The sequence below is a fragment of the Calonectris borealis genome, chromosome 5 (assembly GCF_964195595.1).
Source record: "Calonectris borealis chromosome 5, bCalBor7.hap1.2, whole genome shotgun sequence".
Taxonomy (NCBI): domain Eukaryota; kingdom Metazoa; phylum Chordata; class Aves; order Procellariiformes; family Procellariidae; genus Calonectris; species Calonectris borealis.
In genome coordinates, this window is record NC_134316.1 from 23,510,153 (window position 1) to 23,624,600 (window position 114,448).

The 114,448-nt window shown below is 39.1% G+C and overlaps 2 protein-coding genes across 4 annotated transcripts; one reads left to right on the plus strand and one right to left on the minus strand.

The window, feature by feature from the left end:
- The first annotated feature begins 598 nt into the window (after positions 1 to 598).
- GTF2A1 (general transcription factor IIA subunit 1) lies at positions 599 to 32,675 on the plus strand. Of its 3 annotated transcripts, none has more exons than XM_075151406.1 (9): positions 599 to 621; positions 8,370 to 8,471; positions 13,148 to 13,355; positions 15,842 to 15,906; positions 18,063 to 18,138; positions 20,011 to 20,144; positions 21,005 to 21,325; positions 23,478 to 23,567; positions 27,982 to 32,675. In XM_075151406.1, exons 2-9 carry the CDS (start codon positions 8,457 to 8,459, stop codon positions 28,087 to 28,089), a joined length of 1,017 nt encoding a protein of 338 aa, XP_075007507.1. In that variant the 5' UTR covers positions 599 to 621; positions 8,370 to 8,456; the 3' UTR covers positions 28,090 to 32,675. The 3 variants fall into 3 exon arrangements, with proteins under 3 accessions (XP_075007507.1, XP_075007505.1, XP_075007506.1); XM_075151404.1 differs by lacking the exon at positions 599 to 621 and adding an exon at positions 645 to 1,013; XM_075151405.1 differs by lacking the exons at positions 599 to 621; positions 27,982 to 32,675 and adding exons at positions 645 to 1,013; positions 23,731 to 23,769.
- A 7,819-nt stretch (positions 32,676 to 40,494) lies between these two features.
- TSHR (thyroid stimulating hormone receptor) lies at positions 40,495 to 113,622 on the minus strand. Its single transcript, XM_075151402.1, has 10 exons — positions 113,318 to 113,622; positions 88,947 to 89,018; positions 82,461 to 82,535; positions 73,015 to 73,089; positions 71,680 to 71,754; positions 68,106 to 68,183; positions 67,038 to 67,106; positions 57,649 to 57,726; positions 46,630 to 46,818; positions 40,495 to 45,044 (listed from the first exon to the last, which is right to left on the minus strand). The coding sequence occupies exons 1-10, from the start codon at positions 113,485 to 113,487 to the stop codon at positions 43,634 to 43,636; spliced, it is 2,292 nt and encodes a 763-aa protein (XP_075007503.1). The 5' UTR covers positions 113,488 to 113,622; the 3' UTR covers positions 40,495 to 43,633.
- Between the last annotated feature and the right edge of the window lie 826 nt (positions 113,623 to 114,448).

The window sequence follows — 114,448 nt, forward strand, 5'->3', positions numbered from 1 at the left end:
CCTGTGCAGCTCTGGACTCAGTTACCAGCCCAAGTGGTGGCACAGAGCCCAGAAGCACTCTGGGGCCTGTGACCTACAGCAGCGGCCCCTCGGCCCATGGGGCCTTTGTTTAACCGCCTGCGAGGGAAGCACCAGCGCCCACCGGGCCAGGCAGGGCTTAAGACCCCCTTCTCGTGGGCCGGGAAGATTCATTTCTGCCCTGAAGTAGGCAGCCGTGGGTGCGGTTTTTGATTGCCAAGGAGCAAGCAGCTCCCAGGGACTGAGCCGAGGCGAGTTAACGCCTCCCCAGCCTGGTGCCGGCCGGGACCGGCAGCACGGGCCGGCTCGGTCCCAGTCGTCTCCCCCTTAGGGGCCACCGCCCCGCGGGAGCCCGCGTTCTGCCCTCGCCCAGCCGCCGAGGCCCGTCCCGCCAGGGCCCGGGGACAGCCTGGCGCCGGCGGGCCGAGGCGGCCCTCAGCGGCACCGCCTCGCCGCTGCCCGCCGCGCGGGCGCCATGACGTCACGCACGTAAAGGGGCGGAGCTCCGGCGCCGCCAGCCGAGGGTACGCAACGACTTCCGCCTCGGTAGGCCCGGCTGCGCGGGAGCCGGGTGCGCGGCCGTGCGCAGTTACTTCCGCCTCAGTAGGTGTCATGGCGGCGGGGCGGGCGCCTCACGTGACGGCGCCAGGCCCGGCGCGGTCTCGCGCACAGCTCTCGCGGTGCCTCGCCCCCTCCCCCCCCGCCCGCGTTCCCCCTCTCGCCCTGGCCGCTCGCGCAGCTGCTCGGCTCTCGCTATATAAAGGGGCGAAGCGGGCAGAGCGGGCGGCTGGCGGCGGCGGCTGCAGCCCCAGGGCCGGCGAACGAGGCCGGGCCAGGCCGCGGGGCTGCCCGTGAGCCGGGGCGGGACGCGCGGGCTCTGGGGGGACGCAGCCGGGCAGGTTTATTGTTTTAGGGGCGACTGCCCCCCCCCCCCGCGGTTGGGGGCGTCCCGGGGGGCTCGGGACATGGCGAGCTCGACTAACACAAACCCCGTGGTAAGGACCGGGTCGGGGGGCGAGGGGGGCCCCGGGGGCAGCGCGGGCGGAGGGGCCCGGCGGGGCCCGCCGCCCCCTCCCCCGCACTCCCTTCCCTCCCGCCGCCCGCCTCGAGCGGTCCCGGCCCCCTCCCCCCGGCGGGAAGGGGCGGCGGGGGGCGCGGGGCAGCCTCCCCCCGCGGCGGGGAGCCAACTTGTGGCGCCCGGCGCTGGCCGCCTCGGCGGCGGGGAGAGCGCGGAGCCGGGGGCGGCGGGAGCGGGGCGGTGGGGGCGCGGGGCGGCGGCGGGGCGGCCCGGCGGGCGGCGGAGCCCCGCGGGGGAGGCCGGGGCCGTGCCGCCGCCCGCGGGCTGGGGGTCCGGCAGGGAGGGGAGGGCAGGGCTGGCGGGCGGGGGGCGCCGCCGGAGGGAGCCGCCCGGGGAAGGGGTGAGAGCCGGAGCGAACGGCGGGGGAGCGCGGGCGCTGCCGCCCGCCCCGCCGCCGTCCCGGGGCGAGGGGAAGTGGCGCCCGAGCCAGGTTTCGGTGTTGTGGTGTCGGTGGCGGCGAAGCCCGCCCGGGCTCCGCTGGAGCCATTTTATGTTGCTTTATAAGAAGGAGACGATGGTTGAAAAGCACTTATCCCAGCCCGGCCGGATCGGCTAAGCCGGGCGAAAGCCCTCAACTCCTCTGCGGCGAGCAAGGCAGTATTTATTTTAAAAAGAGAGAGGAAAAAAAAAAAACAACCCTCTTCCCCCCCCCGTTCCTTTCTCGTGCTTTCTGCACCTTGGCGGGTGGCTCGCTGCTGCACTTGTACTCACGGAGGTTTGCAACAAGCAGTCACACAAACCTGCGCAGCCACCGAGCCCCCCCGGCCGCCGCTCTCCGCTCCGCTCCCCCTTGCGCGCCCCCCGGCCGCGACCCCCGCCCCGAAGCGCTGGAGGAGACAAACCCGGCGTCCCGGCGGCCCCGCGGCGGGCTCGGCCCCCTTGTTTGTGGCTCTCAGATCCATCATGGCTTCCCTCTGCCTTTCTGCCTCCCTGCTCCTTGTGTTCCTCCTCCCTGTGGCTGCCCTGTTTATATAGAGCTATTGCCGCTCTCTAATATAGACTCTGCTAGGATGGGAAGGTGCTTTCCAGCCCCACGTCACCGCCTCTCCATTTAAACACCACATCAGCCTTTAAATAGGGAGCGAGCCGCGGAGCGCGGGCTGGGAGGTGCATGCGTCCGCGGCGGAGGCTGGGAGACGGGCGGCTTGTCCCTCGGATCCCGGCCGGGCTTTCGCCGGGTTTCCCTTCCCTCCGCGCCGCCCGTCCTTGCCGCCACCGGCCTGCGGAGCGGCGGTGCTTTCTGCCGGCGGGGGCGGGGGGGATGTCTCCTTGCCGGTGTAAATGGACTTTCCCTTGCTTTTACGCATTGCACAAAGACAGTTTTCATCCTCTCCTGCATTTGAAACTGTTTACCTTTTTCTTCGTTTTTTCTTTTTTTTTGCGGTGGTTGGTTTGGTTTGGTTTGGTTTTTTTTGTCCATAGCTAGCGTATGTTCCTGTGCTACCATAATCTTTTCGAAGTAGTTTTTCTGCTGGGTGGGGAAAGTAGAGTTTAAACGGTTCTTACCCAGTACATGAAGGAGAGATGTGGTACTTATTTTATGGCACTTTGCCAAGGTCTGACTACAGCTGTTGCCCTAAAAGCAACGTTAATATTAAAGTTTTGTCTATAGGTCATGGGCCGCAGATACTACTCAGTGATTTCTGTGTGTTTTTGATGACTGAAGTGTACAAATATTTTATTACAATCCAGGCAGAGCAAAGGTTTTAGAATTTTCACTAATATTTGCTTTAATTACAATATTTGGTGTACTGCAAAACAGTATACAAAAGAAAATGCAAAGCATCCTAGTTTTCCTTTCCAAATCTGAAATTTTACAGACCTGTCTGTGAGTTAGGGTCACGCAATTGCAAAGTAGCATCATTGCTTTGATATTTTGTCAGGTTTTGTGTTGGAAAATTTTAGGAAAGTAGTCAGCCATTACATGCAGGGCAGTTACTCAGTAGGATGCCTATCGAATGTGTGTGATCTGAATCTGTTAGTTGTCCTTCTGTTTCTAAACTTCTGGCTTTATTTTTTGATTGCAAGAAAAAGATCTATTTCTGTATAATAAATTAGAGATTTTGCTTCTCCTTTTTGACCAAGTTAGTACTGAATAGCGAAATATATATATATAAAATAATCTCCAGAGTACTTGTAAGTATCTCTGATTCAATAATTTACTGAGACTTGCTTTCTCTCGGCTGTATTTCTGTACTGCCATAACTTCTGTAAAGTTCTCTTGGAAGGTGTCTGTATTTGAACATTGTGTTTGGAATAGCAAAAGCCAAGCTTAAAACAGGCTCGCTTCAAATAGGTGTGCTTTAGGCTAATGTTCAATTAAGTAGTAAAACCTCGCAATAGTTCATGGTCAACTTTGTCAAATTCAGGTCTCATTCAGTCACAAGGATCACGATGCTTTCCCTAGGGTTACCAAAGATGAATAGGAACATTTTGAAATATTGCAGCCAGGTGATAACTTTAGGAAGCTAGACTTTGAGCCTAATGTGTCAAGTCAATTGTATCACGTCAGCATCCGATCAAATCTGAATTGCTTGAAATCTGTTCTTCCTAATAAAGGACAAATATAAAACGTTAACAGTTATATGCAGTATAAGATTTTGTAGATGACAAAGGTAATTTATTTGTAAAAGTCCACGACAGCATAAAAAAAAAGCTCAAATTTTAATGCTTACAATGTAGATTATATGTGTTACTTCTTTTTACGCACATCTTTGATGTAATTGTGACTAAAACTAGTTAACTTTACAGTGTGCTCTTCTAGCTGTCATATAGCTAGCTTCCAGCTGGAACTGCACAGACAGGAGAAAGATTAGTGACATTTCAGGGATAACTGCAGAAGCAACCAGGAGCAAACTGCTGTCAAACGCACAAAGTGTGCCGTGGTATATCTCTCCATAATGTGTTGGTTATTGGAAACCCAAACTGCTGAAATCCCAAGTGTTGTGATAATGATTACGAAGAGATGCAGTTTCTGTACCCTTGAAACTGAAGGAATGCCCAAAGGCATGTGGCATTTCTTAAAATAGCTTGCTGGTTGCTCCTCGGATTTGGAGTGTGTGTATGTGTGTAGCAGCCTCACCATACTCGGAATTTTCTTTACAAGATGCACAGAGAAAGTGAAATATAATCATTTCCGTATGTTCCCAGAGGGGGGAAGTACTAGATTTCAAATGTTTTCTGTGTGTTTGTGGTTGTATCTAATAAATCAGGAATTTTAATTGTTGTCTTTAATCTATAGTAAGTGTTTGGAATAGTGTTTATTGAAGAGTGATTTGAGTATTTTGCTCTTAAAAGAGCTTGAAGTTTACAGCAATGTACTCTTTATGAGGGAGGCACTTTAATAGAAACCAGATGAAAGCATGATTATTTTAATAGCAATCTTTAAAGTTTCCATTATGTTCTCATTGCTTTCTCTGACTGAATGCGGAAATTTATTGGAAAGCTTAACTCACCTGCTATCCCATCTTTAGACTTGTTTGGTAATTGTATTCCCATGTTTATTTTTTGAGTAAGCAGTGCATGAAAATCATTTTGTCATTCAGCTCCAGAGTCTCAGGTGGTATGTATAAACACCTTGAGCATCATATAAATAATGCTTAAAGCCAACACTTAGTGTAGATCTAAAACAATACAGTGTGCTTCCTTTTAATGACCAGGGCTTAAGGCTGTTTTGTAATTTTACTGGATTTGCCTGTGTTGAGGTAGGAAAAGAGCGTTCTGTGATAGTCTTCAAAATTCCACTGTGGATGGCTCTTGAAGGCCTCTGTGGAAGGCATTGCATCTGTCTGGATGTTCAGTAGGAGGGTACACAAGAGAATGTTTTCAACTGGACGGGATCTTTCTGAGCATTACGTAAACATGTATAGGTAAAAGTAGACAGACACTGTTTCATTATAAGTGTGCAGATACTTTCTTCGCTGTTCCCTTCCTTCTAATCATATAGCCATGAGTGTATCATATATTGTGATACTGCGTGATTAGAACGGCGTCCAAAAATTCTGACCCATCTTTACATCCAGTGCACTGTATGGCTCATGCAGAGAGATACATGCACGTGTAAGCTGCTTGTGGGTTTATTAAGCTGCATTGCACTAGGCTCACTGCACCCCTGTGGTGCTGTTGTCTTTTGGGGGGCTTAGCCGCTGCTTGGGCTGTTGGAAGTGTGCAGAAGGACACTGCGTCGATGGCGGAGTGAACATCTATGCTCTTAACCTGCCTGTCTGCTCTCTTGCTAAACTAATGCCGGACACTAGAAACCAGTATCCTGCTCTTTGAATTTTTTTCCCTTACTTCACAAGGAAAAAAGGAAATGTTCCCAAGCAGACTGTTGGGCTGTAGGGTCAGTTTGTTTTATCCAATTGTTGGTATTTTTTCCTAGGGCTTTATAGACTGAGGAGACTTTGTGAATAAACCTTACAAAAATGCCTGACTGTGGAGATAGGAGGAGGTAACTGCTGGTGGAAATTATTAGGGCCTGTTTGTGTGAAATCTGTTTTATTAGAAAAGCAGACCTAATAAATGATTTAAGGAGAGGAGGATTTAAGGAGAAAATGCAATCTCCATGCAGCAGGAATTTTGATTGTAATTTCAGACATACAGGTAGTTTTCTTGGCTTAAGTAAAGTAACTCACATGCCTGAGGTTAAGCTTGTTTATTTGCAGAATGTGGTTTTGGCATTAAGAAACAGATGCTTTTAATACAATAAGGAACAATACACAGACTAGGTCAAGTAGCATTTCTGTGCTAGTTGAATTGTATAAGCTTTATGCAATGTGTTTAATTATAGAAATAATAGGACTTAATGTTATTAAGTAGAATGTCTTTTTGCATCTGCTATGAATGAAATCTAAGTGGAAAAATAATCCTGTTAATGGTGCTTGGTATTTCTAAGTTACTCACTACGCAGATTTAGAATACTAGCGCTGAAGAGTAGTCTGGCTTTGAAAGTCTGTTTCAAATGTCTCTATAAGCACAATGAATGCTGTATTTGAAGCTTGGATACGTGAGCATGCAGTATTGTTTTGAAAGAAAAAAAATCTGCAAGTAGTCTGGTATGTTTTGTTTCTTTTGGAGAAGTTGAGTTTTGGACATAGGTGCTGTAAATGTAGTTTTCAAGGACAGCAAACTTACCCTGTTACTTGAGGCCAGAAATTTTTTTTGAGAGACAAGTAACAAAAGGATGAATTCTAACATTTCAGCTACTTGATTTGCAGCAGCATGTTTTAAAGCTGAAAAGTGGCAAATTGATGAAATATAAAATGAAGAAAAAAATAGGGTGCTGATATTATGCCATTTGCCAAAAAGTTGACGTGTGGTCAATAACACAGAGTGGTATGTTGGGTTCTGTTGGTGTTTTTTTTTTTTTCTTTTCCTTCTTTTTTCCCTTGGTGTTGTTTGTTTGGTTGGTTTTTTGTAAGAAAAATCACTTGGGTATGCCCCAATGCAGAGTTTGTTTTGAACACTAAGAATGAAAATGCGCTAAGCAGCCATCAGACTGCTTAGTTTTTAATTCCAGGCCTCCAAATAGGTTCTTTTCTCCCCTTGTAATATCAATGCATTTCTTCAAGGTTTTTGGATTGTTTGGTTTTTTTTTTTTTAGCATTTAAAAGCAAAGATATTAAACTACTTTTTCTGCTTATTGGCCACTCAGCTTTTTCCTGGGCTAGTAAATCATGTGCTGCTATTCCCCTTCCATGATTCCGTAACATAGGCATAACAATTCCGTAACGTGTGTGATATAATCTTTAGCATATCTGTAACAAATTCAACACTTCTGGGATGCATTAAGCAACTGCGTATACATAAAATAAATGTTTCAAGTGCGTGCAGTAAATTTGTGTAGTTCTAGCGCTGCTGGACTAACTGCACGTGCGTGGTGCAGGTTTTCTGTGTGTGTATTGGAGGCACAGCCCTCCTGGGATGCCAAACCCACTGCATGAGTACAGAATGATTGTTCTGCATATATACAACATATCTGATGTGTGTGGTGTCATTTGGGATTTATTGCTTACGGAAGTTACGGAACAGGGTAGAGGAAGATGTCAGCTTACAGGAAGTTGTAGCTACTTTCAGATCAGTTTAAAAATGGTCTAGCCCCAGCCAAAGGAACAGCTTTGGTCAGTGAAGTATATATGGTTCACAGGCTGCAGATTGATCAACCCTAATTTAGAGCTTGTAGTGCTACCTTGCAATTGGATAGCACAGATATTTAAACCCAACCAAAATACCATTGAGGTTCACACGTATGTATAGAGGTCCAAGCCGTACTGTTTAAAAGGTACAGCATGTGCATAGTACAATTATCCTGTGTCCTATGAATTAAATTTTGTGCTTTAATTGATAAGGTTGAGTATTTATATTCTCTTTTTAAAATGGTACCTGCATTTTAAAATTCACAAAATGGTTGAGATTGGAAGGGACCCCTGGAGGTCATCTTGCAACCCCCCTTGCGCAAGCAGGGCCATCTAGAGCTGGTTGCCCAGGACCATGTCGAGATGTCTTTTGAGTATGTCCAGGGATGGAGACTCCAGAACTTCTTTTGGCAATCTGAAGTGAATTAACAATTCACTTTGTAATTGGCAGTTTAGGCATGAAATCAGTGTAATAGAATAATAATGTATTTGTAGTATTTCCCCCTGAAAAATTTCTAATGTAAAAACGTAAGTACTGATTGAAAACAGAAGTCTATCTAGTCTAATAGGCTGTCTTCAATAGTTTCCATAAACAGATGTGTACAGAAGAACAGGACATTCACGTGAATGCATCTGGTGTTCTGAGCCTTCAGTGTTTTTCAGCTCAAGATCATTCTGAGCCATATTTGGTTCCTGTTGAACTAGCAAGCACTAACAAGTTTCTTTTGTTTGTATTTATCTAATATCCTTTTGAATGTTTAATGTCCTTTGACATTAATATTTTGCACACATGCAAATATTTTTGCATATTCAGTATGTACATAGGCAAGCAGGAAACAAATTTGCCGAACGGAAAACAATCTCCTTTTCTCTGTTTTGAATTACACTCCTCATGGCTTGAAAACTCTTGTACCATAGTTATGTCACAAAAGATAGCGAACAGTCCCTTCCCTTTTCACCTTATTTGAGCTGTTCTTGCTGATCTATACCTCCTTCGATATTTTAGTCACTCGGAAACGTGCAGTGTATTATGTAATGCAGTTTTCAGAGGTTTTTTTGTGGGGGGAAATATTATTTTAACGTTAAAGTGATAAATTTCTTTCAAAACAATGCTGATGAATTACTTTTTTTTTTTAAAGCCTAAATTGTACAGGTCTGTAATTGAAGATGTCATCAATGATGTCAGAGAAGTTTTTCTGGATGAAGGAGTGGATGAACAAGTTCTTATGGAACTCAAAACAGTAAGTTGCAACTTAGAATTTTTTTTTTTTAATAGACCAATACAGCAATTGTTTTTCAGATCTGCTTACTGTTGTACACAGTAAAAATAGTAATTTTTAGCTAGCTAAGCACTGTATTAATCTTCATATATGTAGCCCCATATCATTTGAATTACACTGCTGTATAGAGAGATCTACTCACCTTGTTTACTTTCCCTAATCTGGCATAGAATCATAGAATCATTAAGGTTGGAAAAGACCTCTAAGATCATCGAGTCCAACCATCAACCCAACACACCATGCCCACTACACCATGTCCCTAAGCGCCTCATCTACACGTCTTTTAAATACTTCCAGGGATGGGGACTCAACCACTTCCCTGGGCAGCCTGTTCCAAGGCCTGACCGCTCTTTCAGTAAAGAAATTTCTCCTAATGTCCAATCTAAACCTCCCTTGGCGCAACTTGAGGCCATTTCCTCTCGTCCTATCGCTAGTTACTTGGCAGAAGAGACCAACACCCACCTCGCTACAACCTCCTTTCAGGTAGTTGTAGAGCGCGATGAGGTCTCCCCTCAGCCTCCTCTTCTCCAGGCTAAACAACCCCAGTTCCCTCAGCTGCTCCTCATAAGACTTGTGCTCCAGGCCCTTCACCAGCTTCGTTGCCCTTCTCTGGACACGCTCCAGCACCTCAATGTCCTTCTTGTAGTGAGGGGCCCAAAACTGAACACAGGATTCGAGGTGCGGCCTCACCAGTGCCGAGTACAGGGGGACAATCACTTCCCTCCTCCTGCTGGCCACACCATTTCTGATACAGGCCAGGATGCCGTTGGCCTTCTTGGCCACCTGGGCACACTGCCGGCTCATGTTCAGCCGGCTGTCAATCAGCACCCCCAGGTCCTTTTCCTCCGGGCAGCTTTCCAGCCACTCTTCCCCAAGCCTGTAGCGTTGCATGGGGTTGTTGTGGCCAAAGTGCAGGACCCGGCACTTGGCCTTGTTGAACCTCATACAGTTGGCCTCGGCCCATCGATCCAGCCTGTCCAGGTCCCTCTGCAGAGCCTTCCTACCCTCCAGCAGATCAAAACTCCCACCCAACTTGGTGTCGTCTGCAAACTTACTGAGGGAGCTCTCGATCCCCTCGTCCAGATCATTGATAAAGATATTGAATAGGACCAGCCCCAGTACTGAGCCCTGGGGAACACCGCTCGTGACCGGCCGCCAACTGGATTTAACTCCGTTCACCACAACTCTCTGGGCTCGGCCGTCCAGCCAGTTTTTTATCCAGCGAAGAGTGTACCTGTCTAGGCCGTGAGCCGCCAGCTTCTCTAGGAGAATGCTGTGGGAGACAGTGTCAAAGGCTTTACTGAAGTCCAGGTAGACCACATCCACAGCCTTTCCCTCATCCACCAGGCGGGTCACCTGGTCATAGAAGGAGATCAGGTTGGTCAAGCAGGACCTGCCTTCCATGAACCCGTGCTGGCTGGGCCTGATCCCCTGGTTGTCCCGCACATGGCTCGTGAGCACCCTCAAAACCAACCGCTCCATGATCTTCCCTGGCACCGAGGTCAGGCTGACCGGCCTGTAGTTCCCCAGATCCTCCTTCCGGCCCTTCTTGTAGATGGGCATCACATTGGCGAGCCTCCAGTCGTCCGGGACTTCCCCAGTTAACCAGGACTGCTGGTAAATGATGGAGAGCGGCTCGGCAAGCTCCTCCGCCAGCTCCCTCAGTACCCTCGGGTGGATCCCATCCAGCCCCATAGACTTGTGAACGTCCGGGTGGCTTAGCAGGTCATTAACTGCTTCCTCTTGGATTATGGGGGGTTTATCCTGCTCGCTGTCCCTGTCTTCCAGCTCAGGGGGCTGAGTACCCTGAGGATAACTGTTCTGACTACTAAAGACTGAGACAAAGAAGGCATTAAGTACCTCAGCCTTATCCTCATCCTTGGTGGCAACGTTCCCCCCCGGCATCCAGTAGAGGATGGAGATTCTCCTTCCTCTCCTTTTGTCATTAACATACTTGTAAAAGCATTTTTTGTTGTCTCTCACGACAGTGGCCAGGTTGAGTTCTAGCCGGGCTTTTGCCTTTCTAATTTCCTCTCTGCACGACCTAACGAGATCCCTGTACTCTTCCTGAGTTGCCTGCCCCTTCTTCCACAAGTGATAAACTCTCCTTTTTTTCCTGAGTCCCAGCCAGAGCTCCCCGTTCAGCCAGGCCGGTCGCCTTCCCCGCCCGTTCTTCTTGCGGCACATGGGGACAGCCCGCTCCTGCGCCTTTAAGACTTCCTTCTTGAGGAACGTCCAGCCTTCCTGGACCCCGTTGCCCTTCAGGACTGTCTCCCAAGGGACCCTCTCGACCAGTGTCCTGAGCAGGCCAAAGTCCGCCCTCCGGAAGTCCATGGTAGCGGTTTTGCTGGCCCCCCTCTTTACTTCACCAAGTATTGAGAATTCTACCATTTCATGGTCGCTAAGCCCAAGCCGGCCTCCGACCACCACATCTCCCACCAGTCCTTCTCTGTTCGTGAACAGCAGGTCAAGTGAGGCATCTCCCCTGGTGGGCTCGCTTACCAGCTGCGTCAGGAAGTTATCCTCCACACACTCCAGGAACCTCCTCGACTGCTTCCTCTCTGCTGTGTGGTATTTCCAGCAGACGTCCGGAAAGTTGAAGTCCCCCACGAGAACAAGGGCTAGCGACTGGGAGACTTCTGCCAGCCTCTTGTAGAATATTTCGTCTGCCTCCTCGTCCTGGTTGGGTGGTCTATAACAGACTCCCAGCAGGATATCTGCCTTGTTGGCCTTCCCCCTCATCCTTACCCACAAGTACTCGACCTCATCATCACTACCATCGAGCTCTAGACAGTTGAAGCACTCCCTAACATACAGGGCTACCCCACCGCCTCTCCTTCCTCGCCTGTCCCTTCTGAAGAGCTTATAGCCATCCATTGCAGCACTCCAATCGTGAGACTCATCCCACCTTGTTTCCGTGATGGCGACTAAGTCCTAGCTACCCCGCTGCACAATGGCTTCCAGCTCCTCCTGTTTGCCGCCCACGCTGCGTGCATTGGTATAGATGCACTTGAGCTGGGCTGCCGATTTCTCCCCCGACAATGGCGTGCGGTCCCTAGGCTCTTCTCTAGTGAGCCTGGTTTTATCCCCTTCCCCCTTGGAATCATGTCACACTTGACGTAAACTAACAGCAGGCATCTGAATTCACAGTGTTACTTCAGTTCCCAAAACGTTATATCTTTAAAAAGTAAAGGGGAAAATATGTTTATTTGAGAGGCAGACAATTCTTAAGGTTTCTCTGTAGGAAAAATAAAACACCTGTTCTGCTCAATGTTTTTATCTTTCTGAAGAAGAGGAGTTGCACTGTCGGATGCATTGTCAGATTTTTGCATGTATGGTTTGTGGTTTGCAAAAGTATTGTTTTTGGAGGGTGGTATGTAATAAATTGCACTGCATGCATCATACTTTTCTGAAGCTCTCAGATTCAGAATTGTTTTACATACAGTGGGTTTGAACTGTTACCAAGGGTCTAAAAGAAAGGCAGGATGTTGACCTGAGCTCTAATGGGTCTCCTATGGCTTTCTTCAAATTCTTCCTGAGTAAAAGAAGCCCTTCAAAAGGGAAGAGAAAAAGCAGAAAAAAAAAAAAGGGAAGAAATAAAGTAAAAGGAAACTGGGAAGGTAGGTGCCTGCTTTTCTCAGCTGTTGAATAAGGAGTTCTTCAGAAAGCCGGATGTCTCGCACTCTCGGTATTTTTGAAGTATTAAAAAATGGATGGAGTGGCAAAGGAATTTTGAGTTTGGCTAGACAGAAACAGGTGAAGGCTTTTTTCCATGAAACCATGACCTGGCTTGGTGGAAATGGAGTGAGTGCTATACGAAAAGCACCTTGGTGTTTGTGTCACAGACGTGTTCTGCAAATGATGTCAGAAAAGATTGAATGAGGAAAGAGACAAGAAGGAAAATGAAATATTGAAGAGGAGGGCTTAGGGAGCCCTAAGCAGGATTTGAAATCAGGAGTCCTGGGTGCCTGTAGTCTTTTTGACTCTGATGTATTATGAATACTTGCATTGCTGTATTTTTGCAAGAGCTGCTTTTTTTGCATGTGTGGCTTTTCTTAGGAGACATGTCAGCTGACATCAAGAACTGAAGGACTGGAGAAGCTGAGTTTGATATTGTGGTGTAAATGCTTGTACAGAGGCATTATCTTAGGTATACTGGTAGTTTTTGTTGAAGTGTGTTATGAGGCAGTAGTCTTCAAGCAACTTTTATTGAGGAGTTCCAGGAAGAAATGGCTTGAAGAAAACTGTAGTAAAGAATTACTTTTGTGATTAAAGAGGTAAGAAAGAAAGAAGATAGAGAGGTGAAAACTTGAAGGCTAATTTAAAGTTACCAGTTTATCTCTATTCATGCTTCTATTAGGGTTGTTACGGATCTTCCTCACATGGAAGAAAGAAAGAATGTTAAAGCTTAAGCTTGGACTGATAATTCTTAAGGGATATTTAATTCCTCTTCTTAAAACATTACCTCTGTGGAGTTCTCTCTTCAGTCTGTATTTGCCTAAGGGCTTTTTGGCAAAGTAGACTGCACAAGATAAACAGTGAAAACAAATTCGATTTTGAGTGCTGTCTTTATATTATTACAAATTCTGTTGAGTAAAAATGGTATACAGAGATGTCTCTTTCCTTTTCCAAACTAGCTGTGGGAGAACAAGCTGATGCAGTCCAAGGCTGTAGATGGCTTCCATTCAGAAGAGCAGCAGCTTTTGTTGCAGGTGCAACAGCAGCAACAGCAGCAGCAGCAACAGCAGCATCATCACCACCACCATCACACACAACCTCAGCCACAGCAGACTGTCCAGCAGCAGTCTCAGCCACAACAGGTCCTTATTCCAGCGTCTCAGCAAGGTCAGACTTACTCTCTAATCTCTCTGGCAAAAGACTCTCAAGTTAGACCAACTACTTATCATATTCTAAATCTAGGGCAGGATGTTTATCTGATGGATAACTTTGTGACTTTATGTTAAACTTTGTTTCTACTTGCCCCTATTTAATGGGTCAAGAGAGTTACCTTGGTATTTGTGTTAGTCATTCTTCAGAAGATGTTGGAAAAGCTGAATTCTTCTCTTGGTCTTCTGCTACATAACTTATGTTTTCAGAATACGTGACTTCCAGATTCTGTCAAAAATCCATTAGCAGCTCTGTAATTTCAAGCCAATATGCATACGCAGTTGACAATTTAGTCATGAGGTAGTAATGTCATTAGGAGCAAATTAATTTTAAAAAAAAATATTATTGTTTAGCATAAGTGGATGCTAGGACATGAAAAATACTTGTATAACAGTCTGAGTATATGTAGGAGATGTTTTTCATGTTAGAACAAGTTTCAAGTGAAAAGCATAATGGCTGGGTATTTTTGTGGTCTTAAAAGATTGCACACTGTGTAGGTGTGGCTGTTTAAGATATATTTTAGCTAGCCCTAACAGTATTGTTTCTTGTAATTATTGCCTCGTATATTCTCCATTAATAATTTAAGGGAAACATTTTCACCAATTACAGTTTCATTTGAAAACTAAGATAAACACTACTGGATTTTACTGCATATATACTGTGTAAACAAATTGCCACCTGCGAAATGCTTGAGTTGAGTTTTCAGTGTGCTGTTAAAATTGTGACATAAAATATTTATCTGTGGTAGTCAGTCACAGACTTCAGTCTTTTTATCAGATTTCATGGATCAGAACCTATGTTGTCATAGGCACAAAAGATAGCTATGAGTTGATGCCCTCCCCCACCCTTCCCCCAAAAAAAAACCCCAAAACCCAACCACCATATAGTCAGAACAGAAGAGAACTGGTGCAACAAGAACTTGCTGTTGGGGCTTTTTTTCCTTGTGGTGTGTTTTTTTTGTTTGTGTGTGGGGTTTTTTTGTTTTGTTGTGGTTTTTTTTTGTTATTTTGTTTTTTTTCTTCTTTTAGTACTTTGTATTTTGGCTGGACATAAATCAATTTCGACTGTTGGGATAAAATTAATTTTGAGATTAAGACCCCTAAATACACGTGGCTTCAAATGATCCTGGTTTCTTAGCTTAAGTTACAGTCAGCAGAGCCTGGAAAGTCTACTCACCAAGACCTCTAGTGGCTTCTTAGCTGAATAGCTGTGACTCTACTCGCCGGGTTTCCTTCCATTAATACGGAGGTCCCTGTCCTCCTATTTGTGTCTTAGGGTGGAATAAGATCCTGCCTATAGTAATACACTTAAAACTGATTTATTGTTGCCCAATTGTTGTGGCTTTTGACCAAATGACAGTGTGGAGGCTAAATGAAATTAGGATATCAAAGCACTTTAATCACAGACATGCAGTTTTATGAATTACTTGACTTCCCTGTTCCATGGGAGAGATGGTGTAGTAGTTCTTGCACGACCTGGTGCAGTCCCAGGGAGAGATCAGGACGATCGGCATGGTGATTCCTGCTGTCCTGTGTATGGTCCTGGCACAGGGTCACGAGATTTCCTTGGGCTCTTTTGCCCTCCCTGGGTTCCCTGAAAGTTGGAAGATGGCCTCAGATCTTGGTGCAAGGTTGTGGGGCTTCCCTCCTCAGAATCTTTTCCAGAAACTCTCAGTTATCCCCAGTACTCTTAAGTGCCCTTGGTTATAGGATTGGATGGAGAATACCTTGCCGATGATTAGTTTGTTCAAATTGCGGTCTCATTTTCCCATTTACTGCCACTGATACTAGCACTGACAACCTGCTTGTTCCATAGACTTGGACACTTTTGCACTTCTAGATGATCAGCAGGTTGTTTGCATAGTTTAGCTATCTGTTTCCTTTAGCACACCAAAACTATTTTGTTGTTTGGGACTGGTTTGATCATATTTCATCTGCTTCTGCTACATTAGAAAGACAGTGAAGATCATGAGCTTATGCTAACAGCTATGCTAACTAGACCTAACTCAAGCTAACTGCTGCATCCTGTTAACACACTCTTGATCTTGCAACAATCCTTGCTTAAGTCTGTTTTAAGAGTTAACCCCTGTCAATTGATGTTTTTGGAGAACTCTGATACTGGACATCAGCAAGTTTATGAACGTTTCACTGATAACTTTAATTTCAGAAACGTATTTTAAATGTTGCTTTACCTAGAGTCAGAATAGATAACAGAAGCCCTTGAAATAAGATCTGTAAAGCCAAAATAGTCGTATCACTTCTCAGGGCTGCTGTTGTATATTGTCTTAAGAGTAAAATTTAATAAGATCAGAGACTGCTCAGTAGCTGTTTTTGTTATGAAGCTTAGCTGATGTTTGGATGATGCTCCTTCTAAGTTATTCTGGCTTGGATGTTATTTTGGGCAGACTGCGTAGTTTTCATAAAATGCTATTTTTTTGTTTCTAGCACCTCAGCAGCAGGTTATCGTGCCAGATTCCAAGCTGATACCACACATGAATGCGTCAGGCATGGTAAGAAAATCAGAAGTTTATACATGCATATGCTGTCATTATGTAAGTTGTTTTGATTAAATAGTAAACACGAATCTGGTATTAGTCATCAGATACTTAAAAGTAATTTAGGACACACTGGTAAAGCTGTCTGCCATCTTTCTGAGTTTTCAGCTGCACTGACAATCTAGGAACAGTAATCCAGGACTTTAGTTTTGATAACAAATCTAGGACTTACCTTAATCCTCTGCTTTAAATGTGTTTAACCGAAACTTTTTTTAAAATCAGAAATTGGAGTACTGTTGGTATAAATCTGCATGATGATGTGCTCGTCATATATCAACACAACACTATTAACTGATGCAAGCATACTGTATTTGCTAGATGCAGGAAAAAAACATTAACTACTCTGAAACTTAAGCTTATATCAAATGAGAGATTATTTAGCAATCACATCATTCTTTTCTGGTCACATCAATTTGATTCACTAATTTTGTAATAGCATATAAAACTGAGTCTGGTCATTTACCCTTTTCTTGCAGTTTTTAACTCTAGAGGTTAATTTTGGTTATCTTGCTTGAAGTGCCCTGACTTAACGTAAACAAAAAAATTGCTTGCAAAGCAATGAAAACAACAGCTAATACAAATTAAATATGTGTAGTAAGTCCAGAATTCATTACATTCTTACCACTTTTATGGTAAAAGCACATGAAACACAGTTTCATGACTAGTCAAAGCTGCCGCAGCAGGCTTCACTCCTCCATTACCTGCTGACCTTACTATAGAAAAGAACCTGAACTTTTATACTCAAATAGCATGATTTACCCAGAGGCCAAGAGCACATTAACATCTACCTTTTTCTTACATGTTTTACAACCATTTCAATGTGACTTGTAACTTCCCAAGTCCAATAGTTAAACATTTTTTTCTGTCTCATTCAGTTAGATCTTGTTGATGGGTATTGGAAAAATGACTATGCCATGCTTTTAAAACTCTGCAGCTGTCAAAATGTAGATGAATTGTATACTGCAGAAGGCAACTGTGCAGTAAATAGTTACAGAATCGATTTGGAATTATAGTGTGTGTTGTTAGAAACATTTAAGTTGGTATTAAAGAATGGATCTGACAGACCTTGAATATCTTGGAAGGCAGAGAGTAACGAGAGTTTATTCATCTACCTTTGTCTGGGACGTGAGGATGCAGACAAGCACTTTTTAGTTTTGCTTGGTGATCTCTGATTTTGGCAGTTGTAACTATATTGATCAGCCAATACGGGGAGATCCTATTTCTTATAAACAGGAAGTATGCACTCTACCCAATAATAAAGTTTAAATCCTTTCAGTAGCAAAGAGTAATCATCCATGGTTCCTTTATAGTGGGGAAAGGGAGGCTTTTCCGTAGGCAGCTGAAGTTAGACCCTTGAAATGGAGATGTCTCTGGAGAAGGCCATCTGCCTCTGCGATTAAGGACTTAATGCAGATTTTTGTGTTTGGAGCTCCCATAATTGTGTTGGAATTCAGTCTACTTGTAAGCTCAAATCATTACCCATTGAGAGTCTTCAGCTTTCTCTTCTAACCAGCTGTCTTGAGAGAAAGAATTAGTCATTCTGTGAACAGTTAGTACACTGTATGTGTATATTCACTCAGAAGAGCTGTGTTATGCGGGACTTGAAATGCAAATCATTTACAGAATGAAGAAAAGTGCAAACCTGATTACTGCTCCTTGCGAAAACAAGACAGGCGAATATGATCATTGCTTCAGTACCTTATGTTTCTTCAGATTTGTAGGCCCATATCTTTAGCTGCTTTGAAAAAGTGTAAGTAAAAGTGCCACATGAGCAATGCAGTATTGTACTCTATTAGTAGATCAGCAGAGAAGACAGAGGAGAAAAAAAATCTGCAGAGCTTGCAGATAAACCAAGAAACCGTGTGAAACTGGGTTAAGGTGTGATGCTTAGTGATTGTTGCTTCAGTCCACTTCCTATTAAGGAAGAAGGAGAATAATTTTTATATGTGGTATAATGTACAGTTGATTCATGCCTGCATTTCAATAGCTGCAGAAACTTGCGTGCAAACATTGTAAACAGCAATAAAAAGGTACATGTTTTCAGGCAGCATGTTGCGAGATGAAGCACTGGCAATGATGTCTGTGGTTAAAAAGCTTTTCTTGTATTTCAGAGTGCTGCAGCCACTGCAGCTACGTTGGCTCTCCCTGCTGGCGTTACTCCTGTTCAGCAGATACTTACAAATTCAGGTAACTGTCTTAATATTGAGATCAAACAATGGTTTTGAGGGTGCTTGGGAGGGAGAAATTCTGGGTTTTACTCCCTGCTATATATTGTTAAAAAGCAGAACCTGGGAATCCACCCTTACAACGTTGTGCAATCTCTTCACTAGACTCCTGGACTCTTTTGCTCACTGACTTGCTAGTCTTGCGAACCTTGTGGTTCTGACCTAACAGTGGTCTGGGTTAGATTCTGTGCAAGTTTTCCCCACTTTTTAGAGAAGCGCATGAAGCACGAAGACAGGCGTTGCTGTCTCTCCCCTTCACATATTTGTGAGCTTTGTGATGCATGATCTGAGCACAGGTACTAAACTGGTTATAAAAAAGCAGGGTCGCTTTTTTATTCACTCATCTGTGAGTTCAGATGAGGAACGTCTTAAGGTTTCTCGTACCTGCTAAGCACACACAGTGGAATTTCTGATTTTGCCGGCAATGTTAATTTTATTTTAGATTTATCATTTTTAAATACTGTCATGCTGAACACGTAGAATATAATTAAATGTTACTTTTATGAACAGCATGTCTGGTGCCTCATGTGCTTTTGTATTATGCTGATTTTATAAGCTTGATTCTAGATCTATTTGATGTGGAGAGTAAAGGAAGATCTGAGAAAGCTCATTTTCTAGAATCAGTTGCTGGTTTTGCCAGAGTAATTCATCTAGTCTGCTCAGAATCACCTGAGACTTAACCTCTCTGCTTTAAACATTTGAATGTTTAATGGATATGTAGTTGAAATAAATGTGTAGCTGTTCTAGAAATTCAAATCTTTCCAATTTTTAAGGAAGCACATCTATGTTTCTCATAGCATAGAATAATCTGCAGCTCACATTTGTTACTTTTCTTCTAGTCATAATTATTTTTATTCAGTTACAAATACTTAAAGTAAGTTTTCTTAAACAAGGGGCTAGGGTAGTCCCTTCTTTCAGATATCCTTAGTTATTTCAGTAAATAGGGCTTTGCATTTTGCTGTGGAGGGAGAACAGGAAATAAAATCAGTCTTTGAGGGAAATGTATGAAGTTCAGGATTATCTAATTTAATTTCTTCTCCATCTTTCTGATTAGAAATGTGAAAAACTAATGTTGGTATATATCTTAGCTCTTGCTTTTCAGAGTTGGAGGCCATCTCCAAAGGTGTGTGTGTGTCTTAGATGTATTTTGTGAAGTGAGGAAAGGTATAAAATGATAAAGGAATAGGATAATAAAAGAAAATCGAGTACAGGCACTATGGGAACAGAAAGGAGAGGTGGATAATAAGTGTAAAGATAGTTTTGTTTTTTGGTTTTTTTTGTTTGTTTGTTTGTTTTCAAAAAGGCAACTGGACGATAATACTGCAAAAAAAGTTATGCATACAGGAATTTTTTGTAATTTTGTGGAGGGAAAAGAATCTGAGGAAGGGACATCATCTGACAGGACCCTGGAAATACCACATTATTAGCAGTGGATAGAATTTTTGTGGTGTGAATACCTGTATTCCTATTTTGGTATATGTTCATCTGTCTTTCTATCTGTAAAATCTATCTTTTGAAACATGAGGTATGTTCATAAGTGGGAGCTAATGTTTAAAATACTGTGCTGTGTTAAAGGATTAGATTTTGGTTTGCACACGTAAATTTAGTTTTGGATCGCATACCTCACGATCATACATAGATGGTAAACAACCCTATTAGTTCTTTGTTTCTGACACAGCTGCTATAGCATAGTATCTTTTCACTGGTGAAAGTGAAACATAAATGCTCTCCTTTAATCGTCATTGGTGTTTTTCCAGGAGATAAGCTTATAAACTAAGATAATTTTAAAAGTGAATTTCTACATTTGATCAATTTGATATTTATTTTATTACAGGCCAGATCCTCCAAGTAGTTAGAACTGCAAATGGAGCTCAGTATATCATTCAACCACAGCAGCCAGTTGTTCTACAGCAGCAGGTCATACCACAAATGCAGCCTGGTGGAGTACAAGCACCTGTTATACAGCAGGTAAAGAAAAATTTTTGAATAGGTACACTTGAAAGAAAAAAAATTACAGTAGTTACTAAAGAGGCTTGCATTTTTGTGAGCAAATAGAAATAGAACACAAAGTCAGAAATGGTATATTTAAAAAAAAAATGAGAGAATTGTGTTAAGAGGTGTGTTTTTTAAAAATGAACAATTTTGAAATGTCGTTTTCAATGTCACTTTCATTCTCGCCAAAGTCTGACTGGCTGCAGTTTAAAATCTCTTTTGTGCGTCCCCTGATGACAGTTACACTATGTGCATAATCCTAGTTTACATCCTTTTAAAAATGTGTCTATTGGTTAAAATGATTCTGTGTCACATAACATATAGAAGAAAATACCTAAAACACACACACACATCCTCCTTGGTTATTTTAGTAGTGAATACAGTATGTTTTACGAGGATTCTTGTTCAGCTACAAGGTCAACTGTGTGTCCAGACTCTGTAAGCCTTGACTTTAGCATTGTGTCACAGTTTTGCAGTTTAAGCATGAATAACAATTTGTAGAGAGTTTAAATGTTTTATAGAGAAGGTTTAAAAATAATCATTTACTTTAAACATTCCTCTCCTGTGCTTGGAACTCAGGTGTGGCAGTAGTGGTAGCATTTTAGAATGGAAAGACAGTAGGTTTTCTTAGATTTAGCAATGCAAAATGAACAGCGAGTAGTGAAAGAAGGTATGTTGTTGAAGATTAAATTATGTATCTGATATAGGTAGAATATTTGTAAGTCTTGTTTCTCTAATTAGTGCAAGTAAGATTGATACGCTTTAATTTTTTTCTGTAAGTAATGTGGTAGTCTGTTATGTTAGCAGTCATAGTACTTGCAATGATACTCCATCAGGTTTTGGCTCCAATCCCTGGAGGGATTTCCCAGCAGACGGGAGTGATTATTCAGCCTCAGCAGATCCTGTTTACAGGAAATAAAACACAAGTCATACCTACAACAGTGGCTGCCCCTACACCAGCTCAAGCACAGATTCCTGCAGCTGGTCAGCAGCAACCACAACAACAACAGGCACAACCACAAGCACCACTTGTTCTCCAAGTTGATGGAGCAGGGGACACATCATCGGAAGAAGAAGAAGATGAGGAAGAAGACTATGATGATGATGAAGAGGAAGACAAAGAAAAAGATGGGGGTGAAGATGGTCAAGTTGAAGAGGTAAACTTAACATTATTTCAGAAGACGGGAGCATGCTTGTGTTTCATTTCAATTTTTTTGCAATATTTGAAAGAAAACTATATGCTTCAAATAATATTGTATTCCAATAATTTTAAGAACATAACTTTTATCCTTGTACTTCAAGTTCTTTATTTCCCATATTGAAGTTGTGGAAACAGTGTGTATTAGCAAAGCACCTTGAAATGCAGCTGGGGAAGGCGGGGGGCACAGCAAAAACTGTTAATTGTTGTGAATGCCCTTTTAAAAACTTCAGCAGTAATGTTACTGATCTTATTGAGAGGTCAGCCATGAAATTGTAAAACCTTCATAAGCAAACCGAAATAGTCAACCCTACCTGGGACTGAGTGCATACAAAAGCAAGGTGTTAGGAAGATTGACAAAAAGGAGAGCATATATTTAGTTCACTGAGGGGACCAATAGGTGTAGTCTTACCTGTATCTCACTGATGTTCCCTTGCTTTCTGTTACACTAGAACAAGCCTGAGAACTCAAATTTGATTATAAAGCACTCTAGAAACACATCTGACCTTGATTTAATGAAATCAGGAGATAGGAGCAGGATTGAATATTCTTTGTAACTTGTTGCAATCTTAACAATATGTGCTTAATTTAGACTTTGAATTTTCTTGGTTTCGGACTTGAGCCAGTGGTTCCTACTAAGTTTTGGTGTGTTGCACCAAAAAGCCCCACAAGAATAAGAAATTTTTAAAAAAGAGTGGAGGAGGGATACTAACAAGCTAAAAATACTGTTATTTCAGTCTCTACAGGAAACTTGATACTCCCTAAATCTATCCCTAAAATGCATTTTGAACTGTCAGATCACTTCCACAGTTCTCTGCAGCCTTTCCAATTATTTTAAGATTCCATTTAAAATGCCAATATGAGGAGCATACATAGCATTTCAGTCTGTATCACCCATGCAGTATATGCAGGTAAAACTTGTAATTTTTATCAAGGAGTTAAATCAGGTTTTATGTAGTACATCTACAGTGGTGTCTAACAGTATTTTTATGTTACAAGTTACAGGTTGGGTTCACATCACTTTTCCATTATATTGATCAGCATTGATGTCAGTTTGAATGTTTTAATACTTGCCTTATTAAGTATAGGTCATCATGCTTAAATATTAAGTGTTCTTTAATAGTGCTTTAATGCTAGCATTCTTATGGACATCTTTTTATATGCCAAGACTTTATTAACAGCGTGCCAGAGATTGCCTGTTATTTTTGCTACCTTTGTTCATCAGCAGTTACTTAATGGGTGGACCAGTTCCTTAAAGCTTTGGAAGTCACTTAAATATACCATTACTTTGGAAGGAATTAGGACCTCTAGTACACCTTTTTCTTCTCTCACTAGCATCTCTCCTATTTAGCTTATATATTTGGGAGTAGGTGGGAAGATGAGGATTATACAGAAGACTTCAGAAAAGTTGTTTTGCATTTTAGAGGTTGTTTTAGCTTTTGAAATGTTTATTATTTACATGAGATTAAAAAAAAAATTTCTGCTGGAACAGAGTGTTAGCAGAAAAAGAAAAAATGAAAGTAATTTTTAAGGGACATCAAAATACATTCTAGAAGGTCTAAAGAAGTTATTTTGTATGTATCTATGCAAGATCATTTTAAAGCATCTTTTTTCCCCTCCTATAAAAACTTTCTGCATGTGTTGAGGTCTGTTTCTGTTTGTGGCACATCAAACATGAATAAGTCACGGAGTTTCTATTTTTAATGGCACATAGGGAGTGATGTGACTGATGTTGCCTTTCCACTGCGTAGATGCTTTAGAAAAATGAAAATCTGCATAATGATAAATTTTTTTGTAAAGAGAAATTGCAAGCACCAGAACATTTACAGTAAAGGACCAAGAATGGTTGTGGCAACAAAAGACTGCAGTGCTCAGGATCTGGCCTGAACACTGAAGTTCCAGACTAAAATTGGTAAGGACATCGTCTCAGGATGGAGGGTAGGAAGGAAGTGTATGTACATCAGCCCTCTGCTGGAAAGCCTAATATTCCCCACCTCAAATGCATTTTAGGTCCTATAGTTCATAGGCAAGACTGTAGCCTGATGCGAGTAATCGAAGTAACAGCTTTGATCTTACTAAACAGCATAGCTTTTTGCGTGTGTTTCTTTCAGGAGCCTCTTAACAGTGAAGATGATGTGAGTGATGAGGAAGGACAAGAACTGTTCGATACAGAAAATGTTGTTGTGTGCCAGTATGATAAGGTAATCTCTACAGAACAGAATCCAAGAATTCTACTTTGTTCTTCTTCCTATCAAGTCATAATTTTTAAGTAATATCTTTGTGACTGTTAAGTACAGGTAGATCTGTAAAGATAATAATGTGAATGGTAATATAAGAATTAGCTATTGTTTGTTTTTAAAACAGGTTTGTGTGGCATTTTTCTACTAAACTTGGTAATGAGTGAAGGTCAGAAAAATGTGGCTGCATTTTCTTTTTCTTCATCATGTCTTTCTATGATTTTTAACAAAAGGTCAGTCCTCTGGGCTCAGAAGTGAATTATTTTAAGTAAGATTGTACATTTGCTGTGGCCATGAATGGAAGAAGTAGTCATTATGATTTAGACTTGTGGAAACCTGTTCCTTGATCACTAAAAATATATCTTCTTGATGATAGAATAGTTATCAGAGCAGAAGGTTCTTTCTGTGCTATGCATTCTTTACTGAAATAGCAATGTGAAATGCTTTTGCTTATTTTGCTTTAAATTCTGCTGAACTGTCTTGCCTCCTCCATAATGACTAATTTCTTCTTGCATATTTGCCCTGGAATATGCAAGGATTCATCCATGTCTGGAATTGTTTTAAATGTGTCTAGAGGATATCGGACACCTTTTTACTGAGGTAGTATGCAGAAAGATTATTCAATATGGATTTTCTTTCTTTTCCTATGTTAGATTAATTGGACTGCGATGAATAAGGATCCTTTTTAAAGCAGAAAAAAGCTGTAAGCTTGTTGAATAAAAACTCCTACGTTGCAAAGAATGGCTTTGTTAGAAAATCTTCGGTTATGCCCAGACTCTGCTTAGATTTGTCATCAGATTCAACAGAGAATTTAAGATAGAGGAAAATGGTATCAGTATCCACAGCCATCTGTCTCCTCCAGGCTGTAATCCGAAACTGTTAGTTTCAAGGCAGTTCCTGACGATAGTAAGGGACCTCATAATAGCAGTCAGAAAAGCTTGTTGGGAGCTGCTGAAGCTGAGCAACAGGAACTACTCTGAAATCCTCACCCTCTTAAAAGTTAAGAATGTGAACTCAGAGTGAACTCAGGGAACAGTGTCCATCGTTAACCTCTAGTGCCACGTGCTCGGAAAGGACTTCATCACTTATCAAACAATCGTCGTTCAGTTTGTCTCTATAAAATACACAGGATCAGCTCAGTTGTTCTGAGCAGAGTTCCCTCTTGCAGTGTCCTGCATCAGCTGATGGTGGGTGCCTCTGGAATGATGAGACAAGGGCAAACAGGTAGCGATGCTCATGTAGAGCATTTTACCATCCTTCTGTGAACTGTCTCTTGAGGGAGAAATAGTGGCTTTGTATCAAATGGCCAGCAGAGGATTTTTTTCCTTAATTTGTCAGAAATTAACTTGATTTTTTTTTTTTTAATTCTTGTAAGCTTTGTTTTAGGACAAGAAGTTTCATAAATTAATTATGTGATGTGTAGAGAATTACCTAATGTTTAATCCATTAGTTTCATATGATACCTCCTAGTTCTTTATTTAGAAGAGTGTTTCCTCTGTTTTCTTGGTGCCTTTTACGATATTGCAGACCATCATAACCTTCCTCAGTCATCTCTTTGAAATCAGAGCTACACTTTGCTTGGTTGTTATTTGTACAGCTGTCCAAACATTTGATTATTCTTACTTTCATTCTCCAGATCTGTTTTATTCTTCTGTATCTTATTTGATACAGGTAGATGAGGTTGAGGGAATATCAGAGCTGTTCATAACACAGGTGAACTTTCAATTTATTAAGTGGTGTAGCAATGTTCTAAAATAGTTCATGTGTGCTTTTGACCCCACTGAACACACAGCTGATGCTCTCATGGAAGAGTCTTAGAACATTGGGATCTCATTCCTGAGTTGTAATTGTCAGCTCAAACCCATCATTTTTTCTATCCATGTAAGTTGGAAGTGTTTTTTCCATTGTTACTACCTTCATATACATTGAATGCCACCATTTTTTTATTACACAATGAGTTAGGGCAGTAACATTGTTCTGCAGCTCTTCAGTAACTGTTCTTTTGTATCATCAGTGATGTTTTGTCATTTTCTAGATGATTAGTGAATTCTTAAACCATGCAGACTCCAGCCAGCACAAATCTCTTCTGGAATGATCTTATTTCACTGTAAAAACAGTGTTCTTACCCTTGTTTTCCCATATTTATTCAGTTACTTATTCATCTGAGGACCTTCTTTCTCACCTTATGGCAGCTCAGATGCTTCTGATGAGGGATTTTTGTTGAATGGCATTTGGAAGGGCAAGTAGAATATATAAGCTAGACCTTTCCTTGTTCACTTATTTGCTGTTGCCACTGACTTTTTAGCTTAAAGTGAGCACAGACCAAACAACAGTACTAATAATTGATTGACTGCTATGGTCATATCTGTTCTGGTGCTACTTTACTGTTTGTTTCTACAGCACTAATAGTAGATGATGAAATTTCCTGTCCTTGATGGAAATTGAAAAATTGCAATGGGGTTTCCTTGTTCTTATGCCTTTTGTAAAATTTTCTTAACTTTTTTTAGATCGCCCCGTTACATTTTTATGTTCTATCTGCAAAAGTTTTTGGTAATCTTTTTTCTTTTGGACAGCATTTCAGCTTTCTGAAAGATCTTTGCTTTCCTTGAATATCTTCTTGTCCTGCTGTTGTACTGGTGGTCTTTTGCTCTTTCTGATGCCCTTTTTGCTAGGTGGCAGGTATTTATTTGCTCTGTGCTTACAGTATGTAGGTTTCGTGTGTGTGTGTTTTTTCTTTTCTTAGTTTTTTGCAAAATTTACTCTTCTACCTTAAGACTGAATTTAGTTTCGTTTCCTTCAGTTTTAAATGAAACATAAGAACATAAATTTAGTTAAACACTCTTCTAGTGGTTTTATTGACTTTTTATTACCCCTGGGAAAATGTTTGTCTTACGTAGTTGCTGTTAGTTCCGGTGATATTTTCTAACTTAAGCTCTGCACACTGTCTTGAACCAAGAAAAGGATTGTGTGTTTTGTGGATTCCTGACTTAGCTTCTTCATGAGGTAGGACTTGACTGTATAGTATCTAAAACAGCCTCAATGCTGCACGTTGATGTGTACTCAGTAGGCATAAGATGATTGAAGTCTTCCAATACTACAACTATTTCTTGTTCTTGTATCTTCTCCGATCTCCTTCACCACATTGGTCAACCTGCTTCCTGTAGTCAGGTAGTATTTCTTTGGGAATGGGCATGAAGAAAGAAGAGTTACTTTTGTATGGAATATTTTTGTAAAGAGAATATGAATAAAACTGTTGTTTTATTCTTTGTCTTGTGCTATGTCAACAGGAATATCCATTATAACCTGAAGATCTATTATGTCACAGGCTCCCATAATATGGACTCCCTGGGGAGCAAGAATGTCGTCTTTTGGGGTTTTTTTTGGTAGTGGGTTCTTTTTTTCCTTCTTTTTCCTTCCTCTCCCCTCCCCCCCCCCCCCCCCCCCGGTATTTCTTGGGTTATTGCAAATGGCTGGACTGATCTCCCAGCTTAATCTTACAAACTTCTTCCTTAAAAGGGCCAATATTTTAACTGGGAAGACTATAGGTTAAAGTTGAAGCTTCATGCCATCGTCCCCAATACTGGAGATGTTACTTCTCTCACTTGACACTTTACAATGAGAATGGGAGTGTAAATCATATACAATGACTCACCGTTGAGGAGAAATTGTAGAATGTAAGACTAGTACATATATTCTATATCAGCTTGTGCATTTTGATTTGTAGAGATCTTCAGACTGAAAACCTTGTAAATAATCCACTTGCCTTTTAACCAAAACTTAACTTTCGGAAACCCAGAGTCAAACTCTAATATTAGAAGTAGAAAGTTGAATAGGCCTGCTATCTATCTATACATGACATAATCAAACTAGTTTTCATGTAGAATGGCCTTTAGACAAGAGGTGCAAATACTAAAACTTAGTGTTTGACCCTTTCAGGGCTGGTTTAAAACGTTAGTCTTTCTGTTACAGTGGTTGAAATGGGGATTTCTGGCTTTCAAGTGGAGTTTCATGGCTGTCGTAATCAAAGATAATTTAATCAAATTAAAACAGCACAGGTGGATATATCTGTCTTCTTCCTTTCCAGCCACCTGTAAAAATTTGCTATATGCTTTGGATTTTGGAATGCCTCTGTGCTTGCATGGTTTTGTGTCAGTTGCTATCCCTGGTTTAAAAAATGAAGACACAAAGTACTGCTATATGCATAATTAGTTTTTGTTTTTCATAGCTAAATGCAGAATTGATTTTCAAGATATTTGTAGTAATTTAGTAATGTATGTCTAATAGTTATTTTCATTTTTTCTTGCGCTTATAATTTACTTACGCATTATTACCTATTTCTGATGCAGAGTAATAGTTCAACTTTTTCCCCTGTTTTTAGATTCATCGAAGTAAAAACAAATGGAAATTTCATCTCAAAGATGGCATCATGAATCTTAATGGAAGAGATTATGTATTTTCCAAAGCCATTGGGGATGCAGAATGGTGAAGTTTTAAAGACAAAACAAAACAAAAAAACTCCCTGTAAAAGGAAAAAAAAATCAAAAGCAGGAAAGGTTGAGACTTGGACGTATACTCCAATCAAAATGTGTATCTGCACATCAGAAATAAACAATAAACAAAAGTATTGGAACAAAGGTAAAATGTGGCAACAAAGACACTACTTCAGATGAGCAAGCCATGGACTGTAGCAGCTATAGCATTGTCTGGGAGCTGGTTTTGTGTGTTAGGAATACCTTAATTATCAATTCTACATACAGGTACCTACAGCTGGTATTTAGCATGTAAGGCTTTGTTCCCTGCCCCCCCTCCTTTTTCCCTTGATTTAAGATTTTAAAATACTTCTTCCACTGATTGAAGGAACTCTTCCCTTTGATAGATTATTAATCTGAAAATGCTTATTGTGTGTACAAATCTTTGCTTTGAACACTTCCTTTTGGTAGTGAGGATGGTCAGAATGTTACTTAAACTGCGTGCAAGCTTTGTACAGAGGGTAAGAATTAAGGTGTTAAATTTTAAATAACTTGTATAAGGAAAATATTTTTAATTCTGATATGCTCATTAATTATTATATCTATTTGTTGTTTTCAATTCAGTTCCCCATAAACAGGTTGTTGTTCCTAGCAGTTACAAAATGATAAAATGATCATTTATATTTCAAAATTATTTTAATTTCATGTAAGTGATACCTTTTATTTAGGGATGTATTTTTTAAATACTAAGCACCTATAGCTCCCCCCCAACAAAAGTCAGATTGCTTAACTTGTTAATTATATTCTTGCTGTTTGGTGGTGGTTCAGCATCACTGAGCTGAAAAGAATAATATAGTTTCCGTTGATTTTTTTAAAAAGGCTTTGGAGACCTTTTGAATCAAATGTGTAGATAACGGCATAATAGATGCATTCCTTCACCTGCTCACTACATATGTAGGCCAGACATCCACAAATAATTCAACAGACCACAAGAATGACTAAATTTTTAATATAGAAAATCACATAAAAATTCTAAAAAACATAAAAATTAACTTCTGTTAATCCGCTTTACTAAAAAGTATAGCCATAAGTTACCTGCAGCAGTTAATCTCTCTAAAGTTTCCAGGTGGCATGTAATTTCATGAAGAGAGCTGCACAGCTTTTGAGAACACAAATTTTGTTAGAGTATCTTTAGACTGTCTTAGTAACAGAAAATCAGGCAGTCGGATGCACTAAACCTTGTGTAGTCACTTTTTCACTTGCCTTTTCCAGAGGTGGGGTTTCGTGGTGGTGTGTGGGTTTTTTGGGGTTTGTTTGTTTGTTTTGTTTTGGGTTTTTTGTTTTTTGTTTTTGTTTTTTTTTTTTGTTTGGTGGGTTTTTTGTTTTTGTTTTTGAAAAGCAACAAGGTTGCTCCCCACTCCTTCCCTTCCTCTCCTGAGAAGTGAACACCTTTTCTTCATGCGTAGGTTACTCTTGCAAACCCTGCTTTCGGAAATGCAGTTACTTTTGAATGAGGAGAGGGAATGGGCATTATACTTCAGAAACTGTTGAGGAAGGAATGTTCATGTGGCTCACCATTTCAAAAAAATTTTATGTTTCATTGGGTCCTTGGAAAGATGATGAAAAAAGGACACTGCGAAGATAATTCTAGTTCAATTGGGGAAGACTTTCAGAAGCAGACATTTGAACCATGATTTCTGACCTTTTTTTTTGCTTGAGAATGAAATTTTTTTTAAACGTCATTTAACAAAGTCACAAGTATATTTTAGCAGTATAGAACGACTGCTCTAATTTTCATTCTGTCTGATTTTCTTGCCTCCAAGTGCATTCATAGTCTCAGTGGTACGTAGAAAAAACACATTTTAAAGAGTTTTTTTTTCGCTGTGATTTTGTACACCTGCGCTCTCACTGATACAGATTAAAACTGCCTGTGGGCTACGTCTAGAGCCATATGGTTGTTAGTAAGCCATCTACATACATAAGCTTTATGAAAAGTTAATTGAGGTTACTTCTAATTCATCCTTAAGTAACAGAATTGTCATTTAGAGTGCATTTTTGGCTTGGGGCTTCAATGTATCTCAAACATCTCGGTGTTTGCTTTCTTCTGAACAAAGCAGATATTTTATTTTTATTTTTTTACCACTGTTGACACTTCTATGTACAACTGCAGTGAAATCAATAACGTATCAACTAATTCCTTCCCTCACCTTTTCCATATCTGTTATCAGTAAGTCTTAAGTAGTGGAGTTCAGAAAAATTCCCGTAACGCTGCACAACCAAACAAATAAAAGGAAGAAAAATCCCTTTAGGTATAGATTCTTGTTTATACTACTGGAACCCAGATTACTTGTACAACACTTTGTTTTCATACATCTTAGTGATTTTTTTCACCCACATACATATACTAGAAGCTGCATAGCCTTTTTATTTATTTTTAAGGGATAGCAGAACTTTGAAGGTAACTTAAGCTTAGCCTGTTCCGAAGGATGTTAGAAGCTTTCTGAACTTGCACAGTCGCTTGCAAGCTAATTGTACGGTATGCTTTTCAGATAAGAAGTTTTGTCTTCAAATACAAATACCTGTGAAGTTTTCGGAAAGCCAGTCAAACATGAACATACCAAACTGTGCTCTTATTGCTACATCAAGTGTTCTTTTTTTTAAATCAAAAAGCATGTTTTAATTCCATTTTATTGTAGCAGCTTGCTGTAAGAATGTAGTTTGCTTAATTTTATTATTGTACTTGAATTTTTAATCATGGTTTTAACAGTGTAACTGAACAGACCATTTCATTAGGTTCCAAAGAAACCATTCCTTTCAGAGGGCAAGGGATTCCCGTGTTCATAGTTCATAAATGATTTCTGCCGCCGCCGCTCCCCCTCTCCCTTCCGCCTTGGGTTTTTTTGGTTGGGTTCTGGTTTTTTTTCCCCATTTAAATAGTTCAGTATTATGGAAACAATTATTTCAAGAGGGCTTATGTTAAAATTTGCACAGATAATGGAGCACCTTTTTATGATGGAAAAAATGGGGAAGGATAACTTCATAATTATAACCATGATGGCTGATGGAAACTTGCAGAGCAACTGGGCAAAACTGGGAGTCTTGTGCCTTTTCAGTTTGCAGAATACCTGTTTTGCCAGTATGACAATACCTTTTATTGATTCCAGAGAGAGAGTAAATTTCCTGCAGTGCTTCAATCAGAAAAGCAACTTTTTTGCTCTAATTCTGTTGGGTTTTAGTGTGTGCAATCATTTTAAAACATCTAAGTTGAAAACAAATTGAAATATGTTTTCTGTTAAGGAGATAATAGAGAATTTAGTCACGTAAGGAACTTTATATTGGACTATTTAAATAAAATGTTTTTATTCCCCCTCAGTTGCTGGTTAGCGATAAGATTTCTTTGAGGCTTCATACTCCTTGTTCCTGCATTGTACTCAAAAGTTGCATTTGAACATCATTCAGTTTCCTAAACACGAATAAAGTGATAATTGTGGTCCGAGTTTATTTCCAAGAGTATGATACGTGATTCTGAAGCACAGTTTCTAGAAAAGAACAAAGAACATGTTGTGTCACGTAACAGATTTTTTTTTTATAAATGTTTTCTATTTCGACTGCACAATTAGTGTTAAAGTAAACTTTATTGAGTCTGTGAAAATAATTCCATCACCTGACAGTTAGCAGTAATTATGTCACCACATAACACTATCAAAGTAAAATTTCTTAATTCCACTGAAGGAGTTAGAGACCTTCTTAACTAAAGTTCATTTTGATTCAATCTCTTCAATTTGTAAAAGCTCCTTTAAAGATGATAAAGGCCCCAAAATTTCCCCCAAAGCAAAAGCTTCCCAATAGAATGCAATAAGATGTCCAGGAAGTGAACAGTGGTTTTAGGATAATGCACACTGGATTGATACAGGGCTACCTTACACAGCATCGTGGGGTTTACTGTGTGCCATCCCACCCACGCACCCCCAACTGAAATTAGAGTTCTTTTCAGACTTTGAGATTAGTGACTATATAAGATGAAGAAACTCGCATATTGTTATGTATTGATGTCTGGCATTTAAAGTCTCGTTTTCCCATTGCAGTGATTGGTTGGGAAATGTGTAAAAACCAGTCCATTGGTTTCCCTGTTGTCTGCTTTTTTCAGGCAGTTCATGCAGTGTGTCTTTTAATTATTATTTGGTGGATTAGACGTTGTGGAACAAAAGGAGCTGTTTTTTTAACAGGAAGAACTAGCTTGGGTTAGCTATATGTACAGTCATCCAATGAGACATGTTCCAGAGTGCATAGGGTACCAATAGATTACGGAGTGGGGGAATATCCTTTTTTGCTGTTCTGAGCTACTATTGTCAACTGCTGTTGTACATATACTGTTATGTGTAAGGGGGTAAATATATTTATTATGTTTGTAAAATTCATTCTGTACAATTGCAGATCAAGGTTGCTCCTCTGTGATATACAGGATATTATGTTTCAAAGGCCATGCTTGGAATACGATTAGAGAACTTAGTATTTTGATGTACTAAGACCTATTTTAAGTTTAATATTTTGCCTTTGCAAAAACTTTAATTAAAGATGTTATTTAAAAATGTTTGCCACTTCATTTACTATCTTGCATGTGCATTTGTTTAATATATGAGGCTTAATGACTATTATGTAATAAGACTGAAGATTCTGAATTTATTTTCATCACACGCAGGTAACTTCACTGTCACCTACTTGTTGAGTTTGCTTTTCAGACTTCAGATTTAACATCTTCACAATGTTATAAAAAAATTCACATTTTAATCTTGAGGCCAGACTTCCATATTTATTTAAGAATTTTCTCCCTATGGTAACTTGAGACTTCAGTCTTGAGATAAGATTGGTTCAATAACTTGGTGTGCCATCTGGATATTAGTCCTGTAAATGGAAATGCAAGACAATATTGAGAAGTAAAATACAGAGTTCTTGGATGATAGCTGGCTGATCGTAAAGATTTCATCTTCATCATTGAAACTGATTTGACAGAATTGCTTTCTAGTGTAAGCAGGTGACATCTTTTTAGTTCCTGGCTAAAAGCAGTATCTTGAGACATGAATCGTGCTTTATTTTTAAATCTAACTTTTGAACTTGAAATTCTAAAAATAATTAGAACGAATGTAAGCTATACGCTATACTACCTATATGGGGGTATTTTGGAATGCAGTGATTTTAAAGTAATCTTTTAGCTATAGTGGTGTAAAGGTATAGCAAACCAAGAATCATAAGGAGTGGTACTTTTTTTTCTAAGGGGTTTTTTTCCTCTAATACTTTTCGTGCCCTCCAGCTCTCAACACTTGGGCAAATCTAAAAACAAACAGTACTGTTTGTCTTACTTGTCATCTTGAAAAGGATTTGGAGATGATTCTGGATAAATAACTATCAGAAATTCTGATGTTTTAGCAGAAAAGATCATTGCTCTCTGAGCTTGCATACTGTGTAAGAAAAAAACAGCTTGGAAAAATGGCCTGTTCTGGTGAAAATATTTTCAAAAGTACCCTAAAAAGAGGAGAGAAGGCAGAATGCTGACAGATTAGTAGCAAACTCAAAACAGAAAAAAAGCTGGATTTCATCTCTGTAAGGGAAGATGAGAACATTATAATTGTGAATGTTAATTGTGCTCTCTCAGCTGTGCATGAGCAAAGTACTTCAAGGATATTTTGGGGGCAAAATCAAGTATACTTAAAAATACCTGATTTTTTTTTTCTACCAGTTTGATTTCTTTATGGCTTTATTATTTTAATTGCAGAGGTATGAGAGGAGAAGAATCTTGGGATATTAGCATAGCTTTCAGTGTATCCCCATTTAGTTTAAACTACACATCGTTTCTTACAACTTGTCTTAAACTGTATCAGCGTTGGAGTTCGTGTCTTGTTTTGTTTTTTCTAACCCAGACTTTTGTTTGTAAAATACTCTTAAGACTGAAGGTCTTGCCACTTGTTTTCAGAGCAGACTCTATCACTTTTTTCAAACTATTTTTTTCACCACTAATGGGATTATGCCAAAACCACTCTTATCCTTTCAGATGTAATGACATCTATAGTACAGTCAAATGAACTGCAGTTGAACTACTTTTGACCTTCAGTGTGGATATATAACATTCAGAAAATTGTTTTTATGACTATTTTTTTCTTTAGAGTGAAGACTTTCCCTATTATTTTTGTATGAAATGCCTGCGCAATTATATGTTTTTAGATAGTATAAATGTGCATGTCCTTGCGTGACCTGAAAGAGGGTTATCTGAAATAATGGGGTAATATGGAGAGAGAATAAATAATTGAAAACAGCGCTTTGCATTACAAATGATGCTGAGTTGCCCATTCATTTCCATAGGTCAAAAACCCCTCTCTGAAGATGGATATTGGTGAGCTGGTATTTAAAAATGCCTTTTAGTGGTAACTATTTTAAAAAATATGTAGCTGGGTGTATTTGGTTTACACTTTCTACACTTTATTTACATTTTTAGTTCAATTTTGTAAACAAAAAGTTAGTGAAATTGAAAACAGCAAATATTTAATTTGGATAAGTATATTTCAATAACAAATCCAAAACAAAGACTATCATTAAATTGTAAAAATTAAAAAAAAAATCTTGTAACACAAAAACTGTGTCACGTGTGGACTCGTGATTCTGTCAAGGTAGAAATGCTTTCCTTTGCTAGAGGTACCAAATGAAGCAGAACTGCACTGCGGACAACCCCGCTAGGTGTCTGGTACAGAAGACACGTTTGAATCCCAAGAGAGTTGGGATGCTGCTTTTCAAGTGCCGGAGCTGGCAAGATTTAATGCCAAGGTAAAGAAAAACCCTTCCTGGCTGCTGATGGAGAAAACGGTTTGGACTAGCAAAATAAGGAAGGCAGTCTTTTCTGCCAAACCACCTGGCTTCCTGCTCTTTTCCAAAGGCTTATTCCCATTTCTCTTAGGAATCCTGCTGCAAGGTCCCTGCAGATAGGGTTCCTCGTGTGTCCTGCTGTACCAATGTCTGAGGATTTTATACAGACCTTTCCCCTCAGAGGAACAACTGGCTGACTTCAGGTGGGCTGTCCAGATTCAACAGGTAATCTATTCTGGGAAACAGTGTTCTGGGGAGTACAGCATTTCTAAAACGGATGTATCACATAACTCACCCTGTGGAAATTCTGCTTGTAGGTTTTGTTCTGTCGTTTTTTCAGACAACTTGAATTTTTGCAGGATGGAAGTTCTTTCCTTCTGAGCTTACCTTGTTGGAGCTTTTAACAAAGACAAAGCATTAGTGCTGGGAATAATATTTGTGACATACTATTTTTTGTGGACTGAATTTGTCTGATTTTAATAAGTAGTTTTAAAACATTAAAGCAGCATCTAGTAAAATTCTGTGTATGTCTAGAGAGTTGGCAAACGGCTTGATAAGTGTGATGATGATACTGATGTTAAAAATGGGTTAGCTAAAGAAGAAATATGTTCACATCACAGACACTTCTGCACGTACCACTTAAGTTGGTTTTGGGAGGGGGCAAGAGGGAAAACGGAGCAGTTCTTAATTTTAGCAGATCAAGTTGCTGTTAATGTTTATTCAGAATATCTTTTGGCTTTCAGTTTCTGTCCTAAATCATTGTCATATCCTTAAACAGCTTTGCAATTTCTCCCTGAGGTTGCTGTGTACATGTTGCCATGTTGCTTAAATAACTTTAGATAAATAGGTGGAAAATGTAAAGTACTTCATCAAAGTATGGGGGTTTCTTCCATAGTAGAGGAAGGAGAAGTAAAGAGATTCTGGAAAGAGGAGAGAGAGAGAGCACAAAGGATAAAGATAAAAGAAGGTAGCCAGCCTTTTAAAAAAAAAAAATCAAAGATAGAGTGCAAACTACTTAGTTGTTGAAAGAGAAGTGTATGTAAGGAATAAAAAAAACTTCTTTTTTTTTCCCTGGACTTTTCATGGGAAGGTACATCTGCCAGTGTATCAGCCACCCCTCCTAATTGCCTTTTATCAAAATACACTTATTGCTGCTTTATACTGACATAATCATTGCTGGGTTTAATTGGAAATCTGTAGAGGGCTAAAAAAGAATTGATCTGTTGTTTCTACAGCTCCCTCTAGACAGCAGCAGTAATCCACTTACGATTTAGGGAATTTTTTCACTGCAGTCAAACTGAAACCAGCATTGTACGTGCAGCACAAATACAACCTTTGTGCTGCTTGGTGTTTCAGTGCTAGCGTGCATATGCCAGTCAGCAACAAGCCGTGGAGAAGACAGACATTCAGACAGTGCCTCAGAATTTGCAGTGGGAAGTTTTTTGTTAAAACCTGTGTTACTGCTTGGATTTGATTTGTTGCAGCTTTGCCTTCACAAAAGACAGGGAGTGCTGTCATTTTTCTTCACTTTTCAAAGAAAAGCTGCTGTCATTTCAGCTGAAGCTGTTCAGCTCCAAGACAGCCAGCACGGGTTTGGCAGTCTAGCCAGTTATCAGTCTCAGTGTTGGCAACAAGGAGGCTCTTCTTGGCAGCAAAGGAGGTCTTATAAAAAGTGTCACAGTATATGTGCAAGTAACAATCCAACAGTGCCAATCACTTTTGTAATGACTGTTTAGTGAGCTCTTAGATATGTGTTGTGAATGAAGTTGATCACAACAGATTCTATTCCTTAAAAGAGACAAGAAAATAGCGAACCTGGAGGAGACTCCGCATCACAGCTGCATAGTGAATAGCTGAGAACCAAAATGAGTGTGCTGATCCTCCTCTGACTAATTAACAAAGCTTCATGAGCTTCAGCTGAACTGCACAGATGTCCAACAGTAAGGATGTGACTTCAGATGACCGCACATGCTAGGCTTGGCATTGCATATAATCCGGACAGCACAGAAAGCTCCTACCCAAAAAGTAGGGTAAGATTCAAGTTGATTCATATTAATCCTGCAGAAGTTAAGCTCTTGGAAGGAGGAAGTTCAGGATGGCCCCAATGAGGTCCAGGTCCTGTGCTACAGTTGATGAGACGTTTGCATGTTTCGGAATAGTTACCCGATATTTTCAGGGTGGAAAATAAGGACAAGCAGTTACAAAAATTACAAATTTCCACAGGATTAGTATCCTGTCTAATCTGAGAACCTGATAATTTGAGGTACTGTGGCAATTCACACGGTGTGTGGGTATGGGGAGGCAGGTGTGGGATGGGGCTAGGAAGTTAGAACTGACGGGTTCTGCTGATGAAACATTCTGTGTATTGACTTCATAGAGCATCCATTTGTTCACTTTCACATCATGATTTCTAGTCTCACAAAAGTAAGTCAGATCAGATGAAAGTGACTAAACGGACCAAAAGTATTTCAGCTTTATGCAGATGTGTTATTGAACCAGTGTGAATTCTAGGTTGACAATGCTGTCAAAATCTCTCAGTGTGCGTCACTAAGACCTCTTAACCATCTTCTGTTCCAGGGCATGATGATGGCCCTTCAACACCTTGTGGCTTAGCCCGCAAAGCCTACATCAAAGTGCAGTATAATGTCGTATGTTTTCAGAATCCCTACCAAGGAGGAGGGGAGTTCATAACTGAAAGGCATGATATCCAACTAATTCTGTGCCTCACCCTGTCCAATTTTAACTGCAACCCAGAAACCATTTGATTACTGAGTGGTTTTAGAGTAAGGATGCCTGGCATCTGTTAGAAAAACAATACTAATACAAGATTATGCTGCTATTACTCATCAGCCTGCCCAAACAGCCCAGAAGGGAGGGTTTGGTTCATTTTAACACGTAAGTGTAGGAGGTCTGCTCAAATCAAACTTGACTTTTTAAGGAGTTTTTTGGTACAGATGTTCCAAAGACTATGCTGTGGGCATTAATATTTAAATTATCCAGCAAGAAAGGAAACAGAAGTGCATTTCATTTATGCTAATAAACCAAAATACTATGGCAGTGATTTGAAGTTTACCTTTTATTACTTGTGCTATTTTCAGATTCCAGGATACCATAGCAGGGTGTGCTTTACTTTAACTATAGCTGCCCTGTTGCAGACGGTGTCATCTAGAACAGCTGCCTGCTCAATCAAAAAACCCACATCTCTCTATGGGTGGAGAGAGAGAGGAGACTAGCAGAGGTCAGCTATAGCAAGTTTAAATTAAATTGCTTGGAGAAAGTTCCAAGTCCTCATAACTAAGGCTCCAGCTCAAGTTTACAGCTTTTTTCTACAGTGTCTGAGAATGAAGAAATCTTTTATAGTGTATGTATTACCACCAAATTATGCAAATAGAATCACAGAAGTTTACGTAGAGAAAATGGCATTCTCTGCCACCCCAGAACAGGATTTTCTGTTTTCCAATCTGAAATCTCAGAGCCAGCCGAAGCCCTGGAGAGTGGTAACATTGGCTCTGCCCATTTCTGTGCAGGGTTTTGAGAGAAGGCAGCTAGCCTCTGCCCTTTCACTTGAGCCATGAGGTCAAATCCATTGAGGTAGTGCTGTGAACAGGGGATGTGTTCTTCTTCACTCAGCTGGATTTTTTTTATCTACATGGGCTCTGTGATCAAGCCTACTGAAGGAAGATGCAGTTGAAGCTGTCTTGGCAGTCTGAATAGGGGAACTGCTTGAACACAAGAGAAGTGGCTGCCGTGGAACAGACCAAAAGTCCATCTGTGCCAGAATCCTGACTGTGATAGCTGCTAACGGTATGTGGTGAGCGAAGCTAAAAGAATAGGCAAGCACGTAGGATACACTCCCCAAGTACTCCCTCCCATCTGCCACGTATTCGCAGTTCAGAAGCATCCTGAGACAGACAGGTTTTGCGTTTTTAGTATCCTTCCACAGATTTCTCTTCCGTGAATTCTCAGTCTCTTCATAAACCCATGTAAGCTTTATTACCCACAGCAGCATTTGGCAAGAAGTTCAGTAACTCAGCTACTCCTGCCTGCTCATGACTTTACCGAGCTTTGTCATCTCCCTTCTAGTCTGAGGGGACCTACTTTACTTAGTGACTCCTTAGCTGTAACTCCAAGCTTTTCATTCTCCTTGCTACCCTATTCTGAAACTTTTCTAGTTCCATTATGTTGTTTTTCTGTTGTAGAGATAAGAGCTACATTATTCAAGGTGCAGATTTATCCAGTGATATACTAATTACTGGTTTTATGTTCTGCTCCTTTTCCAATAATGTAATTTGATTTGCTTTTTTGATCTCCAGGAAGCATAAGCTGGTATTTTCATGGACTTGTCTACTGTACCCCTAAGATCTTGTTCCTGAATTGGGGTTGTCAGCTCAGAGCACATCATTTAAGATGTCAATTTGTCTTTTTTTACCACGTGTATCACTTTATATTTATCTACACTGAATTCCTCTTGCCAGTCATTCAGTCTTAAGAAGTCTTCCTGCAGTTCTTCATAGCCATCTGTTTTTCTTCTTGCTCTGAATATCTTAATATTATGGCAGGCTTTGTTATCATACTATTCACTCCTTTTTCCAGGTCCCTTATGCACATACAGAACAGCATAAGCCTCCTAGAAAGAACTATTTATTCCTTGTCATTTGTTGACCCATTGGATTTTCTTCTTGCCTATAAGCTTAATTGTCCTAGCTGATGCCAGTTAGCATCTAGAACTGAGAAAAAGCTTTCTTTGCACCCTAAAGCTTCTGGTAGGAGGGAAGCACAATTGCAGGCAGTGGCAAGGTGCACAGATACTGAAGTCAGCTGAGTGTTTTGGGACAGGGAGGGTATGTCAAGAGTTAACTGATATTTGAGCACTTCGACAGTTTTTAGCAGTGGGAGTTGTCCCTCACGTGTTTTTTTTCCAGGTAATGCATGGATCCATATAGCAAAGATAATCACTTTTTCCCCCCCACTGATGAGAATTACTGAACATAAAATTTGGCAGCATAAATTTTGGCAAATATGGGACGAGGGACGTTTGCTCTGAGGGAAGACCTAGTGGGAGGGAGGGATCTTCTGTAAGGTTGCATATGGGCAGATTCGTTTAGTTATTCTGAGAATTCCTGCAGTAGAGTCTCTCTACCACACAGACTTCTTCTTATGCAAGTGTTTTCTCATGAAGTATCCAATCCTTAGTCACTGTGGCTGCACATTAGGTTTAGAAAGGAGAATGGAAAAGATCAGATTCCAGATTTAGTCTTTTGAAGAGGACCTCATGGCTGTTAGGTGATTCTTCAGATTATCTTGGATGTAATTAATGAGAGCTCAGCAGTACACTACTACTGTTCCTTTCCATCCCTGATGCACTGCCTGATTTAGGACATCCCTTTCCCAGCTAGTGGTGGGGAAAAACCCAAAGCCTCTATCAAACAGTGTGTCATGTGGTCAGTCTTTTCGGCTGCAGGCCAGCCAAGGAGAGCAATGAAGTTGAGTGCAAGAGAAATAGTATTAACTTCTTTTATAGGAAAATATTTTAAAACCTTCAGAAAAAACTTGCTGAGCCTCTTACAATTTCCAACAAAACATTTTATTCTGCATTATTTCTAAAGTATTCTAGAGAAAATATGTACTGAATGCCAGAAATAATACATCTTGCTGAGACAGATTTAAAATAGCAAGTATTACATGAGGGTATACGCAAAACCAAAAATGGCTGAAAGGATTGATCAGAGCAGAAATGGAAGAGAATATCTGTAGGATACAAACATTTACAAGAAAAACTCTGGCAAATAAATTATTTAAAGTCTATTGCCTGGATCTTTCCAATAGCTTTTAAAATATTTTTTACCAAATTAAACACAAGAAGGAATATGCAAGACAAACCAGAAATATCAAACTTTGTTCATAAAGGCAATATCACAGAATTCTTTTAATAGACAAAAAATATATGCAATGATGGGAGATAAAAGTTCAATAGTGTGTAAATATATCCGTCATCCGTTAGTAACAGCAAATGGCTGTATTAATTCAAAAGCATACTGCAACCAGTCCAATATACCACATCTTTCCAATGTCCTACTAGTTTCCATGGAACAAATATTCTGGTTTGCTTTAAGGTAAAAAGAGGTTTGAAATAAGTGATCCATGTTACTTTTAAAAGCACTTTTAAAATAGCTTTTGATTTAGTCTTTCCTCACTTTCTGAAAAAGAATATGATTCTAGCTCGGATTTTCTTTTCCACTGGTACAGTAGTATCTATGAATTCTGTAGCATAAATGTACAGTTTGTCCATTAGAACTTGATTGTCTTAGCTGCTGATGAGATATTAAATAGAGGCACTCAGGAAAGTTTTTCTCCCTTTAATGATTATTCCAGTATCAGAAGGGTGACAGAACCTGGGATAGGGGTTGCATCTCAATATAATGCATTTTGTATGGGCCTCTTGGGCACGGCCAGAGCGTTCCAAATGCAGCTGTTTCAAGAGTAGGAAATTTTGCTGATCTGCACACTTAAGAAGCTACCTTTATGTTTCTGATTAACACTGGGTGAGTCCAGATCACAGAAGATGAGGTCATAAATTACTATTTGCATGCTTTTCAGCAGTTTTGGTTTCAAAGTCTGCTGAGAATCAACCAAAAATGGAAGCATGCCCCTCCCCAAAATAAGCAGCTAAATTACTCTATAATACAATATTGTAATTTTTAATGGTATTAACAATGATGGAAAAATTTTTTTTATGAGACCATCTCACAGAATTGGTGAATCTAGGCCCTCGTTTCTGCTTACTGAAGCAGCCTTCATTTATAGTCAGGAATATGGAATCAAATTAAATTTGAATTGGAGTATGTACATGATGGCATTTGCAATCATGCAATTTCCAGCTGTAGTAGCTAGCAGTTTGAAGGGCTCTACCGTTACATTTTTCTGGATACTCCTAACACATTAAAAAAATCTGATTATTGTCTGTTCAATTTAATTACAGTTCCTCAAAGACTATGATTCCATTAAAAACAGTATAGATATTATAAAATGAACTTTAAAATACCTACCTGAAGGCAAAGATTCACCCAATATTCTCCGCTCTTATGGTAAGCCTTCCAAATAGACGAGTGACATGATCAGTGGCAATCTTGGTAGTAGTCCTACAGAGCTAGTCTCTACAGTTGGCTGAGAACAGGTCTGATCCTGCTGTCAGAACTGGGTACTCGGGCCACACAAGTGTTAACAAGCAAGCTGGTGCAGAGCAGCTCCTACCCTGAGTCCTGCAGGAGATGTAGAGACCTAGGCCCCAGTTCATTTGTTTGTGGTGCCTGGATGAACTGAGCCCAGCGAAGTTTGATCTTGGTCTGGCCCCATCTAGCAGCAGGTATGGCAGAAGAACGCTTTAGTTTTTCACTAAATACTGCAAAACACTGTGGGTTGTTGTTTGTATTTGAGCTTGGATTTCCTTAAGCACGGTGTGAAGGGTATGTGTCTAAGCCACAGACAGGCTATGGCCAACCAGAAGCTAACCGGGTGGTTTATGTAGTTGTACTGCAGACTTTACGAAAGTCCGGTAACAGATCTCACTACAAGATGGAGAGGTGTTCTTAAAACATGTTGGAGGAGCTAGCAGTTAGCTTTCAATTCAGTAACTGAAGGGCATGAAATAACCTGAAGGCATGATCCACTCCCTTTGTCTAAGTGTAGATTTGGGGCAGCTCAACATAGCAAGTGCTAAAAGGAAAGCCATTCTAGCCCTGTAAGAGAGGGGAAGTAGGGATAGCAGTAATGGTGAGAAAGCAGTAGTTACAGGGTGTTCAAAGTAATAAACATGCTCAGATTAAACAGTACTGGAGTCAGGTAAAGAATCGATAATTGGGAGAAAATTTAGTACAATCGTAAGTTTCAGCCATCAAAAAAATACATCATTAACTTGACTGGGTAGACTGGTCTTCAGAACCAGTCAAAATCAAACTGAACCATCTCCTAAGTAGGTTTATCAAACAGTGAGAGTGTGATAGTAAGGGAATTTTTGCAGCACACAAAGACAAACGCCTTAATGTTTCTTACCTGTTACCTTACGAAGAGCCGCAAAATCAATGACATTTGCCTTTTATGGCTATAAAGGCAATATGAAGAGGCTGCTTTTCCCACCTCACCCAACTAAACCAAGAACTGCAAACAAAAGACTAGTTTCGTTTTAGGTCAGGATGGCAGAAGCAGAAGGGATCTGTTCCATTTTAGGTCCTGGTGGAAGTTTTAGAAATTTGCTATTAGAAAACCAATTGAATCTTTTGACACATAGGCAGTTGGCATTTGAGAACTTCAACCTTTTAATTTTTTTTGTAATCTCATTTTAATTATAAAACTTTGTCCTTTTTTTTAGTCATACAAGTAAGCCCAAGTCTTGCTTCCTTAAATGTTTTAGATGAGAGTATATTTCATATTTGCTGAGTTTATATATATATTCATTTTCCTATTTAGATAGAGCGTTCACATCTACTTCCAGCATTATCATCAGAACAGTATCTTTCAACCTGCACTGATAAAGGTGTGAGACAAGATGTTCAAATGAGTGATTTGTCTAAAAGACGACCGTTCTGAAGGTACTTTCAGACATCACAAAGGATAGGCTAGGGAAAAAGGATATGGAGGATGTTATCTTTTCACTCAATTCACTGTATGCACAACCACTTCTTGATCAGGTCGTGGCTGTGATACTTTGCGATGTTATAGCTCTGTTTGCTTGCATTCTTCCACGAGAATTTGGTTCTGCATTGTCACGGCAGGAAGGTAATCGTTGACTGGGTCTTGAATGCTTGTAAGAATCTGACCCATCCCTCGGCTGATTCTCTGCCCATAAGAGCTGCTGCTGTTTTTGGCTGAGATTGTCTGACCTCTGTAGACTTGAGCCTGATGCTCACATATACCAAACTTGCTTAGCAGGATAAACACATCTCTTCGAAAGGCTTTGGTGAAAATAGCATAAAGAAAGGGGTTGGCACAAGAATTGAGGGGGTAGAAGAGTACCAGCAGAATCTTGGAATTGGTGACAGTTATCAATGGTTTGTTCATAATGGCAGATAAAGCATGGAAAGAGATGGGAGCCATGCACAGGAAGTCAGTGAAAATCAACACAGCCATCCGCTTGGCAATTTTGGTGTCTTTGTCCCCTGACTTGTACTGAGGGTTTCGCACCGTTACATAGATTTTTATGTAGCAGGCACAAATGATGACAAAAGCAATAATATTACATATTAAAACGAAGACAACGTAGGCTTCAGCCACCGGTGTTTCAGTGTCCATAGGCAAGCAGATGCTGACTTTGCTGTAGCTGCTGACACCAACCAGTGGCAAAAGGGCAAGAAGAAAGCACGAGAGCCACCCTCCCAGCATGATAACCAAGGCATGCCGGAGGCGGATCTTTCGATCTGGGCGCATGGCAAAAGTGATGGCGTACCAGCGCTCCAGGGTGATCACAGTCAGTGTGTATACAGAAAGTTCACTAGCAAAGACCGTGAAAAAGCCAGCTGTGTTGCAACCAGGCCCAGTCTGCCACTCTATAGCGTGGTTATAGTACTCTGACCTGGTGTAGAGATCCACTGAAGCGATCAGGAGGAGGTATAACCCCATGCAAAAATCAGCAAAGGCCAAGTTACACATCAGAAAGCGTGGTACGGTCAGTTTATAATGGCTGGTGAGAAGGATGAAAAGGACAAAAATGTTACCTAGGATGGCCAGCAGGTTCACAAACCACACCACAATCCTCAGAAATTGATATCCCATTATATCCTCACAGGGATTAAACTCATCAGGCTCTGGAGTGCATATTACGTCTTCATTGCCTCCGCAGACAGGATAGTCATAATGACTGTCAAAGGTCTGGACGTCTTCCATTTGGGGGTTCTTGAGCTCTTGGCCAAACCCAAGATTTCCTTCTCCGTGCTCTTCCAAAAAAATGTAGTAATGGGAATTTTCATGAAAATTCATGAACTTGGTGTTTTTGTCATACACCGTATCGGTGTGGTCTGTGTATTCTTCTGCATAATCTTTGTAAAATGGACCTCTGAGAGCTTTGACTGATCTTCTCTTACGAAAGCTGTGACTGCCACTCTGGTTACATGTCAGGTACTCCAGGATTCTGAAAGAGTAGAGGGGGAAATCACAGCTGGCATTTACAGTCTGACTGGAGTACAGCGAGTAAACAAAGGGAACACTTCAAAACCAAACCACCGTAAATGAAAACATAGCTATAAAAATGTGATCGGGTATATTTCTGTTAACAGAACATCTAGCGAACAATAAGCTTGAGTGTTTCTGGGCTTTTTTTTAAACTATATTTTTCCTCTCTCTGTTGCTCTCAGCTATCCCCAGTAGCAATTTGGCTTGTTCAGCATCCATAATCCCTCTTCCTTCTTGGGATCTACATTCTTAGTAGGTCACAAGACTTTTATCCACTGTTTATAACGTCTTAGGTAATACACACAGTATTACTTGCCTTTTCTTTTTTGCTCACTCAATTTCTCCCAGAACTTCCATCATTTAAATTTCTGTTCTGTGTATTTTCTGTAGGTGCTTTACAACTAACTAGCAGTGTAGTGGTTGGGAATCCTGTACTTCATGGTGTGATGCACCTGTATTTGTAATCGCAAATTGTTCATACTTTTTACTAGGAGAAAAATGCAATTTGGCATCAAATTTTTTGATCACTTGATCCACTGCCACATAAGCTTCAGCATTTCTCATTTCCAGGTGTGTAGAATTTGAGATTGCTTACAATTTGAGATTGCATACAATTCAGTCTAAGAAATTTTCATCTCTACTAATCGACGTGCAAATACTTGTTCCTTTCAGTCATTTGATAGTGCTGCATTCTTTCTGCCCGTTATTCCTGTCCAGGTTTTGAATCTCTTCACTCCTCTGTTTTATTTCTGTCCTCACTTTCCCAGTGCATTGTAATTGTAAATGTTATTGCTTTGTGAGTTTATTACTGAATAATTCATATACTAATCATAGCATATTTTTAATACACTATGCATTCCAACAACAAATACTGCAATACTGAAGACTGGGGCTGTCTCCCTAAATCAGGGGCTGGCCTGGATAAGAATTCTCTAAACCTTATTAAACTTTGGAGAAATTTACAATGGATTTGCATTCTGCAGTAAAATTCTGCTCCTAATCACAGTAAGTCATCTCCCCTCCTTCCCTCCCTCTCTCCAGCAGATGAATTGCTGTGTTGCATCAGGACATGTATAAATGTATTTTTTTCTTTCCAAAAGCTATCTGCACCTGTTCTGATGGGAGGCTGGAAATCCTGCCAAAATGGAATTTGAAATAATCTGTCTACAAGGTTATTACAGAATCATTTATTCTGAGCTTTTCAGTTAAAAAACATATGAGATATGAGGCTATAACCTCTCCAAAACTTCTTTTTCCAGGCCTTGCTACAGCACATTCTGTGTTATAGCACATTACCCTTTTCTTTTTTTTCCCCTTTAATTATGGGCTTAACAAAAGGAGGAGCTGTTGCAAAAGGTCCTACAAATTGTTATATTAAAAATTTTCTTCTGTCAGTTTGAAATTGTAATCCCTGTTTCAAAGAATGTCCTCTATACCTAGAAAAAACAGTCACAAAAGTGCCAATAGATGTAATTTTATATTAATACTAAACCATTGTCTTCACTTACATACTTCAAAATTGAATGTAAATTAGTGAAACTCACCCGCTGTTTTTTTTCCAGCTCTTGAAAGCACAGCAGTGACTTGGATATGATAGGTCAGCTCGCATTAGCTGAAGAAATATCTTTACAGCTGGTAGTTTCTTTAAAGTCCATGTATTTTTGGCCATTAATTCTTTAAGGCTTTCCAGTCCTTTGGCTGGAAGGTTAGCAACAGCTGTTCTGGAGACATCCCTAGGTAAAGGAAGAAAAAGACAAACGTCAGAATATCCAGCAACTGGATCAGATTTTTTTTAGATTCTCACAGTAATTTAGGAGTTTCGTAGAATTCTACAGCAAAATCAAATCCAGAGGAGATGGGGATTTCACATCACTTTGCTAGGTTCTGATACCATTCAAATTCAAGTAGGATATGAATTCCTCCTGTGATTTTCTCTGTGTTTTAAAGCTCTTGTATTTAATGTCTCATGGTGCAGAATATGAATGACAAAGAAATACCAGGACTTTTAAAATTACACTTTTAAAGCCAACCAGACACAAATGGATATGCAAAAACAAAGTTTTAAAAATTCTTTAAAGAAATCACATCTTCCATTGGAAGAGCTATTTTCCTTTAGACCTCTTTAGACTCATTTTAACCTATTGGGATACTTCAATAGAAAGCATTGTAATTACTAAAACAATGTTCTTCAAAAACTGAAATTAAAATCTTCTATCTCAGTCCACCCTGAAACTCTTAGAAAATTTAGTATTGTTTTCTGCTTTCTGTTTCTCTGGTACTGAGTCCACCTCAGCAGATACATTGCACAGTTTGTGGGGGAGATGGATTTCCTTTAGAATTGCCAGGTGAATGTCATCTGGTCCTGCTAGTTCCACTCATTTTTTACTTTGTCCCAAAACCTCTTCTACTGATGCTTGAAGTCAAGATGTTTTCTCAGAGTTATACTCTGTAAAGAAGTAAACCTGTAAAAAACGTTCTAGTGTAGGAACATTGTTTGAGCACTTTCATCATGAACACCCTAATAATAAATAATTCAGCTATTTTCTATGCATTGTTTCCCAAGAGTGCTGTTCTTATCTCTCTAGAAGTCTCACCCACTGGCTGGTTTCTTGCACCTAAAAGAAAATTATTACTAATTTTATGCTTTAAACAAATGGCTTCTAAAACACTTGGGTATGCTCTGCTTTATTTTTTTCTTTTGATTTGTTTGTATTTGTTTTTAAATTGAGTTAGAAATTGCTTCCCCTTTCTGTAGGAGGGCTTTTTTACTTCTAATAGCTTCTTTGCTATCATACATATTTGAATATGTCACAACTAGTTGATTTCAACCACATAAACTTTTTTGTTCTTCTGGAGACCTTTTTGATAGCTAGTGTATGTTTCTACTGAGCCCCTGAAATGGCTTTTAGAAGAGTCTGAATGTGGCCTGCTATCATTTTATCTTTTAAAGAATCACATTCCAGATCATCCCATTTGACCTCCCTGTGCAAAGCAGGGTCACCTAGAGCAGGTTGCTCAGAGCTGTGTCCTGTTGACTTCTCAGTATCTCCAGGATTGGAGACTCCACAGCCTCTCTAGACAACGTATTCCAGCATTTGACCACCCTCACAGTACAGAAGTTTTTTCTTACGTTGAAATGGACTTTTGTGTATTTCAGTTTGTGCCTGTTGCTTCTTATTGTGTCACTGGACACCACTGAGGAGACCCTGGCTCAGTCTTCCCCGTTCCCTGCCCCCCCTTCAAGTGTTTATACACATTGATAAGATTCCCTTGACTCTTCTCTTCTCCAGACTAACCATTTCCAGCTGGCTCAGCCTATCCTTGTATAACAGATGCTCCAGGCCCTTAATCAACTTAGTGGCCTGCTCCTTTTTGTTTTTCACTCATTTTATAGAGCTATCCTTCTGAAGCAAAACATCTTGGTAAACTAGATCTTGGACTAGATCTTACCAAGACAAGGCTGGCCTTTCAGCAACCCCCATGGGCCTCCATCAAGTCCTCATGGTGGTGGCAGCTACCTGCAGGAAGGGAACATGGTTAAATGCTGTGTGATGGGAGGTGCTAAGGCTATTTGGAAGGGAAGTGACACCTCACAAACTCTGGGAGTTCTCTGAACATGTTCTGGCACAAGCATATGGAGAAAGATGATCCTGTTTGTACAATGAATTGGGATTTCTGAAAAGCCTTGACAAAATCAGCTATCAAGGGCTGTTGAGTGACTAAGCTGTTATGCGACAAGGGGAATGGCTCTCCTAGATTAATTAAAAAAAAATAAGAGTGAGGGAGAAGCCTGGGAACAGATGACAAGTTTTCATGCTAGAGGAAGAATGGAAAATGAACTGCTATCTGAATATACACATCATTGCTGCAGAGGCCCACAGAGGCTAGGCTAGTGCTGGTAGTACTGAAATATTCATAAACAGTCTGGAAAGAGAATGAGAGTAGCTGCAACAAAGCTTGTTTCCGACACAAAATAATACAAGGTAGTGAAAGCTAAAGCTGATTGTGTAAAGAAGCAGAAGGATCCTGCAATACTAAGTGACCGAGCTGTAAAATAATTGACGTGATTCAATACTGATGAATGTAAAGTGCATTTAGGAAAAAGCAATCTTAACTGTACATGGATGACAATGGGGTTTAATTTACCTAGCACTCTGGAAGGATCTTGCAGTCCTCTCTGCAAATGTCAGGTCAGTGCTATTCAGTAATGTTGAAGGGAAATAGAATGCTAAGAATTTTTAGGAAATAAATAGAAAATAGAACAGAAAAACTTCACTTTGTAAATCTAATATGACTGCATCTTAAATACTATATGCAGTACTATAAATACTATATGCAGTTTACAATAAGAGCACAGAAAGCTACAGCAAGGATGATTAAAAGTATCAAATTGTTTATATATGAAGTAATAAGGAGTAAATAAGGACTTTTCTCTTGGGAAAAGCTAGGACTAGAAGCAGTAGGAGACTACAGATGCCATGCATAGTGTAAGGAAGGTGACTGGGAATGATTATTCACTCTTGTGAGACAAGTTTTGGGGCACCTAAGAATGTGAGGCAAAAGACTTAAAAATGAGAAAAGATACAATCTTTTCACAAAACTGCATCATTAATTTGTGACAATCCATGCCATGGTTCATTGTGCAGGCCAAATAACAAGGTAACAGGGTTCTTTTGGTTTTATTCACAGTTGTGTCACATTCCCATCAGAAATGCCTGGGTCAGGAGGAACATCCTGGGGGACAAGGGCTTGTGCCTTGGAAGCAGCCGCAGAGAGGAGCCTCTCCGGAGCCCTGGGTGCGCAGGGGAGGGAGCTGCAGCTCCTGGAGAGCTGCAAGCAGAAGGGAGCAGCCAGCCCAGGACTCAGGTGGTGGAAACAATCTCCCAGGGAGCAGAGAGAAACGTGCAAAGTCTGCGGCAACTCAGAGAGTGTTATCAAGTGATGTTAAAAAGTCTGAAAGAAAGATCTGTTCAGTGAGAAGAAAGGGCTTGGAAGAATTAGTTATAAGAATATGTCATTTCTGTTCTATCTCACCAAATCCTTTGAAGTCTCTTATGTATGTGTATATGGGTGTGTATTTAAGCAGTTAGGTATTGCAGTTTTTATTTTCAAAAATTCGTGCTTGTTTTAAACTGGGGAGCTTGGAGAGAAGATACAGGCATAGCTGCCTTGAAGATCTAGTTGACTCAGGATTAATCTTGTTGCACGGTTAACAACAGATGGTTGGTCCCGTCCATGGGCCATATTAAGCACAACGGCTCAGAAGTTTGGAAGACTCCAAAATCCACAGTTTGGGTAGTCCCTATTCTGATGGTATGGTGCCCGCCACCGACAGGTCTTGTGACCTCTCCGTACCACTGCTATTGCAAATGGAAAAGCCTCTTGGGAGTCTGGTGATAATTTGTCTCCCAATGGAAGATAACTTCTTAGCTACCCTAGCTAGGCCCACACTTTGTTAGCAACAAAGTGTGTGTCCACTGGCCAGAGGAAAATGTGGGATGGACAGGGATTTTTCACCTTACAAATCCAGTCTTGACGATTATCTATTCAGATTCACAATCTACTTCAAGCAGCATAGCAGCTGTTTTCAAACTAGAAAGCATAGGACTGAAAAGGTTTTAAATAGTAATTACTAATCTTCAGAGCAATGTGAATCCAAGCAGTTGGAGTTTGCCAGACTATAGTATCTGTGTCTGCATTCATACAGAAGACACATTTTCCTAAATTATTTTTTTGTTCTGTATCATTGTACGATCAGTCTTGATTTTTGAGCTGCTCAGAAAAATGGGAACTGACTGCACTTATGTCAGCCTCATTAATATCTAATAATAGTGGTAACTAAGATGTTATTTAAACACAGCAATGTTTACATTGCACAGAAGAGTCTCTTGCTACTACTGCTAAGCTATAGCTGGCTCACTTAAAGAAACACAAGAGAATGGGCAAGAGGTCTGATAGACTTATCAAGAGGATCTGTCTCAAATTGAAGTGACTATAAAAGAGGTTGCTCGAAGACTTGCTTGTGCCCAGTGGCGGAAACAGAACAGAACCTCCTAAGGTAGGACCCTTTCATAGATTGGGAAATGATACTTTAAAGAGCACTTCTGCTTTCTAAAGGTAGTTAATTACTCACATGTATCTTGTGCAACAGTTAGTAATGTTTTGAATTTGGATTGTATGTTTTGCAAAAGCTAATTGAACAATAAGCCTGATTATATTTTAGTTGTACTCTGCTGAACTTGTGCTCATGGCAGCAGCTCTTATTGATGCATTTAGTAAATCAGGTGCACTGAGTTGCTGAATCCTAGCCAAGATTTCATTTTCAGGTGAAGAGCAGTGTACTGTCATTATACTGTTAAAATCGGATGTATACATCCACATACATATAAAGCAGTGACAAAGGAATTGGAATTATTGGCATCTGTTCTCCTCTAGAGTGATCACACTCCCTGCTTCCTCTGCTATTGCAAACTGCACATTTTTTAAAAAATTTACCTAACCTTTTAATACCTTCTTAAATATACCATCTAACTAGGTGGTCTGAGAGCATGGCCAAACTCACACAATATACATATAGCCAGGCACAATTCCTTGTAGTTAAATCTTTCTCATTGGTTTTCTTTAAAGCCAAAAAGGAAGAAAATTACCCCATTAAGGGCGGATCTAAGGTCAGTATTTCAACCTTTAAGTTTCTGTTGCTGCTGAAATCCTGATCAGAAAAAAACCAGTAAATGATAGATCTGTGGGGCAGACGTTCCAACCATAAATTCTTATCTCACTTCAAGAGTGAACAAGGGGAAACCCAGAGACCATGAGTTCTGCCCAGCTGGGTGGGGAGGCAAGACAGAGTCTCTTTTTTGAGCTCCATAAATGTTCCTCTTTTTTTTTTTTCCTGTTTCTTCTTTTTTTTCTTTTTTTTTTTCCTTTTTTTTTTCTTTTTTTTTCTTTTTTTTTCTTTTTTTTTCTTTTTTTTTCTTTTTTTTCTTTTTTTTTCTTTTTTTTTCTTTTTTTTTTCTTTTTTTTTCTTTTTTTTCTTTTTTTTTTCTTTTTTTTCTTTTTTTTCTTTTTTTTTCTTTTTTTTCTTTTTTTTCTTTTTTTTCTTTTTTTTTCTTTTTTTCTTTTTTTTCTTTTTTTTCCTTTTTTTTCCTTTTTTTTCCTTTTTTTTCTTTTTTTCTTTTTTTCTTTTTTCTTTTTTCTTTTTTCTTTTTTCTTTTTTTCTTTTTTTCTTTTTTTCTTTTTTTCTTTTTTTCTTTTTTCTTTTTTTCTTTTTTTCTTTTTTCTTTTTTTCTTTTTTTCTTTTTTTCTTTTTTTCTTTTTTTTCTTTTTTCTTTTTTCTTTTTTCTTTTTTTCTTTTTTTCTTTTTTTCTTTTTTTCTTTTTTCTTTTTTTCTTTTTTCTTTTTTCTTTTTTTCTTTTTTTCTTTTTTTCTTTTTTTCTTTTTTTTCTTTTTTTTCTTTTTTTTCTTTTTTTTCTTTTTTTTCTTTTTTTTCTTTTTTTTCTTTTTTTTCTTTTTTTTCTTTTTTTTCTTTTTTTTCTTTTTTCTTTTTTCTTTTTTTCTTTTTTCTTTTTTTCTTTTTTTTCTCTTTTCTCTTTTCTCTTTTCTCTTTTCTCTTTTCTCTTTTCTCTTTTCTCTTTTCTCTTTTCTCTTTTCTCTTTTCTCTTTTCTCTTTTCTCTTTTTTTCTTTTTTTCTTTTTTCTTTTTTTCTTTTTTTCTTTTTTTCTTTTTTTCTTTTTTTCTTTTTTTCTTTTTTTCTTTTTTTCTTTTTTTTCTTTTTTTTCTTTTTTTTCTTTTTTTTCTTTTTTTTCTTTTTTTTCTTTTTTTCTTTTTTCTTTTTTCTTTTTTTCTTTTTTTTTCTTTTTTTTTCTTTTTTTTTCTTTTTTTTCTTTTTTTTTCTTTTTTTTTCTTTTTTTTCTTTTTTTTCTTTTTTTTCTTTTTTTTCTTTTTTTTCTTTTTTTTCTTTTCTTTTTTTTTCTTTTTTTTTCTTTCTGTTGTTTCCTCCGTTGTTTCCTCCGTTGTTTCCTCCATTGTTTCCTCCGTTGTTTCCTTTTCTTCCTTTTTTTCCTCTTTTTTTTTTCGGCAAACTGGTCCCACTGTAAGCAGTGCCATTCATTGCTCCAGAAAAATAAATATTTATCATCTGGCAATTGTTTTCCACAGAGTTAATTTTCAGTATTGTAAGTGGAACTTTCTTTTTGAGGAAGATCCAATGTCCACAAATTCCCATGCCAGCTAACAACAGCTAGATGCCTGAACCAAAAATGACTTAACAAATTATTTGTTAAAATAAGCCAAGTCGTTTACACTGCCCAAGGGGGGTATGGAAGGGCCATATTGGCTGAACTTCTCAGGCTATTATGCACGTTAACAAATCTCTGGTCTCTCTATAATTAACTCATTAATATTAGTCTTGATGGTACAGTGGGTGGTGTGTAATAAAGCACCAATTGCAAGCACATTTCTGTCTCCTGTGGGAGATGTTACTGGCCATTGATGTGACACAACAATAAATAGTAGGGTTCCACTCAATTTTCATTCATTTTGACTTCAGCCTTCTTAAGGCAGTGCATATGTGGGAGTTTCAGAAACTATTTTGTTCCTGTTAAAATAGTTCTAGTTCCTGAAGGTCAACTAAGAGACCTGTTCAGGTGGAAGGATTCTGCTCTAAATTGTTGCTGGAAGATATCTCGCTTTATAACAAACCCTTCCTGCATCACACATGCAGAATAACTCCCGGTTATCCAGGTAACAGAAGTCCCTGAAGCTGCTATTAAAATTACATTAAAATTAAATTAAAAATTAATAATATGTTGCACCTTTCTGTACTGGTTTTGGCTGGCATAGAGTTAAATATCTTCACAGTAGCTAGTACGGGGCTATGTTTTGGATTTGTGAATGAAAACAGTGTTGATAACACAGGGATGTTTTTGTTACTGCTGAGCAGGGCTTACACAGTGTCAAGGCCTTTCCTGCTTCTCACCCCACCCCACCAGCGAGCAGTCTGGGGGTGCACAAGAAGTTGGGAGGGGACACAGCTGGGACAGCTGACCCCAACTGACCAAAGGGATATTCCGCATCATATGATGTCATGCTCAGCAATAAAAACTGGGTGGAAGTCTGCCAGGGCTGCCATCGCTCAGAGACTTGGCTGGGCATTGGTCAGTTGGTGGTGAGCAATTGTTTTTGTTGCATCACTTGTTTTTCTTGGGTTTGGTTTGGTTTCTTCCCCCTCTTTCTTTTTTCTTTTCCCCGTTCTTTTTTTAATTATTAAACTGTATTTATCTCAACCCATGAGTTTTCTCACTTTTACCCTTCCAATTCTCTCCCCCATTCCACTGGGTGTGGAGGTAAGCTGCAGGCCAGGGTTAAACCACCTTCCTAAGATCTTCAGCGTAGGACTAACAAATCAAAGGATCATGATGTGATATAATCTGACTTTTTTAATCACTGTTGATTTACTATTGCTTACATGCCATTTTATGCCTTCTGCCTTTGAGAAGCAATACCTTTCTCTGTAATGTCACTATAGTACCACATCTCTCTATAATTATAACTACTACTAGGAGTATTGTTAGCCATGGAGGTATATCATTCTAATGGGAGATGGATAACTGGTTGTTTAGACTGCAAACGTAAAGCACATCCTGAGATCAGGATCAATGACAGCTGGGCTAGCACAATAATTATAGAAGATTAGAAAAATTTCAAATCATTTGAGAAATCTAAGTTGAAAACACAGAGTGAGAAGGAAGTTCTTTACAGTTACATATGCATGACCTAGGAAGTAATCTCTAGCCCCTAAACCAAGAGGTTTCTTGTAGCTCACACACCTCAAAGCTAGCCCTTGCAGAGTGAGTTTACGTGGCAACATTATTATAGCATATGATTACCCCAAAACCCTTTGCAGCACGTCATTACTTGTTCACCTGTCCAGCATAACAACAACACTGGTGCTTTTAATACCCGCAATAACTCAAATCTGTGTTGCTGCAAGTTCTCACCTCCCTTAGACTTAAGATCCCCAGTGTTTTGTCTTCTGCCGTCCCTAGGAAGGAGCTTTTCAACCTGTAGCCCCAGAGGGAAGATGTGCAGTGAGCCGTACGAGACCCCAAACATAACAGGAGAGTGCACCTTGCTTTGAGACTGTGTATTTATTGTGACAAAGTAGTATCAAAATGGAAATAGGGTGTCCCGGTAAAGTTAAGTCAACTGAAAAATGTCTTTCTGGCCAGGTACAAAATAAGAAAGGCCCTGTCTGGTGCCATGTGCAATATTAAAAAGGCTTCATCAGCCAAATACTAATGGAAAAAACCAGGGTTACTCAGCACCAACACAGCCTCTGTCACAGTACTGCTACAATGACCATCTTGGTCAGGGGTGGGTGGCCTGAGCCCTCCTGAAAGCAGAAGCTGGAAAGTGAAAATGAAGGTGATCAACCCTTCAGCAGGGAGGAAGAGGAGCAATGGCTCTTTCTGAGGGACAGTCACCACAAAGGCTCTCTGAGCAGGAGGTTTAATATCTCCTTTGCGAGCTTTTTCAGGTTTCTCTCCTGATCTGTTGCCTTCTGCTTCCAGAACACTCTCTTTTGCTCTGCCTAGATGGCCAGTTCTCCTTCTGATGGTGGACTGGGGCTTTGATTGTGCTTTTCTTATTCGGAACGTACAACTCTTAAGACATGGTCAGAAAACACTACCTTCTCACTGCTGTCTCAGGATCTGGCCACTCATGGCACAACTGAAGTTTATTCCTCAGGTGATTCAGTGATAAGAAAAAAAACCACAGTAGACATGTTAGGCCTTGACAGTGTCTTGAAGGACAGAGCGCAGTGTGTTACTGCCTTTGCGTATTCTTCTCATACACACCTGCATCCCAATGACTTTGCAACTTCAAATGAAGAGGCCTGGACTAGTTTCCTCCCTTGCAGACTCCCTGGAGAGAAGCGCTGGGCGGGATGGCCCACCCGCTGGCGGCCAGAGCTGCCAGACTTGAGGTGCGAAGGTTGTGACATAGCGTTATCCCTGCTGACCTATGTAGTCCTGCAGCCGCTTTTTGTGGAGGGAGGGGGAATGAAAGCAGTGAGTGAAGGGGAGGAAGAGCTGGCCTGCATGTCCCTGTGAGGATGACTGCATTGGGGCTTCCCAACTCTGTCTTTCTGAGCAGCTCCAAAAGATGGTGATGCATCAGGTGCCACTGGGAAAGCAAGGACGACTTTAGGAAACAGACAAAATGTCACCCCAGCGTGACAGGAGTGGTTTAGCACGATTTGCTGTTGGAATGACTGATTATTATGGACTGCCCCTCCAACGTCCAATTATTTAAGGTATCTGCTTCAGAAGTATGACTCCATGAATGGTCTTGCTTCTCTTTCCTCTCAAGCCGGTGAAAGGAAAACCTGATACTCCCCAGAACTGGTCTTGGACCCTGTTCCCAAGGACTCTGCTAATAACTCCAGTGGAGTTATTACTTATGGTAGAGAGTGATGTGGAGGAATGATGTGGCCCGGAAAGGTAGGCCCTTACCCAGATCTTCCTCTTCACCCCACAAGACAAAGTAATTTAGATGACTGAAGTAGAAGACAGGCTACCATTCACAGAGAGGCCTTGCAATGCATCTGACTTGAGATGCAGGGGACAGAGAGACCAGAGATTTGATGATGACCTTGCCATCAAAGGTCTGTTATAACTTTCCACAGCAGGGACACACTCTTCTTAGCATAAAGTGGTTATGACCAATACAACTTCTACTGTAGATTGCTATGTGGCTGGTAGCCAGCCTGATTTTCTGGAGTTGGAAAGATTCTGGGAGAAAAATAATGTCTTCTGCACCTTTTCGTTATTATAGCTAGCTACTAGGATTCCTTCTGTGAACAATACACCGTTATTCTGATATAAATATGCTGTTTTCCTGAAGAGCAGAAAGTAAAACTGATGCTTACATGGAGTGAGCACTGCCGGCACCATCTGGTTTTGCAGTGGAGGAGGGAATCCCACTTTCAGCACTTCAGTTCTCCCCATGATCAGTCCTATGCACTACGTTACATGCTAGATGATTTGAGTTGGCGAATATGATTCTTCTTAAAGTTCTTCAACTTCTTGAAGTTTTTTGTTTCATTCTGTATTGCGATTCCTAATTTTACTGAAGAGGTCTTTGGAGGACTATAAAATCAGACTGGAAGCCAAATTATACAAGAAAGAAGAAAAGACAGCACCAGAAGTAGCTTTATTCTGTCCAAAATTATTTTTCATCTCCGTTTCAATTTCCTTTACATGTGTGCTACTAAAGTCCTTAGTTTGTATTACAATTGTACTACAATTGTACACAGTCATAAGACAGATTGTAGTACAGAATCTTTCAGAAGAAAAATTGGTACGAACAGTATTTCTAATGTAAGATGTAAGCATTTCTTAAATCAGTTCCCTAAAGCACAGCGTTTGTTGCTGATATTCTTTTTGTTAACATGCCATTCCCATCCCTGCTGCTCTGCTGCTAATAATGGTTGGAAAGAAAGTGCAACCTAAAATAATATTATTTTGAAAGCTTTCTCTACTTCATTTTCTCCTACTCACAGTAGAGTTGGTCCACTGTGCACTCCCAGAAATGCATCATCATTGATAACTTCCAGGTATTTGTTCTTGTGCAGATAGCTGTAGAAACAAACAAAACACAGTGTTTTGGAAATAGTTATCCACAGGTTAAAGATCTTCAGTTTACTTGCCTACACAGATTTAAAAAAGCAATATGTATAAGGGCCATCCTATCCCAACAACATATTGAAGCATAACCAGTTACTTCATCTTCTGTGTACCCAAGGAACAAAATACAGGTTTGCCATTTTGAAAATAAATTAAACTCATCAACAAATAATAAATACATAAATTAACAAAATAAATTATCTTTGCTCCAAATTCTTTTTCTCTCTCTGTCATACACATAAAGACACACATACACTGTATCTTCAGGTAAATATGTGTGAGGGTGAGGTGAATTAGATTGTTCTGCTTTCATCAGAACGAGGTAGGGGAATTACATGATACTTACAGGAACACATCATGAACAAACACGGAAATAATTCCCTCCTTGTTTTGAGTTCGATAATTAACAAAAGTTTTAAATGCTTTAAAATCTCCATAGCCAAGTGGAGGCTCCCATATACAGGTCAACAGTTAAGAATGAAGTTTTATTATAAAAAGAGCAAAAGAGGGAGTGACAAGGAGGATAAATCTGAAGTAAAAAATAATATAAAAATTATGTAAAAAAAAAGAATTCTAAAGTCTTGGGAAAACCATGAACAATTTCCTGAGTAGCCAACCCTTTCCTGAAATATCGAATGCTGCAAAGTTCTCCTATCATTACAGATTGATGTAATCAAGGATCAACATTAATTCCCATGACTCTGGAAATTGACATGTAAGAAAGTGTGGATTCGGGAAGTAGGGAATTTACAGAGTTGAGTTAAAGGTGCATGATTGAAGACAAGCAATGCCAGGCTACTGAACACTCAAAAAATTAACATAACCCAAGTGGAACAATCAATGTTAAGTTGAGTTCTATGGTTTTAAATTTAAAAGTGATTGATCTGGAATGAATTTTGATTTTTTTTTTAGCTGGATTGCTGTTTACCATGGTCTGAAACCGTCATTTGAGAAACCTATAAATACATGGATTATTATTGCAGGTAATTCAATCAAGTTCCAAATCGCTTTAGAGATGCTATGTATTTCTGTCCGAGACTCTTGTTCTCAATGGCCTAATAGAATTTATGGTTTTTGTGGAAAGACTTGGGAGAAATAATTGGCTTCAGTAGTTCCACGATTGCAGGTGTACAAAGAGAAAGCATAAACTAAAAAAACCTGCAGGAGCAGCAGAGGCACAGGCATCCTGCTTCTCTGCCAGAGTCACAGTGCACATTTTATGACACTCTGTGAAGAGCAAATATACACAGAACGTGATGAAATGGAAAAATAAGCACTATTTTTATGCATACAGTGCCAGCTTGTGTGTATTAGTTGGGTATATTTGACATAGAGTTAGAATAAAAATGTGGTTTCGGAACAATAGTCCAGCTAAAAAGTACTTCACAAAACGCAACAGGCATGTTAATTTCCTTGACGAGGCGGATCCTCCTGATTAGCCAGGAGGGAGGAGGACTGTGGTTATAAGCAGCTAGATCTCCTAAACACACAGACAGGAATATGCTGAATTAGCTGAGAAGAGTCTGAAGATTAGGTTGTGATACATACATAAGGACATATATATGTGTGTGTGTATATATATATGTATGTACACGTGGATACTACTGTGATAATTCTTTCCCTAAACCAGCAATTAAACCCTAGGTGGTGTTTTTACTTAGTTCAATCAACTTCTGTCACAATGTTTACAAGAGAAACAGCTTGCTGGCATCAAAACTAGTCATGCTTTTTAATTTAATTTAGATGGAAATTGAAATCTTGTGATGGGATTAAGAATAATTTACCAAATATTGTAGTCCCTGGAGGAGGATGGAGGAGCATCTAGCTCTCTTGGCTGAAAGGCGCTACATAAGCAAGGAGACAAAACAGTCCAAGCATTTTGTTTCTGTACTATGATGAGAAAGGACCTCTGAGATAAGTTTGAACCAAGGCAACAAAGGGGATGGTACAGCTACAGGACTGCACTTTGGGGCAGAAATGCAATGTGACCCGTTAAGGAGGAGAACAAAAAATTGCCAAAGAAAGTTGTCAAGGGGAGTGTATGTTCCCTTTGATGAAACGATGGCAAAATGATCAATGCTAGAAAGGCCCTGAAGGACCATGGTGCCTAGGCAGAAGAGACTCGTAGCACCTGTGACTATCCCATTTACAAATTTTATCAATTTTCTATATAGTGGAAAAGGTAAGGTCTACTGGCCCCAGTAGCAAACCGCAGATTAAAGCATGAGGCTGCAGTCTAGGAGCAACAACAGGGTCCACAGACTACAATATTATAGGTAGCTCAGGTCCAGCAGAAGCAGGAAGAGGAACTCACAGTGACGTAAGTATGACAACAGTGGGTGACCCAGGCCCAACAACTACAAGCATCAGGACATTTCACCAACAAGGGCACAGGGCTGGTGGAGGCCTTGTAATTCAAGAATGAAGAAAAAGATGACTGCAGATGATGACTGTAAAGCATTGCTCAGGAGAAGATTATGTGGTTCTCAGTCCAACTAAAGGACAGAAACTTTGCAAGGATTGCAGACAGACTGCCTTATGGAGGTTATGTTTCACAGGGTAGATAAAAGCAGAGAAAATTCCCAATTATGAGATCAGCAGCAAAAGAGAGAAATAGGAGAAAACCAACAATATTGCCCAAGTGAAGCCAGGTGACATTGCTCAGAATTTAAACATAATTATCTTTAAAAGAGGAATATCATAAAACTTCAGAGTGCAGTTGGCACAGAAATGATAAGATGGCCAGTCCGGACCTATTAAAGAAACATAATGAAATGAAAGAAGAAAGAATTTGATACTATTGATGCAGGCAGTAATACCTCAAGCAGAGAGGGATGTTTGGTACTATAACTATTATAAACATTTAAAGCTAGCTTGCGATGTAGCTAGGAAGGCAAAAAATACAATAGAAGGGTTGTCACAACAGATTTCAGAGGGTGTCCATGAAGTTGCTGTGAGCTGTGCCCATTGTGCCAGTTAGTGGCAAAGATACAAAGGTCAAACCTTTCCTAATTGTAAGTTCTGTAACAAAAAGACCATTTGAGAAGGTGGTTGTGGAGATAATTGAATTGACTCATAAAAGTGCAAAAGGCCGCTATTTAATCATCTTTGTCCTGGAAGAGTCTTTCAAATTCAGATACCTGAACTGGGGTTTAGCTGTAAAAATAATAAAGCCAGAGCAATTGTTTCTTGGTGTGGAAAAAATAAAGTAAAGATTCTAATCCTGTCCTGGTTGAAATCATTGGCAAATTTTCCATAACATTCACTGGATATAAGCTTATATTGATCACCATAGTGAGAAATGAGAAGTAAATGCACTTTGGCTGGGTTACACAACACGAAGTCTTAGGGAGCCAAGCCAGAGTAACACTTCTGGCAGGTTAGTCATTGGACATTACCCACGCCTAAAGCCTTGTTTCTTACAGAGGAAAATAGCTTACTTCATCTTCTCAGCTATTATTGTCTGAAATAAGTTTTCACTCTTTAGAAATATATGGCATTCTAGTATCACCTGACATTTGTGTTTTCTGAGAACTGATTTCAACATCTAGGTTGTAGTTTTGAAGGACACAAAAACCTGCCTGACCTAATAAAACCTGTCTGCTTTAGCAACTAGACATTATTATGCAACCAGATAATTGTTTGTCCAATTTTGAAATATTTTCCCCTGATATTTGAACACCATAGTGAGTGATAAACCTGAAATATAATAGTTTATGTATGTGATAAAAAACTTCAAACTTACAAATAGAAATAGCCAACTAGAGACTTTCGGGAAGTTCATAACCATGTGTTACCAAGGAGGGGCTGCAGTGTTAGCTGCCAGTTTTCACATAGATGAGTCAGGCCCATCAGAATGTACAATTTCCTGATGCTAATTGTTTTCAGTTGTTTAAGCACTTTTATTTTGATAGGTACCTCTTTTAAATGGAAAGAATAAGACTTTGGTAAATATTAATTTGACAAAGAAAGTTTATGTGTAGCCAGTATAGTTCCTTCTGAGAGTGCCTTTAATCCTGTTGTTACTGACGGCTAAATGGTATAGAATGTCATTTAAATACACTGCAGAAAAGAAAACCACAACCGTGGTACTCAAGTGTTGGAAGTCTTAGAAATCACATGGGTGAAATGGAATATTTATCCTCAGTGGGGACACTAGAATAATAGCCATTTTGGAAAGTTGGTGGAAGGCAATCAGATACACATGAATACCACAGTGCAAAGTATGCAGGAAATCTGGAGTAGCAAATGCTGAATCTGGAGTAAGACATGCTGATGGTTTCATAGTGCTATAAGTCAAAGGTGGCTTTTTTTTTTTCTTTTTTTAATCAAATCAGATCAGTAAGCTAACTATGCCAGTGACTAACACAGAGTCTTTATGGACTCAAGATCCACGGGTAAGTGGGAAAAATATTGTCTCAGCCCCACCAGAAAACATGACTGCAGTATGCTGAGCAGAATCTTCTGAGGACATGAAACAGTAATAAGGCATTTCAACTGCTATATGTTGAACATAAGACAATGTCATACCACAGCATGGCAGAGATACTGGGTATTCAGACATTATCAATGCATGCTTCATAAAGCAAGAGGTTAGAGTGTCTGCATGAGGAAAAGCAACTTTTGATTTCAGCTTGAATGGCACGTATGCTCTGTTTCAAAATGTTACAGTCTAAAGTCTGTTTTATAAGAGCAATTACCAGGTACTGATATTAAGCAACTCTGTAGGACCAAAAAAGCTGAAGAGTACACTACAACCATAGTGTCCAAAAAGGAGAAATACATATATATGAGAAAACTTCCCTAAAAATAAACAAAAGTATGAAAGTTAAATTATTGAGGGTGTTCTGGGAGCTCTTTAGGGACACCATTTTGGAGATACAGAGGAAACGTGAAAAGCATGAGATGGCAAAAGAAAAAAAAATCCTGAATATTCAAAATATTAAAAATCTTCAACTGAGATGAAAAACTGAAAAACGCTGAAAGGTCTGAAGATATTTTTACAAAATGTTTTATTTTTACCAAAAGTGTACTTTCTTCTGGGGGTAAAGGATATGAATGAAAAATGCTGCCCAGCTACTTCAACTAACTAACATATAGTTCCACATATCTTTCTTTTTTCAGTGTAAAAGATTTCTATTTCTCTTCTTCCATAGTCCAAGGTCATTCATGTCATCCCCCATATTGTAGCTGGACACACCTTTCTCAGTGTTTTTGTTTAGGCTGGATTATTTCACTGATAAGGTTTTACTGCAGTCCCACAACCAATTTTATCAGCACAGGGAGTGAGGGAATAAGAATGAACAGCCAGATTAGGGAAAAAGGGAGGTTTTGCAAAATTTTCTTCCAAAGGGTCACTTAGTTAAAAAATAAGTAAAGTCACTGAAGTTCCTAGTTGGAATACCTCATTGGCTTATGGAATTATGTATTATTTGATAGTATCTGCTTGCTTTCTTTCAGCTTCTGATTTTAAAATAAGGCAGCAAAGCTTAACAAACAAGGAGAAAAATAATATGTTGGCCGCACATTTAAGTATTACCACTATAGTATTAAACGGGCTCTGGACATGTAACATGTTAATGTATCTATGTGTCCTGTTAGATTATGAAATGAAGGTTAAAGAAAGGGGGAACAGGTAAAAGATAAATGCATTGATAAATGAGCAGTATTAAGGATTCATCGTATGTTTTTTCTACACCATTGTTTATCTTGACTCTGAGCTAAGCCAAGTATTATAAGTGATCCCTGAGAGTGTATACCAAAGTACATGTATTCTTTAGGAGTTTATTTTTGTAATTAGATTTTGAGATTGCACACTTTCCATTTCAGTAATTTAGACAGCTCTGTAAAAGCTCACCACAAATATATTTTGCCATTCACTGGAAATATGTTTTTAGAAAATCTTCTTTCCTCACCAATTTCCTTACAGAAATAAACATTGGTGCAGGAGCACCACTTTGCAGAAGTCTGCAGGAGTGATGCAGTTCATGGACCTTAATGATGTGTTAGAACGAGGAATTCAAGTTTCAGATGAATGCTGTTCCGTAGAAGTGTCATTCAGCCCTTCATTCCCGGTTCTTTACTTCCCTGTCTTTATAAAACATATACAGCAATACTGTGGTTTGCTATTAAACACGGATCCTTGTTGGATGAGAAGATTTATTAGGTGGTGCCATCATTCAGTATGATAATGGAAACCATTTATGCATGGTTCCACACCTATATCTGCATTGATTGTTTTGACCTCCTTCAATTATATAGGTCTTTTAATACTGCAAGAGTGGTAGAAAGGCACCCTGCATGGTAGCCTCCGAGATTCCCCAGATGTCTTCTGATTTATGGATGGAACATGGAGTCTTCAAATGATTTGTCAAAAATGAATTATTGTTTTCGATTGTTTTCCTTTTTTACTTGTTTCCTTCCTTGAGGTCATCATTCAAAACCCATTAAAATTTCTTTCCCTCACTCTTTCTCTCTTAGTTTCTTTTTGCTGCTAGTTTCAACAAGTCCAAGGGACCTTCGATCAGACCCAGAGGAAAACAGGTACTTTCTTTGCTGTACAGTGGCAGATAAACAGGAGTTCAAATTAGAAATGTCAGAATACTGCAAATGCAATATTTGCCTTTTGCATTAACTTAATGTTGCTGCTAGAAACAACAAATCTCCAAGCTTGCACTTAGCAAAATTATACCTTATCTTGGCATATGGTAACCAAACTACTTCAGAAAATTAGTTTAGAAATTTCAATGTAGTTTATCAAACAGATAAAGGCTTTACCACTGATGTGCAGCTCCCTAGTTTGCCTTGTAAATCTGGAGTACTGCTTTGCTCCAAGTAAATGTCATATGATTTAATTAGGAGAAAATTGTTTGTTGTAATAAACCATTTTTACTGCTGGTAGATAAAGCCCTGAAAGTAAGCCTGGTTTTAGTTCTTCTGGGGTTTGTTTTTGTTTTTTGCTTTTTTTTTAATTTGCTTAACTAGTGCATCATAGCCAGTCTCTGGAAAGATTGACATAGAGTCATAGAATATCTCAGGTTGGAAGGGACCCATAAGGATCATTGCAGGACTACCTAAAGCTAAACCATATGACTAAAAGTATCATCCAGACGCTCCTTAAGCTCTGACAGGCTTGGTACCATGACCACTTCCCTGGGAGCCTGTTCCAGTGACTGACCACCCTCCCAATAATGTCCAATCTGAACCTCCACTGATGTAGCTTCATTCCATTTCCTCGTGTCCTATCGCTGGTCACCAGAGGGAGGAGATCAGCATCTCCCTCTCCGCTGCCCCCCTTGAGGAAGTTGTAGACTGCCATGAGGTCACCCCTCAGCCTTCTCTTCTGCAAGCTGAACAAACCAAGTGACCTCAGCCACTCCTCATAAGTCTTGCCCTCGAGACATTTCACCATCTTGGTCACCCTTCTCCGGACACACTCTAATAGTTTGTTCTCCTTCTTATATCGAGGCGCCCAAAACTGCACACGGTACTCGAGGTGAGGCCGCACCAGTGCAGTGTAGAGTGGGACAATCACCTCCCTCGACCGGCTAGCTGTGCTGTGCTGGATGCACCCCAGGACACGGTTGGCCCTGTTGCCTTCCAGGGCACACTGTTGACTCATATTCAACTTGCCGTCAACCCAAACCCCCAGATCTCTTTCCGCAGGGCTGCTCTCCAGCCTCTCATCCCCCAGTGTGTATGTATAACCAGGATTACCCCACCCCAGGTGCAGAATCCAGCACTTCTCTTGTTAAATTTCATACAGTTGGTGATTGCCCAGCTCTCGAGTCTATCTAGATCTCTCTGTAAGGCCCTCTACCCTCGAGGCCTTAAAGAATACTGAAATACCCCTAAAGAATACTAATTGCAAACTTTTTCTGAAAGTAAGCAAGCAGCATCTGCAGAACCTAGTATGTGTTTTCTGCTTCTCTACTTCCACCCAGTCCAATAAAGCACATGTTTAGGACTCCAGATCTTCTGAAACTACATTTTCACTCGGTTCTTTAATAATAAGGAAAATTCCAAAGAGACCAGAAGCAAGAGAACTTGCACACTATCAGAGAAGTAAAAAGAAAAATTCCTACAAAATCATCTCCAACCTGTGTTTCATCAAAATGTAAGAAATGGGAGAGCAACACAGTTCATATATTGGCTAAGGCTTAGAAAGGTTTAAGTATTGCATATACAGCTTAGAGGGATTCAGTCACGACACTGAATTAATTTTGCCATATTTTACGTCTTGCAATTTCTGTGGACACTAGTACAAACACTACGTCGTCATGAAAAACTTCCTTTCTCATATGAAAGTTCAAAATAACTGAACTAACGTGACTAAAATAAGACCTATCACAGGTCTTTAGTTTAACTCAAACCTTTTCAAAATTTAAGAAGTCTAGCTAGCTGTTAAGGAAAAAAAGGCAGTTTGGAAAGATTAAGACCACGTGAAGGATGCTCTTATAGAATTCTTATAGAATTCAAGCCCAATTTAACTGAAAGTAATCATATGTATCCTCATGCCTCTGTGGTTAATTTAAGAGCTCACGATGAAGAAATCTCTTTACTCATGAGATTGCTAGCCAGACTCTTCAGTCAAGCCTCTGTAGGACCACAGTAAGCTCTACCAAAGTGAATGGAGCCTCTGGAATTGAGATTTGTTCTGTGTTAATGATTCAGGCAGATGATTTGGGGTATGGTGTAAAAAGGATATTCACTCACTAAGTATTAGTTTTCCAGAAACTACATTAAGAAGGTGAAGGGAAAACTGAAATGGTTGTTGCTTCATACTTTTGAGGTGCCCATCTCTCATTTCTAGTGCAAGTGACTGGTTCCTCTGACTTGCTTCCAATACCTTACACGACTCCCTTTTTTGCAGATAAGAGATTTCTGTGAAAGGGCTGCTACCATTATCAGTACTACACTTACTAAAATAAACTGTCTTCTAAGTAAAACAGCATAATTATCTTCCAAATTGTCTTAGAAATGTTACTGATCAAAAGAAATTTTATTGTAGCTTCAAACCAGAACAAAATTCACACTGGAATTACCTGCCATGATTTTATTTCTGAGCTATAAATATACATACCAAATGAAAGCTCTGCAAAAGCCATTAAGTGCCCATATTTTTATTGCTGGCTGAAATTAATATCCTCTCTTTGCTCCTTAAAAATAATTAGAATAAGATATGTATTTGAGAGCCTCCAACAAGCATAGAGTATTTATTATATAATTTTTTTTCTGAAAGAAGAGAATGATCTGCTACTTACATAGCATCCAGATTTGTCCCATTAAAAGCATGGCCTTGGATGCTGGTAAAACCATTATTGTAGAGTTTGCTGGAAGCAAAAAAAAAAGAAAAAAAAATTAGTGTATTTTGGGTTGCTTCAATACCTGAATACCTAACATCTTATGTATCATTTTTCTTGGCAACAGCACATTTATGGATGGGTTAATTTTAATCTCTTGAAGAAGCAGCAATTATAGTGCAAGGTCAAACAAATGCCCAGCAGCGTTCTTGAGTGTAGCTGAATCAAGAATACCAAGTGGCAGGTGTGCCATCTTTTACTTCTTTTTATAGCAAAGATAGAACTAGACTAAAACACTTTGCTATAACTTTCCCACCCTCAAACTAAAAACATGGAAACAAAATTCTGCTAGGACTGATTAAGGAAGGCTAAAGGAATTAATACCTAGCAAAATAGGTACGATTTTACTATCAGGCCTGCCTGAATTTTTAGAATTCATTCTTTTGCTCCCTTAGAGCAAAAGGATTTCTTTTAGAATTTCTTCAGAATTCATTCTTTTGCATTCCAGTGCTCTTCCCCCTAGTTCAGGTCATAACACATTACAGTCATTTTCACTCCCCTCAGCCCTTTCTTGTGGCTCACACCGAGTATGACTTGCATAACTGAACTTTATTTAATAATTTTTCTTCAAATATGACTCTTCTGACATTTGCCACCCATTAGTTTTCACGGTATGTGCCACTTAAGTTGCAAAAAAGTTAGACACAGTTCCAACCACGCTGTAGCTTTACAGAACTCCACGAAATTTTCCCTTTGATTTTCTCCAATATACCCATTCACTGGCGTTAGTGTCATACAAAATCAAAACCACTTTGGTCAAGCCAGTTTAAAGAAGAGCAGCAGGCCTGATTCAAATCACTACCAAAGTAAAGAATTTATGCAAACTAGATTATGGATACTACCTGTCTATGGTGTTTCTCTGTTACAAACTACTAGAGAGTAGGACAGGGATTTTTTTTTTTTTTTTAAACATTTTATCATATGCTTGAGAGAGGTAGTTTCCTTGTGACTTAAACTGGAAGAACTTACAGGGTTAGAGATTCATTACAAAGCCCATGGAAAGCATTTGCAGGCACTGAAGTCAAGAAAGGATTATCTGCAATTTCGCTGAAAAAGGAGACAAAACATCACAATCAAACATCTGCCCAACAGAGCTTCTCCAGAACACTTTTATTATTAATTGTTCTCTGCCTTGATAATAAATAAAAGTGTAGAATAACTTGTTTAGTTATATCTAAGGCCAGAAGATACATGTGGGATGATTAAGAATCGAGCATGTACCAGTATCCAGGAAATGAGCTTGTGAAGTAGATGGGTTTTGTAGTCCTGGTGAGGTGTGCCAGCCTGTGTGATTATAGTGGTTAACAGCACAGACAGGTCCCTTGTCTGATAAGCCAGAGAATTAGCAAAGTATGTCAATTGAGCCAGCCCAAGTGGCTTCAGAGCTGAGATCCTGCTCTCTAGTTAAACTCAGATAAGACATCAAATAATGTCAGGACAGAGGCATTTCACTTTACAGAACTGCGTTTAGCACAAGTGAAATAACTTACTATGTGATCTAACCTAATGATTCTTCTCAACTCTCATCCAAATGAGTGTTTCACTATCTGTCGTTTCTTAAATACTTTTTTACTCTCACTCTGCAGTCTTAATAAATACTATGTATCTTCAGACCAAAACTCTGTTGTGACAAAAAGGACAAAGAAAGACTGAAAAGATTTACTATGACTAAACTGGAGAAGCGAGAGAGGAAAAAGCTGGTAGAAACAAAGGGCGGAGCTAAGTGTCTGATTGTCTTTTTTCTGCTTTTTCCTGAATCATTTTGGAGTCTGGAACCCAAAATATTCTGTAAATTTTTCTTTTCTTCAGCTTGTGAATTAGATGTGGTCTAGTAAGGCCAGACCATAATGTCCATGGGCCAAGAAGTCCTAACAATTACCCATGTGACAGGAACAATTTCGTTCCTTTTCTGTGAGAGAGATATATATATATATGTGTATATGTGCTAACACTGAACCGTACTACAACCATTTTTATTCCAAATAGTATTCACCGATAGGTGGTTTCCACCACAAGTTATTTTGGTTTGACATTTTTCAGATTGGTTCGCTTTTCTAAACAAATGTTTACTTGTAAGTTGCTTGACCTCAAAGGCCGATAGTGATATAATGAATGCTTTTTCCCCAGCTATACCTTATTCATCATTTAGAAACCTATTCTTCTTCAAGAGCAGATTTTTTTCTTGATGAAAGAAACAAAAAGGCTATCTTTCATTGAATAGCAACATTTAGAAATACCTTCCTTGAAAATGCAGGTCTACTCTTTAAAAGTCTATCGCATATAAGACCCGTGTTTATTTCTCGTTAGTGATCTTTATAAAAAATTTTCAAGGTAGAAGTAAAATAATGTTTTGCTATCTGTCACTTAGTCACTGAGTTGGTTGGAAGCAAAGACACAAATGGTTGTATAAACTGCTTCTGTTTCATCTAGCCTATTTAATTCTTGGTTCTCTCTACTTAGTGAGTGTTTAATTCACAATCTAGTAGAGCTTAATGTAAGCTAAAGCCCTTTTGGTCTTTGAGGACCTCCCTAATAGCTCTTAAGATGTAGGCGTATCCCACTCAGACCTCTGACTGACTCAGGTTTGAACCTCGGAGGCCTACAGCCCAGGCAAACATAGAAGCTCCAGGTTACGGAGTGTGAGTTAGCACAAGGCTTACCTTTAGTCTCAGGAGATCCTTGGGAGGGAAGATCTCATTGCTCACTGCAGGTCTAGACTCCTTAGCAAAACAACCAGCATTTCTACATTGCTCTAAGGTTTGTCTTGCCAATGGCAGACCACGAGTGTAGTGGGGACTGATCATTCTTGACTAAGAATGCCCCTTAGCAGCACTGAAACAATGCCTGGGGTAGACCATCAATCATATCTTTGCAAGTCACCTTCTAGCATAATACTTCTCATTTTTAATAGCCTTTTACCTAGCCCATCCAGCAGTCAAGCGTCTTCCAGCTGAACACTACTACAGTATAAGGTTGTTAACTCCTCTCTAGGACTAAGTAGTGACCAAGATACTTTTACCTTGTGTCAGCCTGCAAGTCTTCATCTGAGCTGCTCTTCCTCCTTGGCTTGATTGCAACCCAGAATTTGAACTTAAATTGCAGGTTAGGGCACAAAGATGGATGTCATTGCATTCTGAATACCAAGAAACACCTGCTTTTTTCACAGCAGAACTCTTTGTTTCTGAAATACCTTTAAGGATAATAGTGGGAGACCCCCTGCCCCCATTTGTGTTCCCAATCTTTCTCCAAAAAATTGTTCTGCAATTTTTTCAAGACATATTTAAAAAAAAAGGTGGAAGGGGGTGTCTTTAAATCAGTCAAAGTAAATGGGTTTTAAGGTGTGAGAAAGGAAGAAGGTCTTAGTGTTATGTAGGAGTGCCTCACGTGAACAAACCCAACTAAATTAGCAAAGCTTGCTAGTAGGAAAATTCTTTTCAGCTGAGGACTTTAGTAGTGAGAGATGGCTCCACCTAGGAAGTCTAGCTTTAAAGTAGGCAATTGTCAGTCCTGGTGCTTTGGTCCTTCAGCGAGACTATAGTCTTGTACTTGAAATGTGACCCTACAAGTAAGGTTGGGCAAGGGCATTTAGGCAAAGTGTGTGTTCATAGAAGCTTATGCTGTCCATCTAAAAGAACATGCATCTCATTCAACTACTATGAAAAAAGGGTGAGTAACAGAAGGGAGATGGGTAGTCCTCTTTCTCAAAGACACGCTGTGCCAGGCTGAGCTGACCTCACTACTAAGGCTGTCATGAAACCAAGATTCTCCTGGTCTAGCAACTTAAAAGCTCTACTTTATTTCTCAGCTTTGGCGATTTGCTTTTTAAGCTCCGTTTTTGTTTTCTTTATTAAAACATTAATTGTATGAAGCAACGTATTTTGGATAAAATAAGTCTTCACCAAAATCTTCCTAAAAATGTGAGCTCAGCCAACACTGAGCTTTTTAAAGGTGTAATGATAAACAATTGCTGTCAAGATTGTCCAGTTCTCCTGCTCTTGAGTCCTCTGTGCTCAGGGTGGGGTCAGAAGAAAGAAGGCAGCTAGCCAATGGAGGTTATGATTCGACAATATAGGAGCTCAATGAAGAGTAGTATCAGAAAATGTGCAATATGAGCTCATCATGCCAGCACAAATTTGTTAGAAGAATGTTGACAGGATGACTTCGTGTTAGCAGGCTGTATGTCAGATCAGGTCCTGTGTGTCACACTATTCTGACTTCAGACTAATTCAGATATTGCACAGCCATTACAAAAACAAAAACAAAATAAAAGCAAAAGGCTGGTAGAAGTTGTGTATCATGTGCTTTGGCTAATTCAAGAGAAATGCGCTTGTGTGTCCATGTCTTTCATCCAGGTCAAAGGTATAGTGCTACGTGACCTGGCATTTTCCAGGTTTGGTACTAATGATAATTGAAATATAGCTTGAGGAAAAGTGCTTTGTCAGACTTATTTGATATTTTTCTCCAAAACAGAAATGTTCACTATAGGTTTTCTTGGGATCCGAGGATGGCAATATTCTAACCAGCTGTGAGGACAGATACTTACAGTAAAAAGTTCACATCAGATGAGTAGATTTTGGTGAGGTCTGGAAATGCTTTGAGTCCAGTATTAAAAATACCACTGAAAGAGAGAAGAAACAGAAAGAATTACATGTACTGGATCACTGAACAACAACAAATAATGTATTATTTAAAGCATTCAACAGTGCAGGACGGTTATTTCATCCTCTCTATTGTCAATCAATTCATTTATAATGAACTGTCTAAAATATAAGGATGCAAGAAAATTAAAAACAATAAAAATATCAGATTTATGATAAATTATAGAGTCTAAAAAATGGGAACACAGAATAATAAGACAGCTAAGCAGATCTGCAGAGGGAAGGAGCCTGTGAGGTGGATTGGGAGAAAAAAAATTATAACTCTGGATTCACCTGAGAGATTAAGGCTGCTTCAGACAATAGTCTGGACCCCCAAATCCTCTATCTTTCATTGAGGCTAAGAGCTGTTCAAATAGCTCTAAAAAGGGAAATTGTCTTCAAATGCGAATACAGTTAATGCCCCTTATTTCTGAACTCTTGTAGAGTGGAAATAACTTAAGAAAATATAGTTCTCAATTTTTAAAACTATTCTCCTGAAATGAAATTCTTTTGACTACTTTCTTTTTATTGCTTTCAGATCTATAGCAAAAATCTGGAAAAATCTTTCCTCCTCTCCACTACCCGCCCCCCCCCCCCCCCAGAGCCCTTTCTAGAGTCTTCCAAACATTACTCAAAATCACAGAAGTTATTCTCTTTCTCAGCTCTCTTTCCTAAGCTGTAATTTTAGAATTTCATGGTTACTCTGTGCTGCTCTTTAGAAACTTCAGGGGAATACAGAGAATTCTTCAGGATTTCTTTCTGCCATAGAGGTCATATGAAATCAGGTGTCTATAGATGGGCTTGTCACATTTAGCTTTAATGTAAAGACAAGTATGCTTTAAAATCCTGTGTAAATATCTAGTAAATATAAAAGATGTGTATATTTCTGTTGTGTCCCTTCTTCCCACTACTCCCTACAAAAACATAGTAAGACAGCACTTATCGTAAAAAGAAAGCTAGCTATGGAATTTTGCCAAGGAAACATTAGTGTATTCCAGACATTTAATGGATAAGATGAATGGCAAAATTACTGATGAATTTGTGAATATGTTTTCCTTTCTCGCAAAAGTAGTCAAAGTACCAACCCCTACCCTAGCTGGCTTTCTGTCATTAAAATAAAACAACAGGGAAAAACATTGCAGTCAGTTCCAAAATGAAATGCAAAGAAACAAAACTGCTATAGTGTAAAGAATCATCTGTGAAGCTTAAGTGCCAACTTGTTACAGGCGCTAAATACTTACAGGTATTTCAAAAGTGGGAGGTTCTTAAAGGCATCTGGATCTATGTAATCCAAGTTTCTAAGATTTCGAATTTCACTGTAAAAAAGAGAGGAACATTACCACATTGTCCTTAATACTTAGTTATTTATCGTAACAGAAATCAGCAATGTTAAAATGAAATTTCAGGGACCTAATTCCTGAAATGAGTTTTTGTACTGGCCAGCACTAGCTCAAGACCACTATGCATTCTGAGCAATCTTTCAATGATGAATTGCCATCTGGATAGAATCTGGCTAGTTTAAGCAAGGGGGGAAGAAGCACCTGAGATTTCATGTCTGCACGGTCCTAAAATCAAAGCAATAGCTTGTGGTAATGGCTATTACTTTGAACATAGTGAGAGTTTTGTGTCTGCAAAGTTGAGTAAAAAGAAGAAAAGTTAAGCAAAACTTTCAGTATTGATGTATCATAATCCTATCAATTTACAACCATCTATTTAGCTTATAATATTATGTCCTATTATTTTCCTGGTTACTTCCTTCATGTCTCTAACAGTGTTTTGTATTATTTTTCCTGTCTCTTTTACAGAACTTATCAGTGGATCCAAAGGATGGCTCAGGTCACTTAAATTAACTCCATTCTGAGACTTGACATGGACACACCATTCACTATATAGCCATGTCCCGCAGTATAGAGGATAGTGTATCTCTTTGTTTTATACTGATGCAAAATGTAACATAGACTTCATTCCTTACATCTCCTGTCCACAGTTATGTCTTTAAGTACTTCTACCCAGGTGACAACTTGGACTACAGATGGCTTTTTAGACTGCATATCTTGAAGAACCAGCCTGACACTGATTGTGGCTATGGCCAAGGGTGCTTTCTGCAGGTGTGTTGGTGGGGCTGCTGCCCCTCCAGCCATCATGATCATTGCCTGGCATCATGACTCTTCCTCATTTTTCTGAAATGTTTGTCTCTGCCCTTAATGCAATTTTCCTCAATCTTTCTCATTCCTCTTTTTTTCAGCAGATTGCTTCCTTTTCTATCCATAATGACAGTCACCAGTCTGGCTGCACCAATCAGACTGTGCCAAAATTCCCTGTCTAGACTCAGTAGACCTAGCAAATCTTCATCTTTTATGAAAAAACCCACCCATACCCACCCCTATGACATGCACACTTTTCCTTTCCTGGCATCTTTACTGTCTCCAGAAGGGGTTAGCCCTTTTTGCTTCTATTTTGCCTATGTGTGCTTCTATTTCTTTACCTTAAACCAGTTCTGGACCCTGGTCTTATAACTCTGCTGGAACAACTCTCAGCCTTTCATAATATAGAAACCGTATAGAAAGAACGGTGTCAGTATTCCTCCTGAAACTAGCTGTGGAGCAGTGGGCTGAGGGAAGCACTTCTTGCTACTTATATAGAGAAATTTGATGAAGACAACAGGTATAGATGGCATGGTGGTGCAGGTTGTGTGGGTGATGTTCTGGTCTTAAGTCAGTCCAAGAAGTGGTGCTACTGGGCAGACACTCAATGGCCGGAAACCAGTAGTATTTAATTTACCGTGCCCTAACAGTGCCAAGTAACCTACACAATACAGGTATCAGGAAGTTGGGTTTTAAGGATACCTCTGCCACTGGAATAATTTTTACAGGATAAAATCAACCCAGCCAAGTTGTCTGAGAAATAAAAGTGGGAAATGAGATATAAGACAGTAGATAAATCAGTATGTAGATACAGGTACCAAGACTTCAGCCTCTCTATATATTGTTATACTGACAAAACAGTTCTGGTCCACCTTTCAAGTCTTCAATTTTTACTCTGTTTACTCCAACATTGCAGGGAGACAAGGATTTACCTTTTACTGGCGTGTTAAACTGATGTAATTAATAGCTATACTCCGCTATTACAGAGCTGTAATCAAATATTCTTCATGTCTGTTAGCTACTTTGAACAGTACTGTTTCTGTATTTAAAAGAAATCTTTTCAATATCAGTCTCTTGCTTCTCTCAAATTATTGTATTAGTTATGTAGCTATCACACTCCCAACAGTGGAATTTGGTCCATAAACTTTAACTGACATATTTTTTCCATCACTGACTACATTTAAAATGCTGGACTCCTGGCCAGATATTCCTTTGTTGTGGACCAAACATGTTCCAGGGAAAGACAGTCTTCAGATCAACCTTCAGCCTGGAAATGGATAATGCATTGGAGTACCATAGAGTCATCAGGTTTTGGCTTGTTGCTATTCATAGTATCCTGCATAAATGATTTGGATGAGGGTACTGAAAGTAAGAATTCGAAATATACAGATGGTACTAAAATTGGAAGCACAAAATAATGCAATGAGATTTTGATTTATTAAGTAACTGGGCATGAGAGGGCATGTGCTGTTTAACAAAGGCAAATGAAAAACTAATTAATCTGGGAATAAAAGATTTAAAACTGCCAGATGAGACAGCTGGCACAGTAATCAGAGAAAAGCTTAAATAATGTGAGTAAGGAAATCACTATGATTCAACTTAACGTTGGGGAAATGTTTATGTCCCTGCTGTTCAACTTCCTTGAACTGGTAATGCTGGGATTAGGAAAGAAGTATGCTTTAATATCTACTGTATTTATAATTGCATTTCATCCTACACTTTGTATTACAGAGGTTTCTTAACGCCCAAAAGGAAGAAAACGGCCTATTGTGGTAGGCACTACAGAAATCAACAGCAGACAGCCAGTTGCTTAGAAGTCTCTAGTCAAAATACATGAAAAAGAGGATGAGAGAGGTATAAAAAGGTAAAAGGTTGGTATGGTTTAACCTGGCAGGCAGCCAAACACCACACAGCTGCTTGCTCACTCCCCCCCTCAGTGGGATGGGGGAGAGAATCAGAAAAAAAAGGTAAAATTCGTGGATTGAGATAAAGACAGTTTAATAGAACAGAAAAGGAAGGGAAAATAATAATGATGATAGAATATAAAAATAAGTAATGCACCGTGCAATTGCTCACCACCCACTGACCGATGCCCAGCCAGTCCCCGAGCAGCGGTTGCTGTCCCCCGGCCAACTCCCCCAGCTTATATACTGAGCATGATGTCATATGGTATGGAATATCTGTTTGGCCAGTTTGGGTTAGCTGTCCTGGCTATGCTCCCACCCAGGTTTTTGTGCACCTGGCAGAGCATGGGAAGCTGAAAAGTCCTTGACTTGTGTCAATGCTACTTAGCAACAACTAAAAGATCAGTGTGTTATCAACATTATTCTCATACTAAATCCAAAACACAGCACTATGCCAGCTACTAGAAAGAAAACTAACTCTATCCCAGCTGAAACCAGAACAAAAGTGATGTGACCAAAGTGAATGCTATGGTTAAGAAAAAAATCACAAGAAAAATCCCATTTGACCTACTTTTAGTCCAGTCAGATGTGCCTCTTGCACTTGACTGGCTGAATATGTGGCCTCTTATTTCATATGCATGAAAAAGAGACGGATCTTCAAACTCAGTTCCATTCATGAACTGTGCTGCTGCCCTTGTTTTGCACACTCAAACGTCATTAATCTCAGAGTACTGGAAGGAATCCCCTGCTAAAATCACAGATTTAAAGGATATCTATTGCCCCATCAATATTGGAGCCTATGAAGTTAAGCCCATAAGGAGAAAAGATATTTGAATAGTTCTGTTCTCATCAGTTAACAGGATAGTGATACAGAAACTAGATTTCACAATTTCTTTTGCATTAATCAGTCATGAGTAATATACTCAAAGGTGCCTAAATGTTATATGGTAGTAATTTTCAAACTGTAATCAAAAGACTGCTGTGGTGTAAAGATTACTTCCAAAGGATCCAAAAAACTAAGAAAAGCAAGTTGACTATCGGTAGATTCATTAGACAGGGTTTGCACTTTTATCAGTAAGCTTTTCTGAATTGGTGAATTGAAAAGATTGAAACCCACTGATTTAGAAAGTTAAGGTTCCTTTGAAAAGCAGCTCTAGGAAAACTATTAGTAGTTTTAGCTGCCTAAAATGCAGACAAAGCCAAAGAGTATACTTAAAAATGTCTAGTAGGATAGTTCCCAGGTATCTAAGTGTCTGAGAAAGCTGATTTTAAGTGACTTTTGAAATGGAACTTTGACACACTGTATAAATACAGCTTAATCTTAGCATACAGTGCTTAAATTCTGCATCCAACAGCAATGTAACAATTCTGACTCCTTCTGGGAATGAAGTGCTTTAAAGACATTAAAAAAACCTAAGACGGTTAATAGGCATCTTTGTTGACCATTGATGCAGAGAGGCAAAAGGTGCCCTGAAGAAACATTTCACTTCGCAGTCCTAACTAAAATTACTTAGAGATGCTCATAAGAAAGAAGGATGCTGCTACCTACTCACAAGATAACAGAATTATTTGTGGAATATTTACAAAATTATTCAAAGTTACTTTATAAACTATTCAGCTTCTGCTTTAGTTTTAAAAGTATACAAAACAATTAGAATTGGCTTAGTTGTGCTTTAAAGACAATCAAAGTTTTATATTTTATTTCTGGCACTCAGAGTAGTAATTAAAAATATACCAGGTTCACAATCAAACCACTGTCCATGAACAGCAACTCAGCTTTGCTTTTTAAAGAAAATACTTGAAAAACTTAACACATCAAGAACAGATGTGCAGAGAAAGTCACTTGATGATATAAAGTTCTGTGTCAAGACTTACAAATAACTATGAACTTATGTTCAGTTACAAAGATATAAATATTTAGTTCCAAATCCAAATGAATCTACAAATGAAACTAATAATAACTATTCAAATATTAGTTTAATGAATTAATTAATGAGACATAAGTTTGCTAGATAACTTCTAGAAAGGTTAATAAGCTACTTAACATCCTATATGAATTTAATAATATTAAAAAAAAGCACAAAAGTTTACATATTTAAGTGGCTCCTAAATTTCATTTACCAGACATGTCTTTCATACTTGCCTTGCAATATTGACACATCCCTTGAGTTTGTTCAAGACCAGAATCCAGAAATTGCAAATCTGGCCATAAAGTCTCAATATAATCACGTTATGCTGAGATACATACGAAGACTAAGGATATCCAGGTCAGTGGTTTTGAAATGTTTTAAATCAGCCTTTTTTTTTCCTTGTAATAACTTGGGACCCCTCTCTACCTTCTTAGACTTACTTTGCCTATAGCTTCCTTGGCTTCTCTCACTTGTATATATACTTCCATGTTTTATTCTCCCCCCCTAGCCAAAATATCCATGCTATTTCATTTGCATGCACCTGTCAAGCTTTTGCACCACTAGCACCAGAAAACTGGCTCGGGCTCCCGACAGTCTATTCCCTACCTCCAGACTGCAGCTTTTAACAAGATTTTTCTGCACAACGCTTGTCCCAGTGCCCTGAAATTCACCGCAGGTATACAGCAGTCCCCGCAAATCTTTTCAGTCTCTCTCCAGTTGCTTCTCAAATATTTCCATCCAATCTCCTCTCCTTTCTGCAACACCACATCCCACAACCTGGCTCCATGAGCTGTCCAAGAGGAGAAGTGCAGCCCTGGCCCAGAGGCTGGCAGAGCTGCCCCGGCCCCTGGCTCCAGCTCACCACAGCTCACTGCAGAGATGGAGAGCGATCCCCCACCAGCTCTCCAAATGACGTCGCATATACAAGGGCAAGCCACTTGAACCATAACCTTTGGCCCTGTTCCCAAATGCTGAGAGGGCTTTTCATGTGGTTGTATAAGAGGAGAGAGCTTTTGGAGTGAGGAGGAGAAGGGAGTAGGCAGAGATCAGAGGAGAGTGAGCAGAGACACAGAGAAGGGGAAAAGAAAGAGTGAATTTTTCTGGGGTTCCTTCTACAGGAACGTTTTCATGACAAATAATGACCTAATTACAAAAGCTTTTTATTTAGTGTAAAGCTACCTAGCTGCAGCTCTACTAGTAAGACAACTGCACAGAGACATGGACTGCTAATCAGACACTTTCACAATTATATCTAGAAAAAATAAATACTTATACCATTGTATGGGAGAGACAGTTCTGAATTTGTAAACTTATTAAGTTTGTCTCACAGACATACTTAAAAAAGGTAAAGACAAAAAGAAGGAACAAGAAAACATCGTGAGACCAATTTAACACAATCGGGGAAAAAAAACCCCACAAAGTCTTGGCCCTGATTTTCATCTTCATAGAGTGGGAATTTTGCCATTAATTACAACCAAAATGAGATCTGGCCCACTAAAATACAGCAGGTGATCAGTATCCTTGGTTTGCAGAAGTTGTTCAGCACTTGACAGGCATAGGTTCATAAAAGTATGACCTATGCTTAAAGAGAGCTGAAGTCTGGAAGGAACAGAAAGTCAGGACAGAGGCACATGAACTGAATAAGGACCAAGGAAACGGAGCGCTGAAGATCAAAGCTGAAGCACACTAACAGGCTTGGCAGACAGGGATGATGACGAACAGAGGATGTCTATTCACCTGACACTTGACTCAAGCCAAAGCAATTAGTTCCTCCCTTCCACAAACACTAAATGTTCTCCGAAGAAGTTCATATGTTTAAAAACAAATTATTTTAAAATGAAACTGTGTGTATAAGTTTAAATTAGAGTAAAAAGATTATTTACATAAAACTGCACTTTATGAAAAGTCCATGAAAAACAACCCGTGAAAATGAGACTCTGTGAAATTACTTCTTTTCAAAACTGTTAGAGTAACTTCAACTTCCTTCAAAATACCCTATAATAATCTTTACCCAGTATTATTTTAGCAAAAATACTTTGAAAATACTATGCAAGTGGAGAACATTAAACAAATGCATAGCACAACATATACATTTATCCCTGAATAATCTTGTTCTTTGGAAAGTAAATCAAACCCAACAATGATAAGTGTTAACAAATCAGAGAAGTTATGGAAGCAATTCAGAAAAACAGTCAAATTTATAAATTGCTTTCTTTTAGAGCTTATATGCAACTGCCTAGTTTGCCAGATGCCTGGATATCCCCTGATTAAGTAATACACATGCCTTATTTCCAAACAGATTTTTAAAACCTGGTAAGTGCTTTTGAGTGGTAGAGGTAGCCCTTCTTCGTGGGCTATCTGCAAAGGTTTGGGGTTTGCCTGTAGTTTTTGTGAGTAGAGTTCTGGTGTCTTGTCCTGGGTAGTATTTTTGGCTCTTGCGCAGAAAAGAAAAAAATGTGTATCTTACATGTCTGTGTACAGTTTCTTTTTTGGTAGTGCCTTGTGAGAAATATAAGGGGTCCCACATTACCATAACCCTTGTATAGCAGATCAGGAAACCTCCTCCCCGCAGCCTGTGCCGTAGGTGACGTGAGTGTAGGTGCCCATGAGCTCTGCTGACTCCTGCCCGGGCCTGTAGCTTCCTAGTCATGGACAGCACATCCAGGCCTGGGATCTGGCATGGGTGTGATAATGCGGAGATTTTGGATCTTCTGGTGTGCTCTGGCCTGGCTTCAGAGGAGCCGTGACAGAGGCATGCTTATGGCAAGGGGTACTGGCTGTCCTCCCAGGCAGGAATATAGAAGTGTTTTGGGGGTGGTTAGAGACTGCAAGAGGACAAGAGAAAAGGCTTCTACTCATATTCCTCACCAACACTTTAGGTAGTAGAAAGTAATGCAAATTAGGCAGTGCTACAGAGCACATCACAAGAATGAGTGCCTTGGGAGGCACTGGCAACACCAGAGCTCCATCCACCACTCCTTCAAACTAGTCACGCGTTTAAAAGTGCACATTTTGTGGAAGATTTCTTTATATTCAAAGGCTTACATTACATTACCCTTTGAAGGAGATCAGTTTTGTGTTATGAATTAAGATCCTGAGGGAGATTTTTCTAGTCCATTCTCCACTTTGACTCTAATACTGAAACAATAGAAAACAGCTATCTAGCCAGCTGGCTCCTTTTTCCTCAAGCCATCCTCAAGAAGCCTTTATATCCACATAATTTAAAACAGACAAGATACTACACTGCATATTGCATGGAAGAATCCCGCAATGAAATGTGATGACCCAAGAGCATGTTATCTTTAACTTCTAATAAGGTAAACCACAAAACAAGTACCACATGAGCAATTTGTAGTGCATAGCACCAAATGCTTTATTCATTGCTTATAAAATGTGCTGCCAGTAAATGTTTCATTAAATGTTCATTTGTGTTAAACAAGAAATCCTAAAGACACAACAACTGTGCAAGAGGAAGAGAGAACATGAAGACGACAGGCCTGGAAAAAACATCTACAGAATAGGGAATGGCATTATAACCAAAGATAAGTACTGTTATCACACCAAAGCCTTCCTTTGAAACTCTTTCAGGAATATTACAGGAGCATGTTATTGGACTGAACTAGGTCTCAGGATTCTGCACTCTACTTCTAGCTGTGCCTGTCAGGTACTCTTAGGGGAGGCACTTCCACTTTCCAGCATTACTTGCTCTCCGTCTACAGTAACAGTAATGATATTATCATCTCCTTTACTTTTATTAACCTTTCTGTTTCACACTGTGTAAAGTAAAAGGAAAATAGAGCAGTGTTAAGAGATCATCTAGTTCAATCTCTTTCTTTGAGTGAAGATTAAATAGACCTATGGAGTTTCTGATTACACAGCCTTAAAGGCCTCCAGTGACAGGGACAACCTCCCCAGGAAAACAATTCCAGTGTTTACTTAGAAAACATTTCCTAGAGCCTAACATGGATCTTGCCTAATTTAATGTAAGGTTATTATCGCTTTTGCTTTGTCAAATATCAGAGTGGAAAATGAGTTGTAGCTTTCACCCCTTGCAACAACCTTAAAAGGTATACCTGCCTCTGGCACATTTTCTTTCTTGACAAGGGACTGCTGAATGACAGGAACTCCCTGGATGCAGGTATCCTACCACTTTTGTAACTGCCCTAGGGCATCATTTGGTGAGGTCTGGTCAGAACAAAAAGGTACAAAAACACTTCCCAGAAGCCTTTGTCCATAACATTCCCGTTCCCTTTAAGAACCAGATAGATACTCTTCATTTTCCTAGTGCTAGTCCAGAATGATTACTTATTATTCTTCATGTCTCCAGCTAGTGCCATTTTGCTCTGTGCTTTGGCCCTTCTGAATTTGTTTCTGGTGCTTATATTACTGTTTTACTTACCTTCGGTAATTTGACAGAAGTAATTCTTAGTTGCCAGTTTATTTCAACTTGCCATCAAGCTCATAATGTAGTCCCACATATTTTTCACTACACTTTCTTACACTTCTATGGGAAGATACAGAAGAGCAAGGGAACCGAAAAGATGTGAGGAAAGAAAGCACAAGTCAAAAAAGAGACTGACTCCACATTACGGAGAAAGGAAATGAGAAAAGGAATATTTAGCTACAAAGGAGACAAGAATGACAACTCAAACATCAACATGTATGTTATTTCCACACATCCCCAGATTTATTTTATCACTGTATTCATTTATGTAATTACAGTACTTACATATGAGTGACTTTACTTAAACTGTTGAAGGAATGGGCCTCCAGACTCTGAAGTGTTTCATCTATGGAGATGTAGCTAAACACCAGCAAACAGAGAAAGAAACAAGTCTCAGACCTTGGCAAGCTGTGGCTAGGGCCCATCATGCCACTTCATTTTTCCTCTCATTCTTTTTCTCATCCAACTGCCATGACACTGCCAGACACACAGACAGTGTCTGAGGGAGGAACTTTTAACCAGATTTTGATTTTGACTGATGCCTTAGATGCACACTATACGGCAGAATACAGTTAAATAAAAAAAAAAACCACAATGGTGCTATTAAGCAGCAAAAGCAAACATCCATATTTCACATTTCAGAATCATATTTCTTCCCTTTTCCCCACTTAAGGTCACCTTGGAGTTCTCTAAGGAGATCTAGCCCTCAAGTAAATTGGCATATTTCTCTATATTGAAGAATTAAAAAGGAAGGATAGAAACAAAGATGGTTCTTGGGCCATCACTACAACAACTGTCGCAATTTCTTTAGAGAGAAACAGATTATAAGGGCAACCGATGCTTTGATATTGCTGAGGAAAAAATGTGCTCTAACATGAATTTAGAGAGAAACTCTAGCCATACAGTGAATGTCATAAAGGATGTAAGGAGTAGTGTGGCTCAGAAGCAAAACCAGACAGCAAGCTTAAGAAATACTTATTTGCACACAGTTTAGACTGAATCGCATTTGTACTGCTAGTCATCTTCCGAACGTGATGAGAAAATAGCTCTACAGAGTCTCTCCACCATAACTAGAAGGATGATAATACTGGAACTACTGTTAAAGGTTTTGAAGCGTGAATAAAGTTGCAATAAAACCAACTGGTGCAAATTTACAGAGTAACTGACTTATTACTATTTGGGTTAAATTATCTGATTCTGTCTTTCAAAAAATCTCTTAGTTTTAAAATTTATTAATGCTGGAATAGCATTTAAAAGATGTATTCCTGTATTTTATTTACTTTTCTAAGCATATTTTATATCATATTTCTAATCTATAGATCTTGTAAAATAATTGGAATTCCTTGTATATTCTTTATATTTATTATTGTTAAAATATTTAAGTACTATCTTTTGATACTCTTGATCCAAGTTACTGACTCAGTTTTTAATATTTTGCATGGTTACACATACCCTGAGCAACCTGATCATTATTTTAAATGCACAAAATTAAATTGACTAGAAGGCTCTTAGACATCAATTTTAGATATCAAAATCAGATAAAATGTAATAATAAAGAGACTGTATCATATGCCTTTCCTCCTTTTTAATCAGTAGACCTGCAAAGACCTAGAATCATACTTAACTTAAAAAATATCCAACTGGTATTTTACATCAGTTCTAATTGGGTTGTGTTCCTTAAACAAATCAGAGAAGATTTTTAACATTCTCTCTGTTTTTTCCAATGACAATATTAAGAGTAATAACAGTAAACAGAAAATTAAAATATGATCATTTAAACCAGGAGGGCTTTTCAATACAATCAATTATGGATCAGATTTTTATTTTTTGTGGAAATTTTAAAGAAAATAAATCTTTATTTCTTTCAATGGATATTAAAAAATACTGAAAATGTTTTAAAAAATTGGAAAAAATACTTCATGACCAGCGCATGCTCTAACAACCGCAGATGATGAATACCACTAACTGTTCCAAGGGAATTTATGTTCTCTCCAGACTGGAGCTAAAAGCATATTACCTGAACTAAACCTTTTATTGGTCACTTTTTATTGGTCACTTAGGAGATGTATTCAACAGTGTTTGAAAAGATACCAGAAAAGTAACTAGTAGAAATTGTATGACCAACAGATTCTCTTTCGACAGTAATATTGCTTTTACAAAGCTATTTGCCCCTTCCAAAAGGAAGGAAGATAATAAAAGAGGAATACAATAAAGAAAGTATTTCCAGTCTGTACCTCTGTGATTAAGTATTGCAATGTTAGATGTTTATGTGAGATGCTTTAATTTGGTTTTCCTGTAAGCAATAAATATCTATTGCCCAGGAAATTGGAGTTTCAGTCTTAAAAGAAAATTAATTCCATTTTAACAGAGCCTGCATTTTAACATACCAAAAGATAGGCTAGACTAATGACACATTAAAAAAAAAGTTGTTCTATGTAGCAAACAGTTATATGTAAATCAGCTTGACAGAAAATGAAATTAAAAATGAATAATGAACAAACACTGCGTCCTCATGCTGGGGCTGGGATTTAGAGAGTACTTTTTGTGTGCTCTGTGATCAAAATGGGTCACCTTACATCAGGCAGGCAAGTGCTTTTCTCTCATGCATGAGAAGAGGCAGAAGAGCAGCAACAGGGATTCCTCCTCCCTTCCCTCACCCCTACAGCCACCATGTCCCTTCCCACCACGCTGCATGTCACATTTTTACTATACTGCCTGGCTTGGAGTGGATTGAGTTACAGTTTTATATCTCTCAGCTGTCAGACAAAAGTGGGAAGGAAACAGCTTATTTTCTTTGCGTGTTGACCTCCACTCTTCTGCTTCATAACCAGATGTATTTGTGTACATTAATTAAACCACATCATCGTTGATGACAGGGAAATGAGTAGTTTTATTTGCTTTAGTGTCCTCTAGATAAACACCCAAAACCCACACAAACTCATTCAAAATCTCCTCTGAGACAGGAATGTCAAACAGAAACATGTATTAATGATGCATAAACATTTACTTCCAAGTGTTCACAGTGTCTCCAAAAACTCTTTGGGCTCTGGCTAATGAACACATAATACAACATGTAAAGTGTTAAATGTAAGAAATAAAAATCATAGCAATCAGAACTGGAAGGGGTTGCATCAGAAGAAGAGGGAAAGTGTGTTTAAATTCCCATTTTGAAGGCATGTTACAATCCAGCACCTCCCCTCCCTACCAGCTGTGTTTAATTTGCAGGATTTCAAAATGCCTTCAACACCCATCACAAATAGTCAGTTTAAACACCAAAGGCACAGCTTCAGAGAAATTCTGTTTGCAGATAACACTTTAATCACCATTGCCCATTCAGAAAGAGCCTGAGAACGCAGGATTTAAAGCAGATCGGCACGTGGCAGTAGCCACAAGGCCCTCTCCCTGCCCTTATTTTCTTCCTTCTCCCTCTCTCCACCTTTCTTCACTTTTTCCAGCCTCAGCATCCCTTCTGCTGCTGTGTTGCTACCCACCGGCTGCCCCTGTTCTCTGCTGCTGACGGAGGGCAGCTCGGTGACGTGTGGGGTACTTCACGAGAGGACAACCAGGACCAGCTAAGGCAACCGAAGCCCTGAGTTGGGGCTGTACTCTACGGGCTGGCACTGGGAGCAGGGGAGGTGTGGGAGCACTGCGGTGCAGTTCCGTGCTAGGTGTGGGGAGCTGTGTGGTGGCACTGGCTGTGGGACAGCCGTGTGCGCCGAGTCTGAAAAGGCACTGTGTTGCACAGAGGAAAACAGTGCACAGGGGAAATGCTGTGCTCTGCGTGGGGCTGCTGGCAGAGAGCACTGTGCAATGCGGGGAATGCTACTTTGCATGGAGAAGCTGTGGAGAAAACTGCTCAGGGAGCTACCCGTCAGGTGTCTGTGAGGTACTCATGGATGTGATCTCAAAGCATCATCCTGAGCCCAGGAAAAAGGTTCCTTATCCTTGACCTTAAAAATACTGCATGTTCAACCTGTCCTAAGTCTGTAGGAAATACCAGATGAAGCCCTTCTACCAAGATTTAATGTATTTGCAAATTTAAGGATGTAAACCAGAAATTTCTCTTGCATCTGAATACCATATAAAACCTTTTTTGTTTTTCAGTGCACTGATGCATTTCTGACAGGAATTAGCTTTGCACTTGAGCATTGCATTGAAATGCTTTTTGTTTCATTCCTGTGGCAAAGCAGCACAGGGAACCAATCTCTACTTCTGGCTATCAAGACTACATAGTAGCTCTAAAATTTTTATTTAAACAAGGTTCATAAAGAGGACAACTAAATTTTCTATTCAGTACAGAGGAAAAAAAAATTGTGGAAATTATATAGTAGAAACCATATATAGCAAAATGAAGTGCTATATTTGGAACAGTAAACACAGTCTCTATCACCCTACTGAAACTTCAGTACATTTTCTAGGTGAGTTTACAAAGCAAGGAATGATCCCGTAATTTTCATTGCTGATCGAAATTATGGGCTGGGAGAGGCAAATGAGATATGTGGTACATTAGAGGCCAAGACATACACACAAGAGCTGTAGTTAAAATACAGGTACTTGTTCCTTAACCCAAAGTTTATATCAAGAAGGTGGGAGTTCATGATTTGTAGTAGTAGTAATGCTGTAAGAAGAATCCAGAAGGGCATTGACACTATTCAAATTTAAACTGATGTCTATTCTTCATAGGCTTTTTAAAATTAACATGAGAAAGAGAAATGTGGTAATCCAGAAGGCATTGCACAGCAGGAGAGAGAGTGTAACGCTACCACATCAGGCCATGATTTTAGGTAAGTTACTGCTATATTCAACTGTATCTATCCTATTTTCCTACATATAAATGTAGAGTAGGGGGAAGGTGAAACTCCATATTCAGATACTCTCTTTAAAGAATAACTTGGGGAAGATACTGACATTTGTTTTCCCAGGTAGCCTTGAAACCACAAAGCAAATAAACTGACATGGATGCCAACATATTATCTTAAGACGTGTAAAAAGCACCTATTCATCTCATTCAAGGCCGTAAGGTCTTTGTAATTTTGACTTTCCTCTTCAACCGAAATGTGATCAAAGCATGCAACAGAGTGGTTATCTGTTATCATGTTACTACCAAACAGCATAGGCAAAAGATTGTCATTGACTCATACTGTCCATGGAGTGAGACTAGGTGGCTAAGTGTCCTTAGCCTACGAGGTCGCTAAGTGATCTAGAGACAGGCAGTGTGAATACCCCTTCCTCACCTCCGGTGCCGTGAAGGTTAGGAAGATTTGGTGTAACAGCCTTTTGGCCACTGGAAGTTTTTGGAGGCTATGCATCTTTAGAGAAGGGTTCACTGAATTCTTCAGATGAACACCTGTGCTTTTACAAATTCATAAATATTACAATTTGAGAATTTTAAAATCTGAAAAGCGTCTAAGCAGTGGATTATGTGTCACTGAAAGCCGAAGAAGAGTTGACATCCTTCTACATTTAATAAAACTCTGTTTTGAACAAAGTTTATCAGGTTTACATATGATACTATACGTCATATGAAGGACATTCCCCCCCCGAAATAACCCCAAAAACAATACACCATCTATCTGATTAAACTGAGATGGTACATGAGGCTGCAGATATTCAAGAACAATTACTTATAAGGATTTTAGAAAGTCATTACTTCAATATACCTGGATGAAACTATAAAATATAATTAGGGAGACCTCCATGTCCCCCTAAAGTCCTGTTTCATGAATTCTTGAACAGTAGTCCATCTCAGCAATTTAGCCAAAGCTCAGCTGGAGTTGAGACTTGCAGAGAATGTCAAGGACAACAAGAAGAGCTCCTATTGCTACATTAGTAATAAAAGGCTGAACAAGAAAAATGTGGGCCTCTTGCTGAATGAGGTGGTTTATTTAGTTAACAGTGGACACAGATAAAGATGAGCACCAGACTGGATAAAGCCCTGAGCAATCTGGTTGGACCTTATAGTTGGCCCAACTTTGAGCAAGTGGTGAACTAGAGGCCTCCTGAGGTCCCTTCTAAATTATATGACTCTCTGATTCTAGGGAGTGAATTGGGATATGGCAGAGAAGTTCCCTGCATCAAATAGCCATGCACAGGATGATAGATCATGGGCCAGCCACCAAGAAGAAGAAACAAAGGTGGGACAACTTTGTCTCAAAACTGCTGACATCAATGAGCAGTGTGGTACAAGGGTAGCCACTTTCAACGGGACAAATGTTGATGTGAGGCAAATAGGTAAGAGGCTGCTGTTTGTGCATTTACGGACTGTATCTATGCATGTGTTTACATACAAACGAAGTGACACAATGGAAGTTCCTCTCCCATCACACAAAAACTAATGTTTTGGTGAAACATCCCTAGTCTAGAAATGCCACAGCGTCTCCAATGAAATGAGTTACAAATCATGCTGGTAGCTGAAAAAAAAAAATTTAGTCAGGATCAGCAATAGAATATGTTAATTTGTTATGAATGAAACCATTTCTCATATTTTGTGAACTGCAAAATAAAAAAAAAAGGTTTTATAGCCTTATTTATCACATCTATTTCAATAAAGGTGTGCTTTTATCCAAAAATGCCTAGTATGCCTTCCTATAGCTGGTTCAGGTTATAATCAATGGGATGATTACCTGCAGTTCTAAAATGTAAACGGTGAGGTAGCAAAGGTGCAAGAATATTTTAATTTCAGAAGATTTTATGCACAGAGACAGAATTTTGGAGAAGGAAAGTGATTTTTAATAAAAGAGTTAAAAGAATAATATCAGAAACAGAACTTACATCCTAGAGATGTTGGGGAGATTGGAAAAAGCGTCACTTGGAATTGTTCTTAGATGAGTCTCCATAAACCTCCTGTAGAAATAAAAGTTTGGCAGTTAATATCCTTTGGTAAGTACAGTTTAACATTAAAAAGTCCTACACAGCTCCAGCTCTGCTCCAAAATTTCTATTCTTAACTTCCCTTTTCCCAATGTTTCCATCTTTGCCTCATTTCTCTTCCTGTTTTATTATGTGGCTTGGTTTGCTTGGTGTGCTCCCTCAAGCTAAATTACAACCTTCTGCATCATCTCTCCTAGGAACTCAGTATTCGGTGGTAATGATGGACCTTCCAAAACTCCAGAGCATGACCAGCAAAAATATTATCATCTTAAGATTTATCAAGCTTCTGGAACTTGCATACAAGAAATAAAAATATCTATAGAAATTCTTAAAACTTCCTTCTTGAATAAAAATATAAATGAAGAGAATGTACACTCCCATCACCCCAGGGGAAGGCTCTGCCACTTCCCAAGTATACCTCCTCTACTCCATATACTTGTTACAACAATGAGCAAGGAGAACCTAAAGACTTCTATTTTTCCAACACTGGGTTGATGTTTCTCTTGATCTCCATCCACCCAGCTCCCACTGAGCCCCCAAGCAGGGGAATGTCAGTTGGTCCAGAGGTATACTTGCCTATTCCCCTGCACCCATAGCACCTTGACACCCACACCAGTGCTCTCCCATCCTTCTCCCTCCTCCACTTCATACTACTGCTTCCTTCTATTATCACAGTCCTAGAAAAAATATTTGTAAAAACCAGCTGCTTAGTCCAGCACAGCCTGCTGATCTTGCTGTTATGTTTCAACATCTGTCTGTATTTCCAGGCCTTTTAGGAAGCTGACAGTGATGACTGAGGAAGTTCTGGTTTCAGACAGATTTTAACAAGTCTTAAAGTAGAACAGAGTGAGTGAGGGACCTTGACAGGCTGGAGAAATTGCCAACAGGAACCTTACACAGTTCAACGAGGAGAAAGTACAAAGTCCTGAACCTGGGGAGGAACTACCCCATGTACCAGTACATGCTGGGGACCAACTGGCTGGAAAGCAGCTTTGCAGAAAAGGACCAGGGGGTCCTGGTGGACACTAAGTTGAACATGAGCTAGCAATGTGCCCTTACTGCAAAGGCGGCTAATGGTATCTTGGGCAGCATTAGGAGGAAAAAGCAGTCCTAAGGCTTCTCCCTGAGACTGTCAGAACTCAGAAGCCAAGAAAAACATAGTTTAAGCCACTTCCGACTATCCAAGCTCACTTTTAATCTCTCTTATATCCCTCTGGTCTTCTGTTCACTTACAAAATGCTGACTCTCATAGTTACTTCCCATCACCAATCATTACAGAAACTAGTACTTAACCTACCACTTATGCATAATTCCATGTTCCAGAAAAGCAAGAATTTAAACACCATCCTAAGTCTCTTCTCGACCTCCTGCTCTTATGTCAGACATTCATCCTTCTCCGTTTTTGTCAGATAATGAACGGAGTCAGACCCATCATTCATGAGCTACACATGGGCCAAGTGAGCTCACATTGATCTTTCATTAACATACCTGAAATTTACAATCCCATTGGAAAAGCCTGGAAATTCTGGATAATACTTATGAATCAATTATATCAAAGTTGCTGTATTATGAAATGACTCTGCATTTATAAATTTCTAGACAAGGCTCCTAATATCTCAAGAATAGACACAACGAAGAAACTTAGTCTTAAAGGCTATATTTTGACTGAATGGCTGGTAAATTTATGATACGGGCTGGAAGTGGGAGTATCATATTTCTTCCTATCTATCTGCTAGAGTTTAAAGATATACCAACATTCTGCAAATATGACAAAAAACCATATGGTGTACAGGATGTGTTTATAAATGGACTCATAAAGAAAAGAAAGTTTTATAGTACAACATTTCGTTTGCATTTCTTGGTTTCATAGGTCAGAAAGTCAATTTGAAGTTCTAAAAATTTTCTTTCTACTTTGACATTTACACCAAAAGTTTAGCCAGTATGTTCCTGAAAGACTCTATATTGCATATATCAAGAAAATGAAACCTGAACAACTGATAAGAAACATATTAGACTGCTTGTGCAGAACTTTGCATTTTCGCTTTCCTCTGCCCCAAACGTCTGTCAACCTGGAATGTAAAGAGTTTCTTGGTTAAAAATCAAGTACTACAGATACTCAGCTAACAACTGAAAAAACTCCCACTTTGACTCCCTTCTGATCTTCCCAAACAATCTTTAGTAAAGACTCTGTTTCTCAAAATTAGCCTAGTTATTTTCATTAATGAGAAAAAGAAGCTTTTTAAAAAAGCGTAAGACCACATAGACTTAAAAATACTTTACATCTGCATAGAAAGAACCCTCTTTTTGCCTATCTTAGAAATACAGGTATACATAAGTGGAGATTGTGAAGTATTCAAACTTAAACATATTTTAATGACCGTTCAGTATCAATGCACAGAGCATTACCCAAGCATCTAGTAGATAATAATGTCGTCTCTCTCTTAAGCACTGTATTTCTAGTACTGCTAAGCACTGATTCATTATTTGTGCTTTGCTGTTCTATGACAGTTAATCTAGTGTCCTATTTGATAATGCACCAAGGAACTCTGTTCCTGGGGTGGCTGGTGCTTACACTCCTATCAGTCAGGAGCTACCTAACTATGAACGAACATTTTGTTGGTTTCAGTATTAATTAGTCCCATTGCTTAAGAGCCATAAGAGTAGGCAGCTTAAGTCAGGCGTAAGACAATGAAACTAGAATCAACCCTGTAAACTAAGCAAGTAGATTAATTGCAATGTAATTAGTGATGTTAATTGCCTTCAGTATATTCTGTTGTATCACAGTCATTTTTTCTTATTTTAGACTGCACTTTAAAAAATCTATAAATAATAACCATTAAAATATGCAATTTACAGCTGGCTTAAAACAAGGTGTGCTGGTTTTGGCTGGGATAGAGTTAATTTTCTTCATAGTAGCTAGTATGGGGCTATGTTTTGGATTTGTGAATGAAAACAGCGTTGATAACACAGGGATATTTTAGTTGCTGCTGAGCAGGGCTTACACAGCGCCAAGGCCTTTTCTGCTTCTCACCCCACCCCACCAGCGAGCAGGCTGGGGGTGCACAAGAAGTTGGGAGGGGACACAGCTGGGACAGCTGACCCCAACTGACCAATGGGGTATTCCACACCATATGACGTCATGCTCAGCACATAAAGCTGGGGGAAGAAGAAGGAAGAAGAAAGGATGTTCGGAGTGATGGTGTTTTGTCTTCCCAAGTTACACGTGATGGAGCCCTGCTTTCCTGGAGATGGCTGAACACCTGCCTGCCGATGGGAAGTAGTGAATGAATTCCTTGTTTTGCTTTGGTTGCGTGTGCAGCTTTTGCTTTCCCTATTAAACTGTCTTTATCTCAACCCACGAGTTTTCTCACTTTTACCCTTCCGATTCTCTCCCCCATCCCACCAGGGGGGAGTGAGTGAGCGGCTGTGTAGTGCTTAGCTGTCCACTGGGTTAAAGCACGACACAAGGTAAAAGTAATAATAGTAGAAATAAAAAACAATTTCACAAAAATATTCCACTAATAAATCAAGATTAGAAAAATAGGAGAAAAGCTTTGATCTTATATATGAAACAGTACTAACTCTTCATAGAGATTATAGTTCTTGACTATCCATTTAACAGCCCTCTGTTTTAATGTTAAGCAAAGCCATAATTACATCTCAGAAGCCAGGAGTTCCTCACTTCCCCTTGTGCATTTTAAGTCAGAATTGCAGCATAGCTGATTTTTTTTGTTGAGTGCTAAATACAGATAGAGAAAGACTAGTACCAAGGAGTTACAGCAAAATTCAAATGAAACTGTTTATAAACCCAGTTCTCTTTCGACTGCACATATGCACAAGACTAGAATCTGGCTTATGACTTACAAAAGTCAGCGTTCAGCATATAAGGAGGTTAAACTGAAAACTTTGATAGGTATTTCATTTCTTACAGGTGACCATTTTCAAACATTTGAAATTGGTGAATATCAGAAGTACCTAGCAACCAGGAGCAGTGAAACATGAAGGGATTTTCCATTTGAGAGGTACAGGCAATCTGTGTGTACATGTAATTGCCACAGCCTCTGCCTACTTACGTTTGACTAGTTCATTTCTATTACTGTCTTGTGTTAGAGCAAAAAAAATCCAGGGGAAAATGTAGGAGAGGTATACATCCACTTCAATCACACCTATTCATCTGATAACTAGCACTAACAGTGTGCACTATGTAGCCAAAATACTATTAGACTGGGAACCTAGAGACATAGATGTGATGATAGAATACATGAAAATCTAAAGAGAAAACATTTCTATTGCTCTCTGGCTTACTTGGTACATCAGTTGAAAGCTTTATTTTTCATTACTGATGAATCCTGACTCAGTGCTGAAGTTCTTACAATAACTTGAAGATATATGTAATATATTATCTAAGACCTTACACTAAACACATTTATAAAAAGCACTGGTCTTTTAAAAAGATTTTTACAACTGCATTTAGATACAAGCCTCCCGAGAGCTTGGGGTCTGTTGGGGAATTTTGGGGGGTTTGCTTGTTTCCCAAGCATGAGACTCTGTTCATCAAGACAGGGCAGCAGCAGAAGGGTGTCCTTCGTATCTGTCACCTGTGAGAGATTGGTGGAAGGGAGCATTCCTTCTTTGAACAACACGGACCGTGGCTACTTCTCCCCCTCATTCTCTGGTACCCTATACCAAGCCCAGATCAGGCTAAACACCTGAGTTCCATCTATCACCTGAGTTCACAGAGAGAAAAAAAAATACAAAAGAGAGTGGTAGAGGAAGAAGCTAAACACTTAGCTGCAGAGTAAGAGATGAGAGCAATTGCATGAGGACTCTGATAGTAGATTTAACTGGAATAGTCAAACCTTGTTCCTTTGCTAGATGTTGGCAGAAGTGGCTGGGCAGTTTGGGTGTTCACATCTTAGCTCTCCCTCATGTACATGCCTAGCATATGAATATGAAATTAAATCAACAGTGACTTACATTGGTCAACTGGCCAGGGACCTGGGTGATGGAAAAATGAAACACATTCCTTTCAGCCTTTTCTGAGACGGGACAGTACTAGAGGAAATGGTAAAAATACTGGATTCTAAAGTGACTGGACAGATTCATGGAATAAAAACACATCTGGGGATATAAAATACAAATTCTCAAACAAACTATTACAGGGAGAGTATTCCAGGCCAGTGTCACTTGCATGTTTGTCTTATTCATATACTCTTCACGGGGCATACTTTACTGCTCACAGCTGCAGGCAGGAGACTGGGAGAGATGGAGCTTCGGCATGATCCTGCACAGCCACTCCTTTGTGCTTACATACGCAAACAACTGGGCACAGGGAGCACTGTAAGCCTTGCAAGGTTCAGTGTTAAGGAACCCTTATCCCAGCACATTCTTAATTAATCCTATGAAATGTACAGGTGGTAGGTGTTAAACATTTCAAAACAGACACACTGTAATGATTACTTGTGAGAATAAGTTTTTTCCCTTTTTGGTTTCCACCATCTCAACAGCAGCAGTTTTGCACAGTTTTGACACCAATTCGAGTAAAGTGAGCCTTTTATTTGCTGTCTTCCTTCCCCTCCTCTGATTTCATCTATACTTTCGTTTCATTAAGGTTCATAGCAGATATAAATATGACCTTCATATTATATGTAAATGTTATGTTTCAGCAAAACCTAATATAACTTCAACTGTGACTACACATAATAGATAATGTTATGAGGATTTAGTAAGAAGATAGGACAGACTGCAGTGATCAGGCACAGGGCTCAGTCAAACATACTGACCAGCCCCATTTCACATGTAACCGACCCCTTTTATACCCCTTTCTGTTTATTTTTCTTGTGTTCTCCGTGACTCCCTTCCCCTGCACATTGCCTCATCAGTTTGCATAATTCCACCAATCCCCTGTCCCAATATCGAGGACCCCCAGGCCTGCATCCTTATCAGTTGCAAAGTCCAGGTTGGCCCCTCTTTGAAGTGATGCCTGCAGTTTCTTGATAGCCCATCAATTAGTGTGACTGACCAGGCTGGCTGCTTCTTGTTACTTTGTCATTCTTGTCATTCTTGTTATTGTTTCTCTGTGAGGTCTGTGTCTCTGCATGTTTTGTTTATTGCTTCCCTTTTCCTTAGCATCCCATTTGACAAGGTCCTTGATCAACTAATATTAGGGGAGCAGACACTCTCTTTCCACATACACTTACAGGTAACTTGCGTGATTGCTCTGCATAATATAACAACACAGAATAATTTTTTAATGTTTTTAAACTTTGCATGTTTGAATCCCTCAAACACAAAACAACCCCTGGTTTTCAACCTCCTTCATTTAATCAAGCAATGAAGCCCTGCCATGACAAAATACATATTGTCATGCAAATGGAAACATTTGCCTAACTACAAATATTAAACTGTTCACTTAATCTATTTATTCCAATGTCTATTAGATTAATTCAACATTCATGCTGTATTAAATTTCCCAGATCTGCTCTGGGAAGAAAGCTGTACAAAGTATGTAGCACTTAGTTTAAAGTACCATTTATTATATACACTAGATTTTACCCCAGTCTCTCACACTTTTTCTTTACACTTGATCATTTCAGTGCATAACAGCCTACCAAAGAACTCCACCTTACATATAAATTCGGAAAACAAGTCTCTTCTCTTGGATGAGTTCAGGGCTTGATGGGTCTTTCTTCCCCTTTACTATCTCTTGGACTTTGAGTCTACTCCCTGGATCTCAATGGTTGCACCATCGCTTCTCACAGACTACTGCTGCACCCAGACTCACAGAAATTGTCTGTAACAAGGCACCTGACCTCATGCTCCAGTAAACGGCAGAGAAGGAAACCCTTCTTGCTCAGTTCCAGCCTGTCTGCAGCAATCTCTGCAGCTACTTCGAAGCCCTAAATAAGGAAGCAAAAAACATCTAGTTGGCCATGCCAGCACTGAGAGGACATTCTCTTTTAACAGGAGTTGAAGGCAGTCAGTGAAAAATCCAAGTGAAACCAACATTCTCCTCAAATATAAACGGTTTCACATTTTCTATATTAAGAAATATATAAATATATGTCTAACCATATATACCTGATTTTAACAACATCCTCAGCAGTATCTTTGATATTACTTCCATAAGATGTATTAAGGAAGTAAATATATATTTTACATACTTAGCCTCTTCATTTTAAAACAATTTTTAAACATCTCCTACAAAACGTAACAAAAAAATAGGGACCATCCAAAGAATTTCAGATTAAAATGACATGATTTGTAATTTGAATCATGGCAACAATAGCTACAAGTATTTTAATGAACTATTCTCCACAAAGACAGAGGAAAAAAAATTGACCATATGTGAAACCAAGTAAGAAATTTTACATACTAATTTCATCTTTCTGAGAAAATCATAACAAGCAATGACCTTCCAGCTTTTCTGTAGAAGAAATAACTATGACAGCTAAGATAATGGCTAGGTAAACAATTAGTGATGCATTAACTTCTAGTTTTTTATATTCAACTAAACCCAACACAAACTAAACAAATTGAAAAATATTAGTTTTATTATTATTATTATTCTGAAATAAATGCATCGTAGTCTTTCAGTGGTGCAAAAATAGCTATAAAAAGGCATTTCACATTGTGAAATGCATCCTGAGCTTACCAGAAGACCATTACCACCTAGTGTCTAATGCTAGTATTACCAACGTGGTAGGAGCGAGGGAGACTCACACAGCAGTAACACCAAAAGTAGGAAATCACTTCTGAGTTTGTTAGAAGACTACATAGCTACTTTCCCACAATTAACTAGCACTCCAAAGGAATAACAGAAAGTATACGTCAAAACTGGCCCAGCCCTAAGAAATTAAAGAAATACTACAGCCTTTCAAAATGAAAGTGTGCAGGCCAGCATTTGGGACAATTCTGTATTGAAAGTAAGTTCTTGGCACTAACATATCCTGTTCCTATGTAGTGAGGTGCATATGGACACTGTCAGACTGACAGGCAAGAATTCAGTTTGGTTACTTGCTAATATATAGCAAACAGAAAACACCAATCCATAATGTCGGAGCTTATTCTTGCCCAATTTGTGATCACCCACTGCTTCTTGCTGGATCTGAGTAAAAAATGAAGACTTTACACGAGACACTGGCTCTACCGAATGTTACCTTCCATTTACCAGCAAAACAGTAGGTTGCTAATGTCATTTAATAGATTTCAGAACTGTCAGTTCTGAAGAAAGCATGCCATTTAAATACCTACAAGGCAGAGGTATTTAATCCTAAACAGTTGAGATACTGAGAACTGCAAAAAACGTGGTAAGGAGCAACTGCACTAATACAGACAACTGCTGGAAGACGCTGGCTGAGCAGGTGAAAACATAATCGGTACCACTAAAATCTGAAGAAAAACCAAATGGGCAGCTAGATAGTGGCTTAATGTTCTGCTTAGTATATATTTTCAATGCTAAGGGAAGGTGGCCATACAAAATGCAAACAACTGCAGTATTTCTAGGGTGTCATAGTAAGACGATCACAGTGAAGATAACACTTTAATATGTAGAAGATTTAGTTAAAATAATACCCTTGCAATGACACAGTTGTATATTCTAAGAAATGACAAGAGATAATTTTAAAGTTGCATTTTAAATATGTGACTTAGTAAAATCCTGAATTGGATATATCATTAAATCACTTGCCCTCTGTTTTCCAAATTTGTTTTTCAAATACAAACTATTTCCTCAGAAAAAGCAGCAAAGGCCAATCCAATTTCAGGAATCTAAAAGAAAATATTGGGATTTAAAATAGTGACAAGTCACACTTCAACTTACGCCAAATTAAAACTGTTTTTTATAAAAATCATACACAACTGCCCTGCATAGTGGTAAGGTCTTTGTAAGGCCTTTGTGCTTAACATTTGAAGGATACAAATTATTTTCTCCATGGATGTTTGCCTTTATGTATAAACACTAAGACTATTGGTCAACTGTTTTAAATATTTTCTCCTTATTCAAGGCAAAGTTGAATAGACAATAAAGTTGAAAAGACAATAAATTACTAAATGAAATACTGAACTAAAAAAACCCACCTCTTAAAATAAATTAACTGCTTTGTTTTGGGAAATATGTTTCCAAGTCCTACAAACATACCCATAACATGAGTTCTGAACAAAACTGGGAGCTACCTTTGAAATTTTCAATTCATACCAGTGTAAAATATCGCTCACATTCCTCAAAGGAAATTGTTAATACACTCCATGGTACACAGGGTACCTGTAAACCCAGTGTGTAACTGCTGTTTCTACATCAAATAAAGAAAGTAGAAGTCAAGTTAAGTACATGATGAGACATCACATGTAAATATCAAACACAGACATGCAGCCTATTCGCTGGTCACATTTCTCACAACTGGAAGATTTTTCCTTGACCTTTGGCAATATCTGGATATTCTGTAGGTTATCATAAGAAACAGCTACACTTTTTAAAAGAAAAATTTTAGTTGCAATTAGTTCATTTTCCAAACAACACTGAGCTGTTTTCATTTGTAAAAGTATTTAACTATTTCTGAAGCCAAAACCAGATTTGAGCTTTCTTAAAATAATAAATTTCTTTTCTACCAAACACCATTATACTTACCAAATCCATTAAAATATCTTATCAATTGTCTTTCCGGTAATCATTCAAATAACTTTATGCGCATGCTGCAACATAAAATGCTTCCAAAATACTGCATTTTACAAAAGTCTGGACTTTTAAAATTTCCTTTCAAATCTGACGTATGTTATTATATTTACCTACATATTTTTCTTGAAAAGGCATGGTATTACTTCTGTAATCCTGCTGTTGACATACAAAAATCCTGCATGTTGACATACACTAGGTCCAAAAAATTAGTATGTATTATCCTCTCAGTTAAAGTGAAATGTTAAAGTGAAATGATTTGTTCATAACCACAATGGTGAGTCATAGAAAAAAACTGTTCTAAGGATTCTTGAAGTTATTTACAAACTATGCACTGCTTTACTGACACACATACAACAACCCAATGAAGTGACCATATGAAGAACAGGAATGAGTAACAGTAGGGGACCAGAGAGACTACTGAAGATCAAAATAATATTTTTTGAACATTGAATACAATTTTTTTTTTCATTGCTGATCAGTAGCAATGTATCAGTAGCATTTCTTGTACGTTTGTAACATTTAAAATTCCTGCGTCATGGCATAAACTCAGCCAGTGCTGGGAACTGTACAAGCGCAAAACAAAAAGCCATTCCCATTCCCAGTAGAAGCAAGCATTACTTCAGTATGCTTTAACTACACACATAGCTTGCTCAACAGAAAAGCAGAGGGACTGCAAATAGTTCTTTTGTAGATGCTAAGAAGAGGTTCACTTAAATGAGAATACTGCACATTGTCACAAAAGACAATGGTGATGTGGCAGAAGAAACTCATTTTTATCTTTTCCTTGTCTGTGGAGATGACTAGTTTTGATCAACTTAATAGCGAAAAAGTGTTTTATGCCAGAGTTAAAAAACTCTATTTTAGGAAAGGATTTTGACAGTCGTTTAACAGACTGATTCTGTAAGTGTTACAGTCCACTGAATCTTGAATTGCTATTGCAGTCAGTTTTCATTACATTGTTTTCTTTTGACATTAAATTTCCAACCCATTACACTTCAGAAGCACACAATAGCCTTCTCCTGAATTGAGAAACAGAGCTTACTGATATAACTGTAAAAGGAAAGAAAAAGCTTAAATATTACAAATACTGTAACTACTAAGCAATTGTTTACAAAGTGTTTTGCAAAAAGCTAATAATAGTATGTTTTCTGTTGGTATCAGTTAAGAAGGCAACTTCTCACAAATCTGACTCATACAGGCTTTTTATATATTTGCAAAATCAATAGATGTTTGCTATTTTCCATAACATGGGTTTACAGAACCTCAAAACAGTCTAAAAAAGGTGATTACACTTGGAAAACTGGACCATTTCAGGACGTGGTTTAAAAAAATCTAAATTATCTGCCTTCATCACCAACTGTGATGGAATAATTTCACACGTAGTACAGATAAACTACTGTCAAATGCTGATCTGCCAAAACAGGGATGGGTATTATGCAGTACAATCTCAGTTCCTCAAAAACTTCAAACGTGCTTTTTTTGCTGGGCTTAGCCCTCACACATCCTCGTGTTCACAGGAAACACATTAAAGAGCCTCGAATAAACTAACAACTTTAGTTGTGAAGCTGCTAATAGTATAGCAGCTTGTTAGCCACACTTCGATGTCTCTTAAAAAGTAGCCAAAATTTTAGAGAGTAGAATAAGTATCTTGTTATACTCAAGAATTAAAAATGGTCCCATCTGCAAAAAGCCCACTTTATGTCAACAGCTTCTATTCTATTCAAGATTCTACAATACAGGCAATGCCCTAATACCTTACCCAAGTCAATGGGAAACAATGATATCCAGGATTTTGCAAAATCCAATGCTACTGACTCAAGTAGAAGCAATAATAGCACCTAAATTCATTACAATTTAAACCTCAACACAGACAATGAGCTGCGACACATGCTAAAATAAGACTGGTTCTCTCTTGATCTCAAGAAAGTGAGTGTGATCTGTCTGGACCTAAAGAAAGCATCATAGAGTAATGTTATGGAAGTCTTTTCAACTTGTTTTGAAATAAATCAAAAGTACCAAAGTATACAGCAATTACCTCTAGTATATTCCCATTTAATAAAAACCAATGTTTTAAATGGCAATCTTTAAGAAGAAAGGCTGAGTCACACAACACAAAGTTTGAGCTATTTTCTCTCACGGATAAGGAGATAGTTAAATATAGAGATTGAAGAGCCAGTAAAAGTAATTGAAATGAAACCTAACACTATAACCTAGCATGTTAGGTGTATAATTATGTGTAATTCAGGAAAGAGTTAAAGCACCTCGATGGCACAATACAAAAACTCTTTTAAGGCTATCTTTCAGCCATAGGTAGTAAGATAGGCCATAAAGAGATTGTCTCTGCTCTGACCTCTTATGCCTCTTACTCCTATTTTTTTCTTTCTTCTATACCTTTCACTGGATCCCTGGATTTCTCTGTTTAATGTCTTTAGCATTGCATTCTTCTATTTTTCTGTAGAAATAGTGCAGATTTCTCTTCTGGTTTTGCCTCTTAGCCCTGGTATCTAAGAGAGAGTCCCATGGTTGAAAGAATATTTCACACCTAGATTTTTTTCTGACAACTACTAATAAAAATAATACCTCCCTAAAAACACTGGCATACTTTCAGTACGATCGATTCTAAAGGTCTTATCAGTCTCAGCTCACACCTAAATGTTCTTTAAAGATCACAATGATTTATTCTGCTTCACTAATTCTGGGCAGATCTACCTGGCAGTATGCGGTCCCTCTGCTGGCCACCCTTCCAAATGGCCTACTACCTTGCTCCATCCGCACCGGGGAAGCACGTACTCCGAATATGATAGCAAAGAGCTATGTTTCTGAAATATCAAGCTAAGAGTCTATAAATGGCTGCAAAGAAAGTTCAAATGGGACCGTGAAATTTCAGAAAACAGCAGTCAGAAGAGGCTCATTTCCTACAGGGAAAGAGAGTAAGAACAGGCTGTAATTGCTGGCTACTATTGTTTCTAATCAGAGGACCACTAAGTGCCTATAATTGCTGCCAGCTGCTCAGCAGAGGTCAAAAAGGCAAACCGAATCTTAGGAATTACTAAGACAGAAATATAGAACAAAATAAAGAAAATTGTTTTGGCACTGGTCAGGTATATAGCACCTGCAAAAGGATTTTCAAAGGTAGAGAATGACTTGCATACAAAAAATAACTACATAGCAGCCACCAGCCTGTGTTTCCCCAGATCCTCCTTTTTGCCTTAATGGAAGATGTGCATGATGTTTGCCTTTTTCAGACATCATGAGCCTCCCTTGATCACCATGACCTTTCAAAGATGATAGAGTGGCCTCACAATGACATCGACCAGCTCCCTCATCACCCTTAGATGCACCCCGTCTGGTCCCACAGATCCAGTACACTTCAGTGCTTCTTTAGTCTATCTTCTACTGTAGGTAATGCTCCATTTCCTCAATGTTCCTTCCTGTGCTACTAGGCGAAGGGACCTAGGAGGCCTGGGAGCAGATTAAAAAAAAAAAAAACAGTGCAAAGAAGACATTGAGGCCTTTTCCATATCCTTTGTCACAAGTTCCCTTGCCCACCCTCAGCAGTGGGCCCACAGTTTCCTTGGTTTTCCTTTTGCTGACCGTGCACTTACAGAAGTCCCTCTTGTTACCCTTCACATCCCTTGCTACTTTCAGCTCCAGGAGAACTTTGGCTCTCTTAATTTGATCCCTGTGTATAAGATTATTCACACCCTGTGCCCTGGGTATCTGCTTTTGGTCAATGTTCAGGACAGGATCTTGGGTGAGATGGAGCTTTCTTTATGACCCAGTACAATAATTGTTAAGTTTTTATGCTCCAGGACACTCCAAAGGGTTAGTACACACACTTGTCCCCCAGGAACTAATGAAGTAAGCTGCTTTAAACTCAGACCCATTAGTCAGAAAGGAAATGCCCACCAAAATAATTTAAAAGACCCCATGTTAAAAAAGGCAGTTTTCACCTTACCCATTTAATTAGGGAGTTTCCACAAATGGTAATATAAACTAGGACTATATGAGATATAATTTTCCTGCAGAACCTCTCTGAGTGGTAAAATTCCTCTCCCTTCCTCCACAAGGACTGATGCAAGTTGGACTCTCTCACAACAAGAAAGTGAACAAAGGTTTAAAAAAATGAAAGTCTGGAGCTTAACATAGCTATTAGAAAAATAATTCTATTCCTTCTTGGTGGGTAAATTCAGTTACAAAGAAAAAAATTATTCAAGGACTTCTTCAGAAGCTATCTCCATTACAATGTTTTGTCATACCTGAACATGACCGCATGCATTCAACTGAGGCTGAGACAATCCTGATGGCAATTTTGAAATTCGTGTAGCCCAGAATAAAAGGTTTGCTCCTGATATAATTCTGAACAGGTGTATCTATACTGATTGCAAAAACACAACTCTGAGCAACAGTATTACCTTTTTTCTGGTGGTCAGGAAAAAAATTGGTACCATAGATCCAGAAGCAGAGAATTTTCACCCTTTCCACCAAAATGATGTCTTCTTTTTCTACCTACACTTTCTTTTTTGCCATTTGCATATAATTAAAGCATTTTTTCAACCTTTTTTTTTGTTCATTTTCTTGATTTCTGTATGAGTCAGACACATGGATTAAAAAGTAGCTGCAGTACAGACCCCATTCTCCCAGACTGTGAAAATGTTTCAGTAGGTCATATTTGCGCTACAAGATCACTTGAACCATGTCCCTTTAAAGAAATCTTTGTATATTTATTTGGGAATAAGAGGGAATTTGACTGGAATCTGACTAGGTGAGCAGAGATTATAGAACAGCATGCTTTAGTTAATGATTTTCTTTACATTTCGAACGTAAATTAAGAAATTTCCTGCTATTCCATATGAACAAAAAAGGCACATCTGGTTTTGTGAGACAAAGAAAGTCCGAAATCATATGTGACAGAAAGGAAACAGGCTTTAAAAACCTCAGAGGCCTTTATAAACAGCCAGAGATACTTTAAAATTCAGAGAAAGATCTCTGAAACCTAATTTTTTTGTACATATGAAAAACATTAAAAGCACATAGGGAAATGTAAAGATACATTCATCATAATACTGTTAAGATTCACCAAAGGACTTTTAGAAATAAAAACTACACAGGAAGTTACTTCAAAACTGCTTGAATTTCTACTGAAAACACACACAAACAGTAATTTTGGTTTCATATTCACTTAGCTTAAATGTCTTTCATTTATCAATTACAATAGTAGCAGAGCTCTACCTTAGGAAAAAAACCACAACCCTATTCCAGAAATGTGCATCTATTATGTATGTAAATATACAGCTTTCTACTGCCTTACAGATGCCCATGTTGTCTATATCTATCTGCAGCCCTACATTACTTTTGGAGGCAAGAACTATCTATGTCCTGTCCTTTTGTACGCCCACAGTTATAGGGTTTTGGTCCACAAATGACGGTAATATAGACAATTAATGAAATAATGAATGTAATTTGCTTGATTTTGCCTATTTGAGGAATGTAAGGAATGTGCTGGAGTTGACTTGTGGTGATGACAATGCATCACAGATAAGTATGAGAAGTGCAACTGGTGTGCAAATGGACGTTCAAAATGTAACCTCTTTTAAAAGGGGATCCAGAACAGAACTAAAAATCCAGTGGCAGCCTTTCAAAGACTTTTTTTCTGCCTGTCAGAGAGTCTGAAATCCTCAGTGAAGGACAAGGGAAACTAACAAATGCTGGCACGAAAACCTGGTCACATCCGTGACATTTTTATTAACAGTAACAAAAGCAATGGTGTACCAGCTGGTATTTCAGACTGTAGAACACTTCAGGTTTAGAATCTTAGATAAACTGCCAAAGACAGCGAACATGGTACTGCAATACTGTGATAAGGCTGATGATATACAAGTCAATAAATTTAAGTTTTGAGGCTGATCAAAGACAGCACACTCAGCAGTTTCTAAGGTAATACATTTATTTGTATCTTTAATTAGATCTTCCTTAGGAAATAGTTTTTACTGTTATTTTCCAGCATGCATAAATGTTTATGTAAGGATTTTACATATTAAAAATAAGTTTATGCAATTATCTCCTCCCGAGGGAGATACTTCAATATACAAGGAAAATTTACTTCCTCCCTAGGTAAAAAAATAGTCTAGTTCATTTCCAAGATTGTGACAGTTTGGATAAATACACTCCAAATAAATTATTGGTTAAAAATAGGAAACAAAAGAGAAGAGTAAATGAAGTTCCACAGGGATCTGGGTAAGAACTTAGGCTGTTTAATATACATTCATAAATGACCTGGAAAAGGGGGGTGAACAGTAAGGTAATAATGTTTACTCATGCTAGGAAGTTATTAAGGTAGTAATGCTAAGAGCTGACTGTGAAGAATTTCAGAAGGCTCTTACAGGACTGAGTGGCTGGAAAATAAAATGGTAAATGAAATTTGGTGTCAATAGATGTAAATGATACACAGGGGGAAAATCATACATAGATACATGTATTAAAAATGACAGGTTCTGAGCTCATAATTTTCACTCAGGAGCAGATCTTGGCATTATGTTAGATCTTGGCATTAGTTCCGTGAAAACATGGATTCAGTGCTTAGGAACAGTCAAAAAAAAACCCCAATTCTAATTATTAGAAAATACTGGGAAAAGAATAGATAACATACTTTTGCCACTGTACAAATTTGGGGTTTGTCTCTACATTGAATACCTTGTAGAGCACTAGTATTGTCACTTGAAGTAGAATATTTACTTAGAAATGCAAGAAATACAAAGAAAGCAAGAAGGATGATCAAAGGTATGGAATGGTTTCCACAGAAAATACTGGGTAGTCTGGGACCCTTCACTCTGGCTGAGGAATGGCTGAACGGAGACATAATAGAGGTCTACACATCAGGAAGAGCAGGGAGAAGATGGGATTGACTGTTTACTCCTTCTTCGAAAACAAGAACAAAATGCCATATATATGAAGCTAGAGGGAGACAAGTTCAGGAAGTTAAAAAAAAAACCCACACAAAACCACCAAAACCAAAAGGGAAGTGTTTCTTCATGCAACAGGAAGCAGACCTGTGAAACTCCTTGTCAAAAGTCATTGTGGATACTGATCCTGAAGAAGCTGATATAAGCTCAAGGCAAAATTGGATGTGCAACTGAAAGAGACATCCACTGAGAATTAAAAAATAGGCAAAAAAATGTATTAATGAACAGGGTCGGGAAATTCTTTCAGCTGAAAAAGGTGAGAAGCTGGGAAAGTATTAAGGGAGTATCACATGTGCTTGGCCTGTTCTTACCCTTCCAGTCTGTCTGTAGTCCCTCTCAGATATGGAGTACTTGGCAAAATAGGTCCTTCATTTCAGTCAGCATGGCTATTCTTAGGTTCTTAATGTCACTGCTGTAGCCTAATAAAATAGTTGTTTCATATTTAGATGAAAACTCACTTCACCTCAATTAAATATATTGAATTAAGTGGCAGAATTTTTGCTAATTCCATTCTTCAGCAGCTAGAAATAGTTTAATGTTTTTTCAGGAAAAAAACCCCATCTCTTCCTGACCTCCCCACATGTGTCATTTTACATCTAAGAACACCAATTCTACTTGTAGTACCTAGTCAGCATTGATATTGATGCATTTTGGAACAGCACATCTCAGGAAAATGGTGGATTAGTTTGAAAGAATCCAAAGAAAAGCATCAGGAAGAGAGTGAAGCAGCGGAAAAGACTGCTGAGGGGAGCTTGTGAAGACTTCATCTCTGAAAACTTTTAAAAACAAAACATGTTTCAAAGACAACAACAAAACAATTGTTTCTGCATAGGGACAAGAACAACATCTAGCTTATTAATCCCCTTATTGTTAAAGGTTGGGAGAATATTAGAGGAAAGTACAATACTCACTTCTCTTTTTCTTATACTCTTCTCATGGACTCTAACAGAAACAGGATAGTGGACTAGGTGGACCTTTGGCCTGACCAAGTACAACCATTCCTCTGCTCTTAACAGGATTTCCTTCTGAGGTACTTTTTGATAATATTTTTCCATGGGTTAATGATATCATAGGCTACTTCTAAAATAATTCAGTTATGAGACGAAGGTGGACCAGGAAACAAGAAAATCTGGGGAGAGAGAAAAAGGAAAATTGCTATACTGCGATCAACTCTTACATGAAAATGCCTTTCAGTGACAATGTCATTATACCAATCTTCTGGTTTTGCTATGAAGGGAATAGTTACCTTTACAAGATGAAAAAAGTACTCCAAAGATAGGAAGATTTGAAAGTTTCAGCGAACTTGGTCCTCCATTGATTATTAGACCTTTATGTGAAAGGTTCTGTTTTAAAAGAATATTCAGATTTAGACTTTGATGTTTCAGTCCAGGAATGGTTCTTAAATAATGGCACCATCTTGTTTTTATTAAGTTGATAAAAGAAATCTTTCAGCTGAGGAATTGTTTGCACTACAACAGTCAGAGAAAGAAGGGGGGGGAATAAATTGCTCACGATCCCTATGCGAACAACAAATATTGCCAGATTCAACAAAAAAGGAAAGCAGACTTTCTGATGAGGAGAGTGATAAACGTGCTGAATTATGTAACTCAAACAGAGAACAAATTTTGTGAGAATTCTAAGTAATGAAGAAGACAAGTCACTGATAAACAGAGAGCTGGAACATTTGGTAAATTGAGTAAAGCAGACAATGTGCACTGAAATAGATGAGCAGAAAAAAAATGTTTGTACGAACAGCAAACTACAAATTTTTCTTACAGATGGGGCAGACACTATTCTCAAAAACAAAGACTTTGAAAATGACTTAAGGTTTATGCTCAATGGATAACTGATTGGAGCTCTATACCCAAAAATGTTTAATAAAGCATACGGGTAGTTCAATTCTAATGCTCAGAGTTTAAGAAGGAGGTAGGAATGTTGGTGACAGTTCAGAAAGGAATCACAGGTTTAAATAAAGTATTGAAAAATATACCTTACAGTAGAAGACACCAGGATCATAATTTGTTCAATTTATCAAAACAAAAAGGAGCAATTTGATCACGTTAACTGTGAGAATATGGGGCTTTTTCATCTGACAGGTAAAGACCCCACAAAATCTAGTGGCATAAAGCTACAGTTGCCCAGATTTCATCTTGGGAGAGAAAGGATTATCCCAACCATTTACTCCAGGATAGTTCTGGCACTTTTCTTATGTGCAGTTCAGAGGATCAAAATTAGAAGGCTGAATTTCTTGGAGTCAATGCAGAGAGTGGCAATTCATTCCAGAGTGACAATTCAAAGTGCGTAAATTCAATGCCTAAATACACTTCCCTACTTCGTACTGCACAGCAGTAGCCAGAAACACAGACAAAAAGCAAGGATGATTGAGCATTTGAACAAATTGTTAACAGTTGTATGGGATTCTTTTTAATATTATTCTTTTTAATATTATTTTTAAACCAACAATACAGGATTTTTCTACCCCAAAAAAATAAAAAAGGAGAAGGAGCTCTAATTAACTTTACCTATTGGGAAGTTTTATGCTTTTTATCATCCAGAATGTCAGACTATATGTTCCCATGAGCCTTCTTGGCCTTCAAATCTATGCCTCTACAACTTATGAAGAAGGGAAAACAAATGAAGTTCACAAACAAGCACCTAGCATTTTATTATAACATTTTACCATGTGACTGTTCACAGACAGTGAGTTTTACTTAAACAGTTGTTAGAAAGCAAACATACTCTTTTTGCTACAGTTAAATGATGGTAGATCATAAGCCATTCACAACCCAAATTTTTTTTACAATGTAGTTAAGATTACATGTTACTGAAATCTTATGAGGCCACTTTCTAAAATATGCGGGCAAGAAGCTGCGTTATCAATCTTTATGAAGCTAAAACAGTAAACTATAGGTTTTAGTCTCCCTGCAGTGGATCTATGTATTTCCTGCTCACTCTAAGGGCAATTAGGCTTAATCAAAGGGAACAGTAAGATTTTTGTCTTTTCAGCTAGCTATAGTAGCTGGTGGCAGGCTATTGAGGAGAAATAGCAGGAGATAAACATGGCATGTATTGATGGCAGCTCACTCATCAAGACCACAGCGTATCTATGTGCAGCTTACTACAACACCCAGATTAAAAGAAACTAGGAACAGCCTAAACAAGGAGCAGCCTACACCCAGATTGTTCGATGTCATAGTTACAAGTACAGGTCCTTTGATGAATTCCCTATATTCTGAAAATTAAGAGTTTATGACCACCTTTTTTTTCTTCTTGCTTAAACCTGCTGTCAATCCATAAACCAGCTTTCTTTCCTATGTCTAACAGCTAATTTGTCTCAAATCTTCCCTAAGGTCCTTGCTGATTTTTTTTGAAAATGCGAGTTTAAAAATCAATGTATTCACATGTTTCTGATTCCTTCAAAGAACTAGCATATATATTTGTGAAGTGAGCTTTCCCTTTATGAAAACCAGATCGATTCCTTCCTATTTTTCACAGTCTTCCAAAGAAGATAGACCTACCAGTGTTTAGTTCCCAAGGTATTTCCTAAAGCACTTTTTAAAAAGAATTATGCTACACTTGTGACCTTCCATTCCTCTGTCACCATGGCTGATTTAAATGGTAAGTTACATACTACAGTAGGTAATGCAGCAATTTTGTATTTTAATGTCTTTGGAACTCTTACACAAGTATTATCTGGCTCAGGGAATTTAATTCTATTCAATTTTTCAATTTGTTTCAAACAAGCTTCATACTGACACTTCAGTTTGATAGAAGTTTTTCAGACTTACCCTCTTTTGTGTTTTAAAGACTACACTGAGTTTTTATGATATTACAAGTTTCTCTTCACAATACTTTTGTACTTCAAGTTTCCAAAGATTTCCTCATTTGGGCATGACTTCCATTTTCTGAAGGATGCCCTAATAGCTTCCTTCAGTTGTCTGTTTAACTATGTCAGTGTTTTTCCTGTTCTTTCAGACTCTTGGTACTTCATCATTAAAATAGGGACAATAATTATGTGCTTATGTTGCAAGGTTATTTATGAAGATGTATTTATGAGGCTCCATACTTATTTCTGGAGTAATGAAGTCTATAAAAAAATCATGATTGAAGTCAGAATATCTCTGAATTTCAGACAATTCCTAAGACTAGGATGTGGAGGAAAATATTTTAAATCAGTTTAATTTATTTTCAATACAAAGTAGAGACATCATCTCCATCAGTTTTATTTGTAGCTTCTGTGAACTCAAAATGCTCTAAACTACTCATTAAACTTACAAAAAATGTGGATGCCAGTGATGCAGTTATTACAGGTAAAACTGTTAAGTCCTTACGTATTTTGTTCTCTAGTTCAAAAAAATATTTTTATCAGTAAGTATTTATGAATATTCAACATATCATTGCTAGTTCTAAGTATCACATTGTAAATGTGTAAAATATGTTAAAACCATTGTTCTGTTCCAGCACTGTGCTGGTGAAAGAGAAAAGCACTGCCAGCCGAGGTGTTGGGACGGGGATCCCCTCAGTACCGTGCACGTAGTGCCACTGCCACAGCATGAAGGAGGAGTGGAGTCAAGGATAGGCAGAGGCAGAAGCAAAGGAGGGCCAGGCAGGGGTAAAATGGCACCAGACGAGGCCAGGTGTCAGCTGTGCAGAGAGAGGCATGAAAATATAGATGCGACCAAATTATTGATACCTAGTATCTATTTCAATACCACTTAGAACTGCTTTCCTACCATAGTATGGTATAAGTATAATATCCTTAACTTCAGGCAACAAGACAAGCTTTGCCTGTAATACACAAAACCTTTTTCTTTCTAATTATTTTGTTTACTCCACAGAAAAAGAAAAAAAAGAAAAATCTTGCACTGAAAAAAAGCATCTCCAAGAACAGTATCTGTGCACTCAGCCATTCTGGATAAGCACCTGCATTAACTATATTTGGACAAATACATTAAAAATGGTTTAAAACAAATGCATTTTCCTGGCTGAAGTTCATGACACTTTTCCACTAAAAGAGTTTGGAAATAAAATTTTTTGTAATTTCTTATAAGCGTGGCTTGTTAAAAAAAGGCTCACACCACTGTCTTAAAGTAGGGCAGAGAAATGAGAACAGTCCCGACTGAATAGTCGGAATGAAACTTTAATTGGAGTTTCAAGATCCTGTGCACTGAAAAGAGCTCATCATCTCCAAAAGCTGGCAAAGTGTTCCTAGACTCACCAGTCTCTTAGCTTTACAAACCCAACAAAACTGAATAGCCACATAAGAAAGTTTTAAAATTGGCAATCTTGAGGTTCATGCATAACCACCAAGAAGCAAAGTTACCTTACCTAATGTAACAAAGTTGCTGGATTTGGGGAGGGTTTCCACATATAATGTGCAGATATGCACATCTACATACATCACTTCAGAAGAAGTGGTCATTTGTTCTTAAGGTTAACAGAAACTTCAATTATTTTGGAATCTTTTGTCTTTGATTCAGAACTGTTGCCAGGTGTAAGGCAGAAGGATGCAAAACATGACGGAAGCAGGGGCACACATCTTACAATCTCTCAGGAAAACTCTTTGTGTTATTTTATCCTCCACATGCAAGTAAGTCAGTCTGCAGCATCTGAAAGCATTCTGAACAAAAAACAGATACAAGTAACTGTTATGATTCCCATTTAACATATGGAGGGAAAGAAAGATTAAGTCATTTGCCGAAAGCAAGGGACTACAGAATTAGATACAGTCCACCAGACTTCAGCAATTCAAATAATAACACAGAAGGAAAATATACACACCTCATCCAGAGAGAAAACTGCAAACTGAAGTAAAAAATGCTATTTTTTTGGTGAAAAGAGCTCTGTTTTCCTTATTTCCTTAGAGAATTTTCCCATTTATTTTCAAATCAAACAGACTATACAGCGCATGTTCTACCTTTTCTACCATACACTATAAAATCACAATTGTCATTACCTGGATTTTTTTCTTGTCTTATAATGACTATGGTAGGGAGTACACTTCTTGAGAAGTTTGCAAGAGTCACCCCAATTGTTACAGATGATTAAAATACACCCAAAATAAACATAAAAATATTTCTCAATTGTTTTTGTTAATTACTTTTTCCATGGAAATAAGATTTTCACTGGGTTTTTTGTCTTTTAAAAACAGTGGCTTGTGATCTTAGAGCCCCCATTACAACAGGTGTTTAAAACACTAGAACTCCAGCAGCTGAAGTGCTTTATTTGTGAAGCTGTATGTGGAGAGGTACTTCTCAGCCATCATACCAGCATTTTTCAGGGAAAGTGTCCAATTCCATTCTGTGATCTCACTGTTTCTATCAACTATTTTAAATGCCTGTATGAAGGCATATTTCTCCTATAAACCAAAACTGCTTTATTTTCTAGCTTGTCATGATAGATTTCAAAGAACATACTACATGTTACATACAGTAACATTACTGCAATTTCAAACTAAATAAACCGCATATACAAAAGTATAATAACCAAACCAAAACCCGTATAATTTAAAATCTTATCAACTGAAATACTGCAGTCTGATCATCCAAAAAATTAAAGGCATGCATAAGTAATGGAAATAACATAAATATTTTTTTCTCTGTCTTTTCAGGTAGGTGATCAATTTGCTAAACCTTTACTTTCAGGTGTTAAAAAATCTTGAGAAGTCCATTCAAATAAGTTCAAATAACTTCATGGCTCATATTTTCAAATAAAGTCCCGAGAATCATTATCAAGACATAAATCAACCTGTTATTGTTTTATCTTACAATTAAATCAACTGAGTTTGAGTTTGTTTATTTTGTCAGAAAGTAATCAACTTATAAATGAACCTTCCCTTGGAGACTAGAAACATTTTGTGCCTTATGAGACAAAGTAAAAGCCAGCAGTGATTCAGCTGCTTAGTTATAACTGACTGGTTTCGCCGTTTCGGTTTCCCTAGAGTATTTATCTGATATATCTCTATAGGGCTGATATGACACAGGACACACTTCTGGACTGGCAGCAGGAACCCAGACAATATACTCTACAGTGCCTACAATGGTACTAAACACTTAGGTTTATGTACTTGAGCTCCAAATTTGCTGCTCTATCCCATGCTCCACATTTTTATTTATCTGAAGTACTTCATCTCCCAGACAATATATTGGGATTCTCAGTTCCCACGGATTCTTTTTGTCGGGCTTTGGCAAAGCTGAAAGTGCACAGAAGCTTTCGTGGAACTATTTGCAAGGTGAAACATCCAATTCCTATTCTTTTTTTAATTACAATACTGTGTTTGATCTATCCTTCCTTCCCCTCACCCCCTAGGCACATGCCACACAGAATCCAGCCTTCCACTCAGTTTGCCCACAAATAGCCTAGTTACATATCCTGCCGAGACCTTTTAAGGCCCAATGGACAATCATCTCTTCACATCTCTAAAGGGTTTTCCTACACTTTTCCTACATCTCCTCGACACACACAGTCTGCACATTGCCGTTCCCGCCATGCTGTACTGCCTAGGTAAATTACAGCACTCCCCCCTCACCACTTCCCTCCCTCATCTCACAGGACATTAGCTCAGAGCATCTCCTGCTTGCAAAATGTGACCACTCACAACGGGCTGGTGTCTCCTCTAAACCATCCCACTGTACTCACAGGGTCTGGGTGTCCTCCGGAAGGCTAGGAATGAAGTGGATGTCCCTGCAAGTGATTTTGTAGTCATCCCAGTCGGAACACTCGCAGAAGGCTGACGGACATCTCTCTGTGCCCTGGCTGCACAGCACCAGCACCAGCAGCAACTGGAAGGCTACCGGGAGGCACAGCATCTTCCGCTGCCCGCTCCGGCTCTGCCCCTCGCTTCTCCGAGGGGAAGGAAGGAGGCGCCAGGGCCGCAGGGGCAGACGGCGCTGCCCCGCCGGGAGAAGCTGCTCGGGAAAGGCGGCACCTTTGCTGGACAACACCGCCTCCTCCCTAAGTGGGGACGGAAAAGGGCTCAGCAAACCCTGCGCGCCCTCTCCTTCGGGCAGGCTCCGTCCCCTCACCCCGGCCCCCGTGCCCACCCCGCCGGCCATCCCTCCCTGCCGCTCGCCGCCCCGCATGGACCTGGTCCCCCTGCTCCTCGGCACCCTTCCCGCGGTGGGCTTGGCCCCCGGCAGCGCCCTTGCCCCGGCGCTTACCGGGGCAGCGCCGAGCCCGGCCGCACCGCCCGGGACCCCGCCACCCGGGGAGCGCCGCGCCCCGCGCTCCCGTCCGCAGCCGGCGGGTCCCAGCGCAGCCACGGGGCGCCGGGGCCACCTGCCGAGGGCGGCCGGGACTGCGCGGGGCGGGCGGCCGGGCGAGGGCTGCCAGGTACGGAGCTGGGCCCCGGCTCCGAGCCGGCAGCGGGACGGGCCCGCCGAGCCGTTTTCAAACGCGGCGGCGCGACGTCTCACCCCGAACGTTTCTTCTAGCATCTTTGCAGAAGGGAGAAGCGAGGGGGCTGTGTAAGCGCAACACTAACTCACCTGTAAAAGCAGTGAAGTTAAAACAGATATTTACACCGAGCAGAAATTCACTAACTGCAAACTAGATACGCACTAAATGTAAAGCAGTTTAAAAAAGTACTGAAAATTCAAGAGTGATTTTGAAAATCACATGAAAAAAGAAAGCAAAATGAAAAGGAGAGAGTAATATTTCCCACATTATCAGAAAACATGAAATCCTTTCACCAGAGAAAAAATGGAAGAAAAAAATCTAACCTTGAGAGAAATAAGGTGGAATTATTGTTACTTGAAGTAGCAACCTACT

Excerpts from the sequence above, each read along its gene's own strand:
- GTF2A1 (XM_075151404.1), top strand. The coding sequence starts at position 984 with ATGGCGAGCTCGACTAACACAAACCCCGTG. Across the intron at positions 18,139-20,010 it reads GCAGATACTTACAAATTCAG|GCCAGATCCTCCAAGTAGTT; the intron begins GTAACTGTCTTA and ends ATTTTATTACAG. Across the intron at positions 20,145-21,004 it reads AAGCACCTGTTATACAGCAG|GTTTTGGCTCCAATCCCTGG; the intron begins GTAAAGAAAAAT and ends ATACTCCATCAG.
- TSHR (XM_075151402.1), bottom strand. The coding sequence starts at position 113,487 with ATGCTGTGCCTCCCGGTAGCCTTCCAGTTGCTGCTGGTGCTGGTGCTG. Across the intron at positions 71,755-73,014 it reads CTCCCACTTTTGAAATACCT|TGGTATTTTTAATACTGGAC; the intron begins GTAAGTATTTAG and ends TCTCTCTTTCAG. Across the intron at positions 68,184-71,679 it reads TCTGATGTGAACTTTTTACT|CGAAATTGCAGATAATCCTT; the intron begins GTAAGTATCTGT and ends CTCCTTTTTCAG.